The 144,179-nt window shown below is 44.7% G+C and overlaps 2 protein-coding genes across 4 annotated transcripts; one reads left to right on the top strand and one right to left on the bottom strand.

Annotated features, from left to right (window-relative positions):
* The first annotated feature begins 24,980 nt into the window (after positions 1-24,980).
* Positions 24,981-119,902, top strand: CCDC149 (coiled-coil domain containing 149). The gene is made up of 12 exons (XM_045550462.1): positions 24,981-25,137; positions 57,606-57,767; positions 59,633-59,671; positions 75,983-76,090; positions 89,803-89,919; positions 90,730-90,902; positions 91,646-91,718; positions 93,101-93,185; positions 96,147-96,291; positions 105,112-105,188; positions 111,349-111,465; positions 117,250-119,902. The coding sequence occupies exons 1-12, from the start codon at positions 25,069-25,071 to the stop codon at positions 117,681-117,683; spliced, it is 1,599 nt and encodes a 532-aa protein (XP_045406418.1). The 5' UTR covers positions 24,981-25,068; the 3' UTR covers positions 117,684-119,902.
* Positions 119,903-124,650: 4,748 nt separating this feature from the next.
* SOD3 (superoxide dismutase 3) lies at positions 124,651-129,456 on the bottom strand. 3 transcript variants are annotated; one of them, XM_045548931.1, is made up of 3 exons: positions 129,295-129,382; positions 126,304-126,408; positions 124,651-125,936 (listed from the first exon to the last, which is right to left on the bottom strand). In XM_045548931.1, the coding sequence occupies exon 3, from the start codon at positions 125,919-125,921 to the stop codon at positions 125,211-125,213; it is 711 nt and encodes a 236-aa protein (XP_045404887.1). In that variant the 5' UTR covers positions 125,922-125,936; positions 126,304-126,408; positions 129,295-129,382; the 3' UTR covers positions 124,651-125,210. The 3 variants fall into 3 exon arrangements, with proteins under 3 accessions (XP_045404887.1, XP_045404888.1, XP_045404886.1); XM_045548932.1 differs by having other exon boundaries at positions 126,304-126,465; positions 129,295-129,375; XM_045548930.1 differs by lacking the exon at positions 126,304-126,408 and having other exon boundaries at positions 129,295-129,456.
* Between the last annotated feature and the right edge of the window lie 14,723 nt (positions 129,457-144,179).

Here is a 144,179-nt window from a genome sequence, read left to right as displayed (position 1 = left end):
TATTGCAGCATAGCCTAGTCTATCCTGACTGATAGAACTACTGATCTAAATTTGATCAATAGGTTGTTCTCTCAGGACTTTTGAGTCTTGAGCGAGTGGCCTGATACATGAATAAATGCTTGGAAGACATTCATCACAACCACCGTTTGCTCATCAAACTGTTTCTGCTACAAAACGGGTACCACAGTACCCCCTGTCCAGCCCTCCTAAGTTCCATTTATTCCTGCCTGTTTCCTAGCCAGGTTCTCCAGATTTTTGTCAGTTCTGTGGTTCTCTTGATACCCTTCCAATACATTCACCTTTGCTTAATTTAGGCCAAGGTCTGTTTCTGTTGGCCTTGGTAGGACTCTCCTCCCCTTGGCCTTGGCACCACCAATAATGGGATTTAAAAGAGGCCCACCTGTGCCCTTGAAGAGATGGGCACTGCACACTCCACCACCGAAAACTCCCTCTGAGACCAGGCCCAAGAAGCAATGTATAATTAAAACTGATTGTCCCCCTCTCTTAAGAGACCATCAGGACGGATCCCATTGCCTCTGATACCACAGAATAGAGCCAGCCTCGCAGGCCATTCCTCACTGATCTGGGTATCTCCTAAGGTGAGTCAAGCTGCCAGCCTGTCCCAACCCCCTGGTTCTTCCTTCCCTTGTGCCTCTAAAACTCCTGTTCCATCAGCAGTGATGTCCCCACTGTCCTAAGAGGGACCGGGAGAGGTTGGTCAGTGGGTGCAAAGTTACAGCTAGACAGGAAGAATAAGTTTGGGTGTTCTATCACACAGTAGGGTCACTACAGAAAATAACAATGTAGTGTATATTTCAAGATAGCTAGATTTCGAATGTCACCACAAAGAAATGATAAATATTTAAAGTGATGGATACAGTAATTACCCTGATTTGATCATTATATACATACATTGAAACATCACATTGTACCCCATAAATATGTACAATTATTATGTGTCAATTACAAATGAAAAAATTAAATTAAAAAATAATCAAAAAATTAAAGCCCACTTTCCCTGACAATACAGTTTCCCTAAAGACCTCTCTAGTAGCCATTGGTTTTCTCCTGAAGGGGGCATGGGGCATTCTCCTCATTTCTCCTTCCAGACCACTGCTTTCTGCTCCACCTGCTGCCTCATCCTCCTGCAAACCTCTAGGACCCATGTAGATGGCCCATCCAATGCTCTGGCCTCTCAGTTCCTTTCTCCCAATTGTCTTTTCCCTCACCCACCTCAGTTGCCCATTCCCAGAATCCTAGTCTGGACCTTGACTTTATCAGCAACTCTACTTCCTTCAAAATCTCTATTTCAGGAAGCAGCCGACTCTCTAACCTCCCGTCTTCCTAGCTCATTTCCTCAGTTACCCAAACTCTAACCAAAACCTTCCATTCCATGGATCCTACAAACTCTTGCAGTCCATCATTCAGCCTCGTGTCTCTTGGTGTCTCGTAAAGGCTTCCTCTCTGGTTCATAGATGGTGCCTTCATGCTGGGTCCTCACATTGTGGAAGGGGCAAACAAGCTCCCTTGGGCCTATTTTAAAAGGGTATTAATCTCACTCATGACCTGATCACCTCCCAAAGGCCTCACCTCTTAATACCTTCACATTGGGGATTATGTTTTAACATATGAATTTGGGGGAGACACAAACATTCAGACCACAGCACATTGCTTAACTAAAATCTCTGTTTTGATTTCTAATAGTCCCCTTGGAGTTGAAATACCTAAAATATAACACTTTATTTTCACTACCTCTTACCCAAAATCTGTTCCTCTTATGTCTTTTTCATTCCAGAAAATGGTACCATTATTAGCACAGTTGTACAGTCCCAAAATCTCAAAGTCAGCTTTTATAATGCCCTTTCTTTCATTTCTATATCCAGTCTAGCAGCAAGCTTTGCTGGCTCGAACTTCAAAATATATCCAGAATCTGACAAATTCTTGCATCTCCACTGCTACTACTCTAGTCCAAGCCACCATCATCTCTCACCAGGATGACTAAAGGAGCCTCCTATCTGGTCTGCCCATTCCACCTATACTTCTTTTCTCTAATCCATGCTTCACACAACAGCCAGTGTGATCCTTCTGGTACATAAACTATTTCATGCTACTCTTCTATGAGAGCTTATTATAATTGGAATAAAATATAAGAATCTAATCATGACCTTCAAGGCCCCTGATAATCTACCTCTCTGTCACCATCAACTGCTTACTTGCTCTATTCATATTCTTCCTTAGCCACATTCCCAGCATCTTTGACCTTTTTATTAATCCTCAAACATACTGAGTGTTCCCATCTCAAGCCTTTGTCTTCAAGCTTCCCTTTGTCTAGAGTGTGCATCTAGACCATCTTTGCTATGGGGCCCATGTCATTCAGGTCCATGTTCAAAGGTATTTCCTAAAATTACAATATCTAACATAGTCCACTACCCCCAGTCACTTTCTGTGATAGATAATCAATTCTTCCACCAGAAGATGGAGTCCATATCCCCACCCTTGAGTTATGGCCTGCTTTGACCAATAAAATGCAGAAGAGGTTGCAGTATGCCAGCTCCAGGACAAGCCTTTAAGACACTTTGCAGCTTCCACTTTGGTTTTCTCTGAAGAGGTCAGCTGTCATGCTGCAAAGATCAAGTTAGTCTACTGAATGGTGAGATGGATACGATGGAGAGGGACAGAGGACACATGGAGAGGCCCTGAGGCATCAAACATATGAATGACTTCTTAGGTTTTTCAGGCTAGTCCAGGGCCAACTGAATGCCAACTAGCGATTGGCCCCAGCTGACACCACATGGAGCAGAAGAACCATCCAGCTGAGCCCTCCCCAAATTTCTGACCCACAGAATTGTGAAAAATAATGTCATTGTTTAAAGCCACTAAATTTTGGAATAGTTTGTTACATGGCAATAGATAACTGGAATAACTCTCTAACTCCTCATTTTGTTATTTTTATAGCAATTATCTCAAAAGAAATTACACAATTATTAGTTTATTTGTCCACTGCTTATTATCTGTTTCTCCCTCCAGAATATAAACTCTGCGAGGAAACACACTTTGTCTTGTTCACTAAAGTATTCTCAGCGCTTGGAACAATGCCTGGCCTATTTCAGGACTCAATAAATATTTGTTGAATAAATTAACATACCAAGAATCCTAATATGAGCCTTAATTTTCCACAAAAGAGTCATATTTATACTCATGAAAACATTTTTCTTTAAATCCCAACATCCAATTACATTTGCCTTTTAAATCAGAGCACTCTATCAGGTTGCTAGGAAAATAGCAGGCATTTCTTTTAAATCCAGAAAATACTTTGGTTTGAGATCTGCAGTGCATTTTAACATGACTTGGGCATTATTACCATTCACTGAATCGCACAGAGCAATCCTGTGGGTAGGTTAATGACAAAGTACCACTTAGTCCCCTATCTTCCCAGGATAGATTTCTAGTGCCGCCCAGCCCCTCCCATTTAAGTACATACAAGTCCCCACTTTTAGGGGAGAACATCCAAGCAGGAGCTGATAGTTCCTTATTAATTCCTGAGATCCCACCAATTTTTCCATCAGGGCAACACAAGAACAGCCCCCTCTTTTATTAGTCATGGAAGAAGATCATTTTCTAGTATTTTTGCTCCCTGACTCACTGGCCCTCACCATGCATGAGACATCGGACGCTGCCACATTGGGAATGCCTTTCTCTGAAATAGGTTTACTGTGATTTCTTTCATGCCTGGTTGGAACACAGACTCATAATTAGAACGAGGCTCCGCTCCCAGATCATTGCTCTGATGGTTCTAAATTGGTTCACACAGTCTCATTTTCTTTCTAAATGAACAGGACCTTTGCCTTTCTGATTGTAGACATGTGAGATTGATCACCGGGTCCCTGACACTTCCCTTTGACTAACATTTTCCCTGGTGTTTTCAGGTGTTCTGCCCTATACATTTCATTCTGGAAGCCACAGTGCTGGGTTGCAATTTAATTTTTCTAAATTTAGTCTTGTAGAAGGCTCACGGCCAATGGGAGGGATTACAGCTTACCTGGAATCCACATTTAAGCAAAGGAAAGTCCTCTCTGGGGATCTGGATTTATTTACGGAGTTTGAGGACTCAAAAGAAGACCAAATAGACTTAGCAGCCACACTTCCCTACTTCAATTTAACAGTCTCTTAAGCACAAAATCAAACACAATATAAATAAAGTGGCTCGAGTCTTTCCTGAGTGTCTTACCTGAACTTCTGCTGTTTTCTGTCTTGCTGTCCCCTAGATGTCCCCAAAGACCCCATTCAATCTTTGGCAAAGACCTGTAGCTTTTAAAGGAGAAACAGCCACATCTACTAAAATGATTCCTGATACAGCAGGAGCAATCTGGCAATGCTGAAAGTAAAATCGCCAAAGATCAGATCTGTGAAGCTCTCTATTAGAAAAGGTACTAATTGTATGCAGTGCCTTTCAGAAAGCCTGATAAGTACCTAAAGCTGTATTGGGCATTATGAGAAACAAGGAAACAAATTGGTTTTACATTTTACTCTTTGCTAATAAGGAAGTTGAAGAGAAGCCACTATATAGCCTCTATATCAGAGCACGCACTATAGAACTAAACTGGCCGTGCTAGAATCCTGTTAGGACACTTAGCCGTGCTGTCTCTCACTTTCCCCATCTGTAAGCTGGACACAATAGGAGTAGCTACCTCATAGGGCTATTGTGAAGATTTAAATGAGTTCATAAATGGAAACAGGAGAGTGTCTAGCATGTAATAAGTTCTTTCTATTTTATATAGATATGGCTGATGGAGATATGTACATATATATAGCTATGTAATAGGCCACTCAATGTAGAAAATACCCATCATAGGCAGGAGCACATATAGAATTCAGAGGTGAATCTAGCTGCAATTGTTTGCAGCTAGAGGGAATCAGGAAGGCTTCCTGGAAGATGTATGAGTGGCAAAGACAACAGTGCTCACTAAATATGTATCACACTTGCTTTGCCTACTTCCCAACTCCCTTGCAATTGGACCTGGGCATGTGACTTCTGGCCAGTGGGATATGTATAAAAGTGCTGGGCTCATTTGGTCTCTTTCCTGCTGCAGTGAATAATAAGGCCATTTATACCAGATATTGTAGCTACAGATGCTAGAAAGGCCATCAGCCTGGGTACCTGAGTGTTGATGTGGAGCAGAGACACATTCCCCCAACCCAAACATACACATGCAACCCTACAATGGATGTGTAGCATAAACAAAGTATAAACCTATGATGTTCTAAGTTACCGGGAGTTTAGGCTTAATTTGTCACTATAGTACAAACTTGCCTGTCCTAAGGTTTATATATATATATATATACACACATACACACACACATACACATACACACACACACATGCATTATATAATACATACAAATATTATATATACATATTTATATATATGATGGTGGTGGAACAGCCCCAAAAAAGAATAGAAGAAGGACAAAGTACAGCATATTGAACAAATATTTGTTTGATTAGAAAGGAAAGCTGGGGGGTCAGATCCTGGAGGACGTTAAATTCCAGACTAAAGAGTTTAGACTTTATTCCATAAGGCAACAGGAAACCATTGAGTATGTGTTTCCTGGAATAGTTACACCAAACAAGTAGTGTGAGTGAGAGCACTTTGAAAAGCAAGAGCCTTTCATCATTGGGTACTTCGTTGAGTCAGAGGGTCCCTCCATCCCCCAAGACAGCTCAGAACACTAGAAGTTTGTTTTGTGAGTACCAAAAAGAGTTCGGTTTTGTGATCTGTAAGACAGAAATTTCTTATCATGATTTCTAACCCATCTCTATAAACTTTCCCTGTCTAGAGTAGCAGAAACCTCTTGGTTTGTTGTTGAAACTGGAAAGTCTCAGCAAGACAGCTTGCAGGAAGAAGAACCAATAACCTTTCATGCTTCCCTTCATTAAAGGGGGTGGGGGGGAGTTTCGCTCAGTGACAGCATTTTTGAAAATGGGAATGGTATTTAAATACCTCCACAACCAAAATTAAAACTTAAAGGTAAAAGTATTTGTGCCCAAAGTGGAAAAAAATCAGTTACATAAGAAAACCAAGAATCATAGTTTTTGCACTTCATTCAGCAATATTAAGATCCATTATATTGGTGAAGGTAATCCTAGTGACTGTCACAAACCCAAAACTGTGCAATGGCTGAAACAGGATAGACATTTATTTCTTACACGAAATCCCAAAATGGTGTTTCTGATTAGTGAGTGGCTTCCCTACATGTGATGATTTGGGGACCTAGGCTCTGTCTATCTTGTGGCTTTGCCAACTTCCAGATGCAATTTCTAAGGTCACCAGGATTATCTGCACCCTGCTGGCAGAGAGGGAAAGGGAACGAGGGTCATGCACGGAGGTTTAATGGGCAAGGTCTGGAATTGGTGCACATCACATCTGTGCACTGTGCACTGGCCAGAACCCAGGTACAGCTTCTCCTCCAGCTGAAAAAGAAGCAGGACAATGTCATTTGTCTGTGTGTCCAGGAAGGCGAGGAAAGCCATGTAGGGGAATAGCAGCAGGCTCTGCCACACCTGGTATTGTTCCCCAAATACCTTTCTTCTCAGTGTATGTCTATTAAAAGAATGACAGCACACTTCTGGTTTCTTGTTCTCTCAATAGACATTGATTGAGCACCTACTCTGTCCAAAGTGCATGCTTGGTGACTGGAGTGGGCGAGACAGAGAGTCAGAGAGACAGTCTCAAGTTTATAATCTAGTAGGAGAAAAACACATTTACATAAATATTAGAGATAAAATACAAAGCAGAAAATGACAAGAGCTCCAAGAGAGGCTCAGATAAGACTTTTTGGAAGTTCAGAAGAGGGAATACATGGGGGACCGGATGACGGAAGTGGGGTGTTCTAGGAGAACATGAGCAGAAGCACAGACAGGAAATCAGGGAGTTTGTGGCAGGACGTCAGAGATTCGCTTTGACTATAGTGAAGGACACAAGAAGAGAAGACGGACAGTTCAAGTCGGAAAAGGGTGTTGGGGTCCAATCCCTCAGACTCACTCTAATCACATCCGATGTGCATTTCTGAGAGAGGCTATTCAATCACCCATCTCCACAGTTTCTATTTTTTCCCATCTATTTTTCATTAAGCAGGTACCCCGCTCCCTTTCCACTTCAAATAATTATAAAGATGATTATGGAAATGATAGTGGTGGTGGCACTAATGACTAGGAAGGAGAAAAGATTTTGTAAAATTTCCTAATCTACTCAGAAATCTTTCTGCCTCACTCTGAGAAGAATCCTTGATACCATCACTTATGACTTGCTGAGGGCCGATTTCTGCTCCCTGGGAGCCCACATGAGAAAGTCCACAGATAATGGACTGTTTTTGAGAATCAGCAGAGCAGGGCCACTTGGCAATCAGTTTAGAAAGCAGAGAAGTCACAGCACAGCTCAGAATGGGACCAAAAATCTTCCCCAGACTATGGGACTAAAACCCTGGTGTTGAGGCTGTATTTCCCTACCCCTAGCCTTCCCAAATAGCACCAGTGGATAAGAGCTACAGCACTATGTGGATAAGAGGAGCGATTCTTCATGTCAGTTAGGCAGAAGACAGCTAAATGCATGATGCTGTAGCAACCTGGCAAATGAAACTTAGCAATAGTTGGAGATCATTTCAGTTGACCATAAGTGTCACCTAAAAGGAGGATGTGTGCCACCCAGCCCGTTCCATGGAGATCACCCACTTCTCTCGCTCTTTGTCTTCCTTACCGTCTGGATTCATTTCAGCTCCTGGACACATTGGCGAGTGACAGGAAGACACCTCTGCCCTGTGAAGACCACGACAGCACCTGTATCAGTTTCCTTGCTGCAAGAAATCACCGTAAACTTGGTGGCTGAAAAGAACAGAAATTTATTATTCTCTCAGGGTTCTGGAAGAGCAGAGGGTCCCTGAGGCAGGAGGGTGTGTGCCTGGCCAGTGTGCTGGGAGCAGAGACAGCAAGAATAAGAGTAGCAGGAGCTGAGATGAGACTCCTGGACCACCCACTTATGGTCAGGTTCACACACTGACAGTGATACGCAGTTAGAGAGTTCATGAAGAAATAGAAACAGTCAACGCCAAACCTTTGTCTTCTATGCATATATATACACTCTGCTGGAATTCCTAGGCAGCCTCCGGAACCAGCTTGTGCCCACTTTCCCGGATTCTGCCCCCTCCTCCCCTCCACCACTTTCTCCTTCCTGGCCACCTGCACCATCTCCACACAGTACTGATCTTAACATCTTTTATGCCACCTCCTTCCAATGTACGTATCTCTAGAAAAGCGCCTAGCACGCTGCTTTGCACACAGAAAGCCCCAAAGGCTGTTCCCCTTCTTTATCCCTTAAAATCCTTACCACAACTTCAGGAATTTTCACTGCAAATCAAATTCAAACTGAGTTTTTAGAGAAGTCCTAGTTTATGTGCAAAGACATAAAGATGTAATAGAATCCTTTCAAAGAGCTCTCTTGCTAACGCTAAATCGTAGTGAACAATGAGTTGCCTGACATTTTCAGATTCCCAGACCAGAGAGAGTGTATGATGGAGGGAAGAAAAGGGGTAAGTTTCATAAAGGATCTTTGGTCCTATCCTTCTTCCAGACTCTATCTTTATTCATGGGGCAAAAGGAAGGAATTCACTTAGAGTAGATTTCATGGATGTGCTCACTGAGGTACAGGTGCCCTGACTCTTTTTCAAGCCAAGCCTTAAAGATAAAAACAAATATACCTGCCCTGCATAGGATCTACAGAACTCTAAAGGACTCCAGCATGACACAGGAAAGTGTGTGTGTGTGTGTGTGTGTGTGTGTGTGTGTGTGTTTGTGTGTGTGGAGAGAGAGAGGGCTGGAGTTGGTGTATGTTGGAGACAGTACAGAGGGTGGTGGATCCAGTTAACATAAGGAAGTTTCATAGGCCTTTATTTGACTGCTTCGCCAAATATACAAGTAGTTCCTAAAGAATTACATCATTATATGGGAAGGGGGTTGCTTGCAAGTGAAACACTTCAGGCTAGGAGAAGGTTTTAGCACCTGCTTTAATCAACCTTACAACCATTTTTATGAATATTTACACTTACAGAAGTTTGAGTAGTTTTCTCGAGTTCCTTCCCTTTGCTTATAGTTTGGAATTTTTCCATGCTTTTGGACGCAAATAAATGCAGCTGTTTGCTCTGCGAGGGCTATGGAAAACATATATTTATGCTGCATTTGTAATACAGATAATGTTCAATTGAGACTGCATTTGGCTTCTTGCCTTATGTTTCAACTTTTCTTTTTAATAACATAAGGTCCTTCATTCATGCAGATGATGCTATTGACTCATCAGCCTGGTATAGTGAAAGAACAGGGGTCTGGGCATAAACACAACTGAGTTTCAGTTCTGCTTCGTCAGTAATGACCTTCCTCGATGTAGGCAGATTATATTTTCCAAGATGGCTTCAAAAATCTCATATCCCATGTGCTCCTTTACAATGTGACCTTGATACTGTCCCATCAAGAGGAGAAGTCTTGGTCCCCTTCTGTAAAATCCAAAAGGGCTTGTGACTTCCTCATAACCAATGGAATGTGACAGAAGTGACCATGCCTGATTTCTGAGGCTGGGCCTTACAGGCAAAGCTTCTGCTTTGCTTACTGGAACATTCATACTAGGAGCTGTGCCGCCACGTAAGAAGCTGGACTATCCTGAGGCTGCCATGCTTTGAGGGAGCCCAGTGGTGTGGAGTAGCTAGGTGTGGGCGCTCCAGTCAACAGTCCTAGTCTTGGAGTTCTCCCAGCCTGGGGGCCAGACATACGATTGGAGAAGCCTTCAGAAGAGCCGAAGTCCCAAGCACAGACTCACCCCCAACCTTCATGCGTTTCCAGCTGAGACCCAGACAGAGCAGAGGCAAGCTTTCCCTGCTGTGCCCTTTCTGAATCCCTGGCCCACAGAATCTGAGCGTATAACACAATGGTTATTCTGTGCTGCTAAGTTTGGAAGCAGTAGGAATAGAAATCAGCAGCAACAGGAACAGAAAAACTGGGACAGAAGTTTGGAATCTGGAAGTGGGAGGCTGCTGTGACAAAAAACTAAACCAGGTAGCATTAGCACTGGGACCCAGTGTCGGGTGGGTTCTGGAAGCCCCTTGTGAGGGTAGGAAGGGCAAGGCTGGAAAGGCCTCAAGGAGAGTGCTGACGGGGGCTTAAAGGAAACTGGTTTAATGGAAAATGTTATCAGAGGCTGAAGGAAGGGCGAGCCTTGTTATGTGGTGGAAAAAAGTTTAGCAAAACTATTTCCTATGATTATGCATAAAATAGAAAACATATCTATTAAACTTGATTTCCAGGCAGGGAATTGAGGGTGATGACTAAGTTCTTTCAGTTGCCTACACCAAAATCAAAGAGAAGTCAGAGAAACTAAACAATGAATTCTTAAGTTTTCAAGTGTAATTTGGAGGCCATATAAATGTCTCAGAATAGTCTTTTCAGCCATGAAAGGGTCCCAAATAAAGAAGTAAGTTCTGAGAAAAAAAAAATATATATATTAGGTCATTAAATATGAAATGTCCAATTTTGAATCAAAAGTGTAGTTTATTATATTGCAAACAAGAAGCCGTACAATTAATCAAAATATGTGCCTAAACTATTGACACAGTTTTTGCATCTTAATGGTAGCTTGTTTATGCCAGCAGCAAAGAAGCCTGGAGAGCAAGTGGCGATGAAGTCATTAAAGGCCTTTTCCACAGCTTGTTGAGAATTGAATATGTTTCCTTGCAAGAAGTGGTCCAAAGCCTGGAAGAAGTGGTAGTCAGTTGATGCAAGGTCTGGTGAATATGGTGGATGACAGAGTTTCCAAGTCCAGCTTCTGCAGTTTGAGCAATGTTGTTTTTTACAACATGTGGTCTTACAAGAGGATTGGACTGTCTCTGTTGACCAATCTCAGCAGCTTAATCACAAGCATCCTCATCATTTCATCCAACTGGTTGCAGTAGACATCTGCTGTAATCAATTGACCAGGTTTCATGAAGCTGTAGTGGATGATACCAGTGCTGGACCACCAAACAGACACCATTAGCTTTTCTAGATGAATATTCAGTTTTGGACTGTGTTTCTGCACTTCATCTTTATCCAACCGTTGTGCTGAACACTTGGGATTCTCAAAAAGAATCCATTTTTCGTCACACATAACAATACAGTATAGAAATAGTTCACCTTTATGTTGTGACAGTAAAGAAAGGCAAGTTTCAAGACCATTTTTCTTCTGATGCTCATTTAATTCATGCTCATTTAACCCATCTATCAAGCTTCTTCACCTTGCAGATTTGTTTCAAATGGTAAAATATTGTTGGAATAGTAATGTCAAACCTTGCTGCTAATTCATGTGTAGGTTGAGATGGATTCGCTTCCACTACAGCTTTTAGCTCATCATTATCCACCTTGGTCTCAGGTCACCCATATAGCTCCTTTTCAAGATTAAAATCACCAGAATGGAACTTCTCAAACCATTGACATACTGTGTGTTCATTAGCCACATCCTTCCCAAACACTTCATTGATATTTTGAGCTGTCTGCACTGCATTGGTTCCATGATGGAACTCATATTAAGAAATAACACGAATTTTTGACTTATCCCTGGTTTCACAAAAATTGCTCTACCAAAAAAAAAAAAAAAATTGAAAGAGGCCAGGCGAGATGGCTCATGCTTGTAATCCTAGCACTCTGGGAGGCCGAGGTGGGAGGATTGCTCGAGGTCAGGAGTTCGAGACCAGCCTGAACAAGAGTGAGACCCCGTTTCTACTAAAAAATAGAAAGAAATTATCTGGACAACTAAAAATATATAGAAAAAATTAACCGGGAATGGTGGTGCATGCCTGTAGTCCCAGCGACTCAGGAGGCTGAGGCAGACAGATTGCTTGAGCCCAGGAGTTTGAGGTTGCTGTGAGCTAGGCAGACGCCATGGCACTCTAGCCAGGGCAAAAGAGGGAGACTCTGTCTCAAAAAAAAAAGAAAGATAATCACAAGCCAAAATGTGCATTTGAAAGAATGAGGATGTACCTTCACAATAAGAAAAAACAAAAAGTGTCAAAGTGAAATGTCAAAGAAATCAACTGTCAAACTTAGTACATTCCATAATGCAGGATGGGGCTGTAAGTTCCTTTGTTGAAATCACAGAAAGCTTTCAGGTGCCACGTCGGAGAATCTTCCAGGAAGACCAAAGTCCTTCTAAGGAACTTTAGTGTGTGCCTCATAGATCTCCTTCATGAAACAATAAGCCTTCAAAGGATCTTGAGGGCTCTGTCCCACAGTAGTCTCACAAAGACCCAAAACAGAGAAGAGCCTGACTCTAAGAGATCTGTAGCTGTGGTTTTTGTCTAATAAAGTGGATTGTACATGGATACACAGTAACAAGCACAAACATCTTTTAAAAGAAATTATGTCAGTTTTGATTGAGAGGAACAGGGACAGTATGAAATGTAAAGCGGCCTTTTGACCTCCAATCTTTGAAGGGCAAGAAGCAGGTATTCAGTTGCATACAAAAGTCATTTCTTAATGGACTCGAACTCCTGGCCTCAATCAATCTTCACGCCTCAGCCTTCTAAGGTGCTAGGATTACAGGTGTGACCTGCCACCAAGTCATTTTTTTTTTTTTTTGAGACGGAGTCTCACTCTATTGCATGGGCTAGAGTGTCATGGCATTAGCCTAGCTCACAGCAACCTCAAACTCCTGGGCTCAAGGGATCCTCCTGCCTCAGCCTCCCGAGTAGCTGGGACTACAAGCATGCGCCCCCATGCCTGGCTAATTTTTCTATATATATGTTTAGCTGTCCATATAATTTCTATTTTTAGTAGAGACGGGGTCTCACTCTTGCTCAGGCTGGTCTTGAACTCCTGAGCTCAAACAATCCACCCACTTCGGCCTCCCAGAGTGCTAGGATTACAGGTGTCAGCCACCACGCCTGGCCTGTTTTCCCTACTTTTGAGCAGGAATGCTGGCAGCAGCTATCAGATTGATGCCTGTCCTACTGCTGTATGTTGCTGGTATGGGGGATGGATAACTCATCTCTTTAGTTCACAGATGTGCAGATCAAGACGAATGGTACTTAAGGAAATTGACCCAAAACAGTATACCTGAGGAGCCTCAGCCACACCTGGACAAGATTTAGATGATGAGACTCTGGACTTACAACTGATGTGGTAATGGGGTGAGACTTTGGGTGTCTTGGAAGAGAAGTGATTCATTTTGCGTGTGAGGTGGGTATTGTAGCCAGGAAGTGTGGCCAGTGTGGTAGCTTGTATTTTCAAAAGATACAACAATTTCTGCAACAGTTTCTCCCATCTCTCAAGCTCCACTGAATTGTTACCTTCCAGTCTTCTCTTCAAGAAGTGAATAAGTTTTTGACTCACTCATAACAACAACAACAAAAAAAATTGCGGCAGGAACAATGCTGAATGACTTCCAAGAATAGATTATAAAGGGCAATGTAGTCATTCTTGCAACTCCATGGCACCATGTGAGGAAGAAAAGCCACATGGAGACACCACACGTAGGCACGCTGGCCAACTCTCCTAGCCTCTGAGTTCTCCCAGCCTAGGTGTCAGACATGGGAAAGAACAGCCTTCGGGTGGTGCCAGCCCCTAGCCATTGGGTCACCCTCTGCCTTTGAACCTTCTCAGCTGAGGTCCCGTGTGTCACAGAGCATAGCAAGCTGACTCTACCATACCCTGTCTGAATTCCTGAATGTAGACTCTGTGGCCACAATGAGACACTTCACACCACTACGTCTGCCATGGTTTGTTCTGTAGCAATGTTTGCTGGAGCCCGGAACCTCATTTGGTTTCCACGTTCGTAAGATGGAAGAGTTTGATTTAAGTGACTTCCAAGATTTCTTTTCAGCCACAAAGTCTTGAAAGTCTGATCTCATCACTTTATTGCTTAAAACCCTTCAGGTAAGACTGGCTCTGTCCCCCTCAATCCAAATCTGTTTTCTTCTTTCTGGGCGCATCGCCGCCCAACTAGAGAGTACATGTCCCTGCTCCTTTGTGGTCGTGTATGGCCCTGTGACTCAGTCCTCACTAATGGAATGTGAGTGGCCCTGACATATGTCACTTCCCTGTCACTTGCTTAGAAGGAAATTGCCTGGACTTCTCCCCCTTCCCACATGCTGGAACACACGTGAGCCTGTAACCAGCTTCAAACCTGCATTTGAGGGACATTCGAGGTGAAGGGGAATGACAGTATGTGAGGAACGTAGGGTCCCCGCCAGCCTGTCATGTGAAGGAGAAATTAAATTCTTTCTTAGTCAAGCCATTGTATATTTGAGTCTCTTGGTTACTAAAGCTTGGGTTTAATCCTAATACACACTTTAAAGGTTCTCAGTGCTCGTGTGATAAATTCCAACTTCCTTAACATGGCTAAGGCTCTGGTCCTCTCTCCAGCCTCATCTCCTGTCACTCTCTTCTCTCCTTTCTGTCCTCTGGTCATGCTAATCTTCATCAGGTTCTTCTGTCCGCAGCTGTTCTCTCTGCCGGGTGGTCCTTCTCAGTCCACCTTCTTGCCTAGCTAACTCCGTGCATCCTTCAGGTCTTTCTTCCAATGACCCTGCACTCAGATTCTCTATTACAGCTCTCCTAGCAGCCCTGTTGTCTCATTTCATAGCACTTACTACATTGGTACTTAAATAATCTTTGGTATAATTAATTGATACCTGCTTCCCCACCTTACTGTAGCCATCATGAGAATAAGGTCTATGTCCTTCCTGTTACTGCTCTGTTCCCAGCACCTAAACAGTGCCTGGCATATGCTAGATACTCAAAAAGTATGTGTTGAATGTTATTAAATGAACGTGTAAGACAGCTGACCAAGGTTTGCAGTTTACGCTTGTGACCACAGAAGTAAGTAAAATATTAACCTGCTCCTGTGGGTATTAACCTATGACCTTGCTTCATAGTTATGTTCACAAATCAGCCGAGCTCACCCCACCAGGCTGTGGTCCTCCGAAATTTGCTCCCTGTAGACCATCTTGAGTGTCATCAGGGACGCTTCTGATAATAGAATCTCTCTCTTTAAAAAATTGGTTTATGGATGAAAAAGTCCCAAGTATACAGGATGCTGAGTTTAGCAGAATCTGTATGTAAATTGGTATTTTTCTGGTGATCAATCTTGTGCTAAAAATGGAAAATCAATAAAAAAAGAAAATCTAAGGGGAAAAATAAGTTGTAGACATTTTTGGTCCAACGAGTTTCCAAGTCCGAGGACACTGCATCTGAGACCAAGGTTACTGTGTGTTTCAAAGGAGTATGCGAGAAAACCAGGCAAGCATCTCACATACTCAGAAAACAGTAGATGCCCCCAGTTGAGAGGCAAGTTCCAAAGGCAATACCTTCCATAGCACTCACTGGGGAAAGCCTTTGTAGTAGCTCTTTGGCACTAAGAAGGGATTCATCATTTGTGAACAGCAGTTCCAGGGTCTCGCATGCTGCAGAGTTCACGGAACTGCTGAAGGCACAGGGGCTGACTCATGTACCGGCCGCTGATGGCAGGAACAGCAGTGAGCCTCAGGACGTCGGAGAAGCATGAAAAAGAACAAAAACGAGTCAAAACGCCTCATCTCACAGCCTTCAACTAAATATCAAAATGGGTTGGCACAATAGAAAGAAGTGGATTGTGGGGAGAGGGGCAAATATTACCGAGTCAGCACCGACTCGAACCACTCTGACTGAAGTCGGCGGGGAAGCCGTGGGGTGGCTGGGCATTCACGGGGACCCAGGGGACACATACAATGTGAACTTTCTCTAGATGATTTATGTAGATGTTATAAAGAGATGGGGGTACATCTCATTGAAAAGAAAGTGGCTGTTATGGGATGTATAGAGGTTAGCTAGGTCCCCTTCCAAATTCATATGCTGAAATCCTAACCTCCAGTAGCTCAGAATGTGACCTTATTTGGAAATAGGGTTATTGGAGATGTAGTTAGTTAAGACAAGGTCAGAATGGAGTTGGGTGGCCTTTTATCCAGTATGACTGGTGTCCTGAAGTGGAAATTCGGACACAGAGACAGACATGCACAGAGAGGGAAGATGATGTGACGAGCCACAGGGAGAAGGCACCTGGAACAGCTTCTCTCATGGCCCGCAGAGGGGACAAACCCTGCCGACAGCGTGACTTCAGGTTTCCAGCCTCGGGAACTGTAAACCACCCAGTCTGGGGTCCTTTGTCACAGCAGCCCTAGCAAACTGCCACAGTAGCAGAGCACGGCAAAGGGGGTGTGGATTTGGGAAGCAGTTTAGTCCTGGATCCACCTGACTTTGGTCGAGTCATTTAAAACCTCTTTAAATCCTCAGTTTCCTTTTCTCCCAAGTGTGGATAGTCAGGGTGCCAAAGAGTCAACAGCCCATGAAGTGCACGGCAGAGGCTGCCATTCCCACGAGTGGCCAGCGGAGGGCGACTGCCCGCACATTAGTTCACATTAGCTGTTCCACTCTTGTAGGGGTAGACGGGCACCAAGCATGTACCTGCTGAGGTCCCGCACCCCCTGCACCGCACCTCTGCAGGCCTCTTTAGGGTCTTGTCAACTCAGGCCAGGGAGACACATGGGGATGGGAACTGTTGTCGGGGGGGGGGTGGCCATAGAGGACTCTCATCATGGGGCAGCTCCTGGGCAGGGCCCCCTGGGCTCTCCCGGCCTGGGGTGTTCAGGCGGGAGAGGTGTGAGGATAGGGGCTTCCTTCAAAGGGCGCAGAGCAGCTGTTATTTACCAATCTGTATAAAAGTATTTTAATATTTCAGCAACAAACGGGACCTTCCTGGCTTTCTCCTGCTAAATATCAGACCTGGGGCAATTACAGATAATTATATAGTTTTGTGAAGAATAGATGAAGTGACACATGTCACATGCTTAGCAAAGGGCCTGGCATATGGCAAAGGCTCATTCAATGCTAGTTTATATTATTAATGAGAAGAATGGTATTTAAACAGAGCTCAACAAATATTTATGAAACATCTACTATGTGCCAGGCACTGTCCTGGGCACCAGGGATACAGAGATGAATAAGGCACAATCTCTGTTCTCAAGGAGTTTAATTTCAGCAGAGCTGTGGTGCCCTTGTCTACTTCCCTTCCTGTCCTAATGAAGGGAAATTGAAGAGAAACTTCCAGTGTTTCAGCACCTGCGATTGATGGTTCAACCCTCCTTTCCATACTAGATGTCCTCATACATTCCTCAGTGACCAGTTTTTGAGGGACTCTCCTATGCCATGGTTCGACTTAAGTGACCCCTGAACTGGTAGGTTCTTAAAAAACTATCTGTGTACTGAGGCCTGTATTCGATTGATTTTGTTTCCATTAAGATAACAAATATCAGGCTTGGTTAATACTTGCCCAGTATTCTTTTTTCCAAACAGGGCACTAAATGATAGTTTCTGATAAAAATCAAGAGCGCTGTTACTGGGAGTTTGTCTCCAAAGACGATGGCCATAAAACCCTTCCCTCCCTGTGCACACATGACTCCACTCTATGACCGTCTAGAGAGAGCCTATTCCTCCACCCCTTTGAATCTGGGCTAACCTGCCTGTGACCACTTTGATCAGTATGATATGGTAGAAGGGATTCTATACCAGTTCCAGGGCTAGTCTTTAAGAGGACTTGTGACTTCCACTTCCTCTCCCTTGGAACACTGGCTCTAGGGAAGCTCTTTGCGGGAACCCAGCTGCCACTCTGTGGGAAGTCCAACATGGAAAGACATGAGTGGCTGCTCCAGCTGCCAGCCTCAGCTCAGCTGCCGCTGATGGACAGCCACGTGAGTGAGCCGTCTTGGATGCCCAGCGCAGTCGAGCCTTCAGATAACCACAGCCCCAGCACCCATCTGACATTCACCCAGGAGACTCCACATGAAAACCACCCAGCTGAGCCAGTCAACCCACAAAACCACAGAGGTGATAAGAAATTGATGTTTAAGCCACTAGGTTTTACTAGGTGGCCTGTTGCACAGCAATAGATAACCAGAATTTTGCTCTTCATGAGCTTCACATATCCTCAGCTTCTAAGCATTATGAAGGAGCCAGGACACGGGAATCAGAAGTTCTGGCCTCTAGCCATAGCTCTGTCCCTAACATGCTGTGTGATCTTAGGCACATTGCTTTATCACTCTGGGCCTCTAAATCTTCTCGTGTACAGTAAAGGATCCAGATCTCCAAGATTCCTAACATTTCTGTGTTCCAAGGCACTATAATCTTTCTTGGTCACCCAAGAAAGTAACAGTAACAGCATCATCACTAACCTTTTGTATGGAGTCCCACCCAAATGTAAAATTAATTTCATAGAATCACAGGCTTTCAAAATCATCTGGCCCAATCCGCCCCTTGTAGAGATGAGGACACTGAGTCACAGAGGGGTTAAGGTGCCTCAGCTTCCAAACTTGCTGTTCCCTTTTTAAAGTTTTGTCCAAATTACTACTTCCTTCCCCTTGGAGAGGGGTCACTGCTTCCTCTTTTACAAATGTCCTGGGATTTAGTGAGCAAACTCGCCCAATTCATGCTTTCTGTGTCTTTGCAATCTTCAATCCTGCTTTCTCATGGCTTTCCAAATGGACCTGGTTTTCTTTCTTTTTTTCCCTCAAGGTGTTTTTCTTCTTTTTTTTTTTTTTAACAGTAAAACATGTATAAAATAAAATCTACCATTTAAACTGTTTTTGAGTGTACTAAACGGATCTAGTTTGCACGGTTCACTTCCAGTTACTGAAGAGGCCGTGTGTCACATCACAGCTGAAGAGTACAACTGTGATACGTCTCTGTGTTTCTGCAGTGTTCAGCTGCTTGGGAACGTGGCTTTTACACTCCAAGGGCCTTGGGGGCAGAGGACTGCATCTTAGCCTCCTCGTCATCCCCATGGCCTAGTTCAGCACATAAGAGAAGTTCAAGACAATCTTGTCAGGGGGATAAATAACCCTTACGTTAAAGGAGATGCTGCCAGGCCTTGCTCATGTCACTTTAAGATGGTTTTTCCTGTCTCATGGGAACAAATGGTGCTAATAAATGGCAACTGATATGTCGTATGTGGACATAGAAGGGGCATACATGTGCCTCTTTCTCAAACGCAAGCCGCTCGATGCAATAGCAGGAAACATGATAAGCCGCAAACACCCTTGTTGACAGTGTCTATTTATTTAGAAATCACGTTTGTTTGCCATTTTGAGTTTCTATTAGAGAACAAAGAGAAATCTGACTGAATGAGGTCAGAGCATTGTAATTGATGTTACCAAGGGCTGACAATTTCTGCCCCACAGATGCAATAAAAAAGTGATCAGATCATTCCCACCCTTTGAAACAGTTGCCCAGTTGCACCCGCAAACCCTAGCTGTGAGCTGCAGACCAACTCCTCTTTGTCTACCCCCAGACCAAGCGAGTGTCTGCAGCTCAGGGCTGAGGTTTTGACAACGAAAGGAATGGCAGCTCTGTCAGAGGGCAGGAACCAGTGTCAGTAATATCTGTCTCTAACAGGAATGAAGGGACAGTAAAATCTGCTGGCCCAGGGTTTGGATCCTAGTGTCTTGAATCTCCCCTTTCAATGCAATTGCAAGTTGCAGAGCAAGGCCTGGCCTGGAGAGGCAATTTGCAAACTGCACAAGGTTCAATGTGCTGTCTTGGTCACAGCCAGGCCAGAAAGGCTGCCACCAACTGGGAGAGGCACATTATTAGATAAATGCCATGACCTGGAACTGGGGGTGGAGAGAGAAAAATCAACATCCAGGTTCTGAAGGACAGCCTAATGGACAATAAATATTTTACTAGCTCTGACCATTTATATGGAATGCCACCTCTTCACCCTCTTCATCAAATTGTTTTCTTTGTTTTCCCTTTTCCAAGCCCCATTATTCTTCCAAGTGCAGAAGCAAAAACATTTCTGTCACTTCACTAGTGAATTTGGTGCACACAGTAGGTCCTCAGTGATGTTAATTCTTTTCTTTGTTTCCCTCCCTTTCCATTGAAATAAGCCCACCCACATCTGCTTGGCAAAAGTTGTCCCCCACCCTAAGACAAAAAAGAGATAGGAGGACAATGTAGGTGATCCTATTTTACACATTCATCACACTTTTTTTTTTTCCTGCAAGTCTTCCAGAGCGACAGGGTCAGCCCCTCTCCTGGCCTGCGGGAGAGGCCAGCGGCCCCCAAGTCAGACGTTTCTATTTTCAGCTCCCCAAGTCCAGAGAGCAGTAACCTCAACCTCGCGGAGGGCCGCGCTGCCAACCCGCCAGCAGCTTGGGCCTGCTGCCTCTCTGCTTGCCATTTCCATAAATTTACATCAAATTTGTGCTGAATCATATCCCCCTGCCCCCCACAGAAGAAATGAAATACATTATCAATAAGCGCAACAGATTTGAATAATCTGAGAGCGATGATTTTCCCTGTCTCTTTTCCAGTTACCTCCTTCCATGTGCCACTCCCCACCAGCTGGGGCTGGGTTTCTCCCACGGCCCAGGTGCCCAGCGTTTTCTGCTCTCCTCCCGAGGTTCTTTATGTTCAGGCCTATCCTCAGGCGCCCCCGGGCCCTGCCTCTCCTGTCTCTCAGCTCCCTGCTGGCTGGTCACTCTCCTTTCCTCCTGACACCTCAGTCCCCCTCCCAGAACCCTGCCATCCGCTGAAGGAGTGGCCCTCCTGCCCGCCCCTTCCCACTGCCTGCCTCCTGCAACACCCAAGCCAATCACACCCAAGCTTGAGCCCCCTTAGGAGGACAATTGCGGTACCTGGTACTCGGCCCGCCAGGCTGTCATCAGCCCCTCTCAAGTCATTTGAGCGCCTCTGCAGTTCAGCGGGGGGTGCAACTTCCTTCCACCCCCCGCTGCCCGGCTGATTGGCAGCCAGCAGGGCTGGAGCGGGGCAGAGCCAGCTGATTGTGGGCCGCTGGGCAGGAAGAGCTTGGTGGCACAGCCAGAGGACCTGGGGGTTCAGGGGGCTAAGAGAGAGGGAGGATGCCCTGGGTCAGCACCCAGCCAGAGTTCCCCATCTGCCTCTCTGGTGTCTGGCTGCTGGCCATGGCAGAGCATCTCTAGGTCCTGGGAAGAGAAGGAGGCTTACCTTCCCCAGAATTAAGGCCAGTGGCCCAGGGGACCTCAGGGCTCAGGGCTCTGCGGGAGGCCCGGCTGCAGTGCACACAGGGTCCTGCAGTCCCCTGACCCTGGTTAAAACCAAGAGCAAAGGAAATCATTTAGCAATGAGGGCTCCTGGCAAGACCTGTCAAAATGACCCTCCCTTGACAAGAGCAAGAATTGGGGACCTTGGCCTATATAGAGCTAATTAATATATATTATATATATATGGTACATATATGTGTATGCCATTATAAACCACAGTCATTATAAATCATTTTTTCCCCAGATTGGTTTTCTTAATTCAGGCAATAGAAAAGTGACCGGGGAAAACAAAGTGGCCATGAATATTGCCCCAACTGTACAGCTCAGGGCAACACCGAGCCAAAATCTCTACTGGAGATTTGCTTAGTTTCCTTTAATGAGAACGCTGACAGCCAGAATTTTGCTTGGGCAGCCAGAATCTGAACTGAACACACCGTCTGGAGAAGTCGTATCAAAAGCTTTAGGGCTTTCCCGTGTGTCTGGGGCTGCTGAGACTTGGCCAGAGTCATCCTTTAAGTCCTAGAGAACCCATAACGAGAGGCTTGGGTTTCTAACAATAAGTTTAAATCATCCTTTCTTTCCCAATCTCTCCAGAGATTTTTGTGTTTTCATCAGTATGTGCTGGTTCAATTTCTTAGATTAAGCTATTTTGGAGTTTCCATGTCTAAAACTCTCACAAACTTTTAAAAGTGAAAAGCATCACTCAAAAGCACCTAAGCACTTTCCTCTACCACTATAGGTGCATATAAATAAATCAATAAAACTGGCCCTGAGGCTGTGAATATATATGGAAAAATTGGGTCCCGAGAGATGATTTTTCAGAAAGCTAAGGAGATGTGAAAACAGAGGCTAAAGCCAATGTTTCAGTACTCTGTGCCAGGGCAGCAAATTTAAGACAAGGGTACCTGGTTTTACAATGGTCCTGTGCAAACAGACTCTCGGATGGGACGTTTAATGTACTGCTTTTTATCAGAGATAAAGGTAGTTGGTGAGTGGTTTTATTTTTTTCTTTGAAAAAAGTTAACCACAACATAATTAGCTTTTGTTTTTGTCAGCCTGGGCTGCTGTTGATGAGGTATCTAGAGGCCTTCTGGTATAGGTGCCTAAAAGCTTAAACTGCATTTAATTATTATTATTACTCAATGTCAGGCTACATAAATGAAAAGAGATAAAAAAGAATCGCTTGCAGCTACGTTGCCTTGGTTTGTGATTTCATCACATCTCACAAGCTAAGCAGGTTCGAGCTGGCACTTGGGGCATGAAACCTCTAAGGAAAACCCAGGCAGCTAGAGATGTTATTTCAACTGAGTTGAAAGTTTCTCCACATGCTGGGAAGGGTAGAGGCATGCCACTCTTTGATTTCCCTCCCCATCTTTATTTTTAAATACCTTAATAACCGTCTGACTTATTTCGGGGCAAGAAAGCAAATAGGGGAAATAGAGTCACAGACAGAGTCATCTTAAAGGTACATAGTCTCTAATGTGAAGATTTCTTGGCTCCCAATTGTTCATTGATTGTCTGTCCTGCTGCCTGAAATATCAGTGAAGGCTCCAAAGCAGTAGTTGCCCGTGGTGAAAGGCTCAACTAAATGTGTTACCTGGAATGGGCTTTCCCACCTGAATGCCAGCAGAGAGCAAGGTGCAGACAAGAAGGCTCAGAAGACAGATGGACCAGGTTCTGTCCACTCCTCCTGCAGTCTATTTCATCGACAGGTCAGAATGAAACCAGATGGTTTGCCAGAGGGCAATATATTGGCAGACAGTACCTTGCTTTTTAGGCACGAGACGTCAGGCTGTTAGGAACAAGTGCTTGGCACTGAGTTAATTAACTCTAGACATTCAGCTCAGGGATGACCTTCTTTCCACCTCCTTAGATTAAAAAGAGAATGAGTCAGGTGGCCTGGAATGGCCAGAAGACCAGAAGCATTAGCTGCATTCTAGCTCCTTGTTTTTCTCTTGTTCTCTAGAGCTGCAGTCCCCAACCCCCAAGCTGCAGCCTGGCACCGGTCTGTGGCCTGTTAGGAAATGGGCCACGCATCACTGCCTGAGCTCCATACCACCTCCCCAACCCATGATGCTCCACTCCACCACCTCCAGTCTGTGGAAAAATTGTCTTCCATGAAACCGGTCCCTGGTGCCAAAAAGATTGGGGACTGCTGCTCTAGAACATTAGTCTGCAAACTCTCCAAGATAAAGATCATGGTCTGCAATGTTCTTTAACTTGTCCAAGATCAGTACAGTTGTACTGACTGGTACACTAGCTCCTTCTCTTAGCCCTTGGCCTGTCAGAGTCCACTGTAGAATCTTCTTTAGATGAGGACCCAACACATTATGATGCCAGGGACTGTTGCCTTTTTAAGGGCTGCCAGGGAGAGTTCAGGCTATCCAGGCCTTTCATCAATAGTGTCATCATCCGTATCAGTTATCTGTTGATAACATAGAAAACTACCCCCAAATTTAGTGGCTTGAACTACAACTATTTATTTATAATAGTTGGTGATCCTGTGGGTCAGCAAATTGGGCAAGGCTCAGCTGGATAGTTCTTCTGCTGGGCTCAGCTGGGCTCACTCACGCACTTGTGGGGAGCTGGGGGTCAGTGGCCTCACTCACATATCTGGTGTTTGTTGGCTGTTGCCTGGGAGTCCTATATTATCCAGCAAGCTATTCGGGCTTGTTTCCATGATGGTGAGTGATCACAGGTTCCCAAGAGGGGAAACAAGAATAAGTCTCACTGTACAAGTGCTTTATAAGCCTTTTTTGTAGCACATTTGCAAATATTGCTTAGGCCAGAGCAAGTCATATGAGTGAGACCGGTGTCAAGGTTAGTGATAATGGCAAGGACAAGGAAGAGGAATGATTGTTGCCATTTTACAAACAATCTACCATGCCAACAAGACAAGGCCAAGAATAGAGTTTGATATTTCCAACTACCAGATGTGATACCTCATTTTCAGGTTTCCGAGATACTGGAGGCAGAAGTCCTAGTTGAATCTCTGTTTCTCCACTTTTCAGGCCTTAGTTTCCTCATCTGATAAATGGGGATAACATCCATCTCACAGGGTTGATCCAGGATCAACAAGGGCTAAAAAGCATACATAAATGCTGGCTGTGATGCTTCCACAACGGTAAAACATGTTCACACTGTCCCAACCTACCTGCTCATCTCCTTAGGTAGTGTTTCTGCAAGGAGGGAAAGCTCACTATTGATAGTGGTCCACGAGAGGACTTTTACATGGCACAGGTGCACTACTTTGAATAGTATTTGACTCATGTGCAAGATTCACCTTCCCTCTGCGATCCTTTCAGTCCTTCCTCGTAGGAGAAAGTCTCAATTGGATGCCAGTATGTCTTTAACACCTCCCTTGCCTCATGCTAAGCATCACGCTCAGAGCTTTTGGTCCTATTTAGAATCCAATAATGCTTTATTTTCAATTATTGGATTTGCTTTCTATCCGTGACAGCTGATACTTTAAAAAATATAAGCAAGCATTAGTAGTTTTATAAACAGTGCTAAGTGTATATGTGGTTCATTCATTTATGCATTCAGCAAATACTTGTAGAGCACCTACTATGTGCCGGGATGGTACCAAAACTCATCAGCGAGCAAAGGCGCTCCCTGCCCTGGTAGGGCTGACATTCTAGCGGTGGGAGTCGTGACAGTGCTCAGGGCATAGCTGGATCTGGGGACTGGGGACTTACACAGGCCTGCTCGCGGCGGCGGGCGGTGGCGGTGGCGGTGGCTGTGACTGCGGCCCGGCCGGCCCGGCCCCTCCTCCCCTTCCTCCCGCGGAGGCTGACGTGGAGTCAACAGCGCGGGCGGCCGCGGGAGGCGGCGGCGCGGCGGCTCGGAGGCGCAGGGCCCTCTCGGGGCCGCGCGGGGCCCGGGCGGCGGCGCGAGGGGAGGAGGGGGAGGAGGACGCAGGACGTCCGTGCCGCCGGCCCGCTCATGGAGGAGGAGGAGGAGGCCATGGACGGCGACCGGACCGAGAGCGACTGGCAGGGGCTGGTGAGCGAGGTGAGGCCGAGGCGCCGGCCAGGCGGGCAGGGCGGCCGAGCAGCCGGGCCCGCGCCCCCAGCCAGGCCGAGGCGCGGCGGCGACGCGCGGGGGGCGCGCACTCGGTGGCCGCGGTGCGCTGCCCCGTGCGACCCGCCAGGTGCGCGGTTCCGCCCGCATTTCTCGGTCTATGCAGTCGCCACCGTCTCCCGCGCCATCTGGTGCCAGCCTTTGGGAGGCCCCCCCCCCGGCACGGTTTGGCCCGGATTGACGAGAGACGCCCCGAGATCCGGGAGGGGAAGGCGCCCAGCCCCACCCGCCTGCCCGCTCCCCCCGCCGCGAGCCAGGCGATTGGCCGCCGGGACTGAGGCGGCAGGTGGTGCCCGAGGAAAATTCGAGCCCTGGGGCAACACCTGGGCCGGCCGGAACGACCTGCTGGGGTGGTTCAGGCGGGGGAGCCCCGGGTCCATTCCTTCGCTGAGTTCACTCACCACGTGTTTGCTGCTGGCCTACTGTGCTAAGGTGTAGGGCCATTTATCAAAGGAGTGGAACACAGGTGCCGGGGTGACTGGACTCGTGGACGCAGAGAACACCGTTCCCCCACCCCCAAAGTGTGTTGTCATAAACATGCCCTGGGGGCCGCTTTCTGAATCCCGCTCTTCCCTCTTCAGTCCACCCTAAGAGTTTGCCGGCCTGAGAGGAGCTGCTGGCTTCTCCGGGCCAGAGGGAGTGCTCCTCCCTCGTGCCTCCCTCTCACAGGTGAGCTGCGCTGATTTGCCACCATTCCCGCGGGCAGTTCCCGGTGTTATTCATGCCCACCATGCCAGGGAAGTTCTCCCTTCTCTCCCTCCTGAGAAGCACCCTCCACCCCAAGGCCAACCTGGAACTTCTTTTACTTTACTCGGTGCACACAGTGAGGCGTGTACTGGTTTGCTCTTTTCCTTCCCTTGTGGGGTGTGGGAACAGAAACCCTCTATGTTCTCCTTTAATCATCTTCTAGGTCTGCAGCTCAGTCTGGTAGCAGTCCCTAATGTCCAGTGTGTGCAGAGCATCACATTTCTGAAGAGGAATGACATACTGTAGCTTCTACCCTCAACTAGCTTGTTTAGTATCCATCTAGTAGTTGAAAGCTCTCCTAACTTTACGGTATCACGATATATTCTGTTGCAGCCTGTCTCCACTTTCTCAAACTGTCAGGCTTTATGTCAGGGGACAGATTGTCTGGGAACCTTGTCTCCGGGCCCATCAAGAGTGATACTTAGTAGTCAAGGAGGCTAGAGATGGTTCTCCTTAGACGTCCAGTGTTGGGCCCCCAAATAGCAACGCAGTATTCACTACTCCAACAAAGACATAGCAAATGCTCTTAGGAGTCCGGCACATTGCTAGGTGCTTGGGATTCAGTGGTGAACAAGACAGAGGACTCCCCTACTCTCAGTGAACTCCTGAGGCTTAATGATGTCATCTGGGAGGAAAGTCAGTCCATAAACAATAAGAGCATGTGAAAGGATGGAAGGTAATCAAATGCTCAATGGCTTGGGATGTCCCTTATGTGCTTACCTTCTTCACCTTGCACTGACCATATTGTGTTTTCACAGTGGGTTTCCTTACAACGCTGTGTGTTTTGTTTGGCTCTTTATTTCCAATGTCTACACACTGAGCTCCACACATAGCAGGTGCTCAATAAGTGCTTGGAATAAGTCAGCTGATCCTGGAGTGGGTCTTTTGGCATTTTCCAGTCCATCTCAGTGGAGTTTCTGCAGAGCAATGCCTTCTTGCCTTCCCACAAACATTCGTTAACACCTGGAATGTGCAGGGCACACAACCAGGGGCCTTGGGGGATGTGAAAATGAATTCAACCTGTTTCCCACCTTCATAATAACTAATGGCTATTTCTTGAGTGCATCCTCTACGTTAAGCATTTTACACGGCTTCATTCTCACATAAGGTAGGAATTCTTTCTTATTTTACAGGTAAGGAAACTATGGCTCAGACACGCTAAGGAACTTGCTTATGGCTCCCCAGTGGGTGGGTAGAAGAGGTAGGATTTGAATCCTGGTCTGTCTGACTCCTTGCTTGGGATCACTAGGCCACACTTTGTATTTTAATCATTGGCTCATCTGTCTGTATCTCCTACTGGACAGCAGTCTCCCCCCTAGGAAAGGGACCGTGTCTCTGAGTCCCCAGCAACTCAGTGGATCAGTGTTTCTTAAAGTATGGCCTACAGATCAATTTGGGTGGCTGTGAAAAATGCAAGTTTCTGGGTCCCTCCCCAAATTAACTGTAGTGTGTTCTATTGTGTCCCCCCACCCCCAACAAATACATCCAGGACCTAATTCCCAGTAGCTGCAAATGTGACCTTATTTGGAAATAGGGTCTTTGCAGATATAACCGAGTGAAGGATCTTGCAATGAGATCGTGTATTTAAAGTGGGCCCTAAGTCTAATGACTGTTGTCCTTATAAGAGAAATGAGAGAGAGATCTGAGACACAGAGATACAAGGGAGAAGGCTATGGGAAGACGGAGACACGCGGGAAGACCACATGAAGACAGAGGCAGAGATTGGAGTGATGCAGGGGCAGGCCAAGGAGGGCCGAGGGCTGCTGGCAGCTGCCAGAAGCTGGAAGAGGCACAGGACAGATTCTCTCTTAAAGCCTCCAGAAAACAGGAACCCTGCTGACACCTTGATTTTGGACTTCTGGCCTCCATAACTGTGAGAGAATAAATTTGTGTTGCTGTAAGCCACCTAGTTTGTTACAGCAGCTGCAGGAAATTAATATACCTACTGCCAGAAAGTGTCTGTGGGTGCAGTGACGAGGCGATTCCCCACCCACTCGGGTTTGGCTGGCAGGAGCTCCGTGGGTGTGGATCAGGGCTGGTGCCCAGCCAAGCAGGATTCAAGGAAGCGTGTGGTCAGTGGCTGTGGTGTTACAAAGTGATTTGGGGACCAGCAGAAGCAGCTGGGGAAGACATCACACACATCTAGCCTGGGCAGCATGGGCTTTTTGTGGGCTTGCATCTATTTCTGCAGACTCCCGGTTTCTGCCACCCACCCTGCATCCTCACTCCATGGCCCTTCCGGCCCAGAGCCCTGTACTCTCTGTCTGTGAGTCTGCTTCCTCGGCTTGCCTCCAGGAAGCAGTTTTCATTTAAAATGATCCTACAGAGATCAGTTTTATTTTCATATTTTTAGTATAACAAGCTGAAATTACAGCCTTCTCCCAGGCCCTGAAGTAAACACGCCCATGCGTGTGAAGGAAGCATGGCTGATGTTCTACGTAGGAAATTAAATGTCAGGGCAGGGGCAGATGCTCTTCTTGTCACCACCTGAGGTGAGCTTTCAAAATTGGAGAAATCTCGAAATGCAGCCGTGCAGGCAATCAATAACTTTATATATCCAGGATAAAAATCCCAGTCATCTCTCAGCCTACCGCCCCTATGACAGACTATTCCTAATTCACTTTCACCATTTGAATTTTGGTTAGTTAATTACATAGCAATCAATCTCCTATTCCTTGAGCCGTGAGGCAGAAGACAGTTAACTGGGCCTATGCCCAAAGTAGAGCCACTGTTTTTTGGAAAGGAGAGGTTGAATAGGTGTATAACCCAGCCCTATGCTTAATTAAGGTAAAGACCCAGCTTTGGGTCTCAGTTGCTGACTTAGACTCTGAGGATACTTGAAGAGGCCTGCGCGTGAGTCTTGACTCTGCCTGTTGCTTGGTGCAAATGATCAAAAACTCAACCCAAAGTGGTTAAATTCAGAGGGAATTTATCGGCTGATGTTGTGGTTTAAATTGCGTGCCCCAAATGATATGTTCAAGTCCTAGCTCCCTCCCTCAACCACTACCACACACTCCTGTGAATACAACTATTTGGAAGTAGGGTCTTTGCGGATGTAATCAAGTTACAATGAGGTCATCCTGGGTGGGCTCTGATCCAATGACTAGTGTTCTTATAAGAAGAGGAAAATTTGGACACAGAGATGCACAGAGGGAAGACAATGTGAGGACACAGAGGGAAGAAGGCCGTGTGTCGACAGAGGCAGAGACTGGAGTTATGCAGCTGCAAGCCAAGGAACGCCAAAGGTTGCCAGCAACCACCAGAAGCTAGGGAGAGGCAAGGAAGAATCCTTCCCTAGAGCCTTATTGGGGAACATGGCCCTGCCAACACCTTGATTTTGAACTTCTAACCTCCAGAACTTTGAATTAGTTTCTGTTGTTTTAAGTCACCCAGTTTGTGTCATTTGTTACACCAGCCCTAGAAAACGAATACAGCTAATGTGGCTAATAATTCCATGGTAGGGCTGGCTTTGGGCACAGCTGGATTCAGCACCCAAACAGACGGTTTCTCCCCATCGTTGAGTCTGCTTGCTGCCTGGCTTTAGTCTCAGCCTCCCATCCTCCCAAGTCTAAGTCTGGAGGGGAAGATGAGACCCTTGTCTAGCAGATCCCATAAAATCATAGGATGCTCCATTCTAACCTGCTTAGATCACTTACCTACCCTGCAAGAAACTGTCCAGGAATGTAGTGATCTGATTGTTTTAGGGCTGGAGTTCTGTCCGGAGCCCTACCCAGGCCACGCAGACAGAGTGGGCATGGGGTAGACCCCCAAATACTATCGAGGGACCATTTTCCAGAAGAAGGGGAATGGATGTTGAGGGAATCACTGCACATGCAGCTTGTCTGAGCCTCATTTTTCTCATCTTCGAGTAGGATAATAAAACTACCTACCTTGTGGGTGCCGTAGTTGTGAGGATCCAACTAATTAATGCTTGTTCGTGCTTACCCCTCTGCCTGGCAGGGAACCGCAGGACAGTGAGCATGAACCTCAGGACACAAACTCTGGTGTTCACGAAATGAAAACTTTATTTTGCTGTAATGCCTTAATTTTGATTATAAGTTTTCATTGTCTGAGTGGTGGAAATGTAACCTAGATTGAAGGTTTCTCTCCCTTTCCCTGCCTGAATTTGTATTTAAATTCTAGGAGGCTGATACAGTACTATCATTGGCAGGGGTGTTGGAGTGGGCTATTCTCATTTAGCCACACTCCCCTTGCTCAGGCTACTTGCAGTCTGGTCCTTGGTCTCTACGTCACTGCTGTGTCCTCCCTTGTTCCCCCTCAGGCCACCTCTGACCCTTTGGCTGCCTGCATCACATCTGTGCTACCTTTGGATGAATGAAGAACAAATTGATGCATTGCTCTTCACTGTGCTATGGGCATGGGGACTTTGCTCTCTTGCCCAAGGCAGGGGCACCGTTTATTTGGTTTTTTAATTTGTTCTGCTGGCCCTGAATTACTCCAGAGCTGATATTCTCCTGCCCTTGAATCACCTCAGAGCAGTGGAAAACTTTGGGAAACTATTGTGTAATTGTCTGCATAGATGTACCACACAACACCAGGCTGGGTCCAGAGAATTAGGATTATTTTTTTACTTCCTAAGAAAGAAGGGTGTATTTGTTAGGGCAAAGTCTAAGCCACTGTAACAAAGACACCTACCTCCAAAATATAGTGGTTTAAATAAGGTAGACATCTGTCTCTTTCATGTGATAGCGTAGTGGTCCAGGCTGGGAGGGCAGGCATGCTTTATGAGTTATTTAAAAACTCAGGTTTCTTCTATCTTGGTGCCCCACCATTGTTACGGTCCTCATCTGTGTGGTCGAAGCTGAGTTGCTGCCATGTTTGTGTCCCAGCCCATGGGAAGTGGGGAAGAGACAGAGGGGGAAGTCCAGGGGAGTCCCTTTAATTAGGGATAGCTGGAGAGCTGTACATGTTGCTTCTGCTCACATCCCATTGGTCTGAGCATAGTCAAATGGCCACACCTAACTGCAAGGGAGGCTGGAAATGTAATCTTTAGCTGGATGTGCCCAGCTTAAATCTGGGAGGAGGATTCTATTAAAAAATAAGAAGAGTATATGGGACATGGAAAACCCAAACTATCAAGAAAAAAATGGATATGTTAACTTTATTAAAATCAAAAACTTCTCTTCTTCAAAGGACTCTGTTAAGAAAATGACAAGTCATAGACTGGGAGAGAAAGTATGTGCAGAAAACATATGTTGTATTCAGAATATACAAAGAACTCTCAACAATTCAATAAGAAGGAAATAAACAATCTAATTTTTAAAATGGGCAAAAGGGTTAAATAAACACTGCACTGAAGAAGAGATTCAGGTGGCAAACAAGCACAAGAGCAGATTCTCCGCCCCATCAGTCATTAGGGAAATGGAAATTGAAACCACAATGAGATCCCACAGCACACCTACTGGAATGGAAAAATGGCAAGTAAGAAAACTGATAAAGCCAGTGCTGACGAGGATGCAGAGCAACTGGAAGTCTCATACATCGCTGGAGGGAATATAAAATGGTGCAGTCATTTTTGAAAAGGTTTTCTTGTTATTTCTTTTTCTTAAAGTCAAACATACACTTAACCAAACAGCCCAGCAACTCTACTCGTAGGTAGAATTGAAGAGAAATGAAGACACATGTCCACACCTGTCCACACATCTGTGAATGCACTTCAAACAGCATGCAGCCAAATGACTCCATTTTGAGGGATCTAGGATACAGGGTACATGATACAGTGTAAAAGCCATTTTAATATTTGTGCTGAGTGACTATTTTGTACTAATGAATTAATGCTGCCATGTATCTTTTTTTAAATACCTTTATTAAGATATAACTGATTTGGAGAAAACTGCACATATTTATTGTATACAATTTGCTGAGTTTGGATGTATGCATACTCATCACTGCAATCAAGGTATCCATGAAATTCTTTAAAAGTCAAAACTAAAAGGACAGAAAACAGATCAATGGTTGCCAGAGCCTGGGGGTGGGGTGAGGGAATTGGCTGCAAGGAACACAAGGGAATTTTTTTGAGGTTTGGACATATTCTAGGTTTTGATTGTGGTGATAGTTATGTGACTGTGTAAGTTTGTTGAAATTCATAGAACTATACGTCTAAAAGGCGAATTTTTTTCTATTTAAATTATACCTCAGCTGGATGCAGTGGCTCATACCTGTAATCCCAGCACTTTGGGAGGCCAAAGTAGGAGGATCACTTGAGTCCAGGAATTTGAGATCATATGGAGACCTCATCTCTATAAAAAATAAAAAAAATTAGCCAGGCATGGTGGCACATACTTGTAGTCCCAGCTACTCGGGAGGCTGAGGCAGAAGCATCGCTTGAGCCCAGGAGTTCGAGGTTGTAGTGAGTTATGAGGCCACTGCATTCCAGCCTGGATGACAGAGCAAGACCCTATCTCTAAAAAAATAAATTATATCTCAATAAACTTACTTCTTTTAAAAGGAGGGGACTGGATATTCAAGACAGTCAGCTCTCGCCACAGAGTGCTTTACTCCTTACCCCCCAACTTGTCAAGTTCCTTGGAAACTAGCCGTGTCCCCCACCCATGCCTCCTGGTTCTTGCTCCACTCTTCCCACCTGGGCGGACTGGGCCAAGCTCAGCATTCCTCCTTAGAGACTGGTGACCAGGCTCCCCTTTACACTCGGGTTCTGTTCTTCCTCAACTTGGGAGGTCTTTTCTAGTCTTTTGGGTGGTCATGGTTGAGAGAGCCCCTGGAGAGGCTCTTCCATGCCCCCAAATGTTACGGACCAGGCTTCCAAAGCTGAAAAGCCGATCACTTTGTTACCTGTTCCCTGCTGGGCTACCCCTTCCTTGGGCCATGAAGACAGAATGTCTGGCCTCTTAGACAGGGAGAGGGGTAGGTGTGGAGAAATAGGGTGGGGGTTACAGGAAATGGAGGCAAGGCGGGCAGATAGGCTGTCAGTTAACATTTCAAAGTAATCATTCTTACTCGCTGATATTATTAAATGAAAACACAGTGCACGATAGTGAATAATCGGTCTCAGACACTAACATAGGCAGTTGGTGAGGCTCAATGAAGTGGGGAAAAGCTCCTTAGAAGAGGTGGAACTTGAACTGAGCCCTCCCCTTTGGCTGCAGAGGCAGGGGAGACGGTGACCAGAAGCAGGCCCGAGCACCAGGCTTGGTTGGCCTTGCGGAGATGCTCCAGATAAAGGCTGAAGCCACTGGGTTGAGGTGTAGCAGAAATTGAGGTTGGATACCCAGGGTGGACCAGATGGCGAATGACTTCAAAAGCCAGGCAGCAGAGTGTGCCCCGATGTAGCTGGTAACAGAGAGGCACTGAATGCTTTTTTTAGCTGCAGTACAAATTGATAAAGATACTTGGGATATATTTGTTTGCACTAACTCAGCAAATCACTGAGCCTCTATTGTCTGCAAGGTGCTATACCAGCCAGTGGCAATATAAAAACGAATTTGGTGACTCTGCCAGGAATTGGGGAAAAACAAGTTAGGAAGAGCTACCAGTAATCCAGCCTTTTCTGCCATCGACATTCCCAATTACTCCCATTGCTGCTCAGTCCTGCCACTCATCGTATGGTTTCCTCCCTGGCGTTGGACTTGTCTCTCTCTCCACTAGACCCAAAAGATCTTGAATTCCTTGAGAGTAGAGACCGTATGTTATTAATTTGTAACATTGCACTGTACCTTGCCCACTGTAGGTGCTCAATAAATGTAGACTATTTGAATGCGTGGATGTGTGAGTGAATGAAGTGATTATTGGGAATAGCAGTGGCTATGGGGAACATTCTAAAGGAATTCTTAGCCAGCTGGATCGGGAAGATGGAATGGATGAGTCCATGATGGCCCTTGATGCGTGGCCGGAGAGTGGCGGTGCTAGAAATCACAGGAGGCTGGGGGTGACGGGGTCTGGTGAGAAGTTGCTGAGGTCCGTTTCGAACTCTGCATTGTTCAGAGTTCCCTGGGAGCGCTTGAACTCTTGCGAAGCTTAGTGCTTACTGGGAACGTTTTTGATGAGCAGCTATCTTCATAGTGGCAGGCTAATTTCGGAGTAAGTTTATTAAAATTAGTGTGCGGGGGAAAGTAAGCTCAACTGCTATTTTTAACTAATGGGATTCATGTTCTCTCCTGCGCAGGGAAATTCGCATATGTGCTTCTAAAATTGACAATTTCTACTCTTATTATGTTAAAAAAATTAATTTTGCGAGTTTCACATTGAATAAAATACATTGGCTGAAGATTAGAAGAGGACTTTGGCTAGTCCCTGAATGAAAATGACCAGAGTGAATGACATTTCTTACTCCCTGCCTGGTTTTCCACCAATAAGACCGCAGTGGGGCTTTGGGTCCCCCATGGCAGAGAACTTTGCTAAGTTGAGAGTCTCCACCGCTCTCTGCCCATCAGGCACGATGGTGCCAGTGGTAGGGGAAACCTGATTCCCAAAGAACACAAACCTCCGGCTTATTTTTATTATGAAGTCTTCCCATTTTCATTTCCCCTCTTCTGGTCTACTCTTTTTCTGTTATCTGAAGCTATCTTATTGCAACAAACATCTAATTTTGTTCAGGGTGTCAGAGCTTCTTCAAGCTGGCCTATCCTCTGGACAGCTAGCCAATTCAACCACCTTCAGAAAACCAAAAGGACATTTTTCATGAGGTCCTCCTTACTCAGAAACCTTCAGTGACTCCCCATTACCTGGTGTTTGAGCCCTGCTCATGCTGGCCGTGACCTGTCTTCCTGCCTTCTGTCCCATGGCTTCCCTCATAAACTGGCTGCTTCAGCCAAACTCACCGGTCATGCATTCTGGCTTCCACCTCTTCATCACGCCCTGACCTCATCTGGGTGGGCTTCCACTTCTTGCCTGACTGCGGTCTTTAGCAGCCCTTTGAGGTGGGGTGGAAACCCACATCCTCCTAAAATCCCCCATCAAGCTTGAAGTGAGCTCCTTATGTGTTAGCACTTGCATGCTGCCTGGGAAAGGAAGGAGCCATCTCTGTGTGCAGATGTTAACTCCTGCACAAGTTCGTGGGCTCCTTAGGGAAGGAACTGTCACCACCGTGTTGGGCAGGAGTCAGGACTTCTGGAAGGATGAGAAGCCACGCGATGGCTCAAGGAGTGCAGGGCCTGAGGTGGCGCACTGGTACAGCATCCAGAACCAACCTAGCTCTGGCCCATGTGCAGAGCTTCTGCTTTGATTTCATGTCCTCATTTCTGGAAAGCCTCATGGATGTGGCTGCCCACGTACAGCTTCACTGATGGCAGGCACAACAGTCACCTAGGGGTCAGTGACATCAGGACAGGTCCACCATCGTATTAGATTGGCTGGTTGGTGTGAAGGTGGAGTGAAGAACAGCCCTCATGTGTCAGTGGGGCAGGGTGGCTAGCAGGGGAGAAGGTTGCCATTCAGTGTGCCAGACGTGCAGTGATTACTGCTGTGTGCAAAGCCCTCTGCATGGGACAGTTTCCCTGAAGGAGTTTACAGTCCAGTGGTGATAGAGAACGGGAAGGCCATGGCCCTATGATAGACATTGTGATGAAGGCTCTGTAGGTTAAGGGAAGGTTCATTTAAATTGGGGAATTAAGGAAGGTTCCTGATGGAGTGGCACCTGGGCTAGGAAGGTCGGGCAGGATTTCGGCAAGTACAGATGTAAAGGAAGGGTGTTCTAGGCAAAAGGAATGGAGGTAGCAAATGTGCAGCTGTAGCAAAATGCAGGACTTGCTGGGGAAATCCCAGATCGTCTGGGCTCTGGTGGGGACACGTAATGGAGCATTGGGTATGATTTGTTAGGAGCCTCTTTCCTCCATGCACTCACTAGAGTCGTCACTCTGAGCACTGTAATGATCTTCCCACTCCCTTGCTTCGCTCTCTGATGCCTTCCCAGGGCCTGCAAGGTGGAAGCCGGGCCCCTCAGGTGTCCTCCCGGGGGTGCCTATCCATGTCTCCAGTTGCTCTGTACCCCCTATTGCCACCACCTCCCCTACTCTCCATAAGACTCCCGGCTGTTACCAGATCATTCCGTGCCCTGAGGCATCTCTAAGCCTTGCTTATAGCCAAAGACGACCTCCTGCTCGTACTCTAAGGCCTGGCCTGAATGTCACAGGCTCACAGTGTGATGCCCACTTCCCTTGGGCCTGGAGAGGTTGGAAAGTGGCTGGTGTGTTGCAGTTGGGAAGGTGGCGTGGGGCACTGTTGCCAGGGCAACGGGGTTCCTGAGGGTGGGGGCCCTCAGAGTGGTGGATGGGCACCAATGTCTAGTGCAATGCCGGGCACAGGATAGACACTTAGCGGGAACTTGTGGAAGGGAGGGAGGGAGGGCGGGAATAAAGAGAAGTAAAGAAGGAAGGAACGACAGTTCACCTTGCCATTTCCAGCTTTCTTTTTGAAGCCAGCCCTGCTCACCTGCTGGGGTGCCCACTTCCAACCTCTCCCCCAGGCTGAGCATGGCCCGACGGGGCTGGGAGTGTCCAAATGGCCCCAGCACATGTCCAGTGTCCCGGCCAGAGTCCCGGCTCGAGCTGCAGTGGCTATGTGAGTCACTGAGCTTCACCGGTAGGTAGCTACCTGGGCTTGGACCAATCTCCTGCCTTCTCCAAAACCTCATTTTCTCTGGACTTTATGCAGTGAGGAGAACAATACCTGCCTGTGGCTGTCAGTTAAGGCGGCGATAAAGTGAGATGATGTGTGTGAAAGTGGGTTTTAAAGCTTCCAGCCCTCTGCAGCCGAGGCGGTGCTTCTTCCCTTGCCTGGGCTTTAGGAAAACCCTTCGCAGGCTTCAGAGAAGCTTCTGCAGAGGGAGGTGATGTGTCAGGCGCCGGCTGTCAACATGATGCCATTGAAAAATCATATTGATGAGGCGCAGATTGCTGTGCCTGCTTGCGTTGCCATCTGCAGACCCCACGACCAAGGCGATATTGGAGGTGGCAGGGATGGGACTCTCTTCTTCTAGCCAGTTCCAATTTGCTTTTTAATTTGCTCCAGCCTGGTGAGTGCTGCTGGGGTCAATCTGTAACCTTTTCTTCCTTCCCGACAGTCTCCAGCTTTGCCAGACTTGCCGGTGTGTTCACAGGCTGCTCCGTCAATCCCGGGCAACTGCTGTTTCCGCTGCTTCTTCTGAGACCCTCCTATTCACCTCCTAACTTCGCACCGCTCTTGTTGGCCGAAGTCCAATCTCGGGCCTAAATCATTCTGGCCCTCCCCATTCTGCCCCTCTCTGGTCTGCAGAGCATCTGCTGACCGCTCTACTTTGCTCGTTTGCTGGGGTTTTGAATAAGCCTCTTGTTGAGCAGATTTCAGAGCCCACGAGAAGGCACAGCCCTTGCTCCCTTCCTCCTGCGTCTCGTTCCACCTTTGCACACCATCCGTCACCACCTGTGATGTCCAGTGCCTGAGAGCAAAGCTCTGACCACCATCCTCCCTTGCTCGGAGACCCTGCACCCATCGGCTCTCACTTTGGCCCCAACTCTGTCGTCATTTGAGGCCTTTCTTACTTTCATCCAAACCAGACTTGCCAGCCTCACTTTGCCTTTCTCCTTCGCACACGTCCTGTGCTCCTGGCAAACCAAACCACTTCTGGTTCTCTGTGTGACGCCCTTGCTCAGGCCACGTCCTCCTGGAACTCGTGTTCTCTTCCTGTCTTCTGTTTCCAGGCTCAGTCACAACTGCCTCGCTCCCCCCACCTGAAAGCTCCCTTCCCCGTCTGCGTCTGCGAGCGTGGAGTCTAGCCGCACCTCTCTGACCACGTGTCTCCCCAGCCACCGGGACTCACTTGTGTTTGTGCCTCCAGCCGGGAGTTACTCCAGAGCAGCAACAGGCCAGCTCGTCTCTGACTCTCCCACTGTGCCCAGTGCGATGTCCTGCACGTCGTGAACAATCTAAAATTGATGACACGCCTACCGGTGGCTCAATTAATACTTGAACTGAAAAACTACTGAATTAACTCATGGACATCCTTTTTTTTTTTTTTGTCTGAACAACATTCTCATCTGTTTCTTTTCCCAAAGTCCTCTCATACTCATTTTTATCCCACAGCCCTTCTGACTTTCAAAATATAGATTGCGATCATTTAAAGGTAGTAAGTCAAATCACCTTTTAATAAGCTCTAAGGGATTTATGAACTTACTGTAAGTCAATTCTTTCCTCCCTCCCTTCTTTCCCTTCCTTCCTTCTGGACTGGAATTTTATTGTATCAGATATATTGCTTGCAAAAAGCCAGGCAGAGGCTGTGGGTGGGAAATCATTTGGTTATAAAGAGCTACTTTCAATACTGGGATGTGACCTGTATTATAGTGTGTCTGAACGTACACCAGGCTTTAATTCTACTCTCGACTAGAATTTAAGCTTGCTGCAAAGGTTATTTGCCACCCACGGTTGCCTCTCATGAAAAGAAGTTATGTAATTTCTTTGGTCCCTATGGTCTTCTCATCATGGGAAATAATAATACAAATAATTGCCTACATTTGTCTTTCTTCAACTGATATTTAAGAGGATTTACTATGTCCCGGGCACTCCGCCAAAAGTTGGGGTGCACAATCCAACAGGACATTGTCACTTTCCTCTCTATTTCCTTATAGCATCTTTATAAGTGCCTGTTGGTTAGGCTGAGCAGGTGGTCATGTCCTCATTTTATAGATGAAGAAATGGAAATTCAGAGCGTTTATGAAATGCTCAGAAATTCAGTGTCCTTGTTTATGGTCACTCAGCAAGAAGCGAGTGTGTAGAGCTAGGTGTTAACTTGCAGTTAGATGTTCTTCCCACGGAATCACAGGTTTGTGCTGGGAGCCCGGGATGCAGCTCCTCTGTGTGCTCGCGTCCAGACAAGAGAGGGCAGCCCTCGTGCCGGAAGACATCTCTCCCCCACTTCTGCTTCCAGCCAGCCTAAATCTAAACCTAAGAACAGGAGCTGAAAGGAGACTTTGGGGGTCTGGTTCCAGATTCCTGCCCACACTTCAGTATAGGCTGGAAGCTGAGCAACAGTGAGGTCAGGAGACCACAGATGTGACTGTCCCAAAGGGCTGGTCTCTCTGTGTGCACCTCTGCTGTGCACCAAGTCACCCACCCTTGGAAGTCAGAGAATCTAGTAACTGCAAGGATTCACCTTGGCCCACCACACCTGCTTCAGCCCCACCATGTCGCCCGCACAGCCTGAATCTGTGAGTGAGGGAAGGCTTGGGAAGAAAAGTGAAGGTATTATCTACAGATGATAAATACTTTGGGTAATGGTGGATTTTTGACTTTAAATATTGAATAATGCAAATTCACTGCACCTTCCAAATTTAGAAAATACAGATACATTGAAAAGAAAAAAAGCCACCTGCAATTTCAATACCCAGAGCTGCCTGGTATTAACATTTTAGTGTAGAATCTTTCATTTTTTCATGCCCTTATTTCTGAAAGAGTATGTAGTATATGCTATTTTATTCTTTTCATTTGTATCAAGGCTAACACACATACAGTGAATGCACACATTTTAAATGGACAGATCAATGCATTTTTATGTGTGTACACACCTGTGTGAACACCATTCAGATCAAGATCTAGAACATTCCAAGCTTCCCAAAAGGCTCCCCATGCCCTTCTCAGTCAAGGTGCCCCTCCTGCCTCACGCCTAGAGGTACTCATTATTCTAACTTCTGTTACCGTTTGCTGTTTTATAACTTGTTCTTGTTCCTACTCAGCGACAAGTAGTGAGTAGTTTCCATGTCACTAACTCCTCACCATCATTGTCATCAGCATCATCATTGTCATCAGCATCAGTCATAGTGCAGCATAGGTACCGTAGTCTTCGGCATCAACAAACATACACTCGTTGGACTTTAAGCCCAAGTGTTAGAAATACTTATTGTATTGTTTCCCCCTGTTAGAAAGCCCAGATGTCTGACGTCAGGGGTTCTATTTAGCTCTAGAATAGGCTGCAGGGACTTTGAGATTTTTCTGGTTTTTGTTTTGTTTTGTTATTTTCCCCAAGGCCTGCCTGTATTTTCCACGGCTCACTTAGCTTCTTTGAACACACCTGTGTTGTGCTGAATGTTCTGATACCCATCCCTGTGTGTGTTTGAAAGGACATCTCACATGCTAGCATGTGTTGTGAAGGTTTTAACAGGAGAGCAAATTCTAGGGTGCCAGTTTATCCTGTTCCTCAATTGCTTTTTAAAATTTCATTTTTAAGAGAGAAATTCATTGGATGATTTAAACACTGGGTTTAGAGACATGTCCTTTTAAGATGATGTTGGTGAGCAAGGAGAATAGCTGTTTTGATTGCTGGAATCCCTCGTGAAGACTCCGACAAGGAGAGACATCCACGGATCTCCCAGAAGCGCCCTCCTGCTGAACAGCCCAGTCTTCCTCACGTAGGCATTGACCTGTGCATTTGGAAAGATTCCTTTCTTCACCTTCTCTCAGCTTAGGTCTTGATTATTTTACTACCACTATTACTGCTGTTATTATTATTGCTAATGGCATTAAAGTTATATTAGGTTTGCATTTGTGGTGTGCCAGGTGTCACAGGAAGCATTTTTTAACATAAGATTCAGTTCAGGCATTACTGAAGTAATCATTGCCCAGATGTCCAGAGCATTTCCCCAATGTTTTCTTTTAGTAGTTTCATAGTTTCTGGTCTTAGATGTAAGTCTTTAATCCATTTTGATTTGATTTTTCTATATGGTGAGAGATAGGGCTCTAGTTTTATTCTTCTGCATACGGATATCCAGTTTTCCCAAAACCATTTATTGAAGAGACTGTCTTTTCCACCTTGTGTGTTCTTGGCACTGTGATCAAAGGTAAGTTCACTATAGATGTGTGAATTTACTTCTGGTTTCTTTATTCTGTTTCATTGGTCTATATGTCTGTTTTTATGCCAGTGCCATGCTTTTTTGGTTACTATTGCTCTGTAGTAAAATTTGAAATCAGGTAATGTGATTCCTCTAGTTTTATACTTTTTGATAAGGAGGCTTTGGCTATTCTGGGTCTTTTGTGATTCCATATAAATTTTAGGATTATTTTTTCTATTTCTGTGAAGAATGTTTTTGGTATTTTGATGGGGATTACATTGAATCTATAGATTGCTTTGGATAATATAGACATTTTAACAATATTGATTCTTCTAATCCATGAGCAGGGAATATCTTTCCATTTTTTGTGTCATCTTCAATTTCTTTCATCAATGTTTTATAGTTTTCATTGTAGAGATCTTTCACTTCTTTGGTTAAGTTTATTCCTAGGTATTTTAATTTATTTGTAGCTATTATAAATGGGATTACTTTCTTGGTTTCTTTTTCAGATTGTTGGCTGTTGGCATATAGATATGCTACTGGTTTTTGTATGTTGATTTTGTATCCCGCAACTTTACTAATTTTGTTTATCAGTTCTAATTGTTGTATATCTTTTGAAGCTTCTCTGCCTTTGAATTTCATCTCCCTTTGGAATGGTCAGCCTTGTCATATATTTAGCAATCCATTTTGATGCTACTATTTATGGTGATCCTGATTATTATTGAATTTTCTTTACCGAAAGAGAAATGCCCAAACTTTGATGTTACCTGAATCGGTGGTGTCTCTGTGCACTTCTCCAAAAGAATTTTTTTATTCAATGTCAACTCCTGTGGTTGTACATTCAGAAGAGTAAACCAAACACACATTTTATTGTCATTTAAATGCTCTCCTGATCAATGGTGATGATGGAGGTGGTGATGGTTGTGGACAATGGACTGTCAAGGAAAGCAAGTCAAATTATGCTCAATATTGCCTTGCAGTCCATCGGTGATGTAGCCAGTGAGGATTTTGCAGTCTTCCCTGAAAGCCATAATTAACTCATGTCACTCATGGAAGCCTTTTGCTGATGTAATCAACCCATTTGCACAGTTATTGGCCAGAGAAACAGACCTGGATGGAGTCCCCACCTTAAGAAGGGTTTGCAGTTTAGTTTGTCCTCTGAAAACTCCAGTAATTTGAATCACCAGGATTGCACACCCACCCATGTCCCAGAATAAATCTCCACCTGACTTTTTGCTGTGGGGCTGAGTTCTGAACTGACAGTTCTCATTGAAGGAAATTTCTCACTAATCAGTGGTGCCTGGAGTTGGTGGAAAGAAAATAAGAACAACGAAGATGAAGTGCAAAAGCAAATTAACAATGCTCAGAACAACATGAGCAAGTCGTAGAGAGAGGGAGAAAACGGCTCCCAGCAACAGGCTTTGGCTGGGGAGACTTTGATCCTGTAGGTGGAAATTCGGGGCCTAAGTGGCCCTTTAGCAATGACTCCGGGGTTCTCATCCAGACAGAACGACTGTAATGATCATGATAGGTTGAAATCTTAGCAGATGGTGGTAAGAGTTCTATTTACTTGGATAATTAAAGTGGTGATGGATTTGCATGGCTAATTTCAAGATCTCGAGTCTGCAGATGACTGCCGTTTAGGGCAGACTAGGGCGGAACACTTCCTTGCTTTAGAGTATCTGCACCTGACTCGAGTATCAGGGAGACGGGAGCCAGGGACTGTTCTCACACATGCTCCATCTCGACTTGACTCTCCATGCTGAGCCCCGTGGCCCTCTTACGGGACTGTTCATCCCAGCAGGGCGATAATATTTTTCAGAAGACACGGTCTGTTGACAAACTTAGGAGTGGAGATTGTTTTCTGCCTTTGAATGGGATAGACACAGTTCTTTTGATTACTGTGCTAATTAGATTGGAGCCTTTAGAATTTATTGAGTGCTTTTTTTCCTTACATGCATTATTTTATAGAATTCTTCCAACTCTCCTGTGAGTGAGCAGGGTGCTGTGCTAGAAAGGGTGTGGGGCGGACCTAAGTTCAAATCCCACCTTTGCCTCTTATAAGCTGCATGATGTTTTTTTTTTTTAAACCTCAGAGCCTCAGTTTCTTCATCTATAAAAGGGGATAATGATGTCTATTTTTGGGGGTTGTGATGAGGATTAATGATTTAAGCATGCGAAATGCCGAATCTTTACTGTGGGCACTGAGTAAGCTCCAAAATGCTGGTGGTTATTCGTATCATCATTTATAGATCAGAAAGTGTAAGCACAGAGTAGGTGAGTGGCTTCTCATGGTCCCCCTGTTAGGCGATGGCTACAAAAGCTCATGATTTCACTCTGAATCCCAGGTGCCACGTTGCTTCTGTGAGTGATGACATCCTGTCTATATCTCCTGAATTCCCTTTTGTTAAAGGACAGTCAAGGGATCAATTCTGGTTGTGCAAATGCCACCCCTTAACCCTCTCCATACCTCATCTACACGGTGAAATTGCTGTCACAGGTCTCCTTTGCCACGTGGTGTTTGGGGGAGCAGGTCTTCGGAGTTAAGAGTGGACAGATATGCGAGGGTTGCTGCAGCTCATCCATAGTAGGGGTTTTTAGGGGTTTTTAAGGATTTCTTTTTGAGACAAAGGCAAGATGAACCACAGCAATTTTACAGCTTTTAAAGTCAGTCTGACCAAAATGTTGTATGTGCTTTGCTGACTTTTTACTGCTACTCAGCCCACAAGGAAAGCCTTCTGCAACTGAATTGAGTTATTACCCTCTAGTAAAGTAACCAGTGACTCTGTCCTTGCATTCCATACGTGACTGTCATATGTTGTAATATGTAATTGCAGTATGTGAGGGTTGGCGAGGCAGCCTGCCGCCTATGTCCAGCATATCTCAGGCCCCTGGCAACATGGACGGCAAAGGGAGAGCCTCCGGTGCATGGATAATTTTAGTGCTCTCTCCTGAATGCATGATCTTGGAAACAAACCAGAACTGCAAGCCCCACTGTCAGCGTCTCAGCCTGAGGCAAGGTCAGATCAGCCTAGTACCTGGGACAGAGCAGATGCACTCTAGGCAAGCGATGATTTTCAGAAATATTTGCTATCTTCAGCAAATGATGAGAGGGTTTCCCAGCCCATTTATGGCCAATGAGGAGGAAAGCCAATCTGTTTTCCCGTGTTTCCTCCTCATCTTTATAGGCTTGTAAGGGACAGGGGCATACTTGGTAGAGAGTATAGAGACTGAGAAGATGGGAAGAGGAAGGAAAGGAGAAATAAGAGGAGTGAAAGGATTGAAATAGATATTCAGGCAAACCTTCGTTATTCAAAACTTCACTTAACCAAGACTGTCAGTGAATTTCACATACCCCCCAGCTACTATAGTTCACATTATAAACTCTTCCAATTACCTGAAATCTCACTTAACTTAAATTTCAGCACATCCCCTGGGGCATGCAAATAATCAAAGTTTGCCTGTCGAAAGTAATACCGGAGAGGGGAAAATGAGATGGTGAGTTTGAGAAAGATAGATCATAAAAAAAAAAAAAAAACAGTCATCTTGGAGAATGGCGTTAGAATCATTAAGCTACCAACTTGAAATTGTTGAAATGTTATCTAAAAATTACAGAGGTGAATACAGATTTAGAAAGGGGCTATGGCGATGCTCAGGGAGTCGCACAGTTGGGTGACAGGGTGTACGTGTGGGCGGGACAGGCTGGCACCCAAGGCACGAGGGAGTTGACGCTGCCTGGCGGGCACTGCCGCAGGCCAGGAAGCTTCAGCAAAATGCACATCAGCATGCGGCTGTCCCCACGTGGCATTTTACTCTGTAGATACCCAGACTCCTTCTGGAGAGGTTAGTTATATGTGCATCTCCAGGTGACCGTTCTGAATGCCTGCCTAGGGTCGGTGAATCTGCAGGACTTTTAAGATACATAGTGTGATGGAAGGGAAGTGCTCCTGTTCAGTGATAAAAATAAGGTCACAATACAAATGCTGTTTTGATGATTCCATAAAAACCGTCCTGTCACACCAAGCTTGCGTAACTGGACTTTTTCCCCCTAAACATGATGCTAAAATGGGATTTAGAGATTTAGGCATAATAATAAATTGATGGCTATCTGACTAAAATATGTACATATATCTCTACATGTATGTATGTATTCAGCTTAGTGGGAACTGACGCTCATTTATTTCTCAAATGTATATTCGGCACTCAGCTGTGGCCCAAGCGCCGTGTTTGGCTCTGGAGGTGCAAAGAGGAATGAGATGGGCCCCGGCTGCAGAGAGGCCTTGGTGAAGCAGGTGTGCGGGTGCTGTGATGCAGCGTGTGTGGGTGCCCTGCTCAAGGTGTACGCAGAGTGCCACGTGGCCACCCGAGTACGAAGCCGGCTCTCACTCCGCCTCTTCCGTAGGGAGTGGGAGCTGAGTCCAGGACAGTACAGGAGAAGCGAGAGGTGAGGAAGAGTGAGCGGGCGTGGCAGTAGGTGGGTTGCACAGGGATGTGGAGGGCTGGAAGAGGAGCAGCTGACCATGACGTCAGAGAGGTGAGTTGCAGCCAGATATTGAAGATCTTTTGTTTCTCAATTTCTTTAACATCAGAGTTTTTTTTTTTGTTTTTTTAAAGAAGAGTGGCAGGACCTAATTTATGCTTTTTTAAAGGGATTGATACCTGGACTAGACAGGTAGGGAAATCAGAAAGGCTGTTGCGATGGTCCTTGTCAGAGCTCATAGGGCCGAGCTAAGTAGAAGTTTCCACCCTGGAGGGGTGGCTTACTTGAGCTTGCAGAAGGTATATTGATTGTTGAGTGCTGTTCGCCTAGAGCTGCTTGTTGGCTGGGAAAGGAGGAATTACTGAATGGGGCTGAAGGAGGAGGAAGTAACAAGTAGAAGTAGAGGGTGACCAGGGGAGGAAAGACCTCTGGGGAAAGAAAGAGTCTGCAGCTGAGACATTTCTAAATTATTCCTGAACGTGAACTCTTCAGCCACGTGTGTTTATCACCTGCGAAGCCTGTATGGATTAGCAGGCCACGTCCTGGCAGCAGCCAATGAGCTAGCCTGATCCCATCAGTGACAATTGCCAAGGACCAGGAGTCATTGTTTGGCGGCGAGGGTCCCCCCCCACCCCCCAACACCCCAGCTACCTTCATCTCTCAGCCACACTTATCTGGCAGTGAAGCCATCCAAATGGTAATGTAGTATGTCAGATAGTCATTTAATTACTGTGATCTTTCTTGTAGCAATTATGATTTGCTTTCATGCAGATAATGGCAAACGGGAAGATAAAAGCCACTCAGTGGCGAACACTGTGGGCTTGGGCTCTTGGGATGATAAGCACAGGCTACCTTCATGGTGTTTGCGTGTGGGCGTGAGTTAACATCTCCAAATGAGTTATGAGCTCTGCTTTCAAAATGTAATTGAAATGCAATTCAAAGGAAATCCAGTTTTGAGAGAATAATAAAAATATTTTATGATATCTAGTATTCATACCAAAAACTGGGCATATTTTACTGAATTTATTCCATTCACATTTCGCTGATTACCCTGGTCTGTTGGTGTGTGGTTTTTCCCTTTCTCCAATTGGTGGGTGTGTCCCCACCTGCAGCCGTGTGACGTGAGTCTCGCCCTGAGTGTTCCTGCAGCTCTGATTGCACCAAACGTGTTTCTGTGTAGGGTTAATAGAGACTCAGAGGTTAATTAAAATAAAGATTGTTACTAAATGACCACTATTTCTTTTTTAACCTTTGCTCATGCACCACAAGAAGGGGAATTTGAGTAAGGTTGAGAAATAAACTCAGTGGAACGGCTCCTCCCTGGGTGGGTGCAGTGAACGTTTGCTTTCTCGCTTCCTAGCATCCATTTCTCTTTCTCAACAGCACCTTAGTGTGGAGGGTAGTATCACTGGATATGGTCTGTGTGTCCCCACCCCAGGCAAAGGATGCCACATGATCTGCTTCGGGCCAGTTGGAGATACCCCTGAGCAGAGGAACAAAGAGACTGAAACATAACAGAGTTCAGTGCAGCCCGTTCAGCAGCTTCTGACCCAACCTGTCCTGCAGCGAGAGCTGGTGGTTGGTGGTTCCAGGTTCCTGCCTCCATTGTCCAGAGTTTCCTTGCTGCCTACCTGTTCCAAGTCTAGCTCTTTATTCTCCTGCCAAGTCTTTGAGTGCCAGTATCCTTCCCATGTATCCCTTTGTTAGAGAGTCGCTTACTCTGCCTCCAGCCAAAGGACCCTGATTGATATATGTCGGTAGCAGCCTGAGTCTGGCTCTGCCACTTACCGCCTTTGTGATGAAGGACAAATTGACCTCGGAGGTTCACTGTCCTCATCTCTAAAATGGGACCAAGATTACAACTTATTTCATAGAGGCCATATGGCTTAAATATGATATTTCAAGTAGAACATTGAGTAGTTTGGAAAATAGTAATGTTCACTAAATAGTGGCTGCTTCTGTTACTCTTAAAATCAAATGAAGGTCTTATTATTACTACTCCTAACAGTATGTGACATATAGTAGATATTTTAAAAAATACTAGTTTCTTTTCTCCTTCCCCTCTCCTCCAAACAAACTGAAACCTTCCTGAGGTGGGAAGAAGAGCAAATATCTGTGGTCCCCTACTCTACACTTGAACTTGACCGACAGGATTACACCTTGACTGAAGAACGAAAGTGGAGGCATTAGGAGAATAAGTGGGTATCCCTCAGCCCCTCCTGAGTGACCGGAAAGTGGGGTATGTCCCTGTTTTGTCCTGCTCAGCTCAGCCCTAGCAAGTATGTTCGAGCAGCCACGTGACCCATTGGTGCGATTCTGATGCCAGCTGCCACGGCGGAGGCCCAAACCGCGCATGCATCTGGTTGCCTGGCAGCACCTGACAATACTGCATGAGCCAAGGTGATCACAGCCCACGTTCAGAAGCAGCAAAGCCAGTCGTTCTTTGTAGGCCTGATGGCTCAGATCAAACTGCAGGATCCAGAGGTGGGTCCTGACCCACAGCCACCTTCTCCTCCCCCCTGGCGCTTGGCAACACATTTTGCCATGCTGCACAGTCCAATATAATTTACACCACAGGATATCAGGATGAAAGTTTCTTCCTAAGAGAATTCTTAAGGACACTCCCCTATTCAGAGCCCCTCAGGGCTCCCGACTGCAGGAAGAATACAGTCTGAACTTGTCTGCCCCACGTCCAAGCCTCCTCTGACCTGGCCACAGGCTGTCTTTCCGGCTTTATCTTGCACAGCTTGTGTTCCCGCCTCCGCAGCCAGCCCAGGGCGATGCTCGCTGTCCCGACTGCCCATCTTCTGGCCTCTCACCCTCCTGCTCTGCTATGGCGGTTTCCCTGCCAAGAGCATCGTCTTCCCAGTCACCGCTAGCCGTCCCGCTGCATCTGTTCCCGCACATGATGAATCCCCCTACCTGCTCCCCGCAATCCATGTCAGATGTCACCTCTTCTTCCAACTCTTTGGACACCTTCTTTGCCAAGCTGTGGTCACTCTCCCTTCCTGATGACAGCAGTAGTAATGACAATTGACACACATACAACACTTACTGTTTTAAACCTTTTGCCTATACTAACTCTTAATTCTCACACCAACCCTATGAAGGTACTATAATGACCCCCATTTAAAAATGGGGAAACTGAGGCCCAGAGAGGCTAGGTAAATTTATCACAGAGCTAGTGAGTGGCAAAGCAAAGATTTGAACTTAGGCGTTTTTCTTCCTGCTCTGCTTTCAACCATTAGTCTAAGCCACATTTCTCTCTCTCTTGGGAGTTTTTTTTATCTTTCTTATAGCATTTAGAATACTATAGTTAGTATCTATTAGTGAATGATAATCAGGCTACTCATTACCATCTGTTATTATCATCTACAGCCATACATTGCTTAATGGTGGGGATACGTTCTTAGAAATGTGTCATTAGGCGATTATGTTGTGTGAACATCACAGGGTGTATTTACACAAACCCAGATGGTACAGCCTACTATACACCCTATGTGGTGTGGCCCATTGCTCCTAGGCTACACACCTGCACGCATGTTACTGTGCTGAATAGGCAGTTGTAACACAATGGTAAATATTTGTGTATCTAAACATATCTAACGTAGAAAAGGTACAGTAAAAATATGCTATCATAATGTTATGGTGCGGTCCCATTGATAGAAACGTCATTATCATGTGCACAACTGTATTTATTATTAGTATAACAAAAGTGCCAGGCACTATTCTAATTTTTGGACATTTTTTTCTCATTAGTGATGAATTTGTGTTAATTTGGCAGTGTGCAAAGAGTGGTAAACAGGGAGTGAGAAGAATCCTCTGTCTAGGTCCTGGCTTTGGGTTTTACTAGCACCTTGGGTAAGTGGCTTCACTGATCTGATCCCAGTTTCCTCGTCTGTAGAATGAGGGGCCTGGACTAGATGATTCCTGAAGTCTTCCCTAGCAGCGAGTTTGGGAATCTATAAAATGGGGACAGTACCACATATGCCACAAAGAATGGGGAAGCTGTAATGAGGTGATTATGAAGTTTTCTCATGCAATATGTGTGTTTGTACATACATACATTCTTGTTTTCTCATTCATTCTCTATATGTATGTACATATATACATACAGTACTCCCCCCTCATTTGCAGTTTTGCTTTCCAAGGTTTCAGTTACCCATAGTCAATTGCAGTTCAAAAATATTAAGTGGAAAATTCTAGGCATAAACAATTCAGAAGTTTTAAATCATGTGCCATTCCGTGTGCTGTGATGAAATCTCACACTGTCCTGCTCTGTCCCACCCGGGACGTGAATTGTCACTTTGGTCAGTGCATCCACACCTGACATCCAACCATTGCAGGGCTCAGTGGTCCAGGATCATCCAGAGCAGATGATCTTCCTTCTGATGTCGTGTGAGAAGGCCAGCAGCATAGCCTGATGCTATGTCACAATGCCTACATCATGCATCTCACTCATCTCATCACGTAGGCATTTTATCATCTCACATCATCACAAGAAGAAAGGTGAGTACAGTACAATTAGGTATTTTGGGAGAGAGAGAGAAACCACATTCACATAATTTTTATTACAGTATATTGTTATTTTTCTGTGTTATTATTAGTTATTGTTGTTATTCTCTTCCTGTGCCTAATTTATAAATAAAACTTTACCATGTGAGTGTATAGGATTTGGTACTATCTGTAGTTTCAGGCATTCACTGGGAGTCTTGGAATATATTCCTTGCAGATAAAGGGGGAGAGACAGAAAGAGAGAGAGAATGAATGAGAAGACTTCATGCATCATCTCATCACAGCTTCATCATACCGTGTGTGTGTGTGTGTGTGTGTGTGTGTGTGTGCATTGTACACCAGCTATATACCATGCACTGTTCTCAGCACTGAGGACCTGGAATGAATATAACAAAGTCCCTGTTGTCTTGGAGAGGGAGATGCTGAAAATAAACCTATAATTAAATATGTAACTCAAGGTCAAGTAGTGATAAGTGCTATGAAGGAAAGTAAAACCAGAGAAGGGGATTGAGAGTCAGGGTGGTAGCAGACAGGGGTGAGCATCCTGAGAAGGAGATTAGGGCCTCAGTCCAAGCAGGGATGATGGTGGCTTGAATGAAGGTGCTAGAGGTGGAAGTGGGTAAGAAGTACTGGAAGTCAATACATCTTGTGAAGGTAAAGCAGAGCCCGAGGATTTGCTGATGGATTGAATGAGGTGAGGCAGAGAAAGAGATGAGGTGAGGATGACTCCAGGGTTTTGGCTGGCACATAGTTTGTGCCATCTACTAAGAGAGGGAATAGCAAGGGAGAGGCAGCCTCGAGGGAACATCAGGAGTTCAGTTTAAGAGGCCTATCGGACATCCAGATGGAGGTGATGCGTCCACAGCTGGATATCAGAACAAGTTCAGTTGAGAGGTCTGAGCCAGTGAAGTGGGCACAGAGATGACAGTGACAGCCACTGGGCTGATGAGATCCCTGGGGGTAAAGGTGGGGATGAGTGGGAGTTACCAAAGAGAGCCAAACCCTGTCTCAATTTGTACAATTCTACCTGCAAGTGCTCTTTGAAAACTAAAGTACCCCATGCCCATGATTCAGCTGGTGAAGACACCGGTGTGTTAAACTGCCCGTCATCCACCATGCGGCTAGCAAGAACTCTTGGGGACATGGAGTTGGCTGATTCTGAGCAGATCTATAGGTGGCCTCTTGCACCTTAGCTATTGCCCATGGAGTATGACTTAAAAGGCCCCAGGAGGGCTACCTGTCTTCCAAACGGAGCCTTGAAATACCGTGAGTTCAAATGCATTCCTCTGACTTACACAGTTATCTCTAGGAGTATCTTGTGGAAATATGGTTTTACCCAAGAGAGATTGAACTGCTAATAAATCATTTGGTGCTGATATAGAAGAGTAAAAAGAGCCTGGAATGTGTAGTGGAAAGTTCTGGTTTGAGCAGACAGTTGTTAGTTATATGACCCTGGGAAAGACACTTAACCTGTCTGAATCTCAGATATTTTGCCCATAAAATGGGAAAAGCTGTTCTCATCCCACTTGTCATAGAGTGTTGACTATCAAATGAGAGAGTGTCTGTGAAAGTGTTTTGTTAGCCTTCAGTGCTATAAAAATAATGCGTTTAATTTTTTAAAAGTTTGTAAAGTCTTTTAACATAGCATGCTCCATTTCAAGCTCATAGTAAGCTCAGTGGGGTGGACAGAGCAGGTATTACTAAATAGTTGTTGAATGAATGAATTAATTTTCAGGGTGACTTATTAGAGAACAGTAGTTTTCAAACTTTTAAAATGCCAGACCATAAGAAATATGTGAAAATAGGCATATATGTGTGTTTATTCCTATGCTCATATTCAAAAAGAACAGCTTCATCAAGCCAGGCATGGTGGTAACCACCCTTAGTCCCAGCTATTTGGGAAGGTGAGGCAGGAGGATTGCTTGAGCCCAGGAGTTCAAGTCCAGCCTGGGCAACATAGTGAGACCTTGTTTCTAAAAAAGAAAAGAAAAGAAAAGAAAAGCTTCATGAAACATGCATTCCTTACTGCATGGGATGCATTCTGATATATTCTGTTTTATTCTATATCTTTTTTTTTTTTTAAAGAAAATGAGCATTGCAATTAATACATGGTGACCAATTTAGAAAACAGTGTTATGGAACATGCAGTTGGGCAAGTCACTTGGGTTATCCGGGAGGTTTCTCCCAGCTCCTGCATTTGCTCCTGATCCTGAAGGATAAAGAAGTTAGGAGGCTATGGGAATAGGCACATAAGCATATGACAGCTTGAAGATTTACTGCATTTAACATGCTTTTGGTTTTTCTTGGCCTATGTGAGGAAGTAGAAGTCTAATGAATGCTTAGTATTTTGGCAATTACTGTTTGAGAAAGGTTTGATTTTAGTCACACATATGTCATCGAGACTATGGAGAGATTTGCAAAGGTCACTTTCACATCAAAGACAGCTTCCATAGCCAAAGTCCTTGGGCCCCCAGATGTGTTTCAGAGGCAAGAGTTTGTGGAATCTGAAATGTGATGTTCTCTATATTACGTGTCATGCCCCGCAGAGTCTCAAGCGGCAGCCAGTGATCAAACACATTAATTTTTCTTCAGCAAATGTATGAATATTCACACTCCACGGGACAAAGACCAAAAATGCCCTCAGAGCAGCTTAGGTCACTCACAAGATAGGAAAACATTTTCAGTTTTCAGAACTTCCAGGATTTCAGAGGGCAGGAAATAAAATTTTGTTGTCCAGTCATCATGTTTTTCCTTTTCAACATCCAGCGTGAACATTTATCCCTTTAGGGGACCAATATTTAGATCCATGCCCAACACATAGGTCGCATCCAGAAAATATTTGTTGGCCTAATGATTGAGATCAAGTACAGCTTATAGAAAACTCTTGTTCTGATCAAACCACTGTTGAGAAAATAACCCTCTAGTTCCTTTCTGAGTCCCTTCAGTTTTAAGCCATTTCTTTTTTTTTGTTTTTAATTTTAAGAGGTTTATTCTGAGCCAAATTTGAGGACCATGACCTGAGCAATGCCCAAGAAGCCTTGAGCAAGTAGACTCTCTGTGGTTGTTAACCCATTTCTTATAAGTGGGTGGAAACCTTGTTGTTTCCACTTGGTTCTCTCACAAGGAACGGGGGAGGGATGCTTGTGGAGTTTTAAAAAAATTTTTCCATCTTCCTTCAGGCCTTGCATCTGAGGAAAGAAGAGACAGGCCCACTAGTTTTAGAGGAGTTGGTTGAATCAATAAAACCAATAAAACTTTATTACTCATTTGTTCTAGGTCCAGAAAATTTCCCAAATTCAAAATTATTCTTTCTTAGTTTCCTTGTGCAAAGACTACAAACTAGATGTAGTAACCAATGCTGTGAATATTCGGAGTTTTTGTTTTTTGGCACAGAATGCTTAGTTTGTCAGGAATTGGGGTTCCACAGGCTTGGCTCTATAAAGATCTGGGTTCCAATTCTGTCTCTGCCAATCTCTTGGCGCATTCCATAAACTCTTTCACTTAAGCCTCACTTTCTCATTGATGAAGTATCAATGACAAACACAGTAACCTCATTGTGGTGTTGTGGGGATTAAAGGAGGTTATACGTGTAAAGCATTTGTCATGAAACCTTGTTTTTTTGTTGTTGTTAATACGAAGACAAAGGGTGACCATATTAATCCTCTTTATCATTGTGGTGACTAAGCAGAAGCACAGAGCAGGAGTGAATAGAATCTCTACCCATCCACACTCTCAGATTCTCTGATAGAGACTATATAAGTCAGGATGGGGTAAGTTGTGCTTCAGTAACAAACCGAATCTCCATACCTTGACGCCTCAATAATTTATTTCTGGATCACACAAAGTTTTCTACAGACCCAAATGGCTCTTCAGGGCAGTTGTCAGCTCTGGTCTGCGCTCCATGCTCTGTTCCTCTTACAGCAGCTCCACAGTGACGCACATGTCACTATTGTTGCCACAGGGGAGGAGAAAGCCCGGCAATTCGTACCTTGACTCTCAAATGCCTTCATTCTGGAAGTGACTCATGTCCATTGGAAATCCCATTTTATTGGATAAAGCAAGTTTCATGGTTCTGCCTTACACCGAAGCAGTGGGGAAGGACAGTCCTGCCATGTGCCTGGAAGGAAAGGAGAACTAGAAATATCAGCATGAATGTTGACCTGATAGACTTTTAGCCCTTCCTCACTCTGGTATAAATTGCTGTTGTAGACACAGCTTCAACCCCAGCACCCTGTCCAACCAAGTGGCTGTCCTCAAGCCCCTGCTACATAGAGATTCTAGAACTGCCGCTGTCGCAATTTTTGGAAATCATTAAGCCCGCTGTCCTAGACCAGGCAGAGGCAGCAAGTCCTGGGTACTTGGAGTGAGTCATACATGCTAGACTGGAGCTCCCACCCCCTGTTTTCCCCTCCACCCTTCACCTCCAGTGATATTGGACAGTGGTGTTAAAGTTGTGGGCTCTTCAAGTTGGAGAGCACCCTCGTCTTCTGGTGTGAGGCCCAGGGAGTGCACGTGTGTTCGTTCCTTGTGTTTTATGGCTTTCCCAAGGTTCCGATAGTTCACGATGGTCCCATTGCTGGATCTACCTTCTACGTTATTTATCCTCTAGAAGCCTAAACATCCCAAGCACAGTAGCTTATATTGTCTGGTTTCCTGTTCTAATTTTAGTCCTTTCTAATGCCTCAGCCTTATGTTTGCTGGTTGTTCATAGCTGCCAGCTAGGAGGATCTGTGTGACCTTTTTATTTCCATCTAGTTTTTTGTTCTTTGTTTCCGATCGGAAGGATAGGAAAGAGGACATTTTTATCAGCTGCATGACAGGGACCAAACTTTCACTGTTTTAGAGTGAAACGGAAATTCCATCCCATTCTCCAACACCCTCCCCCACCCACTTCTCAGAGTATTCTATTGTTGTTTTAATGAGGTTTTGCATACAGTCATGCGTTACCTAACAATGGATGTGTTCTGAGAAATGTGTCATTAGGCAGTTTCATCATTGTGCAAAACATCCTAGGATGCACTTTCGCAACCCGAGATGGTGTAGCCTACTACACACCTAGGCTGTATGGTACAGCGTATTGCTCCTGGGCTACAAACCTGTACAGCATGTCACTGTACTGAATACTGTAGGCATTTGTAACACAATGGCAAGTATTTGTGTATCTAACCATATCTAAACATAGAAATACGGTATTTTAATCTTATGGGACCACTGTCATATAAGTGATCTGTCGTTGAGTGAAATGTTATTATGCAGTGCATGACTGTATAGGCGTTTTGGCCAGATGCAGTAAAATACAGTACATGTTTGTTGTTTAGAATCCCTCTGTGCTACAAAAGGTGGCACAGATGCCCACCTGAATGGCTTTGTGACTATGCCTTGACCCCGCACTTGTGGGCTATTGCTAGCCTCTTGGTCCCTCTAGGCCATTTTAGCTGGTTCTAACTTTTGAGACCCCGTGAAGCTTGAGGCCTCTGGAGCCTGAGTTTTCAAAGTGTGGGCTGAATAGGCATCCTCTGTGCCATATGCTGATGTGCTAAGTAAGAATGCAGATTCCTGAGCCAGGCCCCACAGATTTCGATTCAGTGGGTCTAGGCTGGAGCCCAGAATGTGCATTTTAACAAGCCTCCCAGGGGGACCGACAGCAGTGTTTTCCCGGGTTCCTTGCTGATGCCAAAGACTTGCCACAGCAGGGCGGGGTGGGACTACAGGGAGGTGTCCCACCTTTAGCTAGAATAGCTCCACTGCGAGCTGTTTTATAAATGAGGTTTCAGCCTGAGGTTCGTTCTACTGATGAAAATAAATAATATTGAATAAAATTAAGAACTGCAGAGTTTCTGCTCTTCAAATCCTGGGCCAATGGGTCTTAGCAGAGGCCTCCGTGCCTGTTTTCTACCAGGTACCTTAGACCCAGAAGCAAAGAAGGCCGTTCCCACTTCCGCAGCCCCGTTCGGACCAGGCCTTGTGGCGGTCCCAATGGCTTTTCTCCTGGGCCGTCTCAGATTGCTGTTCAAGGTCAGGGAACTTGATTTCCCATTTTGCCAGTAAGGCCCTCACCTGTTCCCCTTCAATAGACCGATGTCACATCTACTGCAACTTCCAGTGTCTCCGTGCACAGGGATTGTTTTCCCCAAAGTCGGAAGACACCGAGTGTCTTTGGGGCCTCAAGCTGGAGTCTGACAAATTGAAGGGATAAAGGTGGCTGTCTCTGGGTCACTGGTACTCACAGCCCTGACAGCGGAGGCTGCTGGTTCCGGGAAAAGAACTGAAGGAGCAAGGGCAGATCTGTTAAATTGTGTGTAAATGGTATTTTTTCCTGTGAAATCTCAATACCTCCCTTAGGACGCTGCAGTTTAGGTTCTCGAGCCACTCTCCTCTGATACTTACTCACTGGGGATTTTACTCCTGAGAAATCACTGCGGCAACAGAACCGTTTGGCCTCCATGAAGACGATGTCAAAGTCTCAAAATCCAGGACGTTTTAAGGCAGGATTCCAACCTCATTACTGCCAGGAATAAAAATTCATCCAAGGTGGAAGTGTCCTCTTTTAGAACTCAAATCCGTCTCAGAATGGCTTTTCTTTCCCCTTTGTTTTTGAAGCTAAGCAATTACTTTTTTTTAAGAAAAAAAAATTGTGCTAATGCACAAAACTCTCTTTTTCCCCTTTCATTTATTTGAAATTGAACTTAACAAAGTCAGTCCCGAGCAAGCACTATATATGAGTAATGCTTTTTGTCCATAAAAGAGCATTGACTCCAATGGTACGAGTGCTGATTCTCGCTCTGCTTTGTGTGAGCGTCCATAATGACAGAGTGCTCGTGTCAGAGTGTATAATGAAACTATAAATTGTTTTCATGAATGCTCTGAATTTGGTCTTTTACGGGGCAAATTCAAAAGGTATTTAGTGCCACATTTCACATATGTGAATAACACCAGACAGTGCAATATATCCAATAAAACGTAAAGAGCCCTCTTTGGGCCCACGCTGCCCGGTGTGATGGGTGAGTTAGGGCAGGTGGTTCGTGGCACGGGGCAGTGTGGAGAGGGAGGGACGGAGAAATCCCGTAACTCTGAGGCAGGAGTCTCAGCCAGGTGCACCCGGCTGTTTTGGGAGAATTCAAAGTGTGGCTAAAATACTTAGCTCCTAAAATCGGTATCTGGATGGTGGATGCCTGCACTTGAATCACAGAAGAAGTTATACATATCATGGCCACGTTGGTGAGCAAATTCATAAGGAGAAAATGTCAGCTGGATTTTGTGGGCAGGTGTAATCTATTGCAGTGATTTATGGTTCAATTAAATTACTTTTAATAACATTTTTGGGTAATTCTTTTATTATAGAAGCTGGGTTTATCCTAGAAAATTTAGAAAATACAGAAAAGCATAAATAAAAATGTAAAAACATGGGTAAATAATTTTGCTACCAAAAGATCATTGTTAGCAATATTTTATAAAGTTTTATTTAAATATCTTTGTATACCTATCATCTTGTAATATTTTAATAAAATTTTAATAAAATTTTACATAATCTTACCTGGTTATATAAATCATTTCTAAACAAAATTGGGATCCAGCTATCTATTTACCCATCTATGTACCTTTTAAAAATATTCTGGTTTTTAACTTAATTGTTAATTAAATTATTTTATCTGACCCAGTTTGGCAAAGTTCATAAACATCCAAGATTTTGGTTCTCTTGGGAGGGGACTACATGTTAGACATGGTAGCAGCCTTTATGTACATGTCATTTACCGACGAATGTATCTGGGTATATGATCTCTAAAAAGGAGAAAGACACCCCCCGAGGTGTGTTAAGTACAGCGTGCATTAAATGGTGGCCTGTGGATGTTGTTGACTAATTGCTTGGTTTGTTTGCTTTGCAGTACCTGGTGTGTAAAAGGAAGCTGGAGAGTAAGAAGGAAGCCCTGCTGATCCTTTCCAAGGAGCTGGACACGTGTCAACAGGAAAGGGACCAGTACAAACTCATGGCCAATCAGCTCCGAGAGCGCCACCAGTCCCTGAAGAAGAAGTACCGAGAGCTGATAGTACGTATTACACCATGGCAACTTTTCCTGTTCTCCCAGTTAAGATATAAAGAGGGGACTTTCATGTGCTGTTTCTTCAAAAATGATGAAATCCAAACAATTTGAAAGTAGAAACAGTAAGGAGTGAAAGGCACATACATATTTTTATATGCATATGTATGTACGTGCTTCCAGACTGCTTGCTCTGGCACCTGTGAACATACACGTGCCACAGACACCCCCTTATCCACAGGGGACATGTTCCAAGACCCCCAGTGGATGCCTGAAACTGCAGGTAGTAGGGACCCTGTATACACTGTCTTTTTTTGATTTGATAGTTGAGCCGGCTCCCAGGTGACTAACGGGTGGATGGCTTTGACAGCACAGATGTGCTGGACGAAGGGCTGACTCACATCCCAGTTGGGACAGAGCAGGATGGTGAGAGATTCCATCACGGTACTCAGAACAGCGTGTGATTTAAAACTTATGAATTGCTTAGTTTTGGAATTTTCTACTTAATATGTTTGGACCATGGTTGATCTCAGGTAACTGAGACCAAGGATAAGGGGGACTAATGTATGTATAATTATTTACTTATTAATTTATTTGTATGGAGTTTCTTAAAAAAGGATTCTTATAAATCTGCACTAATACAGAGGCCACTAGCTACAGGTGGCTATGTAAATTGAATTTTAAATTAGTTAGAATTAAATAAAATAAGAGACTCAGTTTCTCAGTCTGACTTGTCACATCTCGGGGGCTGAGTCGCTGCTGGTGGCTGGCGGATACTGTATCGGGCAGTGTGGCTGTGGAACCCTGCCGTGGTGGCTACTGCACCGGACAGTGTAGGGAGAGGACATTTCCATCATTCAAGAGTGTTCTATTGGACAGCGTTGTATAAATGTTGTTCTAAAACATGCTCTTTTCACTCAGCTTTATTTCGGACATCTTCCTAGGCCATACATACAGATTTAACTCAGTCTTTAGACAGTTGCATAGTAATCCAGAGTGTGGCTGTATCCATCATTTTCATAACCTTTCCCACATCCTGGGCTTTTAGATTTTCTCTAGGTTTGTATATGGCAATATTTTTAAGGATGCAAATGATACTGAAATGGAGGACACCAACTGCCTAGTGCTATATCACATTCTTTTTTCTTTTTTTCTCATTAATGCAATCTCTTTTAAGTGCAAATGCTATCACTAACCATCTATGTTGGGATCATTGAGCTGCCCTGGAGTAGAAACAGAATAGAAAGATTCCTTAGGTTAAAATAATGTTGACTTATATGTGAACAGCGTCAGATATAAGATTACTCATTTAGTGAGCATTTACTTATTCACCTGTGATATTTGTATTCCCAGATGGCATGGAGGGAGAGGAATTGAATCCTTTTAAAGTCAAAAAATCTAATAGGACTAGTGTTTTATTTTGAGCAAATCCTATCTCCCCCCGCATTGTTCTGCCCATAGAGAAAACTCATGTGTGTGTGTGTGTGTGTGTGTGTGTGTGTGTGCACATCCCCCTTGCTGTTCCTTTGGTTTTAACTACTTAAAAGAGAAACTCAAACCAAATGAAATATTGTCTCAGTTTAAGCTTTGCTCAAAAATAATTTTGGTAAATCCAGGTTTTTTGATTCACATAATTTTCAAAAATATATAGGTTTGGTCCTAATTGGAACTGATTCCCTAGAGGTTTTTCCGAAATTACTCTGGTTCAGTTTATAGTTAGTTTTTTAAAAAGTATATTTGAGATTGGTTCTGCACATTACTGGTTGCAGGGTGGGGAGGTCTGAATTTAGATTCATAGCTTTGTTCAGTTCCTTGAATCTAAGCACATCTATTTTTTTAAAAAAGAATAAAATGTAATATTTGTTTCTTTGTAGGATGGAGATCCATCACTTCCTCCTGAAAAAAGGAAACAGGTGAGATTTATTCCCGATCTCAGACTGTTTTCCCGATGCCTTACAATTGGAAGGATCAGGGAATCTCAAAATGTATACAGGACTTCTTTTAATTTCCTGGAATCCTTTGTGTTACTGGGAGGAGTGAGTGGCGGGGATTCTAACTACGAAGAGGGGTTGGCAGTGGGGTAAAAGAAACCGGTGCAGTCTAACAGGGTGGAGGAGGGTGCACCAGTTGACTGCATTCCCTTTCTTGTTGGGAATCCTGTTGGGAAACACAGTGGAGGGCTCATGACTATAGCACTTGAGCTTACTGTTCTGTGGGTGCATATTGTCCTGTTGGTGCATACTATTCATTGGGTGTGTACTGTTCATTGGGTGCATACTGTTCTGTGGGTAACTACCATTCTGGGGGTGCATACTGCTCCGTTTATTTTCTGCCACTTCACACTTTTAAGAGCCACCTTCTTCCCTCAAAGCTCACAGGCCATTTACTTTCTTTTCCCTGGCATGATAGCCAACACTGTTTATTGGCTGATCCACTTTGTCCCCACTGATTTTAGATGCCCATTTTCATCATTGAACAAATCTTTATATATATGTGGATCTGCTTCTTGAATTTCTGTTCCATTCTGTTGAGCCTTCCTGTATACTCATGTGGTTCTTCCACATTATTGTTTTTTTTTTAATTTAAATTTTAGAGACAGGGTCCTACTCTGTTGCCCAGGCCGGCGTGCAGTGGTATCATCATAGCTCAAACTCTTGGACTCAGAAAATCCTGCTGCCTCAGCCTCCCAAGTAGCTGAGACTACAGGCTCATGCCACCACGCCCAGCTAATTTTTAACAAATTTTCTGTAGAGACGGGGTCTCACTGTGTTGACCAGGCTGTTCTTGAACTCCTGGCCTCAGGCGATCTTCCCGCCTCAGCCTTCCCAGCCACTAGGATTATATGTGTGAGCCACCGCACCTGGCCTATTCTAATTGCTTTTGTTTTATGATACTTTTAATATCTATTTGGGCAAATCTCTTTTGCTTTGCTCTTTTTTCAAAAGACATTTTTATACTTTTTCCAAATAAAACTTAGAAACATTTTATCAAGTTCTCTTCTAATGCCCCCTCCCACAAATCCTATTGGTATTTTGATTGGGGTTTTGTTAAATTTATAGAGTAACATAAACACTGGCAGACTTACTGGATTTCATCTCTCTCTAATATACATATGTGTGTGTATATATGGAGAGAGAGCGTGCATGCTTTTCCCAAAGATATCTTTGCTAGAATTCTCATTAACTTCACATTTCTTCTATACTGACATGCTCCAAATAACAGCTTTTTGTGGGCTTAAAGGGAGCCTACATGAGGGTGATGTTAATGCTGTGTGTTTTGTGTTACGGAAAAGCCTCTGCCCCAAGCAGGTCTTCAGACCTGGTGGATGCAAAAAATAAGAACACAGGAATTCTATGGTCTCCACAGCTGCAGTGGCTACCCCAGCATCCTGCTTCTTTCTGTTCATTCATGATGCCCCTGGTGCCACATGTAAATTCCTTGGGGTCATTACCTTGAGATTTTTGATGCTGGTGAACAAGGTGCCCAACACACACGCATGCATGTACACACACATGCATGTGCACAAGCACACAAGCGCACACAAGCACACACATGCACACACACGCATGCACAAGGCTTGTACCCTTAAAGAACAGCTCAGTCCCCCGGTTGCCCATTCAGTCACTCGGTGCACTCACTCCCACACTCCCTTCCTGTTTTAAGTGATTGTTTTACAAGGCTCCAGGTTTGGTCTAAAGTCAAATTTTTCTGGGAACCAATTGATTTTTTTTTTCTAAACCAAATTACATAGAAATGTATCATTAATGTTTAAAAATTGGAATTCTTCATCTCAAATTGCTAGGTGTTTCTAGTTTCATGGTTTTGGTGGTTCTAAGCAGCCACCTTTGCTGCCATTTTAGAGTTTGTTAGTATTCATGAAGGCATTTTACAGTTTTAAATGAATTCACATTCCGTAACTTTATAATAAAAAATTTACATTGACTGAGGAGAATCTGATGAATTCCAGTAAGTCTGTCAAGCTGCATTCTTATAGCTCTAAAAATACAAGTTCAATGTCCTACACATTGGCTTTGTAGCTTTTAATGTGACATTTAGTTTCTGTCCTTTTAGGGTTTAGTATGGTGGGGGAGCTTGGGCTCTGCAGCCTTCCTGCCTGTGTTGGAGCCACTGACTTGCACGAGATAGGATGCTTTGGGGTGCAAGTGACAGAAATTCTAAACTGCTTAAACAATAAAGGAATTGATTACCTTACATAAACAGCAGTTCAGAGGTAGTATGGGTTTTAGGTACTGTGTGGTCTGTGGCTTCATGAAGTTGTCATGTACTTGTTCTCTCCACTGTGCCAAATTTAGCAAATAAAAATACAAGATACCCAGGTAAATTTGAATTTCAAATAGAAATATAGAAATTTTTATAATTTTATTATTTTTTAGTATAAAAGTATGTGCTATGCAATATGGGGGGCATGTTTTTACTAAAATATTATTCATTGTTTATCTGAAATTCAAATCTAACCAGGCATCCTGTATTTTATCTGACAATTCTACCCTTTTACCAATTTTAACATCAGCTTCCTGTGATATTTAGTATCAGCTTCCTTCTATGTCTGGTTCACTGAAGCAGGAGAGACAGAAACCCAGCTGGGAATATAAGTCCTTCCCTCCAGTGGGGCTGGGCCAGTGTAGGACTTGCTCCCCTTCCTGGTCTAATAAGGTTCCCCAGGGGAGTACCACACGCTAACTGGCTGAAATCAATCACCTGGGATGGAAGAGCTTTTAGCAGTCGGCAGGGACATCCACCGAACTAATTGTGTAGCCTTGGGAAGGCTCTTTGGGTGTCTGAGCCTCAGCTTTCTCATCCATAAAATGGGGATAAATATGGTGCCCACCACATCATGTAGCTGTTGCGAACAAGTACGACAAGCAAGTAGAGCCCTCAGCACAGCACCCGGCACAGTGTGAGCGCCAATAAGTGTTTCTCACCTTCTCCTCCTTGTTGGTCCCTTTTTAAAACAATGTGTGTCAGTGTGCTGATTCTGTCCACCATGACTCTTGGCTGTCTACAGGACACACTGCCCTTGTTGAGACCCTCTTGGTTGCACTCGGCAGCTTGAAGTAGCTTGCTCCAAAGAGGAGGTTCTGGCTCATAGACCCTTAGAAGGATTTGGTCGAGCAGCCACCCAGGGGAGACAGAAATGCACCTGGGCCTTAGGAATAGCCACAGCCAGAGCTCGGCGCCCCGGGGCTCTCCTGCTCTCAACTCTCTGTGGCAGCCATCATCTCTTTTTGTGGGCTGCTTTTCCCTCAGGACGGGCAGTGTGGCTGCCAGCTGCACTGGGGTACAGACCCCACACCTTTGGCCACTAGAGAGAGGCGGCTCCCAAGTCCCAGGGGCCAGGCTCTGGCCAGGGCCTGTCTCGGCATCAGACGGTGCAGGCAGCCATCCAGCTGACAAAGGCAGCTCCAACTGTGTCCTGTGAGGGGTGCAGGGCAGACAGTGTCACAAGCATTTGCCTTACATGCCCTTGTAAGACTGTCTTGGGAAGACAAATAGTAGTAACCGCAGCCAATGGTATCGAGTGCTCACTCTTAGCGAGTGCTGGGTACTGCGCCCAGCGCTTTGCTGCGGATACTCTCATTTCATGCTAATACAGTCCTGTGGGGAAGGTACTGTTACTATTATTGCCATCTGACGAATGAGGAAATTGACGTTTTTGGAGGCTGTGGAATTTACCCACAGGATGTAACAGGACTAATTGGTGATGGAGCCAGAGCTCGAACCCCTGCAGCCCGCGCAGACAGAGCTCATGCTAGTAACTACCGTGGCCCAACAAGTGCTCCGTGAGCACCTGCGGGTGTCCAGAGCTCATGTAGACAGGAGGCACACAGCCGTGAACAAAGTCACACCCAGAGCCCTGAGCTTGCAACTTGTAGAGATGGTGATGGCACCTTCCACTTACCCAGGACCATGTCCGTCCACACCCCTGGCCTTGGCATCGTTTTTATTTGTGTCCCTTTCACTCCTCAAGGTGTCTTGGTCTGGACCATCAATAATGTGGGCACCTTAAGTCTAGCAGGGATGTTATAAACACACAGTAAACAAGGTAATTCAAATATGTAGGATGTTAAATGGTAATCGGTGCTGAGGAGAGAAAAATACGGCCCAAAGTTAGGGAGGGAATTCTGACTTAGTAAGGGGAAAAACATCTTGATAAGTAGTGGTGGGGAAATAGCTCCAGGATTTGGGGAGAAAAAAGAAGAATCTTACTGCTTTAACATATTTTTAAAATTTTATTTACTGTTAGTTTATTTAAGCATGTGCTTGGGTTTTGGGTGGGTAGTGTTAAGATGTCCTCTTTATTAGTTCAGTGTGGGGGAAAATGCAGCATTATATACTTTGGGGATGGTTACAACGAACCTTTCCATCTAGCCAGAAATGGGCATCTTTCGTGTACATGGACAAGTGTGGAAGGGAGAGGCAGGATTATTGTCTAAACTGTTTCATCAGCAGGAAGGGGGGTCGAGGCACACACCCTGACCTGCTGTCTCCTATATTACATTACATATTTATCCCAAAGGCATAACAGCAGGTGAAATATTTACCCCTCCAGCTGCAAAGCAAATACACCTTGTGTAAGCAGAAGGCACTGGAACAAGACCCAGCTGCTGAGTTAACAGCTGTGACATGGAGGTCACAAGATCTATGTATTAGAAAGGAGAAGATGCATATTGTTGCCCCCTGGCCTTGAAGCTGTAGACTCTGTGTCTTGACTCAGGACGTGGAATTTCTATCATCCGTCCTTACTGGACTCTTCCCCTGTTCCTTTCTTGACTCAGAGGGAGAGATTGCAATGATCACTCTTTGTTGGACTTTCTCCTTGTTTCAATTCCATTTCTCTGGACCAGTGGTTCTTACAGTCTTACAAATCAGAGATACCTTTGAGAATCTGTTGAAAATCATGGGCCTTTGCTTTAGAAAGGCCCACAGATATGCCCACAAAAAATTTGCATACAATTTCATGGCATCACAGACCCTCTTCAGCCCATCTGTGGATCCTTGGTATTCCATGGATGGCATTTAAGGACTGCTGCTCTAAATGTATTGAGGGTTCTTCTCAAATATAGACAGAAAGCAAAACCACACCCTCAGTCTTGGTAGTGCTTTGTGCTTTTCAGAGACCATGTGTATATGGGTGTGTGCATGTCATCTCACAGCTATCTTCTGAGGTTACGCTGGCACGTGTGTCTTTCATAAAATTACAAGGCAGCATTATAGGTGGCAGTAAATAATAAGAGCTCAGATTCTGACATCCAATTGCATGGATTCCACTTGCTAGCTGGGCTAGCTGCATAACCGTTTTGAGACTCAATTTCCTAATCTCCAAAATGTGAGACATGTTCAGAAAGTTCTTATGAGGAATTGGTTGGGCAGTATGGATGATGCTGATTGCCTGGTAAGTGGGGAGTGCTCCAGGAATGTTCCACATTTTAAATTTTTCCTGTGACTTATGCAAGGAGATACAGAAGGTTAACAGCAGGACTAGAATCCAGATCCTCTAGTTTGTAGTTCAGTGTTCTAGTTCAGGTTTTTAATTCTATATTTGATTCTTAGACTGAACTGGGAGGAACCATGGTTAACATTCAGTCCAGCCCATTTGGGAAGTCCAGAGATGAAGTGCCTTGTTCAAAGCCGTCTGCTTAGGAGTGGTAGAGTAGAAGAAACTGAGCATAGAGAGGAATTGCTGCCTGTTAAGCTAGTCTCCTTTCCAGTAGCAACAGAATTCTTTCCTGCTTTTGTTGTCTCCTCTTCAGAGGACAGACTAGAACTTTCACATTTGTAGTTCTAGAAATATATTTGTTGAGGCTTTCTTTTGGAACTTGGAATCCTTTTTAAAACAACCAATTTCCAATGGCAAATCATCCGTTAAAGAAGCTGTGAAGAAATTGTGACAACAGTGATTGCACTAATAGCTTCTCGTGGGACGTTGAAATGAAAATTTCTTCTCGTTACTCCAGGCAGAACTGTACACAAAGCGCCCCTTTGCACTGCAGCGAGAGATCACCAAAAGATCTCAGACAACCCTTTAAATATTTTTCTTTTGCTAAACAAGCAGTTCCTCCAAAGGAGACAAAGGGGGATTTAAATTATCTTGGGTTAATCTTCTTACAAGATGGGATTCTTTTGGGTCACAGAGGCACGTTTTCCCCATGAAAACTCCTTGAGTAAACAGTCAAAGGCTTCTCTAAGATCTTTGTCTTTTCCTGTTTTGATCTACAGCAGACATACCGTGGGGAGGTATCTCTCTTGGTCCAGGAGGGAGCTGTTGCTTTCTTGCCTCTAAAAAGTGATAGCTTATTTAGACGGTGACATGCGCCAAGATGACAACCCTGGAAAAATCAGAGCAAAGAGTGGCCCTTTGTGGGATGGAAAGGAGCCTTTTATTTCAGTAGAAAGTCTTCTTGGTCAAGCTTATTTTAGTCTCCTGTGACTGCAAATCAGAGTGACTTTGTATATGCATCCTGGTTTGATGCTCAGAACCTAAAACTTCCTTCAAAGATCTCTAGTGCTTTAAGATGTTTCTTTTTATAACACTTTGAATGGTATGACTTTTCTGTTACACCAGGGAAATTAGGAAGAAATCCCAGGTCCAGCCACTTGGAGCCCTCTCAAATCATAACAACAGCAACTTAATTCCAAGCACTAATGCACCTTGCTATAAGCCCTTTGAATCCTTGCAACTATTTTGTAAGGAAGGTGGGCACACTCCCCAATTTATAGATGAGGAAATTTAGGCTCAATGAGTCTAAAGAACTTGGGAGCTATTAATGGAGCCCCTAAGTGGCAGATGCAGACTCATAATGGCCAAGATTAAGCAAACATTTATTTAAATAGCAACCTCCCAAACCTATTCAAAAGTGTTTGCCTGTGGGGCCTGGAAATGCATTCATTTGCAAGTGTGTGTTTTGAGATTAGGAGGAAGGAGTAGGCTGCTGATGGCTCCTTGCACAGCCAAAAAATTTGTATGGAATAAGCTCTCGGGTGGTTGTTTTTTGTAAATAAAAAAGCTGTCGCTGTAGCAGAGGTCATCGCTTTGGCAGTTGCTATGAATAGGGGGCCCTTGCTAAGCAAAGCAAGTTTCACTCTATTACTATTAACACAGGAGTCACCATCAGACCAAAGCAGTGGAGTAGAAATTGCAATTAAATTTGCTATCAATCACACCTCTCAAGAACACTTGATGTTTCATCAAACATTTTTTTATGTATTCTTGCTTAATCTAGTACTTTCTCTATTGAAGGTATAGACTTAAGGGGCCCAGAGTATTAAAATTTTTAATACCATGTAGTCGAGCAACCTTTTCTAAATGGGGTCTCTTTCTTTTTCTCTCTCATTCCCCTTTTCCTTACATTTCTTGAGAAAGTGGCTAGGTTAAGGGTTTGCTTGTCTGTCGTCTGTCTGTCTGTCTCTCTCTCTCTCTCTTATTTTCCTCTCATTTTTGAGTTCCAGTTCTGATTTATATGTTGCAAATCGAGAGGTGTATGATAGGAACTGCTGTTATACATCGTTTTATGGTGTAAAGTAACTTTTGCATGGCCAGGTTACTAAAGTGATGTGTACAGTCGTCCTTCGGTATACAAGGGGGATTGGTTCCAGAATCTGCACGTATACCAAAATCCATGCACACGCAAGTCCAGCAGTCACCCCTGCAGAACCCGCATATATGAAAAGCCAGCCCTCTGTATCCGAGGGTTTCACATCCAGAGGATAATGTATTTTTGATCTGAGTTTGAAAAGCATCTGTGTATAACTGGACCTGCGCAGTTCAAACCTGTGTTTTTCAAGAGTCCACTGTATTTAATAAATTCTGCAGATCCAGGATGAGGGACTGTTCCTGGAGTACTGGCCCTTTCCTCTCCTGGCTGCTGGTCTGAAATATTTAAGAACACAGGTGAAGGCCGGGCGTGGTGGCTCACGCCTGTAATCCTAGCACTCTGGGAGGCCGAGGCGGGAGGATCGCTCGAGGTCAGGAGTTCGAGACCAGCCTGAGCAAGAGTGAGACCCCGTCTCTACTAAAAATAGAAAGAAATTATCTGGCCAACTAAAAATATATATAGAAAAAATTAGCCGGGCATGGTGGCGCATGCCTGTAGTCCCAGCTACTTGGGAGGCTGAGGCAGTAGGATCGCTTAAGCCCAGGAGTTTGAGGTTGCTGTGAGCTAGGCTGACGCCACGGCACTCACTCTAGCCAGGGCAACAAAGTGACACTCTGTCTCAAAAAAAAAAAAAAAAAAAAAAAAAGAACACAGATGAAAACACACGGCCTGCCCCTCTAACTCCTGTTCCCAGTGTCTGGGGAAGCACAAGGTTAAAGGTTTATCTTAAACTTTTTATCACTTTTTTTGATTTTGTTTTTATCTGGGGGGGAGGTAAAGCTTTTCCTCTACCCTTTTAGGTTCTGGGACGGGGGTCTGCAAATTTAAATGACAAAAGACAGATCAATAGGAGGAAAAGTATACAATTTTGTTATTTTATGTGCAACAGGAACTCACAGAAAAGAAGTAAAACCGAGGAAGCCATTAAACTCAGTTGAACTCGAGGGCTTATATACCCTTTTAACAAAGGAAAGGGAGTTTGGGCTGCAAGGGATGATAAATTGTTGGAAAGTAGGAAATATATGGGGGGAAATAATGAAAGATAAGGGTTACTTTAATAAGGTGTGCTTATGAAGGCTCATCTTGGTGCTGAATATCCGTCTCTGGTGATAATGTCAGGTTGCAGTCTGAAATGTTGGTTCTTGGTGAGCTCATAGCCAAAGAATGACCAGACACACCAGAGTAAGGCAAGCACAAAAATGAAGTTTACTGAGAGGAGAAAAATAGGATTATAGAGCAAAATCAAGATATAGGTTTACAGAGTGAGATACATACAGCACAGAAGATGACTGGACCCACTGTCATAGCAAAAGAGACAGCAAAAAGGCCTTGGTTATGGTCTCGGTCTTGTTTTATAGCACCCGGACAGGAACCTCCCTGTGGTTCAAACGTTACCTTGGAACCACTGTGATCAGACAGTTGGGAGTTACATGACCTGAGTCTTACTGTGCATGCGGGTATCCCATGAGCCCCTCTGAAAGCCCCTTGGGGGCGTTGAACTACAGCGGCACCCACTTTCATCCCTAGGAGACCCAGAATCCCTCGCTACCTACCTGACAATAAGAATCTTTCTGCTCTTCCTGGTACTGGAGAGGGAGACACCTTCATAAAGAGAAAGATAAATTTATGCCTGCTTTTAGGCAGAAAAGGGGAGTGCAGAGAACTCTCCCTGCATTTGTTGATTCTCAGTTGCTTTCAGCTCAAAATAATCCTTATGCCAAAGTGGCATAATTTGGGGTGGCCTATCCTGATCCCTTCCATAGACATCTTTTCATTTCCAATAGTAGGGACAGAAATGGTATGTAGTAGATCTTGTTCTCCCTACCTAAAAGATTTAGGGCTCTTTCTTACAACTGTCATCCTGACATCCCTTCCCTGTGAACCAGTGTCAATTACTTGATCACTGCATATGGGAGTCCTTAACAGCAATGGTCACTGCCAACCATGATACCTGGTTATACAGATACTCCTCCACTTACAGTGGGGTTACATCCTGATAAACCCATCGTAAGTTGAAAATGTCATAAGTCAAAACGGCATGTAACACACCTAACCTACCCAACATCATAGCTTAGCCTGGCCTACCTTCAACATGCTCAGAACACTTAATGTTGGTCTACCATTGGGCAAAATTATCTAATACAAGGCCTATTTTATCATAAGGTGTTGAATATCTCATGTAACTTATTGAATACTGTACTGAAAGTGAAAAACAAGATGGTTGTATGGGTACTTGAACTACAGTTTGTACTGAATGCATATTGTTTTCACACAGTCATAAAGTCAAGAGATTCTAAGTTGAACCATCATTGAGTTGGGGACCATTTCTATTTAAAAATCTCTCATCAGTTCTTAGGAGTTTAAAAGTCATCTTACATCTGTCGTATAAACTGTCTTGACATCTTCTGTGGAACGTATGGGGGATTGAAACAGTGACAGAGGCAAAAGGTAGAGTTCAGGATGCAGTAGGACTTGAAGAGAAGTGGAAGGACGGCTCCCCTCTCGTCACACCTGGCTAACCTATCTCCATGAGAATTTCTGCAAAAAAGCAGAGAAGAGGTTGGGGTGAGATCCCATGGCTCACTCAGCTCCCTGCACAGCAGCTGTCAGGATTTGTAGCCATCATCCCTGTGCAGAGAGAAGTTCCAGGGCATCCCAGTTCCCACACTGGGGGCTGGCTTTGGTGAATTGCTCCAGCAGACATCAGTTATAATTGGGGATTGAGTTGTTCCTTGACAAAGGAAGTTGTTTCAGAATGAAGAGCTGTCATATCCTTTCGGCCTTGACTCTCCCAGCTACATGTTTATCAAATCTCTCTTCCCTCCCTTCCCCATCACTGTTTTAACAGATCAACTCCTAGCTAGAAAGAGTGACTTAAATATATGGATTCTACAGTATATCCCACTGTATTCAGCATTCTGCTATTATCAGAGCGAAAATGTCAACCTTTAATGTCGGCCCTGGCTAGATCTGAATATTTAAAAGAGGCTTCTTTTTAAGCCTTTTTATGTTTTGCTATTTATGCCATCCCCTGGCCCTAGAGATTTAGAAGAAATAATCTCTCAGTTTTGTTTTCCTTCACTATGAAAGCCCAATCTTAGGCGGTCTGCCACTTTTTCCCTGACATTTCCTTTACATAGTGCTGCTATTCTAAACTGATGGTCACAGAGTCCTTCTCAATAACACGGAGACAAAAACGCTCTGCATAGCTGATAAATTATAAGCAGGCTCCATGTGTTAGCTTGATGGATTGTTATAGTGAATGTGTGTGAGTCATGGGTGTTATTTTTGGTCAAAAGAATTGTGTGAACTTTTCTCCTCTATTTTGAGTGCTTTGAAATGTACTACTCTTTTTCTTTCTTTCTTTCTTTTTGTTCCTTAAGATGTATGTCAAGGAATTCAGTACCATATCAGAATAGTCATTTTCTAGTTTTCAAAGTTATTGTTTTGGAGTTGAGGAGGTGGAAGGACTGAATAAAAAAGAACTGTGCGCTGACAAGTATTCCAGCCTATTAAATGTAAGAGAAAATTCTAGTCACCTGCTTTAAAGCAGTGGCCGACTCCCCCACCCCTCTGTACCCTAGAGATGCAGTTTAAAGCTGGAGTAGATTTACTGTGAACTCACTTGGAGGCATTGTGATTTTAACTGACCATTGTTTTATGGCTAACGTAGAAATGCTTGGTTTTATTTTGGAAGATTTCTTTTCAGACAGGCTGCAGAATACATGTTTGATAATCACATCACCGGTGTCTAAATCGCTGTGTCCTAAAGCAGCTCTGCCCTCTGTCCCAAGTATCGCTGGAATCATTGGCTGATGTTTATACCTGGTACCTGCCTTGCTCTAGTATCCAGGTACCCAGGAGCACCTTTGAGCTCATACTTACCAAAGTGGGGCCTAAGGGCCAGGGCTAGGCTGCAGGCTAATTGTTTCCGGTCATCACAAGATAAGTAAGGAAACTGAGAGTGTTCAGAAACTCTTACAGCAATTTGACAGCATGATTTTTATGTCTGTCAAATCTAACAATAAACACTGGAGGCTTTATCTTGATGTCTTCTTAAATTTATTTTCTTAGTAATTCATTTTTATTGCATTTTACAAAAGTATCGATCTATGACAGAGTGGAAAAAGAAAACCCGTCTTTCACCACTGACAGATTGAGTTATACTGGTTCAGCCACTGCAGGTACATTGGGCAGCGAATGTCAGGGTCTCTCCACCCACCTGAGACTTGAGGCATTACTGATTCAAAAAGGGAAGATTGGGGAGGTTGTAGGATTTTCTTTATCTTTTGTTAAGTTTTCATTGTTCCTCTTGCAACATTTCTTTGAGCATCTCTTCCATGGCTTAGAAGAAAGCTCCTGTGAGGGTGAATTTTGCAGCGTCTCCTCCAGATGGGGATGCTGAGATTCGCCTGAACGTGTACAGGTGGCAGCCGGTTCCCGGACTGAGCAAGCGCTGGGCTGGCCTCCTGCCGCTCCCCTGGGACAGTCACTGCAGCCAGGGCTGACCCTCCATCTGGTCGGGAAAGGATCAATGAGCTAATGTCTGGGGAATGTTCTGGAGTTCTGTGGAGAAAAGGCAGAGGCCACCCACGTGTGACACCTTGTGCTAAGGAAGGAGAGCTGTGGACAGAGGGGAGAAACCGGGACAAGAAAATCAAGAATTGAGTAATCTCTCAACTTCACTGCAGTCCCTGGGATCACCTGCGCTTGTGGCCTTGAACTGTTCTCCCAAACGGAAGTTTTGAGATGTGATGGTGGAGAGGGGGTGAGGGAGGCTGGTTTGCCTTTTCCACTGCCGGGAACTTCTCCCCCGGCATATCCACGAGGCTCCCTCTCTCTCCTTTTTCAAATCTTGGTTTAAATGTGGCCTTCTCCGTGGGGCCTCTGTGGCCCTTTCACCTACACGCTCTATCCCCTTTGCCTTTTTAATTTTTCTCTGCAACATGTATCATCTGACACTGCTGTCCCCAACCCCTGGTCAGAACAAGGCCGCAGAGCTCTGCAAGCCCTGTCCACAGTCCGTGGAAAAATCGTCTTCCATGAAACTTAGGAAGGGGGGAGGGGGTACAGCAGCGGGTGAGCCAAGCGAAGCTTCATCTGTATTTACAGCCGCTCCCCATCGCTGGCATCACCGCCTGAGCTCCGCCTTCCCCGCCCCACCCCCGCTTCCTTGCCCACCCTCCCTCACCACCCCCCACCCCGGAGAAAAATTATCTTCCATGAAACCCATCCCTGGTGCCCAAAGGCCGGGGACCGCTGATCTAACATACTGAGTCTATATATTCTGTTAACCAAAAAAAAAAAAAAAAAAAACCCCAACTGTAAAATAATTTCAAGAGGTTTATTCTGAGCTGAATCCATGTGACTGGCCTGGAGCACATGGTCTCAAGAGGTCTTGATGGAATGTGCCTGGTAGCCAGGTTATAGTTTGGTTTCGTACATTCCTGGAGGCAGGAATTCCACGTAAGATCATAAGTCAGTCCCCAGAAGGTGTACATTGGTTTGGCCCGAAAAGGTGGGACATCTCAAAGCGGGAGGGGGTTTACAACTTATAGGTGGGTTTAAAGATTTATAATTGATTAACGAAATGAAGCTTTGTCTAAAGGCTTGGAATGTTTGAACTTATTTACCAAAACTTATGTGATCTATTAAGTAAATTGATGGCCCTCAGGTGTGATTTCAGCTGTGTCTTGCACGGCCTGAGGGCTGCTGATGATTTAGTATCTTATTGTAACAAAGAGTGACTCCAAAAGGAGTCATGTCTGACCTCCCTTCTCCTCACGGCTGGCAACTCGGCTTTAAGGTTTTTATGGTGTCCCCTTGGCCAAGAAGGGGTCCATTCATTCAGCTGGGGGGCTTAAGATTTTATTTTAGTTCATAATTTTATTGTAATATGATGTAATTAATGTAATGTCATTGATTAGGTGCAAGTTTACAAGGGCAAGGTTTTTGTCCGTATTGTTTGCTGCTGTATTTCCAGGTCTAAAACAGTGCTTGACACGTGCCAGGTGCACAATAAATATTTGTTATATAAATGAATGAGTGAATAATCAACAGTGAAGGCGCAGGATCGCAAAGGCACCAGCTATGTCCAAGGAGGCCTTTGCCATGTCCACAAGCTCTGTTCACTGAGCGTTTGAGTTGGAGCCACTGGAAGGGCACAGTCAAGGGACACAACCAGCCTTTAAGCAGCACCTACTGTATGCTAAGCACTGTGGTAGGCATTCTGTAGTCATTATTTAAGGATCCAATCACCCCATGCAATATGTATTGTTAGCTCCATTTTATAGATAGGGAAACTTAAGAGGTTAAGAAACTCATGCACAGTCACCCAGCCCAGTAAGTGGCAGAACTGGGATGTCACTCAGTCTATCTGATTCCTTCCATCCAGAAAATTTCCAAGAACAGTCACTTGGTCACAGTGTCTCTTGTTTCTTTGCTTGCCTACCTACAAAATGGGAATTCATTTTCCTCATCCGTCACCAATTTTTTATCTTATGAGAACAAACATTACTCACATATTACAAGATATGAGTTTTACAAGTATGGAGCTGAAAAATTAGATGGAGCTATTGAGTAATGTTCACCTATAACATTGGTGGAGTGGAGATCGGGGCTCGATTAAATCCAGCCAATGGGGATGAGTGTTTTCTATGCAAGACTCTGTGCCAGGCCCTGGTTCCAGTGTTGCTACTTGCTGTTATTATTCCAGATCTCTCCCTAGGCTGAGACCATAACATCTAGACTCAGCTTATTGTCTCTCATTTTAAAAATATTTATGGGAGCATCTACTAGGTGCTTGGGAGAGGTCAGTAGAGAGAACAGAGTCCTTGCCCTTCATGGAACTTATATTTTAATAAGGAGAGGTAGGCAGGAAATCAACAGTGAGCAATAAACCATGAAGGAAATGATATGGTATGTTAAAAGATGGCAGGTGCTCTAGATAAAGGAAAGGTGGTGCAGGGGAAGGTTGCAGTGTTAAATTGAGTGGTCGAGGAGGGCCCCGTTGAGCTGGTAACCTTTGAGCAAAGACTGAAAAAGGTGAGGGCATGAGCCCAGAGGCTGTCTGGAGGGAGAGCATTCCAGGAGAGAGAACAGTGCCCCGGTGCTGAGATGGGATCATGCCTGGTAGGTGTGGGGGATGCAAGGAGGTGAGCGAGAGGTAGAGACAACAGGATACCCCAGCAAATGGGATACAGGAGGTGAGATAAAGTGGGGAGTCAGGGATAAGCAGAGATTTAATCTTTATGTTCTTTCCCTTTTATTCCCTTTGTAGTGCCTTGTATAGTTTCCTATTCCTCAAAGTATTAGCACTGAAGTCTTTGGAAATATAGCCACTGCAGGTGGGCTAGTCCCCTAATGTCTGTGGATTCGGGTTTCTTTAGCTGTACCATGAAGGGAATCTAGGACATAATCTTTAATATCCCTTGTCTGACTCTTTTTTGAATGATTCCCTCCCAGGAGTTGTGTTCTGATTACCTCCTTCCCTCCCTCCCACCTTCCTTCCTTCATTTATTCACCATGAGTCTTTAGAACACTCATGGGTACACAAGCACTGTCTGGAGCAACACACATAGAAGTGGAGGAAGTAGAAAACAGAATCTCTGCCATTCAGTAGCTTGTGGTTTCTTCTTGCTAAGGTTGGAGAAGAAGGTGATAAGTCAGGTGAGAATTAGAGCAAGTTACAGTTAGCAATGTAAGAACAGCATGGTAGAACAAGAAGCCGTGTGAGCAAGGGTGAATGTGAGTGAAAGGCTTGAGTAGGTGTAGAGATGGGGAGAGTCAGGAATTTCAGGCTCAGGGAACCTGGAAAAGGGACAGGAGTGTGACAAAAGGTGTGCATGCTCTCGGAAAAGGGGTGACGAGGCTGTGAGATGAAGCTGGATTGAAAGGGAAGGCTGATGGAGAACCTGCCACACCGTCTCGATCTGGGCAGGAGGCAGATCTTAAGAAAAGGATGATGTCGGAAAGATGGGAATGGAAAGATGGGAATGGCTGTTGGGTACTATGTGAGCTAGAGTAAGGAAATAAGGAGATGGGAAAACCAGCCCAGGAGACTGTTGAATTTCCTCTGGATCCTGATTTCAGAAATTGTTGCACATCACTGACTTCTTCTCTGGCTGCCTCTTGGAATTGTAATCAAAATCCCGGGCATTGAGGTAGCAAAGAAAACCTCATTAAACGAGTTATGTTTGAAGGGGGGTGGGGAACCTACCTAAACAAGAAATTGAAACTTTTCCTATGTTGTTGGCCTACATTTTAGAATTGAACTCTGTCCATTTTCAAGATTTTTAGTGATAAGCTCTTAAAAAAAATTTTTTTGAGAAGTCAGATAAGACTGCCTCCTCCATTACTTGTGCAAGTGTCCTCTGTAAGCCATTCTGGAAGAAAGAGCTTCCCCAAATTGAGGTTCATGGCCAACTTCATTTTCCTCCATCCCATTGTAGTGGCACGATTTATACAGTTGTCACCTTCATATATGTGTTCACTCTGATGGGTTTTGTGTGGTTCAGCTGGGCTTGGATGCCAGCATCAATGAGCCCAGTAAAGCCTAGTATTTATCCTCTCCGCCATTTCTGATTGCATTTCATGTGTTGATATTTCCAGGCTAATCTTGCACAACTATTGAGAGATTCTCAGGACCGAAATAAACATCTAGGAGAAGAAATTAAAGAACTTCAGCAAAGACTTGGAGAAGTCCAGGGTGACAATAAGGTAGGGTGAATATTTAAAGGGAAAAAGCTCTGCATAATTATGCGTTGGAGGTTTATGTATATGTAGCACATCAGAAAAAATGCAATGCAGCATTTATTGAAAATTTTGTTATGGATTTTTAGATTTATAATGAAAATTCACAGTTTAACATTCTTATCTTTATTACATTCCCTTTGTGTGTGTGTTTATGTGTATATGTGCATATGTATTTGTTTCTGGGTGGCTCTAAAATATTGTCACAACTCATTGTAGAAGTTTCATTATCTTCAGCTTGGTGGTGAATAACATTGTGGTTGAGGGCAAAATAAAACCCAAATGCTACACTTTCCCCACTTCTATACAAATAATGGATTTGTGGCTCAGCTGATTTGGAATTATTCACATTTGGTTTTGAATTTTAAGTAGTCATCCTACTAATTATGTTCACATAACCAATTTATTTTATTGCTAAATTTGGCAATTTGTATGGAACATTGCTCAAAATCCACTGCTTGGTATTAATCAAACTCCCCTGTTGGCAACGTTAATTATAAAATATGAACTCATAAACTCCAAACTAAATGTGTGCACTCTCTCTCCCAGCTGAAGCTATGAACAAAAGTACAATGGAGAAAGGAAAGAAAAACTACCGAAGTTTAATTCTGTCCCCCAAAATAATTTCCCATTTTGCCAAGATTGATTCATTTTCAACTGCTTGCCAGAGGCAGCTTTTGCAACAGAGATGGTGTTGGAGTTTGACTCGGGAAAACGATATTGTGTGTATGTGTGTTGAAGGGGGCCTTCTTGGGGAAATGTTTTTGATGTGTTACTAAATTCATTGACAAATGATGGTGATTTTCATTGTTGTTGGTTATTTGGAGATGCCATTTTGAAAAGACTGTCTTTTAAAAATGCACAGAATTGTCTGGGTCGTGCAGAGAACTCTCCCATGCATGAGATCAGAGAGGGCTTTGTACATGCTGTTGGATCGAGAGGCCCAATCTGAGGGCATATACTTACCCGGGAAACCAACTCTACATAGATTCTTCTCCACTTAATCTGCCTTAATTTTTTTTTAACCTTTTAGATTTAACATAAATTTGAAAAATTAGGCTCTACCATTGGCGGTCATGACATAGAAGGTGGGAAAATGCCCAGGAAAGGTTCTAGTTAACACTGGACAAGCTAATCAGCTCGTGTGGTTTTATGCCTCAGTGAAAGGATGTAAGCTCTGTAACCTAGGTGTCTGGTCAATAATTAAAGGCCAGACCTTCTTAGTCACTTCCTCAAGTGATAGCAGCAGGGCAAGGTTTTCTAAAGAATGAAATGAAATGCATGCAGTAGTTTTTCTTTAAGCCCATGGAAATACTAGAGGAATTTTGGAGACCTTAGAAACCCACAAAATGCTGAAACATTTTGAAATGTGATTTTTGGATTCATGGGTCTTCTTGACTGATCATTTTTTTCCTATTTTATTTCCTATTTTCTTTTTCCAAGCTATATCTTCACCCCAACTTGCCTAAATCCACTTGTGTCTCGTCTTTTGGTCACTTTTAATTTTCTTTGCCTTTTAGGCATGAGAATTTTCGGAGTTGACTTTTGCTGCTGATATTTCATGGAAAGACGGGGAGGGCACGTGTGCGTGTGCAAGCGTGTGCGTGTGCATATGTGAGTCCGTGTGCATGTTTGCATGTGTAACACTGAGCACAGATTGGGGCCTCCCATTGCTTTGTCACAGTCTGAACTTTGTGATTTGTTTGCACTCTGAATCTTTATTCCAGTAGCTGGACACATTTATCAAACTTTGTTTTCTTACCCAAGGTTTAGAATTTAGTGACTTATATTCATGGCCCGTGAAGCAATTTGCCTGCCAAAAGGTACAGGGAGGATGTTCTAATGTTCAGCACAACCCCCATCTCGGTATCTGGCCTCTCCCTGCCTCAAAAGAAGACTAACCCAGCCAGCGAGCCCCAGAGGTTCCATTTATTCTCATTTGCACTATAATTATTGGGCTGGTTTATTTTCAGGCCTGTGTGAGTCACAGCCATCCTCCCCCTCCCCCACCTCCAGTCCTCAACATTAAGGCCAGATTACTCATCCAGTAACACACCAGGCTTCTGGAGAAACTCAGAAGCCCCTTTTCAAAGGTAGCTGTGACTGTGTGGTAGAGAATAAGTTAACCCTTTGGGGCTTTGTTTTGTTTTGTTTTTAAGAGACAGTGGTCACCGTATGTTGCCCAGGCTAGTCTCCAACTCCTGGGCTCAAGCCATCCTCCTGCCCCAGCCTCCCGAGTAGCCTGTACTACAGGCTCATGCCACTGCACCCAGTTTGTTTTGCTTTTTTGTTTTTCTCAAAGCCAGTCAAATTTAGCAGTGGGGGGTTACAGACCAACTTTAGTGACACTAATGTTAATAAGTTCTGAGAACCCACTACCATCCGACCAGTCTTTTTTTTGTTTTTGTTTTGATTCATCATGTCACTTGCTGGTCTAACACTTCTACCACCTACGGGATCCAGTTCCACCTCCTTGTCATGGTGTTAGCCTCCATGATCTTTCCCCAGCGGATTTCTCCAGCCACATCCTTGTCACTAGTCACCTCGTACTTGAGCCCCAGAGTGCTAGTTTCAGCCTCTTTGCTGTACCATACTGCCTGGTGCCTCAGGCCCTTTGCACTGGCTATCTGCTCGATCTGGAACACTCTTCCCCTTTACTTCCATGGCAAGCTCCTGCTCATCTTTTAGGCCACAGGTCAAACGTAGGCCTCTCTACCTCTTAGGTGTCAGTGCTGTGCTGCTGGCAGTGCCTGGCTCTGCCCCTCTACTCACACCTTTGTGGCACCCCCAGCCCCAAGGGTAAGCTCTTTGCAGGCTGCATTTTGTGTCCTAAAGATTAGAATTCTTAGTTCCCAATGCATAGAAAATATTTGATCTTTATTGAAGGAATAAAATGGATTAAAGGAATCAGCGAATGAATAAAATGAATGAACAAAGGGAATGAAAAGAAGAGCAAAAGGATTCGAGAAGGAGGAAGAGAGAAAGGAACGAAGCATACAGGAAACAGCAGACTGACTGCCATCTGGATGTCATCAGGACCTCGCTTTGGTGTAAGGAGTAGTTTAGAAATTGGAGAAAGGAGCTAGGAAAGCAAACCGTTCCAACAGGGGAAAGAAAAACAGCCCAAGGCATAGACACTGGGAAGCCCCTGCGGAGAGAGCAGCGAGTCTGATGCGGAGCCTTGGTGGACAAAGGACCAGTGTCCTGCTCTTTGGCTGGTTCAAGACTGTTAAATTCAGGAATACTGACTAATTGTTGTTGTTGGACTACGAACTCTGATGCCACGCGGGAGGGCTGATGGCACCATTTGATGAGTGACTGTTAAAGTGGAAGATTTTTATCGCTGAGTTGCCATTGTAACCGATGACCTTTATCCATATTTTGGGAAGCCCAGATTCTAGATGTTAAGTACATTTAAGAAACAAGGTGATAGGAAATTACTTGCCTTGGATATTTTAGGGTAGACTAATTTTTCCATTTGTTCAGCTAGAGCCTTGTAACCCTACGTGCCATAAAGCATTTGCAAACAGCCTCTTGAAAGATTTGTTGCCACCCTGGATTCCAAGCAGTTTAGCACTCACGTGGGGTGGGGGCAGGGAGTCCCGTGCGAGGATGGGCATCCAGTGACAGGGGGCCTGTGTGATCAGTCACCTCCTGCCACCTCTCTGTCCAGTGCCCAGGAATTTCTCGGGCTCCCCAACTAACACAAATCCCCAAGCCAAAACCAGACGAGAGGTGTGAAAAGGGAAACCTCCTAGATACACTCCCCTTCCGTAAAAAGTCCAGTTCTTAAAGGTTAAAGAGGAAAGAGGAGCCCTCTGGGGAGGGGGCTGCTCACAGTGACACAGATCAGGCTGGACAAGCTTTGCACGTTGCCTAGGGCTGTCAGCCTGTGAGGAATAAAGATCAATTGTATGGAAAGAGTCGGACAATGCTGAGGCCTCACATCTGAAAAAGAACCCGTGGAGCCAGCCTTACTCCCCTTGCCGCCCCAGGGGCCTGCCCGCTCCCTCTTCTGGGACAGGGGATCAGAGGGGAAAAGGGGTCTCTGACACTTTAAGGATTAGTAAGTCAACCAACAAAGCTAGCAGGGCACATCTGAATCACAGAGACAGTAGTCCCCCACTTATCTGTGGGGGTGCCTTCCAAGACCCCGTGGATACCTGAAGCCGAGGACAGTTCTGAACTCAGTCGCTGTCAGTCAGGGCATGCTTGTGTTCCTGTCTTCCACCCACGAACATAAAGCCTTTTCCATCTTAGCTAAGCAGTTATCACGCACTGTGGCCATAACTTTTGCAGTCTGAGGTACAACAGCAAAACTAGCAGAATTCCTTTTTCCTTTACAATTTCACAGATAGAAGATTCATTCTTACCGTAGATCTTAGCAACCTCAGGTGTAGGAGTTTTTTCCTTTCCTTATTAAGTCAAGAACTTTCACCTTTTCACTTGAAGCACTTTATGGCTTCCCCCTGGCATATCCAAACCGCCAGCTTCACAACTCTAGCACTTCGGGGCCATTGCTAAGTATAGTGAGGGTTCCTTGGACTCAAGCACTGCAGTGAATACCACGGCAGCTGATCTGGTAAGCGAGAAGGCACTAAGCGAATGAGGGGTGGGGAGCGTAGACAGTGCAGAGACCCTGGACAAAAGGATTCTCGTCCTGGATGGGACGAATTGGGATGGTGCAAGATTTCATCACGCTACTCAGCACAGCATGCAGTTTAACACTTATGAATTGTTTACTTCCGTAATTTTTCATTTAATATTTTCAGACTGCGGTTGACTGTGGGTAGCCAAAACCAAGGATCAGGGAGAACTATTGTGCCTGGAGGTGTCCCCAAGAACCAGCCCTCTGAAAGAAGCAGCCCAGCTTGTAGCACTTTGCCATGGTATAAATACTGATACCATGACAAATATCAGGCCACCGAAGACAGGAGTCACTGAACGTGGAAGGATTTGCACTCTAGAAAGAGCCAGCTCCAGCCTGTTCCTGCAAAGGGGAGTGGTGTAGTACAGTCCAAGAGGTCTGTCTTTGGAAATTGTTAGACCGAGGTTTATATTCTAGTTCTGCCAGTTATTGTCTGTATGGCCTTGGCAAGTCAGTTTTCTCTCCAGGCCTCAGTTTCCTCATCTGTAAAATGGCAGTAATAATACCTCTCATGGACTTGTCAGGTGTCATCGTTTATTCACCAACACATAACTGGGGACCTACTATGTGCTGATTAACATTCTAGCAGCTGAGGCTGCATCAAGGAATAAGAAACACAAGGTATCCGCTCTCATGGAGCTTATATTCTAGTTGGGAGGACAGTCAATAAGAACATAAAATATGCAAGTGAGATCATCAGACACTGGTTAGTGCTGAGAAAAAAAAGAAAGGACAAGGAGATTGAATTATTGGCGGATGTTCAGGCGATCTTGTTTGTAAAGGGTATTGCATAGTACCTGACACCCAGTAAGCACTTAATGGAGGGTAAATGTTGCTGTTATCTTTAGCACATGAGTCCATACTGACTTAGAATCCTCTCGTACAAGAATTCTGCCAGAGACCTTAAGGTCGTCCTTTCTGTTGATCAGCTACTTCCAGTGAACTAGGTGTGTGCCCCATGGTAGAGACAATGATCCCAGTGAGAAGCTGGCATCTGGCAGATGGATCCCAAAATCTCAGCCCTCCTGATCACCACTCCATACTTTGCCAGCATCAAGCATGATTGCCTTGGTTCCGAGCTCCTGGAAGCTTTCTTCCATTTTGTGTGTCCCTTGTGGAATAAGCACCCAATAGGATACGCCAGGAGCAGCAACTCATGTTCCCACTGGGACAGCTGGCGGTTGGTTTTCTTCTCTGATTGCTTCTTTTTTTCTTCATTTTAGAGATTATGGCACTTTCGAGCAGAAGACCAATAATGCCGGGTGATGTATTCAAAAGCAAGAAAGTTCAGGGTAGACGATGCTCCTACCAATGTCATGCATTCACAGTTCCTGGCCCCGGCTGGCAAATTTAAATTTAGCTGTGGTGATACTGCATAAACACAGGGTTTTGCCCTTAATAATGAGCTTTATGTTACACCAGCTGACGGTCTTTAAGTACCTCTGTTTTATCTGATGTTGGCGCCATAAAATAATAGAGCCCTTCTGTGAACGTACCTCTATTGACTTTGGACTTTTGGATGGATTCAGTGAGCAAACCAATTAAGTTAAAGTTATAAGCCAATAAAAATAGACCAATGAGTGTGCAGGTGACTAATTGAAGTATACTTAGTTTAAAAAAAAAAAAAAGAGTGCTCAGCTGTGGATGTTCGTAATGGGGTCCAGGATGTGGGATCAGAGAGCTCTTTGTAAAGCTGTTCCACTTTATGCTTCAAAGGGAGCAGAGAGATGTCCTAGCCTGCAGGAAGCTCCAATGAAGATGGCACTCTAATGAAAAGCTCTCACCCTGGGGCATTATAGAAATTAATTACAAAGAGTTACAATGAATGAGAAGGGCCCCTCACCCCTTCAGCCCCATCATGTCTTGTTCTAACTGGGATCTTGGTTTTGAACTCTAACCACTGCTCAGCTAGTCCAGCCAGCAGCCAGACTAGTTCAGCAGTCCCTAATGTTTTGTTGTCAAGTGAATTTGATTCATTTGGTCTTTAGAGTCCTTATTTGAGCCTGTCCTGGTTGATATGAGCTTATAGCCTGGCTAGACCACATGACCAAAACAGCGTGGTTTGGGATATTCATCCTATAGACCATGCATCGTAATGATACGTCTTAGTAGAGAACTGGTTCTAAATGGTATTTCGGCCCGAGACTTATTTTATAGTATACCATATCCAAATTACACACTAAAATAAAAAGAAAGCAAAACTTCTTTAAAACCACTTGATGGGACACTATAAAGACTGTGGCTTTGAGAGCAAGGTGTGCTGAAGGTAATTCAGGGTCTTCCTTGCTGTGTGATCTTGGGCCAGTGGCTTGGCTTCTGTGTACCTCGGTTGCTCTCATCTGTACGGGTACGTAGTACTTACCTCGTGGGAGTGGTTCAATTCCATTCATTTCAGTACATCTTTGTTGAGGACTGACTGTCTGGTCTGGGGGTAGCACAGGAAATAAAACCAGTGAGTCCACGCTGTCTTGGGGCTTCCATTCTAGGGGAAGCAGGTGGACAGTAAGTAAATAGACTAATAAGTTTCACAGATTCTGAGATGCACAAGTTTTCACATTTGAATATCTCTGATAGAGTCAATGGCATCGTGCAGTTATGACTGGCACTTTTTATTCTTTTTAGAGGTGCATGGTGGTGGGTCTTAAAGTTGATGGAATCTTATATTTGATGAAATGCAGTGTAAAATGTCAGGTTATAAGTGCTAAGGAAAAAACTAAAGCAGGCGAGAGGGCTAGAGTGTAGCCCAGATGGGGTGAGGGTGGGGAGCATTTGTGTTTATATCAGGTGGTCAGGGAAGGCCTTTTGCTCATGTGCACGAGGCCGAGACCTGAAGGATGGGTTAGGCGGGTGTGTGGAGGTGAAGGACAAAGACCCTGAGGCAGGAGCCGGCTTGGGGTGTTAGAGGCTCTGTAGGGGGGGCCGTGCCCCTTTTGCTGGGGTTAAATACAAAAGGTTCTATAAAGCACTTAACCCAGAGCACGTTCCGGAGGGGAACCCTGTTCAGGGCTTGTTGCTGCAGTTGTGACAAGAGGCAGCCCAGAGCCCTAAACTGCCAGGGTTGATACCTGACTGCCACTTATAAGGTTTGTGACACAGGTATGCTCCTTTACTTGTCTGTGGCTCGGCTTCTCATCTGAAAATGGGGATAACAACGTTACTTGCTTGGGCACTTGGTCGATTTAAACAGGTTAATGTGAGTCAGCACTAGGACCGTGCATGGCATGTAGCGTTAGTGCTCAGTGTTATGTGGCCGGAACCTGTGGGGTTGGGGCCTTCGGAACTGTGCATGGGCCCCGGGGCCAAGGAGACCTGGCTTTAGAGCCCTGTGCCGACCTCTCAGGGGGGTTCTCCCCTGCAAAGAGGGGACGATGGTGGCTGCCTCCTGGAGTTGTAGGATGCACTGAATGGGAGGCTTTCTAGATCTGCAAAGCATTTGAGGACTCCTTATGGTTAGTGAGACACGGTTGTGGGGGCTGAGGTATTTCAGTGCATATGACAAGAAAGGTTCTTGCCACTACAGAGCAGATAGTGGGGTGGGCACAAGCAGATGAACGAGGTCATTTCTGGCACATACGATGAAGACAGTGAGGCAGGGCAGTGTGAGTTGAGTGACCTGGGGATGAATGACTTCAGCAACAGTGTCCAGAGAGGACTCCTCAGAGGAGGGGATATTTGATCTGAGATCTGAATGAGGCAAAGGAAGTGGGTTCTGGACAGACCTCTGAGCAGGCTCTTTCAAGGGCAGAGGAAGAGCAGAGGCCCAGGGGCTGGCGTGAGGGCGGCATGTTTGAGGCACGGGAGGGACGGCAGTGTGGCTGGAGCACAGCCAGAGGTGGGGTCAGGAACCCGGTGAGGAGGGGGCCATGCCGTGTCCCTCCAGCCCCAGTGAGGGCTTTGGCATTTGTCTCAGTGCCGTGAAAAGCCACTGGAGATTCCTATCGTGTGCTTAAGGAAAGGTGCTAACGCTCGCTTGGCCCAAATCGGGAGCTGGTTAACTGGGGGACATTGATTTACCACGAATGAGTGTGTGCGTGAGGATCTCCGGAGCCTTAGGAGACAGAAAAGGAAAACTACTGTTTTGATTTGTTTTATTAAGTGACAAATTCCTTTGTTTGAAGCTGGAACTGGCATGCCACATGAGTCTAGGAATTTGGACTCTGGTGTACACAATAGTGTGGAGCCTTTTAAATCTCTTGTGTCCAATTTTATTGAAGATATTTCCAGAAGGCCAGGGGGCAGTTGGAGAGGATGTGGAGAAAACCTACAGGAAAAAACAACCCAGCACCACACCCGATGAATGTTTAATAAACGCCTTTTGGTGCTGACCTCTCCCCAGGTGTGCTGTTTGCAGCAGTGCACGAGGACTGGGGCTGAGGAAGGGCTACTATTGTCCACTTTCTGTTAATGATTCTTTCATCTGACCCTCTCAATAGTGCTGGCGAATAGAGAGCCACTGGGTAAGAATTGTAACCTACTGTAAGTGGGGGTTGCACTTTTAAAGCTCTGTGGAGAGTTCCATGAACAGTGATCCTTGCATTGTATCTTCACATTGTGGAAATGGAGACCCCCGGAGTTGGAGTGGTGCAGTGTGCAGCCTAGACGGCCATACATGGCTGTCTTATCTACAAGATAGCCTTTATTCCTATTTTTAAAAAAAAACCACGTCACATGTGGCCCACCAAGCTTGGATAGCTTGCCAGGGGCACATGGCTAGGATTAGCAAAAGCTGGATCTGAACACAGATAACACCCAGAGAATAGCTGCTCCTGCGCCTGGCGGTCTCTCACTGTGTGTTGGGTAAAATGGATTAAGGCAAACGAAAACAAGATGAGGTTGACAATGCTGAGGGTTGTGAGAGATGAAGCTTGAGAAGAGATCAAGGAAGGAGCCAGTCATTCCACTCAGGAGGCCTAAACAGGCCTCCTGCAGGACAGTTTGAGCAGCTCCTTGGCAGAGTTGGGGGAAGGGCACCCAAAAGCCATTTTACCACATTGTTTTACAGCCTTGTCCCTCAGCCACATCCCAGCTGCAGCTGCGCCTCATCCACAAGCTGCCGACGCACACCCGTAATTCATTCATAAACATTTATTTCTATCTAAATCAGCAAATGACTGCGCCTATTGGTGGCGGTGCTCGTGCTGTGCGGGGCACCGATCCACTTTGTGGGTTGGCACCGGGAAGCTGGCTGTGGAATTTGGACGGCCCTATTTGAGGGAATTAAGTGCCCTGAGCAGTTGCTGCCTAGCCTTTTTCCAAGCTGGAAAATCAGCATCATTTGCCTGCACGCTACAGATAAGGTTGGCTCAGGAGCTCTGCTTCCTCCAGCTTGGAAGAAAGATCGGACCTCCCAAGGGGGCTTATGTGTGGAGAGACATACCTGGAGGAGGATGACGATGATGATGACAATTACAATAAACAGAAGAAGAGGTGACATTTATTAAGCAGTTTTTATGCTCCAGGGCCTGTGCTGAGTGTGGTAGAGAAGTCCCATCTTCTCTTACTTAGGGTTAGCTTCTGAAGTTATCGTGGAAGAGGCAGAAACTTGTATTTAGCCAAAATTCCCCTTGATGGTCCCTTAAATTGTCCAGAAATTTCAGGTTGTGTGTGTGCTTCTGATAAGCAGTATTTGTACAATTAGGAACAGTATGACTTTGCACAAATGTATTATCAGTTCCTGTCCGCCTCACTCTCAGGCTGGTACACTGAGCAGAGCAATGGGTAGAATCACCCAATTTTTTTGTTAACTTCTCTCTCATCCTCTCTTTCCTCCTCTTTTTTGGTCCCCCCTCCTCTTTTTGCCAAACATATGGATATCCGAACTCCCCTAAGTTGAGTGCTCATGTAATGCAATCCCACTCTCTCTCACTTCATGCTTCCAGCAACCCTCCAAGGAGGCTAATGCTTTTACTGTTGTGTTTTTACAGAGGAGGATACTGAGGCTCAGAGAAGTTCAGACAGATTCCTGAGGTTGCACAGCTCACAGACTGTGCAGTCAGGGTTCCAGCCCTATACAGGCCCACTCCAGAGCACTGGAGCCATCGGCTGAGAAGACAGGAGAGCTCTCTCCCGGGGGCTCTGCCTTAGGCCCCCTCAGCTGACTGTACTTGAGTTTCACACCCAACTAATGATCCAGCCGTTACCAATTTGGGCCTCACTTTTAAAAATAAGTGTTTCAACCAGTCCAGTCCTGAGATTTAACAGCCGATATTGTATGCACATTAAACACCAAACGATTGTTAACATATTTATTGAAGCTTAACAGGCATCCAGTATGTAAAAGATGACTCTCTTATATGGCTGTCAGACCTCAATAAACATGTTTAATAATTAATTGGCATTAAGCAAATGTAATTGTGTGATTCTAAATTAAGTGTTCAGTGAAGCGTATTGTGAGCAGAAAACCACAGTGGTGTTTTATTACTTAAAGTTCAGGCTGTCAATCTGGCTTTTCACGTACCAAGGAAAATACCCTGCTTTCAAAGACGCCAGCCGGCCTCCCGTTGCCTTGTGCCATAGGGCAGGCGCTCTCTTTTCCTAGACCCTCGGGTCTGAGAAATGTTTCTCACTTGGCTGGCTGCCTGTCTTTCCCTGTATCCACTTTTGGGGTCCTGATGTCCCAAGCCAAGAATTGTGTGATGTTAAGGATGTGTTCACACATCAGCTTACGGGTGAATTAACCAGTTCTGCCATAAATACGTTCTGTGAAGTGATTGCAGACACTGAATCGGCCGATTCTGAACCATTGCTCCTAGGGGAAATGCCGGGTTAGGTTCCTGTGAGCCTCTGATCACGACAGTTTTGTCAGCTGATCAGTCATAACCTTGTTTTATGTGTGCTTCTGTTTAAAGTCGCCTTAGTTGATAGATATGGTTAATTCGTGAACATTGAACTAGCAAGTTCAGCAGTACTGTCACTCCTGCCTGCAGGACGCCTCTCTAACCACACATTGTCTCCGTTAGGCACACCGCAGGCTTCTCGCACTTAGAGCTCTAGCCAGCACTTCCCCACTATGTATGAGGGCCGCTTTAAACAGCAAAATCACCAACAAAAAGCACAAAAATGTGGCACTGACTAGACCACGAAAAGGATACTGTGTACAACCTGAGAGCCAAAACAAGAAGGCAGAACGTGGCCTTGTTCATCCTCAGTGGGAACGTGCACGTTGGGTGACTAGAATGTGTCACCACTGTGCACACGTTTGACAGTGACCACGAGAGCGCCGCAAGCACTGATTTGGGGGTAAAAAATAAATTTTATCCTGTAGGCCGATTCCCAGGTACAGAATCTGTGAATAATGAGGATTGACTATAATCACATTCCATTAAGTGCAGCCATCTGTATACCTAAGTGCTCTACATCCTCTGCCCGGCCGGCCTTTGCACAGTCTGTTCCACCTGCCTAGGATATTGTCCACCCAATCCTGGTGGCACTTTTGCTTTTGGTAGGGACACAGTAAATATTTGCTGGGTTCAATGGAATAGTTTTCAAAGAGAGACCCAGAGTAAGTGTCATTTGAAAATGCTCTTTACTTTTCTTTAGTCATCATTTCTTTCAAAGCTCCTTGCTGTTATTTATTATTTCAATTTAGTTAATATTCTGCCCTGGCTTAAATTAACTTCCTATCTCTCACCTGCCCATAAATCCTTCAGAGACTCTGAAAATTAAGCCATTTTCTCTACTGGCAACTAATCCCTTAAGATTCATGCAGGAATGAGGAAGAGCATGCCCCCCGCAGCCACTCCTGGCTGGGTCGGATGAGTGTGACATTGAAAAACTGTCCCCAAGACCTCATCCATGTATGAAACCCACCCACATCCACCCCGCAGGGAGATGTGGGGTCGGGCTTAAGTCCTCTGTAGAAGCATCAGGAAGTGGATCTGTAACTTTAAAAAGCCACTCTTCAGTGGCAGCCTGCTCGGTGCCATGATGGGCAGGCAGGGGATGCTCTGGGACCGTCAGGTGCTCCTGGGCCTCTCATGGAGGTCCCATCGCAGCCCTGCCTAGAAGGTGTGGAGCTGCGAGTGGGCTCGGCCCTGGAATCTGGGGAAGCCATGGGTTGAAAAATGACACTTTAGAAGAGTGGAATTTTATTCCTAGGGATTTAAATATAAATAAAATTATGCTATGGAATTCATGCACACCTATTTTAAAAGTTGGAAAACAAAGAAAAGAGCAGAGAGCATGCAGTCTCACCACACTTAACCTTTTAATATTTTGGTGTATTTGGCCATTTTGTGTATATGTGTGTGTGTGTGCGCGTGCGCATGTGCACGCACATGTGAATTCTTAGTATAATTTTAATCATACTGTATAGGAAAGTTAGTATTCTGCTTTCTTTCCCCACTTAACGTGGCATCACAAGCATGTTTCATGGTATTACGTAGTTCACATAAGCCTCCTTTCAGGCAACTGCTAATTAGCCTGTTGTGTGGTTGCACTATAGTTTGCTAACCATTCTACTACTGTTAGACATTGTTTCTGATTTTTTTTATTCTAGTGTTTTATTCTCTGCTTTTTTCCCCTAAGGATAGTCCTTGTCTGGGATTATTCTTAGCTCAGATTGTCAAAAGTAGAGTTATGGGATCATTGGGTAGGGACATTTTTAGGTCTGTTGATAACGTTGCCTCATTGGCAGGAGTTGAGAGTGTGTCCATCTCAGCAGATCCTTCCAGCATCGGGTTATCATTTTTGAATCTTTGCTGAATTTAAATGGGACCCAGAATTTGTTTCCTCCTTGTGACAGTGTTCCACCAGACATCCAACCTCACGTGCCCCAGCCTCCTTATATCATGTGTTTGCATGTGTGCACAAAATACAATAGATATTTAAATTTTTTTTTAAATTCATGATATTGGCAAGAAATTTCTTTGTTTTATGCTTTTCCCCAATATTTCTTGAAAGAATCTCACTTATCTTCCAAAAGTTTCTGCCTAGTGTTTTGGGAGTTTTATTTGGATCTATTCATTCGCGCTCTCTCTCTCTTTCTCTCTCTCCCTGCCCCCTTTCCCTGTTCTACGAATGGAACATGCAGCTCTTGAGGATGACAATTGCCAAACAAAGGCTTGGAGATGAAGAAATCGGCGTGCGCCACTTTGCAGCCCATGAGCGTGAAGACTTGGTTCAGCAGCTGGAGAGAGCCAAGGAACAGGTTATCACTAGCTTCTGTTCAGGGTGGGGACGAACACAACACAGAGCAGAGTAGGCTGTGCCCCTGCTCTCAGAGTACGGGATGCCTGGGGAGCAAGTCAGAGGAGGAAGGAGAATGCAAGTTGGATGATTGTACTTCCTTGGAACTGCGCTGGGTCCCCAAGGTGACTCTTGGGTTCCTGGTGTCCAGCAGGTTGGCTCCTTCACATTGGGTGCTGTTGTTCTGAACACAACACAAAACTTTCTCCCTACCCAGGATAGGCAGGGAGGGAACAGAATGGGACAAACTGGCCTTAATTTGCAAGTTTCTGCTAAAATGCTGAGTGATACCTCCTAGGCAAAACCTCAATGAGTTCTGAACCCTACTTAGGGAACAGCTAAGAGATCCAGGCTTCATTTTCCTCCTCCTACAAATTAATTTTGAAGAGCAGAACAAGATTCCTGGGTCTAGAGTGGATTTTAAAACGTATGGATTTGTAAGACACTTGGCAGCCGTTCCCAACATCTGCATTCGCCCTCTCCGAGCCTTTGGCTGCAGGGCATCCTACAGTAGGTGAGGCTTCAGTTCTGGTTTCCAAGCCGCTGCACCTCCCCTATCTCAGATAGAGTAAGTACCTGGCAGGAAGTCATCCCCTTGCTTTTAGCTTTTATGGTATTCCAATGTGTGGCACTTATGGTTTTATAGCATGCGGGTCATATTATTAATAATAAGCTCTCTAAAAGTCAGTCAAGCAGGCGGAAGGCTCCGTCTCTGGCCATAAAGGGGACGTCTGAGGAACGTCTCAAGTCAGGGCGCTTCCTGTGATTTCAGATTGAGTCTTTGGAGCATGACCTGCAGGCCTCTGTGGATGAGCTTCAGGACGTGAAGGAAGAGCGGTCCTCCTACCAGGACAAGGTGGAGAGGCTAAACCAGGAGCTGAACCACATCCTGGGTGGGCACGAGAACCGCATCATTGACGTGGATGCCCTGTGCATGGAGAACAGGCAAGTGGCTGGGCCCAGGCCAGCGGGGGCGGAGCGCCGGCTCTCCAGCCCACGGGCCTGCAGGCTGGGAGCTAGTGTAGCCCTGGTTACGCTGCAGAAAATTGCCTTACACGAGAAAAGAAAGTCACACCCCAAAACGATGATATCAATGTCATGTCTTAGTTGTAAAATTAAAAGAAAAAAAGCACACACACCTGCACGCCTGTGTACATGCCCCCTTCTCTCTTCCCTCACACCCGCCTTGGTTGGGTGAGAAGGATGAGAAACCGGTGAGAGCTGCTTGTTATTGCTATCAAGGAGAAGGAAAAGAATAAGAAAATAAATTGAGAAATTCCCTTAGCTGTTTCTTTTCCCCGAGGCAAGTTTCAGTATGTGTGTGTCTAACTTAATGTTGTGTCTGGTGTCGCCTCTTCCTGCCTTACTTCCCAGTGGAATCATCTTAATGAGAATTATGTGAAAACTGTGTTGGTATCCCTTAGGGGATCTCTGCAAGGGGCTGCTTGAAAGTGGGGTGTCTGTGATTTGGACATGTTTGACCTTGACCGCATCCATTTAAAAAAAGGTCAAAAAGATGCGCATTTTTGTCCTTTCTGTGGTGAGCAGGCGAGGCCTGGTGTGTAAAAGAGGACTCTCCTGGCAAGTGGTTTTTGTTTTTTCATCTTACACTTTAGTGTCTGTTTTTGTTTTTGTTTTTTATTTATTTTGCCCCCAAATATTTCCTAGTTATATATATTCTTTTCCAGGTACCTTCAAGAGAGATTAAAGCAACTCCATGAAGAGGTCAACCTCTTGAAATCAAACATTGCCAAATACAAGGTAGAAAAACCATAATGACAATGATGGTGATTCACTATTGTACATCTAAATGTCATTCTATTTTAATTCTCTTTTATGTGCCAAAGATATTTTAGTACTAGCCTGCCCTCCCAGATAGAGTCCAATAAGAACTTTAACTGGGGTAACCAGGAAAAATTAAGCACAAAACAACAAACAAAACCAAAGCAGCTTTTGCAAGTGCTCTTTCTGCGGCTGTTATCTGACCAAGGCGTGCTGACACCCCCGGAATGTGGGCTCATCTACTCTGCAGCCTCGGTCCATATTAGGTTTCTTATTTGTTTTCTCTATGAAACATTCACTGATCGGATGCTATTTGTCTCATAATCATCCATACGAAAATGGTTTACAAGTGATGAAGAAACATAGATTGGGAAATCACAAACTAAACTATAATGTTCACGTCACACTGAAAGAACAGAGCGTTTAAATTCTCCCCACTGTTATTTAGTCTAATTCCAGCACCATTAGTTTGATAATATCTATTTCTGCAGATGTTAGTTGTAAGTGTTATAATTAGAAAAATCTCCTGGGTTTCTCTGCTTTGAAAATAGATTGATTTCTCTTCCTGAGGGTGAAGTTTTACAGCCATCTAGATGCTTGGGAGAACCTTATTTTCCTGGCATTTGACATTAGCAGTTGTTCTCAGAAGCCTCCATGCTGTTCCTCTCCCTTCTGTCTGGCCACACTTTCATTTACACCCATCTATATATACACATGCAGCCAAAGAAGAAGATAGCGTTTCAAGTTGCATAATTAATACATAATTTTTTCAAATGTGTGAATGCATTCATTTAACAATATTTATTCAGTGCTATGTGCCAAGCCCTGGCTATGTACTACATATTAATTTTAATGTAAGAGTCTGTTCTAGGAATGATACGTAGGTGGCACTTATGCACTTCCTTAATCTGTGTCCATGGCAGACATCACCGATCGATCGTTGCTTTCTTTCCAATCCAGCCATAAGATTCTTCCGGATACCACCATTGGCATATGAAAATAAACCTAGTCACCATCTCATGCCTATTCAGAAGGGATTTCCATACCTCGTGACTTCACGCATTAGACTGTATTCTTGCTTCAGATTTGATTTAATTTAACAAACATGCATTGAGTGCCTTTTGTATACAGTAGACTGTAATTGCTGTCATTCTGCCATGCGCCACCATTGTAAAAAAGCTCTTCACCAGGCCCATGATCATTATCACTGTTTGTCGGGGACTTGGAGTTCTAAGTTTTAAGCCGGCACTTGGGGTTTGCAAGGACTTCCTGTGTGCCAGTGGGAGGCTGCATCTACTGGGGATTTTTCCATTATTGGCTTTTCTGACAGCAGTTTTGATTCTCTCCCCATGCTGCTTTAGAATGCTCTCGAGAGGCGGAAAAACTCAAAGGGCCAGGGTAAATCCAGCAGCAGTGCTCTGACAGGAGTCCTGTCAGCAAAGCAAGGTAGGATCCAGTGCTCTGGGCGGGGCCGCTCATGAGTGTAGGATGCTGGTCTCATCCAAACTGGTGGTTTTGTGGATTGGGAACCAAGGTGGTCCTTAGAGCAGTGGATCCCCAACTTCCACTTGCATCAAAATTACCTGGAGGGCTTGGGAAAGCATGGATTACTGGGCCCCACCCCAGAGTTTCTGATTCAGTAGGTCTGGGGTGGGACCTGAGAATATGTATTATATTTCTAAAGGGTTCCTTGGTGATACTGATGCTGGTTCAGGGACCCCACTTTGAGAACTGCTGCTTTGGAAGTTTTTCTAATGACTGGACCCCATTTGGGTATATTCCCCTGCACTGTGTTCTCCTTTCAAGAATGTTTTCCCTTCCCTAATCGCCAATTTAGCATATGAAAGGATGTCTTTCAGCCTCCTTGAGTTTCTCCTTTTCCTGGCCTCTATGATCAGAATAGAAAAGTCCCATAGCTGCTGAAAGCATCTTATCATGGAATAGGTGCCTTTTTCGAAGAAGCTTTTATTGATTGCAATTTTGTTCCTCCTTCTTGTCGATTCCAGTGAAAAATAATGATCTTCTGGAACAGTCCAGGGGAATAAATAGCAGAGAGCTTGCTTCTGACACTTAATATTTGGAATGCATACGCCTCAAGTTGAACATGCTCGGTTGGCCCACTTTTTGGTTGTTGCTAGTGCGGCCCAGCAGCTATCATATGGCAGTCTTAATCAGCACTCGAGTGGCTTAAAAAAAAGTGCTGAGTCTCCAGCCTACATTACAACTAAGGCCCTTTTCCAAGCAACTTCTTTTTTTCACTCAACCAGAAAAGAACACCCTACAATTGTTTTTAAAAAAGAAAACTACAATACTCTATAAAAATGTGAAGTAGCCCATCTAAGTTTAGATCTGGATGCCATATATAGCAAACCATCTTTGGATGTTGATACCCAGTGTTACCACTGATGTGAGGGATGCCAGCCGCACGCAAACACCGTGGCAGAACTGCAGATCTGGCACACCCTTTCTAGACAACCTGTCATGAGAAGCAGACCACCAGCAATCTGTTGGCATTGGTGAATGGAATACATGAGTCTATGGCAACCTATTATGAAAAGCCTCAAACTGGCCCTCTTTGATCCAGCAAGAAATAATTAGACATATGCAAACACTTTGCTACAAGAAAGTTTTTCATACATTAGTTATAATAAAAAACCTCAGAAGCGCCATAAATGTCCAGCAGTCATTAGGTTTTATGTTTTATGTAATATTAATTATGAAGAATATTATTAAATATTAAGTGAAAAAAGTAGGGCTTTTTCCCATTTTTGAAGGAAAAAACATTGTATGAATTTGTATATCTATGTATAGTCATAGGAAATGGTATTCAAAGATATATAATGAAAGATTTATACTATTTTTTTTCTATCTGGTAGGGGAGTACCAGTCAATGTTGTCTTTTTGTTTATCTCTTAGTTTGTCAGCCCTTAAAGAGTGCATTTAAAAAATCCAAACCAGACTTAAAGAACAGACATTCAGAGTCGGAAAGGACACATACGCGGGAGCATCTGAATGACCCCAGGGTAGAAAAGACAGTGGGAGAGGCAGCAGAAGTTGCATGTGTAGATGGTGCCCATGCTGTGGTTGGGGCCGGCCGCTTCTGAGAACGGTTTAAGCAATTTTGAGCCCAGCCAAACATGAATGGGGGAGCAGAGTTTTAGCAGCCTTGCATGTGAAAAAGGCATAGAGGATTTAGTAGACAGTATTCTCATGTTATGCATCAGGTGTGTTTCATTGCCAGAGAAGCTAAGAAAATCTTATGTTATATTAACAGAAGTTTGACATTTGGAATAAAGGAAGTGATAGTCCTACTATATGCTAAGCTAGTCTTACTACACTTGGAACATTCCTTTATATAAGTGGCATGGAGACAAATAAATGATTTTTTTTAAGTAGACACTTTCGAAACTGGTCAAAAAAATAAAAAGAATTTTCTATCAGAGCTGTCCATAGATGATTGCAGATTTACCAGCAGAGACTCTTCCAGGGTAGGGGGTATACCCAGGAGATGGGCCAGGTCAAATGGGTCTGAATCCTTCAATTACACTGAACTGTGTGTGTTGTTTGGCTTCATTTTGAACTTGGCCATGAATGTGATTTGGCAGTTTGTGGAATAATGAGCATCCAAGAACAGCTAGCCTTTGTGTAATGTACTCTTTCTCAACATTTAGACATTTGCAGTCTGCTATGTAATCTTTTGCCATATCTTTGCTTCACCTTGCTATTATTTGCTTAATATTTTTCTTTGAATCAATTTTAAAGTGACTCATTTTACTTGGCCTTGTCCTAAGTATTAATAGTAGCATCTGTGAAATCACTGGTTTGTCATGCCATTTATATTCCTTTTTGTAATACCTTCAAATAAATACAAAGCTATTAAAATATGAAATGTATTTTGCACTTTAAATAATCTCCTAAATTATCTTGCCACCTGCCAAGGGTATCTCAGCGTGGGGAATTCTGACATGAAGCAGGGAGCTCAGCACTAGGTGTCATTGTCATTGGCATGGCTGCATGACCTTCAGCCAGGGTCCTTAATTCATCTGCACGTTGCTTTCCTGTCCATGAAATGGAAATAATACTTCCCAGCATTTTTTTTTCCTTTCCAGTTTTAAGTCTCAATGAGTTAGTCAATATGACATTGTTTAAAGTCCTAGACAAATGCAAATATTATCATCCTCTTTAAACATCGTGGACAGAAGTCCAGAAGGATGTCCTCCTTTCTGTTTAGCCCTCATGCTGGATTTTATTTTGGTTTACTCTGGACACTTGAGGAGGCCTCTCAATACAAGATACTAGTGCTTAGAAGCTGGGAACTGATGACTGTCCAGGAAGAAGTGACATTGGTTTGCATTCCAGTGTTCCAGAAGAATTACAACTGAGTTATAAATTTCATATTCCACCTAGTTCAGGATTTGCTGTCTGAGGATCACGGCTGCAGTCTCCCAGCAACTCCACAGTCCATTTCGGACCTGAAATCTCTGGCAACAGCACTGTTGGAGACGATCCACGAGAAAAACATGGTCATTCAGCATCAGAGGCAAACCAACAAGTAAGTGGCCGGACCCTTGGGTTGGGGGGTTGTGCAAGAGAGAAATGAGACGAGGCTACCAGGAGTGAATGTCGCCCGGGTGGAAGCATGAGCATGAAGGGAAGGAGACCCCTCACATCTAGAAGGAAATATATTAAACTAAAACGGTGCTTCTGCTTTGTATCAATAACTTGGCTACCAGCTGGAGTCAAGCAAGGAAATAGTACGGTCATTGCACTCTGAGCCATGCACCGAGTGACACATATTGCATGGGTGATTTCCATAGGATAATTGCCTGGCTGACTTGACCCTCCTCTCCTCCAAGTCTCCTTTTAGAGGAGAAACTACCTCAGTGCCATTGGAACTTTACAGTGTGACGCTGGGGTTCTTTGAATGGCAGGGACCATGCAAGCATCAACATCCACAGGCAGCTGCACCTATAAGGGAATCTTATGTCACTCTTCCAGATCAGCAAAAAAGATGGTGAAAATGAATAGTAGTAATTAGAGCAGAATGTCTATTTGTTTTTTATAGCATGTTGGCTATGGTGTGTAAAATCAAGCCAGTTTAAAGTAGATTGATGTGGCCGTTAGAGATGACAGAGGCAAAATTGAAAGTGTTCAGGCCAGTGCGGTGGCTCACAGCTGTAATCTTAGCACTCTGGGAGGCCAAGGTGGGAGGATCATTTGAGGCCAGGAGTTCAAGACCAGTCTAAGCAAGAGCAAGACCCTGTCTTTACTAAAAATATAAAAAATTAGCAGGGCATGGTGGTGCATGCATGTAGTCCCAGCTATTCAGGAGGCTGAGGCAGGAGGATCGCTTGCGCCCAGGAGTTTGAGATTGCAGTGAGCTAGGCTGACTCCCCCGTACTCTAGCTCAGGTGTCAGAGTGAGACTCTGTCTCAGAAAAAGAAAAGAAAAGAACATGTTCAGAGAATGGTGAATAAACAGTAAATTAAAGCAATAGATATCACACACGGGGCCAGTCTCATGGATGTGCAACCTTTGCTCATAAGGTCCCCGCGCTTGGTCTGATGCTCTGCTTTCACAGTCCTGGAATTCTGAATCATTTTTTTACAAGGGGTCCCACATTTTTATTTTGCACTGTGCCCTGCAAATTACTTAGCTGGTCCTGCTTGAAAGACCTACAGGAGGAACCACAATGCAAGTGCGGGAGAACTGAGCAGGGGGGAAGCTAGACTTCCAGCAACGAGGGGAGGGAGCTGGGGGCTGGGGGCCCAGCAAGGGTGGGGCCTGGGGGGCACGGGAGAGAGGCAGCTGGGAGATGATTGAAAGTATTGTAAAAACAAAATAGAAAAAAGAGAGCGAAGGGAAGATCGCACAAGAGATTAAGATGTATGTGGAAGGAAGCAGAGAGCAGCAAAGGGAGGCAGGGCAATCGTGAAGGGATGACAAGGGTAATTTATTGACAGGAGAAGGTTTAAACATTCTTGAAAAATGAAATCGCAGCTGAAGAATGAACAGCCAGATGCTGAAATTCAGATACTTCTCGGGGGGAAGGAGGAACGGGGGTCCTCGGCAGCACAACACGCCCCTCATCCCCCGCTCCCCCTACAAAGTGCCTCATCAGGGCTCTTTCAAACCTTCTATGTCTTCTAAACCCGTCTGTCCTCAGCAGGTGGCCTCAGCTCCTCATTCACTGAGAAAATGGGACTTCTCGTCTTGAGCCCCTCAGTGTGCTGGGGCCCTGAAGCCCGTGTCTGCCCTGCCTCTGCTCCCTCCGCCCCAGGAAGTGCACCGCCCACCATCTTGTTGGTTGGCACCATTTCCTTGTCAGGGCCTTTCCTCCTCTGGGACCTCCTCTCTCAGTCTCCTCACTCTTGCCCTCCTTTGGCTTCTACCTCTTATCCTGAACCCCCAAAACCTTTCCTCAGCCCTGCTGCCTTCCCAGGAATTCCACTCACCAGGAATCTTTATGAAGAAGGCCACCTCTACTCCCTCAACAGCCTCCCTATGTAAGCATGTTCTAGGGGGGCCAGGGGTGTCACCTACATAAAAATTACTTTTTTTGGGGGGGTGCTTGTTTAGAAATGCAGATTCAGAGGTATTTGCAAGAGGGAAGGTTGAAATTCTGGATTTTATTGATAGTAAGCCCCAGGGGAATCCATGCTGACCTTGGCTTTAATACCTTCTGAGACCTTTTCCTGCATTGTCAACTGCGTTATTTCTTTGCAGGTCACGAGTATCCTCAGACTCCTCCATTGAGTCTCTTTCCGCCTTAATCTTTGCACATCCAGATTTCCATTTGGAAACCTATGTTCATCTTCCTTGAGTTTCAAGATGGAAACTTGAACTTTCTCCACTGTCCTGTTCTTGCCTCCTCCCTCCGCCACCCCCACCCCAAGCCTACCTGACCTCTTCTGTCTGTCTTCTCCTCTGCTTCCCCCACCTAGGGGTCCTCATTCCTTGTCTCTGTTTTTGCCTCTCATTCTCTGCAGACTCTTCTCAGATCTCTTGTCCTCACCACTTGGTCGAGAGCAAGACCCACATTTCCAGACCCCCAACTGTAAGGGGGACAGTTTCTGTAGATAACCTTCCAGCTCCTCAAATTCAATGAGTCAACATCATTCCTTAGTATGTTTTAAAACACTTTAAAAATGTTTGTGCTTTTTGACCCAGGTGGTCTGCTTCTAGGAGTTTATCCTAAAGAAAAAAACCAGAATAATACCCTAAAGATGTATATATAAGGTTTTCACTATGCATTCATTTATAAGAGGGGAAAAAAATGGAAACACAAATGTCTTTTGATTGGAGCATGGTTAGAATTATGGTAAATCCATAAGATGGAATATTATACAACCATTTAAAAAGTATCTAATGGGCTCTGCCCTCCATCCTAACACCCAGGTTAGTCAAACTTCCGTGTCACTTGCTGTCCCAGGGCTCGACTGTTTGTCCATTTTAGTGACCATTCCCTCCCAGTGCTCAGACCAGTGCTGGGCCCACGGCAAGTGCTCCTGACGACTTGATGAAGGATGATTGAATCATCTTCTAACCCTTAGCTTCTGTTCCCTCAGCACACACATCCAGATGGTTGCTGAGCTTCACGGCTTTACTGCATTCGTTTATTGGATATATATTTCCTGAGTGCTTACCATGGACCTTCAGGGTTCCTCTCGCACCTGCCCCTTCTGCCTTCTTCCCCCAGATCATCACCTCTTCCTTGGGGAGACCCTCCATCGGCTCCATCCTCACACCCCAGCCCCTCCTCCCCCTCCTGCCTACTACAGTTCTGAGCACATCACAAACCTGCACTGCAAAGCCTGGCTGAGTCCCCACTGCCTACCAAGGGCAGGATCTATACGCCGTTGGCCTGACACTCCTCTGTGGAGGACTCCGGCCTCTTCTGACAGATTGATTTCCTAATCTGCTCCTAACCACACCCACCACAAATACACACATTCTCCAGGTTCACAGCACTCTCTCCCTCTGTTGAGAAAGACAGACATTTTCATTTAGCCATGTTTATTTTTGTTTTAATGTGCTTTCTCATGTTTAACTATTTTTATTAATTTTTGAGCCACCCTGTGGTTTAAATTTTAAACTGTTAAACAATAGTGTATCTCCAAACTGCTCTTCTCAGCTACTCAAATCCTTTTCCTGGAAGAAACTACCATTCCTCATTTCTCATATAACCTTCCAAAGGATGCATGTGCAAAATAAGCAAGTACATAACATGTTTATGTATACACACATAAATACTCATATATTTATATAGATATATTCTTTTTTTTTTTTTTTTTACAAATGGTGGCTAGTATTCATGCAAAGAAAATGGTTTTTTTTCATTGTTCTGCACCTTGCTTTTTTCCCCTGTGACAATAGATCTTGGAGATTGCTTCCTATCAGTACATAAGGTGCCTAATGTGCCATCTTTAATACTTAGGAAGTCTTACGTTTCAAACTTTTAATAAATGTTTTATTTGGGGGCATGTAAAGAAACTAATTATACTACAAATGAAGTGAGGGCTAAGAATAGAATGTGAATTTGGTCTTCTTGCTGTTATTCCCCATGATTTAGCCTTTTGTAACTGAAATAATAAAATAGCTCTGTTTTGCTGGAGCATTACAAATGGCAATAAAGGTATTCCTTTCTGTTCGCGTGTGCTCCCCTACTGGCTTTCTACTGCCTGACAGTCACCCCCTTTGAGAGGGTCCAATGGGAGCCATCTCGAAGAATTGATGAAGAAACCTAGTACTTTACATTTTGAGTGACGTTCAATTAATAGGCAATTTGCTTGAGGGCCTTCTTGCCAATGAGCTGGCAGTTGTCTGATGATTGCTAAAGAAGGGATGAGGTTCATTTATCTTTTAAACTGGGTGGCAAAACACTCATAGAAGAGGCCGTTGTTAAAGTTGTGTTTCACCGCACACCACACTTAGCTCTCCTGTCCTTACAGCAAGCCCATAACCTTGCCGTGGTGGGGTGGGGGGTGGTTAAGACATGAGGACGTGGTGGGCTCTTTCTACCCTTCCTGCTGTGCCTGCAACTGCTGCCTCTTCTCCTTCCCTGGCCAGTGTGAATGAGCTTGGAAGTCCAAAATCTTGGGGAACAGCAAGAGGGTGTCGTGGATCAGAGCAGAGATCTGTGCAGTGTGGTGGGAGAGGGTGGGTAGAGCCACCACCTCCAGGTGGATAGAGCCACAGCCAGCTGCCTTCTCTTTAAAACCAGACCTTCCTCAAAGACCTTCACCCAGGTATTCCTGCCCTCTGTGTTGTCCAGACAGCAAGCACAGTAGTGGCCAGTTCCTGAGTTAGTCCTGTCTTTGCAGCTTCCTAATCCCACCCTCAGTGGTGTCCTCATTGTCTGAAACCGCTGCAGGAAAGTCTGTCTGGACGCCTGGCGTCTGGAGGATTTTCCTAGACTGCTGGGTGGACATATGCTGAGATCTCCCCTATCCTAAAGCAACCCACAACTACATGAAAACTTTATTTTAAAATCTCCCCCATCCTACCAAAAAAAATAATTCTCCCAAGCCTATTTATGCCTCAAGCTACTGCCCTAGTTTTCTCCTCCCCTTCCCTGCTAAACTACGCACAGAGTCATCTCTGTTCATCTTTGTCGCGGTCTGCTTTTGTCTCAGCCCTGCCATGTGGATTCTGAATTTCATCCCTTCTACTATCCTGAAACATCTGTCTTTTAAGGGTCAGGCACATCTTCTAAGCAGCTTCTTCTCAACTTTCCGCCTGTGTGACCGCTTTCTAGAATAAGACAGTATTGACCCCCCTCCCCACCCAAACTCTCTCCGCACGGCTTCCAAGACCCCACATTGCCCCAGCTCTCCTCCTCTCCCTCCACCTGTTCCTTCTCCAGTCCTCTCTTGCCTTCCTCAGGAGGCACTCTAGTGCCCTGTCCTTCTGACTTGGCACACTCCGGTGCTAATCTGGTAGATACACACACACACACACACACACACACACACACACACACACACACTCACACACACTCACACACACACTACACTCTCAGCTTTGCACTCTCAGGTCTTTGCCTTTTTCCCATAGATCCAGCGTGTCTGCATGGATACCTCACAGGCATCCCAAACCCCTCTTCTACCTCCTTGCCATCCCCCCATTCCTTCTGCATCCCCACTGGCTTGGGCCATACCATCCCCCACCTGGGCGATGCCCTTCTAGCTGATCTTTCTGCTCTGCACCATTCTCAACTCCGCATCAAGAATACTTTGCCTGAACTTCATTATGATGCTTCCCTGATGAAACCCCTTCACACTCCCCCCTCGCCAATGTATAAAAGTCTGAACATTCTCAACGTGGCAACAAGATCCTTCATGATCTGGGTCCCTACCAGTTTTTCTGGATTCATCGTCCACTTAGCCCTGCAGTTTCTACAGTTCTTCTGATGGGCTTGTGTATTTTCAGGCCCAGGGTTTGCCTGGCCCCTCTGCTTACCAGCTTTGTGACCCCGGGCAAGTTAGCTGACCTCTCTGAGCCTTGGTTCCCTCATCTACAAAATGAAGCTAATAAGAGCTGCCTCGGCAGGTGTTGCAAGACACTTACGGAGTGTGCATGCATACCTGGTACGGAAGGAGTGCTTAATAAATACCAGCTGTTAATTAAGCCTTTTACCAACACTGCACATGTGTTTGTGTGTATGTATCTGTCTGTCTCCTAACCAGACTTTTAGTCCCTCAGATGCAGGGACAGAGTCCACTTCTCTTCATTACCTCCTATAGCCTGTGGCACAGTGCTTTACAGAGTTGGGTCTCAGGAGTTGTTTGTTGAATGGGTCAAACTGAATCGAATGGACCCTGTTTTGACTTCTTCCCTCTCCACCCATCAGTGCTGCTGGCTAATAAGACTCAAGCAGGCCCTGTCCTCTCCCTGCGCTGTGTCACGCCAGGTTCCGTGGGCTCCCTGCCGTGCTCTTTCAGTGTGAAGCTGCCCAGGAGGTCCCTCTCTATCATTCAAAGCATCTTGAGTTATATTTTATAAGTCAACTGCCACTACATCCATGTTTCAGTGTGAACAGTTTTTAAGGAGTACTGGAGCAGGCATGAGAAAGAACAAGGGAAGGCTTGTTTTCAAGAGCCATTATGGGATGTGGATTAAGAGCATGTGCTTCAGAGGCAAATGGAGGCTTAGGTTCCAATCCAGACTCGCCACCAACTGAGTCCTGCCTATGTTTTTGATCAAGTTAAGTGACTTCTGTGCCTCTGTTTCGTAATGGGAAGAGGAGAGTGTGGTGGATGAGATCGCTAGGAGCTGGGAAAAGAGAGAGCTTTAGATGAACTGCACATCCTGGGCAAGTCGCTTAACCTTTCTGTTACACAGGGTCCAAGGCGTAAGGGGAGGATGATAATGCAGTGCACACCACAGGGCTTTTGTCAGGTTAGGTGAGATGATGCAAGTAGACAGGTGTTCAACATGGCCTCTGACTCATACTAATGACTCAGGAAACACTAGTTGGCTGTTGTGTTAACAGTAGTGCAGCTGCTATTGTTGTTGATGTGCTACTATTATTATTCCTACCACCATAACTTCTACTGGGTCCATTTTACTACTCCCAGCCCTGCATCAGATGCTGGTAAGTGTCAGGCTAAAGAAGAACGCAGCCACCACTGACAAACTTGGGCAAGGTCCCTGAAAGTAGATTTTTGGGGACACTAGCAAGCTCACTTCATCCCTTTTCTGAGGGAAAGGCTGTGTTATCCAGAAACATCAGGAAAAATATAAGCAAATATCTCTTCACCGCTCCTTTGAACGTCGCTCAGACGGCATCCCTCGGCATCCCCGGAAGAGTTAAGCCTTATCTTTTGTTTCCAAGAGGCAGCCACATACGGATGATCTGATCTCGTTAAGAAACAGGCATCAACTTGAGCACTGGTGTGATTGCATCTGAAACCCATCAGCTGGTGAAAAGGGAGCTTGGATCAGAAGGTCTGTGCAAAATATCGAAAGGGAGATTATGAAGAATAGTGTCTATTGAAGGGTCAGGGACATGAAAGCAAAATAGACCCAACAAATGGAGTGAAAATTGAAAGTAATTGATAAAGAGTATGCAGAATTTTAAGACTTAAGGAAAAGAAGAAAAGAAAAGCTCTAAGTACTTAGATGAAGAAAACCACATATAGTAATTCTAGAGTTTTCTGTGAACTCAAAGGGAATATTAATTAAGATGGTACAAGTCAATTCAGGTAAAATGAGGATGAATCCAAAGCCATATATATGTGCAGATATATACATATTCATGTCTCTGTGTGTATGTGGGTGTGTGCAGCTATCTCTGGAATATAAAGAGAGGCAGGAGAATAATTCTGGTGTTCTGATTTATCCTGCTGAAAGGAATTGAAACTTTGCTATTAAGGTGATTTCCACATTATTTTAGCACAGCAGTGCCAAGAAAATCCCCCAAATAAAGTAAAGACTGGTTTTTCAATTTCTAGGCCAAAGGAAACTGATTGAAGTTTTAGATGACTATCAAATCATTTCCCAACTATATTTAAATTTTGTATAAAGTGAAAGGGGAGAATGTATGCCCACATGTCTATCCATGCATATAGACAAAGTTTGACTTCCAGGTAAACAATATGATCTTTTCAAATGTGCATTCCAGCACTTATATATCTTGGTGAGTCAGAATGGTTACCTTGGAAAGCAACCTAATTATTCTAATGATTCTGCAATTACTAAAACCTCTTTTGAAATACCTACTTCTTACTCTTTCCATAGATACTTACATGTCATGAAAAAAGAAAAGCATTTATTGAATTAAATATATGTATTGAGCACCTACCATGTGCCAGGCATTGTGCTAGGCATCAAGAATACGGACATCAGTAAGACAAAAGTTGGGTCTAAGAAGGCCGAGCTGATTATTTACTAGCTCAAAGCAACATTACCAAGTGTGTCCACCCATCTTATTTGTTAGGCTTGGTTGTTTCCACAAATCAGATCCACCCCGAAGAATCAAAGTGTGACACTACTAAGAATATTCATAATTCATTGTCACCTTTAGCAATGAGCACTTCCCAAATAGAAATTCTATAAGATGTCTTGGGCAGTGGTGGAATAATTGTTTAACTTCCCAGGGGAACTACCTTTTGGGAGAAAACTAAATTCATTGGCATTTTAGGTTATTTTTTAATCATTCACTTTACTTTTTATTTTCACATGTGCTTTCAATAGAGTATATATTATTTATACACCTACACATATGTATATACATACATACAAATGCTCTATTTTTAGCATATATCCTAAACTTATTAGGCCACTCATGGGTTTCCCAGGTAGCCACCTCACAGCCCTGCCAGCTGATGGGATGCTCATTAATCTATTGTCATTTTCTCGCCTTTTCCAGAATCCTAGGGAATCGTGTGGCTGAGCTGGAAAAAAAATTAAGAACTCTGGAAGTTTCTGGTTTGTGGAGTCTTCCAGGTAAGCAGAACTTCATGAAAACTGGTTTTCATTTTTCAAGAAAAGGAAGCTCTCACATACTTTTTAAGAATAGTCTACCTTTTTTTTTTTTTTTTACCATCCTTTTGTTTGGAGTTCATTGCTAAAAAAAAAAATCTACAAGTGTTTTAAATTTAGAAACCATCATTTTGGTGGGGGGATGTGGAATCAGAAAAATACAATAAATATTCAAGATCTCATCTATGGGACTATGAAGTTTTGCTCACCTGAATTCTGAAATTGTCATTGTGTCTGTATATTTTTTTTAACTTTTATCAATGTAGTGAATTGTTACTTTTTTTTATCTGTAGGTATCTTATAAAGATTTATTCAATGTAATCACAACTCCTAAAAATGAATGTAAGAATATACAAGGATTTGTTGAATTTAATCATCAGACCTAAAAGTGAATATAAGAACTTACAAAGATTTGTACAATTTAATCATCCATCCTAAAATTGAATGTGAGAACGCATAAAGATTTGTTCGATTTAATCACCAGTACTAAAAATGAATATAAGAGCCAACAGTTTTTCTAACCCAAATGTACTCCACAACCTCCTTCCCTTCCCTTCCCCCATCCCATTTTTTTATAGCTTCAAAATCAAAATTTGCTATGGAAAAAAATTTTTTTTCCATTTGTACACTGTGTTAGGAAGCTCTGATATTTCCCTTTAATTAGCTGCATTTATCCCATTTGTCTTGGTAAAATATCCCTTTCATGAGACCCCCTTCAGCCATTCCCCCTTGTCTCCCCTCTTCAGAAACTTATATTTATCGTTTTCCACCACCTCCTCTTTCCCTGGAAGCCACGTTGTACATATATTTTTAGTTACTTAACCTTTCCACACAAACTAGTCTCCTTTACCCTTGAATCATATGGGCTGCTTCCCTGGAATGGTTGATAAATAAAAATTACCACAGGGAGGTGGACATCAACATCAAGTTTTCTTAAATGTAAATCTGAATAGCTGCCTTAGGTTGCCTGGATGTTTGCTTCGTAAATTGGAATTTTTAGCAGCGATTCCTTGAACTTGATGTCAAAAGATCTAACAGAACTAATTAGTGGCAAGTGCCGTCCTGGGGATTTGAATGATCTATTTTGCACAAGAACCTTTTGATGCTGTTAAAAACTCATCTTCCATGAAGGCCTTTCTTTTATTGCATTGAATTTCAACCCAGTTGGGCAAATTTATGATTTATTTGTACAGATTGCCATTTCTGTGCATGTACTGGGGTTTTGATGGTTTTTTTTTTTTTTCCTCCTCAAAATGACTTGGCGAAATTTCCTCACTGTTTCATTTCTACAATTTCTCTAAAAAGATGGAAGTTGACTAAGTGAACAAATGCTGAGAATTTTCTCTCTCTGGTCTTGTTTGGTCTAGATATGACTTCAAATGGCTGTTATGCAATAACAATTGTTTCTTTCCTTCTTTTTGCTGCCTGAAGGCCTGAGCTACAATGTTTCAATAGGATTTGGGAGTATGTTCCATTTGAAATATCTGTTTTTGTGGCTAATATCAGCAGTGCATTATGTCATCCCTGCATGTAAATAAGTGGAAATGCATTATCTACCTTTCCTTGAACTTTTCTGATTAGAATAGTCAACTGAAACAGAGAATTCAATTAGCACAGAACAAATATTAAATGGTGAAATTAGCTTTGAGGGACCTGACTGAATGAATTTTGTGCTGTGGCCATGTTTGTTCTAATCTCTGGCCTCCACATAGACACAAAGTGGGAGGACAGGAAAAGGAGTGGCAGTTCCCCAGATCTGATACAGCTGATACAATGGCAGCAGCATCACTCTTGTGCAGTGATGAAGGATGTTACGATGAAGCATCATATTATGATATTTTCAAACCATAGGGAGAGTAAGTGGGGAAAGAGCCTCTTTGAATGTGAGTCAGAGCAGTCCTTCTTGTCTACTCATTGTTTTATGTGTCTCTATTTAACCTACTGAATAGTGGAGTAAGAGGCAGTATGTTCTCCTCCTCCTCCCTCTCCCCCCCCTCCTCCTCTTCCTCCTCCTCCTCTTCTTCTTCTTTCTCTTTCCAAGTAGGAGCCAAATCATAGTGTTTAGCCACCTGGAAGGCACTGCGTCCCAGTGATATCAGGGAATTGCTAACTTCTCTTACTTACGAGCATCTTGAAAGGATTAGTGTCTCCTCCAATAATTAGCCCCTGGATGTGTTCATACTTTTTTGAGCATCAACTTTGTGAATTCAGTGCTATACCAGGCATTCTAGACATACCCCTCACCCCCTCCAAAAACCTACAGTCCAGTTAGAGAAGCAAGACGAATACACATCAAGCAGTGAGAGGAAAATACAAAATGGCCCATAATTCAGTGCTGAATGAGTGATAAAGACATTAAGTGTGTGAGGGAATGATGTGAGGAGTCATCAAATGCTCCACCTGGAAGTGACAGTCGAGAGCAGAAAGTTCAAGGATGGCAAAGCATGATATATATTTTACAGCACCCATTCCCACACCAGTGGCAGACATTGCTAATCAATCACATCACTCTTCCTTGCTGATTTCAGATCCAGCCCTCAGAACAATCTTCTCCATTGCCTTTCCAGGAAGCCAGCTCTTGGTCAGAGCTGACACATGACAGAGAACATCATTCCTTTTCCTGATCTACTTTGATCCCCTCATTTTAGATAAGGAAACAGAGGCCTGGAAAGTTAGATGATACCTAAGGCCACAGAGGCTGGTATTAGAACTTAGGTGTTCAGATTTTCATTTCAGTGTTCTTCTACTGGTACTAAGTAACCACAATTCAGAGAAAAGAATGGGGGAGATTAGGTCAACTGGGGAATAGTTGACAAAGCAAACTGGATTGGAGAGGAGAAACCAGAACAATGTCTCCTGAGACTCCAAAAGGTAGTGGTGAAGGAGCCCAGCCCTCCTTCCCACAAGGCAGAATGACTGCTGGACTTTGAGCCTGCAGTGATTTTTCTTTGACTGTCTTCTGCCTCCCCCCTCACCCTCTCAGCCAACAGTGTAGCACTCTTGATGCAGTTTGCTAGAGTAGGGACAAATTTGTGACCTTGCTGGGAAGTAGATGCATTTGACACATGTCACAGCCTGTATAGAGGAGCATCTGGATAGCAAAGCGTATCCTAAACTGTTTAACCTTTCTGGGACTGGTGTAAAAAGTATGGAGCTACGGTGAGGAAGCCAGAGGGAAGGGTGGGCCCCCATTGTCCACAGCCCTCAGCAAGGAATGACACCCCCATCCAGCCCCCACCTGCCAGCCTCTTTCCCTCAGCTCTTTGTCCAATTCTGCAGGGAGAATGGTGCTTGGGTGGATTTGATGGGATGTTGCCTGGATCTGTTCATGCTCTGGGAAAAAAACACTAAAAGCCAGAAAAAATCTAGTGAGAGCAGAGTCTGGCCTCCGAGCTTTTCATTTTCATTCTCTCTCCATTCCAGGCATCAGCCTAAGGAGGAAAAATGAATGGTTTGAAAGTACATGGTATGTTTTGGAGATGGGAATGAGGGAGTTTGTGCCCTAAGGAGTCAGGAGAGCTTCTAGAAACTCAAACACCAGTTGAATGTAAGAGCCTGAGTTCTACATTGGTTGTAGTTTGATTTCAGTTTGAGGACCACTCTGACCCTCTCCCCATCCTCTAGTCCTAAGAACAGAAATGAATGTGCAAGATAGCAGACCATCCAATTAGCACTCAATTTAGTCAACAGAGATGGAATCTGGACTTGGTTTGAAACAATAAAACAAAGAGCCTTTTAGGAAAGTTGTTTGAATCCTTCAAATATTGGGCAAGAATGGCCAAATCTTGGCATTTTACCTTAAAATCAGGAAATGATCTCTTTAGGGAAGAGTTGAAGGAGGTATTTCTCTTGTCCCCAACCCCTATCTTGTTTGGATGTGGATGGACGGTGGTTTCTATTGACCTTCTTCACCCACTCTTTGCTCAGATTTTTGGAGAGGTGGATTGTGCATTGTGGAATGCACAATGACCCTGTGGTTGGATACGGCCAAGGGGACATTCTGCCCTAAAGAATTCCTTAGGACAGAAAGGGCTGGGGGCCTCCCTCAGGCTGCCTTAGTCATATGCTGCAGTCACCTCTCTCCCCTGCCCATAATTCTGATTCTTTGGCCACTGAGGCAGAGGGGATTCGGAAGACTAGTTGCAATCCAGAGGGGCAGAATGTGTCTCTTACTGAGCTCCCTGAAGGATAGAGCACTGCTGGCCCACCTGCTAGAGAAATATGGGTCAAGAAATGCCATCTGGTCTCTGACTTGAGGACAATAAATGTTGCCTTGAGGGGGAGAAACAGAAGAAATCCATCTTGAGGAACCTGCTATCAGTTCATGGAAACCAAAGCCTGGATCACCATCAATCCATCCAGGTGTTTCCAGATTGTATCTTTGCAGCACAAAGACAAGCCTGATTGTGTTGACTTCATTCTGAGAGCCTTTTAACAACATCCTGAACTGTAGATCAACATTTCTCTTTGGGAAACCTCTCCCAACTTTGGCCTTGAAGATTTATGGCCTTTTTTCCACATGAGACAATAGCTGTGCTGGTACAGAACTTCAGGGTTGGCTTTTGTCAGGTTCTACTCTTCTGGGATGACTTTCAAATAGCACAGCAACTGGAGCCTATGGCTGCTAGTAACATACTCCATCTGCCCAAGGTAGCCCCAAGCACCCACGCCCACCAAACATCAAGATTCCCAAGAATGTGCCAGCCATTTATTAAGACATTTATCAGACATTTATTAAGTACCTACCATGTGCCAAACTCTGTACCAGTTTTGGAAATCAAGTTAATAAGGCATGGCCTGATGGGAAGACAGTATTATAAAAAACTAGGAGGGACCCAGGGTACAGTGATAGAGTTATGCCCCCGGTTCACCTGGTTCTCCAAAGAAGGAGTGGGCGTCTTTACACCAATGCCATTCTATGCTCTGCTGAACCTGAGTAAAATCATAGAGTTTTAGAGTCTCTGATCTGAGCCCTAGAGACGTTTAGTGACTTGGCCTCACACAGCTTTAGAGAAGGGTCTTTCTTGCCCAAAACCAGACAGCTAAGACTGGAGCATAGGCTGGCCTGGTAGCCCCCTGGGGCTTCATTTTTGGCATGATGGTTCCCACTGAGAGAATTCCAAGGCCTCATGGACAAAAGTTTGGAATCACATTGCACTTGATGGGCTTTCTTGATCTCTGGGGGTGGCGTGGCTTCATGTCCATGTGTTCTGTGTCTGCGTGTCTGTGTTCACCACGTTCCATTTTCAAAGCCACATTCCCTGCGCCTCACCTCCATACTCGCTATGGCCTCCAAAATAGTGTTGTAATGGTTTTCCTTTCCTCCTCCCTGTGCCTCAGACTTTCTCTATCCAGTTAGGGAGTTCATACTAATAGGTAGACGGGTTGGCTGGTATGAGACTATATGTTCTAAGTGAACATTTAGCTGTGATAGTTTGGAGGACTTGATATTACCTCCCTTATGATAGAGTTATTCAGTCGAAATGGCCAAATGGAATTAAATCAGATGTAGTGTGTATAGCAGTGCTGTCTACACTGTAATCATTTCAATAGGTGACATTTATTGAGTGCCGACTAAACACCTAAGCCCTTTATATGAACCAGTCATTTCATACTCACAGCCACCCAATGAGGTGGATGCTGTTATATTCTTCCTCATTTTGTAGATGAAGGATCTGAGGTCCAGAGAGGTTAAATGACATACCCGAGGTTACCCAGCTGGCAAGGGATGATGTCTAGAACACAGACACTCTAGCATAGCTGCAAAGCTTACATGCCAAAGCACTCTGCTATTATTATTATCGTTATTATCTCACTGAGATCAAAGCCACTCAGTTTTCAGCCAACATAGCAGGCTGCCCTTCAATGGTAGCGTTTGTGGGCAGCCAACCCTGAGCAGACTCAGGAAGGAGTCAAGGTCTTTAATCATAGGCAGCTGGCACTGGACCTCACTGCTCTGTCCCCACACTACAGAAGGGCCTGCTGGCCATTTCCCTTCCATGCATTAACCTACAATTGAAGAAAGTCCCTTGTTAACCCAAACAGCCAGTTAATTATGTGGGAGTAAATGTAACCCAAATCCACCAATGATAAAACATGTCCTTTTTCCCCTCTTCCACAACAGGGGGCAAGGACACCATACTGTTCAGCGACCCCAGTCTTCCCACCATACAGAGGTCAAGATCCCCACTGCTGAAGTTTGCTGACCAGCCCATCGAGAGCAAAGCGAATCTCAAGGATGGTGAGCACAGCTCGATTTCTCCGTGTTTGCCTGGCCCGTGCCTGCCACAGAGGAGGGACTCAGTGGATATCAGTCCCTTCCCTTTCCTGCAGCTGCTATGGCACCACTGGGGCATTATGTTTCCTCCTGTGGCTCACATGGGTTCGTCTTTTCGGGAGGTTTCAGCAGAAGAATGCAGGCCCCTGCACCCTGGGAACAGTGGCACAGAGGTTAAGAGTGAGGACTCAGGAAGTGCCAATGTGGGTTCATATTCCAGTCCCATGCCACATTGGCTATGAGAATTTGGGCTAGTGGACTTCAGCCTCGGTTTCCTTTCCTATAAAATGGTGACATCATGATGCCCACCTTGGGGAAATCTTGGCATATTGCCTGGCACAAAGTGGTCTGGGAATCCGTGAAATGGAGAGAAAAGCTTCTCCTATACCAGCCAGACAGTTTTGGAGGCAGAATGTTTTGAAATGGATCAAAGACCCATCTAGGGGTTCAGATGAGCCAGAAGGTGTGAAAGCCACATCTCTTCCCATGTGGCAGTCTGGTTTCCCCAACAAAACTGTCCTTCATATCTTTGGAAGTTTTGCTTGTCTTGTTCTGCCACCCCCAGTGTGGTAGCCAGTTTCCAAGATGGCACCTAGTGATCCCTACCCCTTGGTATTCATGCCCCTGTGTAGTCCTCTCCTACATTGTATCATGGTCAGTTCGTGTGATTAATAGAATGGAGCAGAAGTGATAGTGTTTGACTTCTGAGGCTAGGTCATAAAAGACAGGAGAGTCGTGCCTGGCTGTCTCTCTTGGAGTGTTCACTCTGGAGGAAGCCGGCTGCCATGTCACGAGGATGCTCAGGCAGTCCTGAATGCTGTTCATGTGATGTGGAAGTGAGACCTCCAGTCATCAGCCACATGAGCCATCTTAGAAGCAGATTCTGCAGCCCCAGTCAAGCCTTCAGATGCCAACAGCCCTGATCAACATTTTGATGGGAATCTCATGAGAGACCGTTAGCTAGAACCACCCAGCTAAACCATTCCCAGACTTTTGAGTCTTAAGCTGCTAGTTTTTAAAGTAATTTGTTACACAGCAATAGATAACTTACATACCCAGTGTGTGAGTATGAGGGTTCTTTCCTTGAACATCTGCATTTCTTCTCCATTTCTAGACTCATGTCTTAATCGTCATTTCCATAAATATATTCTCAAAGTATTTTCCCCTCACTGGGCTCCATCTGCAGAGTTACAGTCCCAGATTTCCCAGAACCTGGACTTCCCCTTTCCACCCCTCCACCCCAAATATTCTATGGGCTTCTCAAGTGTGACATCACCAGTGCTTCCTGCTTCTTCTCTTTTGTGTCACCCTCTTACCTACTCAGGCTTGAAACCTCAGAGCCATTGACCCTGTCAGCCTTCCTTCCCCATCCACATCTGGTCTGTGCCCAACTCTTTCTGCAGAGCTCTTGCACCTCGGTAGCCCCCACCTCTGGCTCGGCTCAGGCCCTCATCATCTTGTCGGCAGGGCTCCCCTCCTGGATTTCCTGCCTCCTGGACTCTCCTTGCCTCATTCCTATCTTCATCCTGCTACTGTAGGGTGAAGCTTTCAGAGGACTGTTTGCCATCATGTTTGTAGCCTACTCAGAAGTCTCAAGTGGCTCTCAACTGTCTTCCTTTTAAAATCTCAACTCTGCAACCTGGCCTATCCTACCTCTCTAACCTTATGATTGCCTGACCTAAAAACTGTGTTCTTATCAAAATGGATTAACCAGCTGTGTCAGTTAGCTATTCCCGTGTAACAAACCACCTTGAAACTTAGAATTCAAAGCAACGATTTTGTTATTTTTGATGCATCTTTGGGTCAGATGGGCAGGTCTACTCATCAGAGCTGGTGTCAGCAAGGCGCGTTCACGCATCTTGTGTTTCGAAGCCTGTTCAAATCACTCATCATAGCACGTGGAATGATGAGAATGGAAGTCAGTGCATGTCTTGGATCTCAACAGAAAGGCTCCAAGGGTACACTGGGGGGAAATTCCTAAGGAGAGCCCCCTGACTCTGATAGGTTCCACACTGGCCAGGAAGCAAGACTGGGTCTTTCCAGCCAGCAGCACATGGCTGTGTGCAAGGCTGACCTGGAACACACCGTGGCCCACTGTGTGGTTTGGAACATGCCTTGGCAGATGGTCATTCCAGGCCTGCATTCATTGTCCACATGCAGATCCAAAGCCCTCTGTCTATTCTGGGCTTGCTGAGCCTAGGGGTGGGCTTGGGCCTGCTAACCTGACATGGAGCTGAGCATGGCTTGATTTTCACAAGGGCGGCTTAAGTAATGGACTGATTCAAAATGATAGCTTCCAGAGTTCCATCATTAGCTCTCATTGTTCCAGCCCATCCTTCGCCAGCGCTGGGTGGGAACAAGGACGCATTTATGTAGCGGCTGTCAGCGTCGGGGATGGCCTCATCCCTGTTGCATCTCTGATTAATTCCAACTGAAAGCAGCATGCACTGGGAAGGACAAAGCTCATCAGAGACCAGTTAACAAAGGAAGACAAATGTCCCCTTTGGGCCAGAGGGGAAGAAAACACATTTTTAGGGAATTAGCAATCTTTTATACAAAGACATACTGCGTCTTCATCTTTCAGAGGAAATATTTTTTCTTTCCATACTATTTGTGCCATAATGCGTTTATATCAGTTGATTGCCTCATCATTATTGGTATGTGTATTGTTATCAATAAGTATTAATGATAATTCTGTTTGCTAAAACAGCACAGAATAGTTGCAATTATTTCTAATAATATTTTCCTCCTCTTGGCTAGTTCAGAAGCCTTTTATGGAAATGGCAATGCTAAGTGTCTGTTCTTAAAGGAAGAAAGAAAAACCACCACAGCTTAAGAGTTAACGGTCTGGAATCTTAGAGTTAAAGGAGGGTTTCACTCCCACAGCAAGCAACCAGAGGCCCTAGTGACAGCCCAACAGTTGTGACATTTTCAGTAACTTTTCTTTGTCTCCTGATAATGACTTGAGTTTACTTTCTGAATATCTTTGGGATAAAACAAAGGGGGAGGTGGGTTGGTATTGATAAATCCTGCTGTTGACCCATAATCCAGTCCCACGTCCTGGCCCCTGTATCTCTATGGTCTCATGGCCATGAAAATCTAGCCTTTTTCTGAAAAAGCAAATGCCTGATAGGGACCAAACAATAGGATTACAGCCTGTGTTCATTCTTCTCCCTATTGTGGCTGACAGCAGGGTCATCCTCCCCGCCCCACCCCACCCCCACTTCAAAAGTTAAAAAGTTCTCCCTGGTAATCTCAGAGCTTTGCCATTTTAAAAGAGATTCATACATTTGGACATGAGCGGAATGTCATCTAAAGAAATGGCACAAGGCAAAATACCAGCAGCTGCAATTCCCCAGTGTAATTTAGACCACCCTCACTTAGATGTAAATTAAGGAAGAGAAGATTAACCTGACCCACAGTAAAAACACACCGCAGATGGTTTAGGGGTTAGGTTGTTACGAGTAAGGTTAATTAATTTTTCAGGGGCACCAGAATATACTATTAAGTGTCCTGGAAGAAGTAATTTCATAAGAGTAATTTCCAGAAGGAGTTTATTCATCTCACGTTGATGAAAAATTTAGCTGCAGAAAGTACCATAATTTACTCCTTTTGAATAAAGCTTCCCCACTATGCTAGAAACATGCTCATTTTGACTCACTGTTTCTCATGTCCCCTCTACAACCACTATAAAAATTTTCATTTGTTAGTATGAAAATTATGTGATTGCTTGCCTGAGCTACCTTAGATGTAGATAAATGTTTGTGCAAGTTAGAAATCTCTTTTTTTCTCCAAAAAGTACCATCTTAAGAACTTTCAAGGTAGCAACCTGCATACACCCTGAAATGAATACCATAAATTCAAGGATTACTTTCATATATTAATGAATGGTAGTTAAAGGTATGTACTAATATATTCATTTATTCATGCATTCATGTATATGCTCATATAGTCAAACATTTAATAAGCTATTTACTGAGCCCCCACTATAGAGCATTGGCAAGATTAAAAATCTAATCAAGCAAGATTTCATACTTAAGGTGGTTATAAGCTAACTATATATATAAAACAAGTTGAGTGGGGAGAATAAAATACACTAAGTTCCCTAGGAGGTGTAGACACGGCCTGTGGGAATTTGGACGCTGGGATTATTACCTCTGGGCAGATTTAATCCAATTGGCTTCATGGAAGAGATGGAGGTAGAGCTGACTCTTGAAGTTGGTCATTGGGATATGTAAGGGAATGATAGTTGTGGAGGAATCAACTGCCTAAGCAAAGGCCCTGGGGCCAGGGGCCGGGCACCATGAAGGAAGGGCTCAGTGCGGCTGGAGTGTAGGGAACAAGGAGAGGACTTGGGATGTCAGGTAGAAAGGTAGATGGATGTTGGGTCAGGGAAGACCTTGGATGCCAGGTCATGAGCTTGGGCTTTGTTCCTGAGGCACTGGCAGCCTTTGAATGTTTCATAGCTGGGGAAAGGCATGGTGAGATTTGTGCTTCAAGCTCGAGGTGCTTCTCAAACTGTGGTGTGCACCCACATGGCCTGGGATTTATTAAAGTGCAGATTCTGAACCAGTCATTCTGGGGTAGGGCCAGAGACCCTGCATGTCTAACACGGCCCCGGGTGATGCTGCTGGTCCACGAAACCCACTGCGGGTGGCACAGCTTTAGGGAAGGATCCTCCCCCAACAGGTTGGGTCAGTGCAGGAAGAGACGAGAATCCAAGAAACCTGTTAAGAACTAACCTACCTTGTCCTGGCTGAACAGATCTGAATAGTTATTTTTTTTAAAAATCAAGGCTTGCTTAATTCGCTTATTTATACATTCACATATTTCATTGTAAGCACCAGTAATAGTCTCCTTTGCAGATACAGTGCTTACTGAGGCCAGTGAACTCGTAGGAGAGTAATACATGGTTGTCCATGACTAAACACAGGCTTTAGAAAGCATACCGTAGATTTAACCCTAAGTTCAACCATTGCTTGTTAGGTCTGGAAGGAATATCGGAGAGTCCCGTCCCTCATTTGTATCTGAGAAACGGAGGCCAGGCAGGGCACCCTGATCACATAGCAAGTGATCGGGAAACGGGGACTAAACAGCAGCACTCGGGGCTCCTGCTTCTCGCCCATCCTCCTCCTCTAGAGCAGCTCTAGGACCTCTGTTCTGTAGAGAAGGGGGTTAGGGTCAGCAATTCAGTGGGGGAGGGAGCGATTGCATACAACATTTCTTTGGAAATTGAGGGAACATCAGGGGTCAGTATTAAGAGTGAGACTGATACAGAAGAATTTGAGGGAGGGGGGTCGGCACCGACTCCCTCCCAGACTATCCAGCTTCCCATCCTGAAGGCTGCCAGAACCTTTTTTCATTACTAAAGAGCCCCAGGTCTTCCCTGAGCTGCAGAACCAACAAAACCTTTGTTTTCAGTTTAAATATTTAATGTGCACTTGTAGCCTCTGTTAGCAGTGGGGCCCTTAGCGGTGGGCCGAGCTAACCAGGCACCCAAGAAGAGTGGGTTTTGAACGTGGCCCCTGCCCTCCATTCACGACACGGGAATCACTAGAGCGCTTGCTCGATTCTTTGACCTGGGTCCCGCGATCCCTCTGGGCTCCAGTGCCCTGCATGGGGACCCCACAACAGCGTTCCCCTTTCCCGCAGGCCACCGTGCCAGCGTGCAGGGCGGGAGGGTGGCAGCAGAGGGGAGGTGACTGACTTGCTGCCAGAGATTTAATGCTGTCCTCGTTCTGTTTTCAGGGGAGGTTCAGAAGCAAGAAGGAGATGAAAGTTGTGCCGCTGCCGAGGCGTTGACAGCGCCCGAGGATGCTGGGAGACCCGCTGTCAACTCCCCGGCAAATTTCAGCCTCAGGAACCAACGCAAGCTCTTTCATCCTTCATTACCCCGGTTACCTTCTGAGGAAGAAGAAGTAAACAAGCTTGGAAGGGAAATAATTAAACTGACAAAGGAACAGGCAGCTGCAGGACTGAAAGAGGTCAGGAGAGAGAGTCCCTTGGAGGGTCAGAGGAGCGAGAGGGGGCCGAACGCGCCAGGCCTGGCCTCGGAGGGGGAGCCCCCCAAATCTCAGCTGGACCCCTCTGAGCCCAGCCAGCCGGCGGCCGAAGCTTCCACGCCGGAAGATGGCAGAGGGATCCCAGAGGGCGGCGGCACGAGGAGCACTGTGAAAACGTGAAGGGGAAAGGCATCCGACAGGATGACACATGGAAAGCCCCGGGACGGTGAGGAATGACGTGTCAGAGCAGCGCGCCCGAGTCGCTTTCTCCTAAAACACCTCCGAGTCTGCAAGTGAGAAAACGCTCTGATCCTGTTGCAAACTGTGAACAATCTGAGGATGCCAGTGCAGTTTGATTTATTAAACGCGGGTCCTCAAGCTTCTCGGTGGCATCTCTTGCTGCCGAAGATGAGCTGCTGGGAACGTGGCCGGGCGTGGGAATTAGTGTCCACCGTAGCGCTGGGTTTCAGCATCCGTCTGTCTGTCAGCATTTGTTTTGTCAGAGATAAGATGTTTTTCTATTAGCATTTCATATTGTTGATCAAAATTATGGGAAGAGCTAGGAACCGATGGGGTTTTAATCAGGTTTCTGTCTTGGTAAAGGTTGGGTGGCTGGAGAGGAAGGTGTAATTGAGCAGAACGTGTCTGTGTCCGGAGGGCGCAGCCGCTCTCCAGCAAGCCAGGGCCCTGCAGGATGGACCCTGCGGGGAGGGACGGCCCGCGTGGGTGTGCCTGGCTTCCTGCCCTCAGCACTGTCTGTCACTCCGCGGACTGGCAGGTGCAAAGGGACTTAGCGGGCTGAGAAGGTGGGGCTTCTGGTTTGAAATCCACAGCCGCCTGCTGAGGCCTGCTTGCTGACTGCCAGAGCTCAGCGTTCCGGCCTATAAACCTGGAGGATTAATTGATCTGAAATGACGGGGATGAGAGTATATAAAAGAGGGGGAGGGGACTCCCGATGGGGGTCTGAGATTTTCTTTTTGTTTCTGAGATGAGAGTTAGAACCTGGAAATGCTAGTTCTCTCCATTCAACCCGTCCTGCATAGAGGATGTTATGGCCATTTCAGGTTTGGGGGAGATCTAGCTGCTTAGGGCCAGTCTAGTTTCCTGCACCACCAGAAACCTCGATCCCTTCACAGCTCCTGGGATTTTTAAGACAAGACACAGAACTCATTCATGGCGCTATAGGAGAAAGAGAGAGGAAAGCAAAAGAACTTCATTACAGCATTGTAAGGGGAACTGCGGCGCCAAGTCTAAGGGTGGGAAAGGAGGGCGTGGTCAATCCTATATGGTTCTTTCCTTTGGAAGAAAAATTAGATTTTCTGGGTGGCATCTGGCACTGCAGAAAATTAAAAGATCATCCAACCACAGACCTTTCTTTGAGGTGAACTCAGTTCATTTCCCCAGAACAGCCTGATAGCAGATCCCAAAGCTCAGAATGGCTCTGAGAACCCGAATCACTCCTTTGAAAGCCCCTCCTGCAGGGAAAAGAGAGGCTCCCACAGTGGTAGAGATTGAAAATTCATCTTAAAAATCCAATGTTATACCAGGCTCGAGATCTTAGGTGTGATACCTGCACAGGAGGGGATCTCCTGCATCCCTCTGCTGGCAGCATGGAAGCCCCATCAGGTGTTGTGCAGCCTCACTCTGAAGGGGGGCAAAGTGCAGACCGGAAGGACCCAGTCCTTTGTCAGGTGCACACTGCGTGGACCTCCAGCTGCTTAGGTCACCCCTGTCTAGCAAACTGGGAGCATACTGGAGTCAGTGCTGTGTTGCTGCTGGTGAGGAGGGCATGCCGTCAGCCCCTGCCCACTGGTCTCCCCGGCTCCACTCTTCCCTCTGTATTCCCGCCAATCCCCCTATCCCCGAGGCCCACTTCCCCTCAGGGGAAGTCACTTCCACAGCTGCAGATCTTGCACAGACCAGCAGTCACAGAAATAATTTTTTCTGCTGGACTGAGCCTTAACTGTATGCAAATGTTTAGCACTACTGCATAGGATGGCAGAGCTACCAAAGGAAAATACAGCCAAATTAAATACAATAGTAATAAAAAGACACAGTCAGACATGTGCACATCTTCAGGGCCCATTCATCACCTTCTGGAAAGCAGGGTTTATAATAAACTGCAACACATTCCATCAGGATCAGGAAAACTGCAGTGTATCCCAAAGAGTCTGGGGTTCAGGGTAGGGGGCAGGGTTCACAGGGAGTGTAACCTAAACTCTGGGTGTGCAGACAGCCAGGAGGGTCTGTGTTATTAGATGGAATGGGAGCCAATGAGTTGATCCTGTCCCAGGTGTAAGCACGACAATACCCCATAGACACGTGTGATACTCCCACCTCTGCTACCGCCATCCAGCATGGTTCTTCTGTTCCACAGGCATTAAAGGGAGTTTTGGCAATTATGTGTGATTGTCCTTTGTCTTTTTAGGAGTCATTGTGAAAGGGTGCATCATCCTGTCACCCACTCTTCCAGATAACCCTGCACCAGTCATAGTACTCTCTGGTCTAAGTCGCACTTACTGAAATTTAAACAATAGGGAAATGAATTCTGTTGCATAACAAGAACTTCAGAAGTAGGGCGTTCCAGGGCCGGTTCCTTCAAGAAAGTCATCAAGGACCTGGGTTTTCATCTTGCTGTTCTACCTGCCTCCTTATCAGCTGCCCCGCATGATGGTAAGATGGCAGCAGTGGCTCCAGACAACCCTGTTCCCACGTATGTCCAAAGGCAGAGGGAAGTTTCTCCCCACGTGTGTGTGTGTGTGTGTGTGTGTGTGTGTGTGTGTGTGTGTGTTTTAAGAGCAAGAATCACATTTCATTGGTCAGAATTGTCACAGGCCTATGTGACCCTGTCATGTAACTATGTGTAAGCCAGTCCTTAGCAAGGGAGGTGGTATGACCATGATCTGTTTAGGTTCCTCAAGATCCCCCTTCTGAACTGGGGAGGGGCCCCGTCCCTAGACATGCAGACTCTAAAAGGGTGAACACCAGAACAAAAGCATGTCTTCGGAAGTGTTTGCTGAGAAAAATGCCATCTCATCCCTCCACCCCCAACCCCCCCACCCGCTTCTGTCCTCTTTTGTAGGTGGAACGTTCCCGCCTTTGTTTGCCTCCTCAAGCCTGTGTGCTCTTCCATTATTCTTCCAGCTGGGTTGCCAGCAGAATGCAGAACAGTCTGGATAAATGAAACAGAGCTGACAGGTCTCTTAATGAAAGCTTGTTTGCACGCTCTGCCTTTCTTGTGATCGCTCTGTACCTGAGAGCCTTTAGGTGTGGATTTTTACATATGAGTGTTTGTCTTTCTTTTAATTAAGGCTCATAGAAATGGATTGGCTTTTGTAAAGCAGGCGTTTCTCATCCCCAGCTCTTCCCATGCCTCCTCTGTCCACCTTCCCCTCTCCTCCTCCTCCTCCTCCTCCCTCCTGCTGTTCCCACAGCATACCCCAAAGCCTCTCTAGCTGGGAGGCACAGTGCCTGCAGGATGGTCTCCCTGTTAGCAGTTTCAAGCAAGCCCAATTAGTTTGCCCATCATTGATCCTCTTCTGTGCCCTCACCCCAAACACGCACCCCCATCACGACGGGAAGTCCTGGGAAAGGGTTCTGCTATCTGTTCTTCATGTGTTGGAGTAAATTTTTATGTGTTATTCCTACTGGGAGTATTTGCACCCCAGTTCACAATATGGCATGAAAAGTTCCATCTCCTCTTTAAGGAAGTTCAAAGACCAGCTACTTGTTCACTGAAGTTCTCTTGCTTGTCTCTTTAAAATTACAGCCCACTTTTTGCTGCTCTTGGTTCTATGTACCTGCAAACAATGGAGGGCTCTTCTGGCTTCATTGTTTTCTGGAAACCCTGTGGATGACTTGGTTCCCTCCTTGGCAAATGGTCTCTATTTGAGCACCTTCTCCCTCTGCTTTCATTCTGGAAGCCTCCATTTAGAACAAATCTCCTCAGTAATACTGAGGTAACTTCAGACAGCTCCACGTAGGATGTCAAAAAGCCAAAGCATTGCCCCCAACTCACTACTTTAATATATTCCTTTTTTTCCAGATGTCTTTCTGAACGAAGAAAAATTTATAGATCAGAGAGATGCAATTGGGAGCTCAGTAGTGAATCTACTTAGAAATGAAAAGCAGAAAAAATAGGAAGGACCTGTCTCTCGATACTGTGGTTGCTCAAAAAACCAAAACAAAACAAGTTGATACGGCATGAAGGCAATTTAAAATGATAGATACAGATGTGTTGCCTTACATTTCATATCACCTCGTTACTAAATGAGAATTGTTTTGGATGCAGAGAGAAAGTTTGCGTAACACTGAAAAGTTTGCCTTTCTGGAATCTATGTGAGCTCAGGAATATATTTTGGGATCTTAGCAGAGGCTAGTGATAGCCTATTAAATTTAAAACAATTGGCTTAAAAAAAAACAGCTGCTATTTTGTAGTTTTATTTAAAGAATGAAGTAACTCCTATTCATTTGCAGACCTTGCTTTATTGGATTCTATGGTCACCATGTATCATAACTACCTTTTTTGTTACCTGAAATAAAAATGTGGTAATTTTCCTCATATAGATGATTAATTATCTTTATTATTTGCTTCATTCTTCCTCACCACTCTCACTGCAGGCCAAGCATAGGCTGAGCATTACTTCTAGCACATTGTAGCAACTTATCAGTTGCAATCTGTCACCTAAAATTATTTAATCATATGGTAGTCATGAAAAATATGGAGAATGTAAAGATTTTATGCATTCAGTCAAAAAAGGCAGATCTAAAATCAGTTAGTTTATTTCCTGCAGTCTTTCAAGTTGACCAAAGCACTCACTGATTTGCTCTATTTTCTTACGTTTTTAGTATTTCTGTATATATGCACTAAAAAGCCCCACTCGGAAAAAAATTCATTGCAATTCTGAGAAAAAGCTTATCCTAAACATCTAAAGATAGCATTTCTAATTATTGTCTACATTGTGTTTAAACTGTGCAAACTTGAGCCTTCTTCTCACTTTACCAGCTGTGTCTAGGTAGAGTCATTACATCAAATGCTTCTAATTTTACAAAAAGAAATCAAAACAAGTGTGTGTTTAAGTCCCAGTGACAAATGCAAACCCTGTGAGTCAAATAGGCAAACTGATTAGCAAGCTGGCTGGGAAGTCAAAACAGCAAATATAAGGAGATTAACAAAATAGATCTGTAAGATGAGGGGAGTAAAAATAGACTCCAGGGGCCAAGTGGGGTCCAATGGGCGGCTTTGGTGGCACACATATGGTTCTGTGCCAAGAACCAGATGTCTGCCTGTATGGCCCACAATCTTCCCTTCATCCTAGGTCCCCTCCCCCAGGAGCTGGGATCACACAGTTCATTTCATCCAGCTTTTCAATGGATGCAGAAATCGTTCTTAGACACCTCAAAGGTGGCAACCTTTCTTCACTTGAATCCTTCTATTTCCATGACACTCATGACCCTACAGGGCAGCCCCATCTATTTATTAGTAGGTAGCTATTTTCCTGACCTTAGCCATTGTTATTGATTAGGCATTTATTTGATCCTTACAAGGTGTATGTGCTATGCTATTCACCTCTCATGAATGACACTCCCATTTAATCCTCAAAACAATCTGGTGTGATGATCTTATTTTACCCAGGCTCAGAGAGGTTAAGTGACTTGTTCAGGTCACACAGCTTGTAAGTGTGGCAGAGCTGGGGTTCAAATGGCCCTTTCTATCGGAGCCTGGGCTGTCAACCACCATGCTATATACATTGCTTTGCCCTTAGAGTGAACTGTAATTTGTCCTCCTATTATTTTCTGTTTGTTCTTGGCCCTGGAGGCCCACAGGATAGTTTATCAATCTCATTCCCATTAATGGACAGAACAGAAATGAAGTGAATCTGCTTGGGTGTCTCTCCAGCCCCGTCTAGGGGGTCAACGGTTGTGAAGAGAGAAATTAAGAACAGAAGCAAGTGATGAGAAGCACCAGCCTCCGTCTGCAGAAAAAGGTCCAAAACTGCCCTCGACGGTCCTGAATTAACTATAATCTGAGCAGCAGAGCAGAAGATGGGGGGTTTGGCATTTTATTCCTCCCCATGTGCGTTCCTATGTAATTGCTGCCTCATTTTTGCAACTTTTAATTGTGGGGATGGGCAAACACATCCATTTGAGATCGGGATATTTAAAGACTCCTTTGCCCCTTCCCTTTCAGTGCTGACCTGTGTGGTCAAAGTCAGTATTTCACACCAGTGAGAGCCAGTTGGTGGAGCAAAGTCACCAGGCAGTAGCCTTTCTCTCCAGCTGTCACTTGGGTTCAAGGCAAGATTTTAAAATAACAAATTAGTCCTAGTTAGAGGTAAAAATAACCACCGGGGATGGGCTTCTGGCTGCGGTTCAGTTTGACTCACTGCCTTCGGCGTCTGGGAGAAATGGAAAGTGCCTCTGAGTAACCGGGGTGGAAAAGCCACAACTGAGAAGTGAGACTACCTGGCAGGTAAAAAGTTACTGCAAGTACTTTTATCCAGTGAATGAAGGGGTATACGCAAGACTGTTCTAGACTGTGTGTAGATTCTAGTTTTCAAAATGGAAAACTGAACCCCCAACAAGCCTTAATCAAACCCAGCCTGCCTTTAGTCCTGGTCTTGCAGAATGCTGACAACTTCAGATACCAACTCAACCTCGCCCCCTCTAACCTGCCCAGTCACATGGCTTCACTGGCACTGCTCTGCCATCTGGGAAAGGGACCTAAGGCTGCACCTGGAGACAGATGTGAGAAGACACGGCCCAGGTGAGTCCAGACTTGCCTCATCGCCTCCCAGGCCAGTGGCTCCAGTGTCAGAATCACCCAGAAGTTTGTTGCAAATGAATTTTCTCCTCTCCCTTTGGATTCCATGACTCTGGGCTGTAGCCTAGGAAGCTGCATTTTTTTTTTTAACTTCCCTGAGTGATTCTGATGATCTCCATGTTGGAGCCACACCAAATGGCAGGCCAGTCAGTGACTAAACTTTGTTACATTGTTGCCTACAGGGTTGGGGAGGGGAGGATAAAAAGTCCTGCACCGATATGAGAAATACCTTTGCTGTCTCAAAAAAAAAAAAATAAAAAGAAAGAAAGCCAAGCCTGAAGAGAGAAGTCTCAAAGGAACAAACAAAAGTAACCAAGGCCCCCATGCGGTTCTGAATCGCTGAATTTTAATGTGCAACACAAAGATTGCCAAACATCCCCCAAAGGAACAGCTTTCCCTGGAGTGGCGGTGGATGGGACACAGCTGAAGACGCTGGGCAGGGGGCCTGACTTGGGACTGCGCTGGCTGGCTGGCTGGCCGGCTGGCCTTAGGGGCAGTGGAGAGCGCCGAGAGGGGGGCCCTAGGCAACCTCAGGAGGGGTCTCAGAGTGCCTAGGAGGAACCTGAAGGAAGGGGAAAGGGGAGGTCGTCCGGGCACAGAGAGGTCTCAGGGGTCGTAGGGTGGGGATGGGGGGTCCAGGGGGAAAGGGACCTCAGGCAGTCCAGGAGACCCTGGGGTGCGTAAGGTATTTCGGTACAACCGGAGGCCCTCAGAGCTACTGGGTGGGGGGCTGGGAGGGAAGGCCGGGTGTCTCGGCACATTCAGGGAGACCTCAGGTGGAGAGGGTTCGTGGGGGGTGCTCAGCCATGGCGAAGGCAAGACGTCGGGGTGGGGCGTCCCGGGGGCGGAGAGAGAACTCGGGGGCGGGGTGGGGTCTCGGGCGCTCAGGCGGCCCTGCACTCGCTGTCGCGCCGCCGCTTCTTGCGCTCCATGTTCTCCTGCGCCTGGCGCGCCCAGGGCGCGGGCCCGCTCAGGGCCACCACGCAGCAGGCCAGCCGGCGGCCCGCGTTGCCGTTCTCCACGCTGGCCTGGTCGCCGCCGCGGCCCAGGTCGTCCTCGCCGGCGTGGACCACCACGGCGCGGCCCACGATCGAGTGCGGGCCCGCGAGCGACGCGGCCAGGTTGGCGCGGTACTTCCAGAGGAGCCCGTCGCGCACGGCGAAGTTGCCGAAGTCGCCCGGGTGCTGCGGGTGCGGCACGCCCAGCGGGTTGTAGTGGGGCCCGGTGGACTCACAGCCCTGGCTCAGGTCCCCGAACTGGTGCACGTGGATGGCGCGGCTGGAGCTGTTCGGCTCGGCCGGGAAGCCCGCCAGGTCGAAGAAGGCCTCGAGCCTGGCGCCGGGCCCGAGCTGCCGGAAGAGGACCAGGCCGGCGACGCGGGGCTGCGCGGCGTCCAGCGAGGCCGAGGGCCGCACGGGGCAGACGGCGTAGAGCGGGGCGTCCTGCGCGCCGTCCCCCCGCGGCCGCGCGAGCTCCTGCCAGATCTGCGTCACCTTGGCGTGCGTGTCTCGGATGTGCTCGCCCAGGTCCTGGTCTAGACAGGCGTCCGAGGCTCCGGCCGCCACGAGCAGGCAGGAACACAGCAGCGCCAGCATGGCCGACTCGGGCTCCTGCGGGGTGCCCCGCGGGGGGGGGGGCAGAGCGAGCCTTAGTCACTTGAAATACGAACCTCAGGGACCCCATCGTCAAAGAGCCAACCCCCCAGCCCAGCCCCCAGGGGCTTCCTTGCCCAGCGTGCATCCATGCGTTTGGCAAATGTTTCTCCGGGGCCGGCCGTGTGCCCGCACTACGTTAGGGGCTGTGGTTATAAAGACGGATGAGAGCAGGTCTCAGGAGACTCGCAAAGGGTCATGGTTCTCTCCAGTCCTATCTCCATAGCGTGGAGGGTGCCTCATGGCCCTTCCCTAGCCCCATCCCCAATCTCGCCATCTGGTCCCCTGCCACCCTCTTTCTACATCCTCCCTTTCAGACACATACACATAAGATTTGCTGTCCCTGCCTTCTTGGTCTTTGCGTGTGCTGTGTCGTCTCTCTGAAGTGTCCTCTCCCTGGTCTCTGCTACACTCAGTAGACTTGGAGCTTCTTAAAGACAAAAACTCAAGTTTTGTTCATAAGTATCCTCAGCTCCTGGGCCCACACCTGGCAATAGGAGAAATCTAATATGGGATTGTTGAATGAGGAGTTCAGTGAGGGCAGACATGTCATTAAATCATTCCAACACAATCCTACGATTGAAGATGGGCACTTGTGCTAACGAAGAATGGACGAGGTAGTGCCTATTTCCTTGGGGGACTCCAGGAAGGCTTCCCAGAGGAGGTGCCTTTTGAGCAGAGCAGGGTCCCACAAGATGAGTAGGAGTTCGGACCGAGCCAGGAAGGAAGGCCATTTCAGGGCGTAGTGCTGGTGAAAGTTTTTAAGAAGAAAAGTGGGTGATGAGGTAGTTTTTAGTTCATTAAGTCTGCCAAGAGATAGGATGTGGGCTGGAATTTGGGATGGAAAGGAAAGGGGAGGAGGAATGGGAACAGCCCAGGGGAGACAGAGACAGGGAGCAAGTTAGGGGGCTGTTGTGGTAACCCAGGCTGGAAGCAATAAAAGCTTTCACCAACGTGGAGGCAGCAAACACAGAGGAGGGCACGTGTTTGGGGGACACGTTGGGTAGCTTTGGCAAGAGGGAAGGTAAAGGAGCAGTTGCTGGTGACTGAGGTTCCCAGCAGGGGACTCTAAGTGCATAGAGGGTGGTTACCAGGTCCTGAGAAGAAGGGAGAGAGGACAAGTGCAGCCCGAGCCTGCGGAGGGTGCCCAGGTGGGCAGACACTTGCACAGACAGTTGGAAACTCAGGTCTGGCACTTAGAAGAAGAGAGGAAGCAGGCGTTCTCAGTGTTGAATGCACATCGGATTTTGGTTTTTAAAAATCAGATTGCCCAACCCCCATCCCAGGAGATTCTGATACAGTGAGTTTGATTTTAAGAAAAGAAAGAAAGAAAGCTCCATCAAAGATTCTGGGGCGCAGCCAGGAATTACAAAGTCAGACACAGATTTGAATCCCAATTCCAACATACGCTAACTGTAACTTCATGGGTTACTGACTCTTAGCCTCAGGTTCCTTACCTGTAAAATAAGGCCGGCAATACCACCCAGGATCTCAGTGAGGATTAAATGAGATATAAGCCAAGCTATTTTCACATTTTGAAATCTGCCCACAGGGATTAATGCTACCTCCAAAGAGCTGGTTTGAAGGCCATCTGCATGTTCAGGGGCCTTCTCCAACTCCAAATAGGTGCCATTTAAAAAACAAACTTGGAGATTGAGTATTTATTCTTAATCATTACAGAAAGGCAATTCAGTATGAGTTTAAAGGAATGGATTCTGGATCTCACCTCATGAATCTCAAGCCTGACTACCGCTTGCTCTCTAAGGGGTGGCTGTTACCATTATTTTTATTGCAGAGGAGCAGAGTCAATGCTGGACTGCAAACCTTAGAGTGGCCCACCTTGTCTCTGAACCTCAGTTTTCTCATCTGCTAATAGGGGCATTAGTACATCCTTATCTTAGAGGCTTGCTGTGAGGCTGGGAAGAATTAAAACTGCTCACACTTACTGAACACACGTGTCACGCACTGTTAAAAGCACTTTGCATGTGTTAATTCATTTTATCCTTACAAGAACATTATGCAGTAGGTGCTATCATCATTCCTATTCTAAAGTGTGGGAAACTGAGGCACATAGAGGCGAGTGTCCTGACCAAGGGTTACACATTCAATAAAGAGCTGAGGGCAGGATTTGAAACTATGCACAGAGCCTGGTGCATAGAAAGTTCTCAGTGGCAGCTCCTAGCTGTCAGAGAGAAGCTTCTGGTAGAGATATTGGGACCATTCCCTGAGAGAGTCTGTGGAGGCCATGGGAGGAGGAGGAGGTGCCAGGGAAAGACTCCAAGAAGGAATAGCCAGAAAAGAGAAACAGAGAAAATAGCGTCAAGGGACCCACCTAAATGACATGGCCTAGTGTGGTGCTACCACCCAAATCCCCCAGGGTAGGTGAGGAAGTGGGGGAACACCCCTGCCTGGCCTTGGCCTCAAGTCCCCCATCATCGTCCCGAGGTGGTTCTGCCACTGAGGGGGGCTCTGCTGCTTGGAAATTTCCTCCTTGAAAATGTGGAGCAAAACCAGATTGTTTTGGGTGTGTCAGTGAGCTTCCTTTCTCAAGAATGTTTGGGTAATAGACATTTTGAGATGTTTTTCTCTTCAAACAAAAAGAAGAAAATTCTTCCTTCCTCCTCAAATCCAGGTGAACTCTGACACCTTGTTTCTTATGCCTTTCACTCCCCTCCCCCTTGAAGTCACCTTCAGAAGGCTCAGGCTGAGCTGTGGATGACCAAGGGGGCTCTTTCTGAAGGCCTGCTTTGTGCATGGGTCTCGAGGGAAGGACACGTTTATCAGAGAAAGGGGACAGAGACCCTCTCCCAAACCAAAGGGAGCCACCAAGCCTGTTTCTCCTTCCTGGGTGTGTGTGTGGGAAGAACGTGACCCTCCTGAGCCTTGGCTGTGCTTTAATCCCTCAGCCCACTCCTAGAAGGAGCCCTTGCTGAGGGTCTGGGCTGGCCAGGCCCTCCCTGCCCTTCCTAAGCAGGTGGCTTTTAGAGCACTTGAGCTTCCTCAGCTGCTCCCGACTCTCAACCCATGCAACATCTAGAAAGGCAGCCTTCGTCACTCGAACACCAGAGTCCTCCTGGCCTGCTCTTTGCAGGTCCGAAGGAGGAACGGTTCCTTTCTCCCCCATTGCCTTCCTCCCCTGGACCCCCCACCTCCCTGCTCGCCCCCTTCAGAGCAGCCAGGCCTGTCATGAGGTGTGTTTCCCTCATGAAGATGATCAAATATGTTCCCAGGAAGAGGCCCTCTGCCCCACCCTGGCTTCAGACTCCTAGTAAGCATGCACTGAGAAGAACAAAATGAACCTCAACTCGGCACCCACCTTTCTGGCTCTTCCAAGAGAGCTTTCCCTCCAAGAAGGGAGCAGCACCCAGCCGGCGGCAGGAACACAGGCTGAGCCCAGCCCGGGCTGTTTGTGAGTGCGGGAGGCCAGCCCAGGGGAGTGGTCAGCCCGGGGGAGGAAGGTCATTGGGCCGGTTTGGGGAGGAAGAGCAGGCCAGACTGCCCCTCACTGCAGAACTGCCTCACCTCCTCCCCCTGCTCTGTCCCCATCGTCCCCGCCCCTTCCATCCCTGGGTTCCCCTGCCAAGTATGCCTTTCTGTGACTTCACCGGCTTGTGCAGACGTAGCTGGTGACCTTCAGCACTCAGCAGGGGAATAAAAATGAGAAAGAAAATAGCCTGTTTGGAGAAGTGTACAGTGGCCTCTTTATTGAGAGGGCTTTTGCTTTCCTCTGATTTCCTTGGCTGTTGTCTTGTCTTATTTTTGCCGGATGCTACTGTTTAGGGTGGACCTGGGTGCCCGGCACATGTGCAGGTGTTGGCTCCAGAACTGTGCTGTCAGACCTGTGAGAGGTGAGCTGCGGGTGTGGCAGGGATGACACCCTCGGGCTGCGGCGTCCCAGCCTTGTCGCTTCCTGTGTGCTCCTTGACCAGCTACATCACCCCTGCACCTCCCTTTCAACATCTGTGAAATGGGAGTGTGACACTGTCCACCCCACGTGATCGCCATGAAGATCCAATGAGGTAATCACTCATCAAGTGCGAACCCAGTGACTGGCACGTAGCTCCATTCATGAAAAATTGTCACTGGCGTTGTCACTGTTATTATTAAAGCGTCGGAGGAGTCTTTTAAAAGGCTGTGTTGTCTCGGGGAACCATGAGCCTTTTTTGCTGGTGTCCTTTCGTCTTTTACTGCCATGAACTTTTCTCAATCACGGCAGCGCTTTCCAGAAGTAGGAGCTTTTCTTTCCCAGAAAAGTGCATATGGGAAAAGGCAGCTGGCCTGCCGGCCTCTCTGTCCTCCGGCATTCCTTCAACCAGTGTTTACTGGGTGCTCGCTCCAGGCCAGGCACCGTGCCGTGCCCTGCAATGTGCTCCACGGGTCACTGCGCTTCGGGGGCTCGTATCTGAGGAGGGTGACACCAGTGTCAACAGAGTGTGCAGTGCAGCCAGGGAGGAATGAACAGAGCCCCACAAGATCCCAAACACCAGTCCTGGCAGCAAGGAAACGTGTTAAAAATCTAGACCTCTGCACCCGTCCCCCCCCCCCACCCCCCAGGCTGAGTGAATCAGTTGCCAGCAGGAGGAGCTTCCTAGAATCATCCTTGCAGAACTCAAACTAAAGATGTTTATGCAGGAACAGGCATTCCACGAGATAAGATGGAGACGTCCCAGACTCAGAGACTCCAGCCCCTCGGCCCGACCATCCATCCCTCTGGCTCCCTGAGAGCTCGGGCTGCTCAACCTCACAGCTCTGCATTCTGCTCAAGGCCACAGTTGTCCTCGACTGCCGAGTCTTCAGAGTTGCAGCTGCCACCCACCACCCTACCCCCACCCTGCAACGTTCTGGCCTCCCATTGTGAAGCTTTCAGGTAATTAAACACAAAAATCTTTATTTTCGTTCAGTTCTTGAAATAATGATTATATAATTTCATAGCTACTGTTTCAAATGGCACTTTCTTCATGTAACCTAATTTCATTTTTTCCACAAAAGTACTCTGCCATTCTAGCATTCTAGGATTGGTGTTAAAGCCCAGATTCACTTTCATTTTTTTGGTGTTCTAGGGGAAATTTGCTTTTTTCCCCTTCCTCCCACCCTTGCAACATTTCTCCCTCCGTCCTTTGCTAACAGCATGGCAATTTCCCTCTGAGAAGCTACATACTTTCAGTCTAGCAGGCGGTGTCAACTCCACCCTTTGTTCCAGAGCTCGGCTTCTGGCTTAGGTGTGATCAATCATACATTTCATTGGTTCAGGAATGATCCATTCAGAGCCAATGAGATGCAGTGACACTTTTGCTGGGACTGTATCTGGAAAGAATGTGACCCTCTTGAGCCTTGGCTGTGCTTTAATCCCTCAGCCCGCTCCTAGAAGGAGCCCTTTCTGTGAGCCTGAGCTGGCCAGGCCCTCCCTGCCTTTCCTGAGCAGGTGGCTTTTTAGAGTACCTGAAGTTCCTTAGTAGCTCCTGACACCTAACCCATGCAACATCTAGAAAGGCAGACTTTGTCTTTCCCAGTGGAGTAGAAACTGGAGGAAAAGATTGGAGTTCTTGCAGCCACTGTACCCTACCAAGGGAGAACCTGTCTGAAGATAAGGCCAATGCAGAAGGAAGTGTAATAAAAGTCGAGTGAAATCTGGACCTGGTAGCAGTGTTTGAGCCCCTGGATCTAGCCATACCTGAAGCTCTGTTTTTTATTATGTGAGTCATACATTCTCATTTTGCTTAAGTTGTTTGGGTCGGATTTTTCTGAACTTGCAACTGAGCACTTTATGAAGCACTTTCTTACATAGTATGATATTTCATGTTCAAAATAATTTTTGTGGGGTGGATATTAATTTGCCCACTTTGTAGATAAGGAAATAAAGTTCAGTAAAAAGAAGTAATGGTCCAAAGTTGGAGAGCTAGAAAATGGCAAATTCAAGACTTAAACTTAAGACTCTGATTGCTAAGCCTGGCCTCTTAATCATTACACTTCACTACCACCCGACCTAATGGGGAGATGAAAGAAAAGTTAGAGACAAGTAACAGATGAGTCCACCTTTGACAGTTATCTCTGTAACTCAGTGACTACCTGGCAAGTGAGACAATGCACTATTGACCTTTTATTTTTTTCATGTCTGTTAATGGACAATATACCAGAAAGCCAAGTGAGTGTTGTGAAGTAGCATTAGGAAATGCATTCAAAAGTCCTCCTCCTATCTCTGTAGAAGACCTCTCTGCTAGAGAACTTTGTACCTTTGTGCAAGAATACCAGTTGCCAATAGCTTCTTTCTCATTATGTTCAGAAAACTGATAGAATTAAATTCCACCGGGAAATAGAGTGGTTACCATGAGGAGAAACTTTTTGAAAGCAAACAATTAGAGTTTCAGGTTACTTCCCTAGAAAGCCATGTTTTATGTGATAGCAGTTTACCCAATCAGAGAGCTTTAAACACGCCCGAGAAAACTTCAAGTATGTCTTGCCTGCCTGGAGTTCTCCCAGAAATGCCCTGTGGAGTTGAAGTGGAACCAGGGAACTGCATAGTTCAATCTTGGACCCTGTCATTTACACATCTAGGTAACATGGGAAAAAGTAGATCCTCCTAGATAAAGTGGCCAGGAAGAAAAGAAGCATCATTCTTATGAACAGAAAGAAAATAACAACTAACATTTATTAAGTGCCCCTTGTGTGCCAGGCACTTGCTAAACAATTTATATGTAGCTTTTCATTTGTATTAACAGGTCTGCTCCTTAGTGAAGAGGAGACATTGCATTCTGCTCCATGCCCCATTTTGGCAAGTTTCTTTCACTGTGAACATGGCACCCTTCCCATTTAGATGCTGGGACAACATGTACGGAGAAGAAGGTGATGAAAACCAGTCAGGACCAGGAATTTCTCAACTGGTTACACTTGGCTGGCCCCATGAAGAAAATGACCAACAGGAAAACACAGAAGAAATGTCTTTTCTGATCTGAAAGTGGGTACATATAAAATATTCCTTAGGAAAACACCAAAGTGAAATCCCTCTATGCTGAGTTCCTGATGGACTCTAACCCGACCTCTAGTTCTACTTTCTTCCCCATGCCTGCGAGAAAACCCGGACCATTCCTGGTTTGCTGTATAAAATCAAGATAGTTGTATGGTCACTTAAAAGCATATCCAATTTAATGTTTATTTCCTCAGAAATAAACATTATTTATTAATGTTTATAATTGCATGGTACATTCTATTTAAGAAAAGAGAGGCCTTTTACAGCTTATTTTCTAATCATATTTATTTAACAAACATTCAGTGGGCCCAATGGCCATATCTACCCTGCTTCTCTAGAAGTTAAAAAGCTAGACACCTGCTGTCACCAGAATCCCTTTCATCTGGCAGTGGTCATGTGACCCAGTTATGGCCAATGAAACATAACCTGATGTGACTTTGGGGAAAGCTTTTCCTTTCTTTATAAAAGGGACAGAAATGACTGGGGCCTTTCCCTTTGCTTTTGCCTGGAATGTGGGTGTGATGCCTGGCAATGTGGCAGCTACCTTGGGACTATGAGTTGATAAAAAAATGAGAACATAAAGCCAACATGCCCAGGTTGACGGAAGGGATGATGGAAAGAACCCAGGTCCTCAAAGACCCCACTGAGTACATTAACCAACACCAGCATGGCTCTAATCTTCTTGTAGTAGGAGAAAATAAACCTGTTAAAGCTGTTAGTGGGCTTCTGTTACTTGCAGACAAATTCATGCCCAACTGATAAGATTATGTGTCAGACCCTGCATTGGGCACCATGACTATGAAGATGTAGAAATCACAGCCTTACTCAAGCAGCTCATAATCTATTTGGAAAGACCTATATGTAAGGAACCATAGAATCTTCCCAATGTCACTCTCTCATTTTACAGGTGGAAATGAAGACCCAAAGTGGTTCATTGATTTTTCCAGTGTCACTCCTGTTAGGTGCAGAGGAAGGACTCAAACCCCTTGAGCCTTCAGGCTGGTGACCTTCAACCTCACCAGTTCCAAGGTTCCATCGACCATCTCTTCACCTTCCACCTGCTCACCCCCTTGCTCACACACACTGCAATTTCATCATGAGGGAGAGGTACTCTCGCCAGTCTGAAAGCCAGCTTAGTCTAGTTCCTTTCCTCCACACCCCCAGAATGAATAAACTAACAGAAAAGATGGGCAAAAAACTTGTAGGGAACTGTGCAAAATGCACAAAATTTACCATGTGTAGAGAGTAGAATCTAAGTAGAAAGGTGAGATAGCCTTATCTCCTCTGAGGATTATGGAAAATTGTTGCTGGAAGGAAATGTAGAGGAAAGAGAGGTCTTCTGACTCAGCCTTTATTTTAGAAAAATAATTAGAAAGTCTAAATGCTGACAGGATGCAAAAAGCCTCAGATCCAAGGCCCAGGGAAGCAGCCATGTGTCTCACTGAGAAGATGAATCCAGCATGATTGTGGCCATTCTTAGGTGATGGGTTCAAGTGGAGTGGGTCACAACTTCCATCACAGCCTCGAAACCACCATCCCCCACCAGGGTCACCCAGAGAGGTGAAGCCACAGGGGTAGCAGCATCTGGAAGATTAGAAGATTCTGTGTTATAGCTCTGGTAATATATGTTGAATTTCATTTCACAGGATGTTGGAGCAATCTTATAAAGCAACCAACCTCCTCATAGTGCTTCCAGGCAATGGCTCAGCTGTGCAGGACTTCATGTTGCGCTTCCTAGAGAGAACAGAAGGGATATGGTTGAGTCTTAAGACATCCTCCACACAGTGGGGAGGTCCTGAGGAGCTAATACAGGTTGGGGATCCCTGATCCAAAAAGCTCCAAAATCTGAAATTTTTTGAGTGCTGACGTGAGACAGTGACACCTTTGTTTTCTGATGGTTTAATGTATAAAAACTGTTTCCTGCACAAAATCATTTAAAAAACAGTATATAAAATTACCTTCAGGCTATGTGTATAAGGTGTGTATGAAACATAAATGAATTCTGTATTTAAATTTGGGTCATATCCCCAAGACATCTCATTGTGTATATGCAAATATCCCAAAATCTGAAAAAAATCCCAAATCCAAAACACTTCTGGTCTCAAGCATTTCAGATAAGAGATATTCAACCTGCGTGAGCCACTGTTGGCCCCAGCCTGGGACTAAGGCGTGAAACTTTTAGAATGTCTCTCCCAACGTGTGCCCATTTTGGCAGAAGAAACTTTTCGCATTTGTCTTCCCCCCCAAACTGTATGTCAAAGCAGGAATTTATCTCTCATTGCTCTATTTACATGAAAAGCCAAGGCAGAAAAGATGGGATCCAACTATTGGCTCAATTATGTTTTTAACAGATCAGAACATTCTTCTAGTTGGGTATTATGACCAGATCAAAGTTATTTTTTCATTCATGAGCATATATTCATTATTTAAACACGGTATAGATTTGCACTCTCTTTAAAAATGTATTTGCAGGGAAAGCAGAGCTATTTGTATAAGAAAATGCCTATACTTAGGCTGAAACTATCCTCTCCTTTTGCAATTAATCTCAAACAGAACTTTACTGCATTAGATATTTACCACTATAGGAATTAAAAGCTCAAATACCTATTAGAGCCATCTAATGTGTGAAGTGGGCTGGGTGTATGTTCTCTCTTATTTATCTTTAAGCTCACAACTTTCTTATCTACATTTTGTCTTCCTGTTTTAGTGGAGATATTGACCACTGAAGAATATTTCTCTTCTATAGGAAGAAGAATAGCAGCCCATTGAAAAGTGGCAATTCAGCCATTCTTAGATTCAGTAATAAAGCTAGACCTAACGATTTGCTGCCTAAAAGAGATAAATGTCAGATATCAGATATAAAGACGCAGATAGATTGGCAGTAAAAGGATGAAAAAAATATTTACATGCCAACACTAAGTACAAGAAGGGCATAGTTCTGTTAATCTCAGCTAAAATTGATAGCAAGACAAAACTACTGCTATAGATAGTCACAGCAACTGGACATTTTACAATGATAAAAGGCACATTTATCAGGAAAATATAATAATACTAAATTTTATATACCAGAATAACAAAGCATCAGAATACATGAAACAAAAACTGATAAAACTAAAGACAGAAATAAACAAATCCATAGTCATAATTGTATACTTCTAACACACCCTCTCATTAATTGACAGATGATCTGAACAACACTATCAACTGACATGACTGAAATGGTATTTTCCCAACAATTGCAGAATAAATTTCAAGTTTCATGGAATATTCACCAAGATAGATCATATCCAAGACAAAAAATAAGTTTTATTAAACTTAAAAAGTTAACCTTTCAGAGTATGCTATATAATTGTAATGAAGCTAAAATAGAAATTGATGAAATATTAGAAAATCCCCAAATATATGGAAATTAAATAACGAACTTTTAAATAACTTTTGAGTCAAAGAAGAAACTACAGGGAAATTAAAACATATTTCTAAGTGAATAATAATGAAAATAGCATACCAAAATATGGAGGATGGAGCCAAGTTACTTTTTAGAGGAAAACATATAATTTTAAAGCATATATTAAAATAGTACAAAGGTTTAAACATTAAGAAGCTTAAAAAAGGCAAATTAACCCAATACAAGTAAAATGAAAGAAGTAATAACATCAATTAAGAAAATAAAAAATAGATGAACAATACAGAAAATTTTAAAAACCGAAAGTGGATTCTTTGAAAAGATTAGTAAAATTGATAAAGCTCTAACAAGGCTAATAAAAAAATTCCTAATGTGATAAATAAAACAGGACATACCATTTCATATCCTATGGCTATCAAGAGGATAAGTAAATCTTATGAACAAATTTATACTGGTAAAATCAATAATTGAGATGAAATGGAAAAATCTTTGAAAAACACAACTTACCAAAATTTACACAAGAAAAATAGTTAATTTGTATGGTTTGGCATATGTTTTAAAAATTAGTTTTGTAATTAAAAAAAAATCCTTCCCACAAAGATAAGTTTAAGCCCAGACGGATTTGCTGGTGAATTCTATCAAATTCTTATAAAATATTTAAGAAAGAAGTAATACCAAGTTTATACAAACTCAGACAATATAGAATGAAATTCTTCTCAATTCCTTTTTTGAGACTAGCATAACTCTGAATTTAAAAGCCTGACAGATCAGCATCCCTCATGAATATAAACAAAAATTCCTGAACAAAATTTTAATAAAACAAATCCAGAAAATATATAATATGGAAAAATATATCATGACCAAGTAGTTTATCTCAGAAATGCAAGCAACATTTGAAAATTATGTAATTCACCACATTAACAGAATAATGGGAAAAAATCACACGATCATCTTGATAGATGAAGAAAAAATAATTGACAAAATTCAACCCCATTCATGAAGAAAACTTTTAGCAAACTAGGAATAAAAGGAAACTTCCTAAATTTCATTACAGGCAATTATGAAAAACCTAAAGGTAACAGCATACTTAATGGAGACATATTGAATATTTTCCACCTAAGATTGGGAGTAAGGCATGGATATCTTCTCTCCCCATCTCTATTTAATATTATAGTGGAAATCCTAGCCAATGTAATAGGACAAGAATAAATAATAATAAAAAGCATGGATATTGAGAGGGATAAGTACACAGTATGCAGACATGATTGCTTACGGAAAATTCTAACCACTACTAGAAATAATAAGAGAATTTAGCAAGGTCACAAGATACAAAGTCAGTAAATAAAAATGAGTTAGGTTTCTATATACTAGCAACACACAACTGAAAATAAAATAATTATCATTCATAATAGCACCAGAAAGAATAAAATATTTAGTAATACATTTAGAAAATATTTAAAGATCTCTACACTTAAAATGTGCAAAACATACAAAAATACAAAATGTTTTTGAGAGATATTAAAGTAGATCTAAATAAATAGATATACCATATTAATGGATTAGAAGATTCTGTATTAAGATGTCAGTTATCTCATGTTCAATGCAGTTTCAATCATAATCCCAGCAACTTTTGTGTAGAAATTGAAAAGATGATTCTATAATGTATGTGGAAAAGCAAAGGACCTAGAATTGCTAAAACAATTTTGAAACATACACATGCAGACACACAAACACACACACACACACAATTGGAGAAATTATACTACCTAAATTCAAGACCTCTTATAAAACTTTAGTAATCAAATCAGTGTGGTATTGGCATAAGAACAGACATATAGATTAATGGAGCAAAATAGAATTCAAAAATAGATCTATACATACATGGTCAATTGACTTTTGACAAAAGTGTCAAGGTAATTTAATGGAGCAAAGGAGTCTTTCCAACAAATGGTACTGGAAATAACTGGATATCCATTTGGAAGTAAAATCAACTTCAACCTTTGTTTTATAACACACAAAAATTTTTTCAAAATGAAGCATAGACTTAAGTGTAAACCTGAAACTATAAAACTTCTGGCACGTAAATACTGCTTACTAAAACACACACAAAAAAACATAAACCACATGAGAAAAAATTGACAAATTGAACTTCATCACAAGCAAAAATGTTTACTCTTCAAAAGATACCTTTAAGAAAATGAGAAGACAAATCACAAATTGAGAGAAAATATTCCTAATACCCATATCTTTCAAAGAACTTATATCTAGAATATATAAAGAACTCTTATCACTCAGTAAGAAGAAAGACAACCCAATTTTAAAAATGCATCAAAGACTTTAACCAATGCTTCACAAAAGGAGATATACAAATGGCCAGTAAGCATCTTCATTGGTCATCAGGAAAATGCCGAACAAAATCACAATTTAATATCACTCTATGTGAATTTGTTTAGCTAAAAATACAAAAACTGACAATGTCAATATTGATGAAGATATGGAGTAACCAGAACTTTCATACAATAGTAGGAGTGTGAAATGGTACAAATACTTCTGAAAACTGTTTAGAAGTTTCTTATAGGGTTAAACATACACTTAACATATGATCCAATATTCTAATGGCTAGGAAGTGAAAATGTATATCATGTAAATGACATATACCTAAAAATACATAGGAGCATTATTCATAATAGCTCCACTGGAAACATCACAAATATCCATCAGCAGGTGGATAGATAAATAATTTGTGTTATATTTTCACAATGGAACACTATTCAGAAATAAGATGGAATAAACTACTAGTACATATTGCAACATGAATGGATCTTAGCAAAATTACCTGAAGTGAAAGAAGCCGGATGCAAATTAGTATGTACTGTACGATTCCATTCATATGAAGTTCTAGAACAAATAACCCAATCTATTTTCATAGAAATCAGGAAAATGGCTTACTGGGATGAGGGTAGAGGAGTGTGTGTGTGTGTGTGTGTGTGTGTGTGTGTGTGTGTGTGTATTGGAATTAGCCACAAAGGGGCATGAGAAATCTGAGTTCTCTAAAATCTAAGTGTTCTGTATCTTGAATATGGGATATTCATATGAATGTTTACATGTCAAAGATCATGTATTTTATTGCTTGTAAATTATACCTCAATAAATTTGAAAATCAGAGACGTCTTGTAAGCATTAGCAGAATAAGAAGGTTGGCAGCTCTTGGACTAACCTTATTGGTATGAGGATAACTTCAAGTTCAAATCCTTCCCAGGCAAGGTCATCCCAGTGGAATTTTGTGTTATATATTGTTGGTCCTTAAAATTCAGTCTTCAGAGTTTGACATCAGACCTCTATGAGTAAGCATTGTGGAGTAAAAAGGGAAAGCTTTCTTATTCATTGGTGGGATGGTTGTGTGGATGAAGCACTGAACAATCTCTAAGGCATCTGCTGAACACTCTGCTCTGAGGGCTCAGATGGAGACCTGAGAGTCTGGGATGGACGCTCTCCCAGCTTCAGGCTAGCTACTTTGACAGTTCCCATACAGCACTGGTCCACTCCAAGCCTAATTGTCTTCACATGTAAAAGCAGTATGGTAATTGTGTGAGGATTAAGATCTACTATATGTAAGGAAACCAGCAAAGGGCTTGGCATATAGCAACCATACCATTTTGCAATTTTATTACCTGTTTTTTGAGGATAATTCATTTTGTAAATTGGACTGGAGAACATAGAGGTATCACTGGAGGTGGAGAAATTGTTGTGAATGTAAAATAGATTTTTTTATATCGTCATGGATGTCTGTTTCTTCTCTTTAGAACTCGAGATCCTGGTACCTTTTGTTTCTATATTAGCTAGATCTCCACAAGTTACAAGTGGCAGAAATGCTACTCACTCCACTTCAGCAAAGAGGAGATTTACTGTTTGGTATATAACAAAAAAGTCCAGGATCTTATATTCTAATAGCTCTACAACTTCTAATAGTCCCCTAAAAAGTGCCAGGCTGAGTCTCACAGAACCTATGTGGGCCACGCGCTCGTACTTGAACCAATTACTGTGCTGCTGAGGATGGAAGACAGTCCTGTGTCACAGGCTGGAGAGAGGGAAGGCATCATTCCCCAAAGGAAAATACAAGTGTCACTGTGTTTTGTCCTAGTTCTATATATCTAGCTAGTTTCTGGCATTACAAATTTTCTCCCCTGTGTAGGCAACATCGAATACCACAGTGGATTACGCACAAGCAGATTAGTGTCCTGGGGGGACGTTTACTCCTGGGGAGCTGCCGACACACCACATGATCCTACCATGCAGTTTTCACATCTATTCCCAGTGAGGTACCGATTCTAAAAATTCCTAAGAACATCAGCTCCACACTGAAAACAAGGCTATACCTAATAAGAATCCAGGACTTTGCCTTGTTATTAAACAGACTTTGGAATATCTTTCTTTCCATTTAAACAGAGTTTGGGTTTATTTCGGCACCACCCTTTCGTACATTGAAAGTGGCTTATTTGGGAGGAAGGAAAGGGAGGAATTGTTTGTTTTCTCAAGTATTCTGTTTTTGTAAGTGGGCTATTTGGTCACCTGGAACACTTTATTTGCTTCCTGTTATGAGACCAGTCAAATAGGCTAAATGAATTAGATCATTCAGTTGGAAGCCTTAAATGCTAGCTGGATGGACAAGAAACCAAACCACCCTTTTCCAAACAGCAGCCAGAAAATGTTCAAAGTGATGTTTTGGGGACTTTCCACATTTTGCAAAGTACTGCTATAACATGTGTCGCAGAGATTGTTGGTTTCCTGTGATTATCGATTCCTGCCTTTCCTTTCTGTCAAGTATCCATTTTATTCAGGTATCTAAGTCTATCCTCTATAGGATTCAGGGAGTTGCCAAGGAAAATTCCTGATTAATCTCGTTCAGTCATCACATGGCATTCCCCGATGATGGCCAAGCGGAGAGATGGCATAATGTGTGTTCTTGAGGCCCTGAAGGTTCTGCACCTGCATCTTTTTTAACCTCTGGACTTCCACTCTGTGATTTGATTATGCAAGTTAGTGCAAGCCAAAGCTTCCTTTTACATGCATCCCAAACTAATACAGTTTGTCCTACCCTGTGAGGAACTGGCCTTTATCTAGGCAAGGTTCAATAAAAAATGCTTTTTGCCTTACCCACTCCAGGCACCGGAACCCAGACTACAGTTTTGAATTGGATCAACCCAAGAGTATCTGCCAAGAATTCTTTTGGCTGCAAATAATGGAAAATATGACAAAAAGTTGCTAAAACACTTGGGCATTTGTCACATAGAACAAACAGAACAAAAAGTCCAGAGCTGTGGTGGCTCCATTACCCAGCAGGGCACAGGGCTTTCTCATCTTTCCCTTCCATCATCATCAGTATATAGACTTCTGACCTCAGGCTTGTTACCTTATGGCTGCGGGGTGGCTTTTGCACCTCCAGATGTGGCACTTCATTTCAGGGAGGAAGAGAAAAGAAGAAAGTAGCAGCATCCTATTTCCGAGACAATTTCAGTGTATGTCTCAGGGCATCCGTAGAAACATAGGAGTCTGGCAGAGTAAATGCTCTTAGCTGAACATATTGCTACTCTAACAAAATCAAATTTTTCTTACTAAGAAGAAAGAAAAAATTTTATTAGGTAGGCTGCCAGTAATGTCTGCCATGCTGGTTCAGAGATATTTATCTTTAGTTCTTTAAAGAACTCAGGAAGTTCTTTAAAGAACTAAGGAAGTTCTTTAATTTGGGATTGTATAAAGAAAGCACGAAAATTACTAACAGTTGGGAAGGACCAAGCACTTTCCATGGAATTAACTTCTTACAGTTAACTTAGGCATGAATAAAGAGGCGACAAACTTCAAATGACAACAAGAGTAAAGTCTTGAATATTCCTATCTGGAGGGAATGACACAAATCTTAAATCTTTCTGCCTGGGTTGTCTTCGTCTCTCGTCATCCTGGTTCTGTAGCATTCACAGGTCCCACAGTGATATACAGACGCTTTGCCTCTAGCAGAGCTGGTAGACAAATCGTATTTTCTCTTCCCACCGTCATCATCCATCCATCCATCTATCCATTTATTCATTCAATCTAACTTTTCCAAATTCAACTATGGTCCAAAGCCTTGTCAACCATGCATCTGAAACCTTAGCTTGCTAGTGCCAAGGCTACAGAACAGTCTATGTAAATGTTCCTTCCAAGTCCTCTCGAAATGCTTTGTTTTACTTTCTTTCCATCAGGGCTCCACAGATATTTTCTGTTTCTGCTCTAAGCTAGCTCCAATCTTCACTGCAAGGAAGGAAGCAGCTTTATGGTCTGACCTGAGTTTTGATAAGAACAGCAAAGCTTTCAAGTTGCTTGAAAGAAAGAGATCCCCTTGCAGAGCTATCACTGATGCTCTAAAACTTAGGGAGATGCCCAGTACGGCTGAATTAAGCAATGACTCTCATCCCTCCCCCACCCCTCTCATCCCTCTATTTAGGTCTTTAAGGAACTAAGTTCTTTAATTTTGGAATTTATAAATAAAGCAAGAAAATAATTTGAGAAGGACCAAGCTTACTCCATGGAATTAACTAGCCCCTAAGCACAGGGTTTTGCTGTTTAACCCCACGGGGGGCAGATAGTGTTCCTGTTTTTATACAGGAGAAAACAAGAGCAAGAAAATAAAGGAACAATTTAGAATTTCTTTTCTTAGCTTAGACAAGGAAGTCAGGAGTCTCATCTCCAAGAATCCTGGTGAATATGATTTATTTTTTCAAGAACTGGTGGGAGACCTCCTTCCATGAACACATGTGGATGATTTTCCTAAAAGCACTATGTTGGAAAGGCATGGAGAGGTGGTGTCTTAGTCAGCTCAGGTTGCTATAACAAAATACCACAGTCTGGGTGGTTTAAACAATGGATATTTATTTCTCACAATTCTGGAGGCTGAGTCATCCAAGATGAAGGTATCTGCTGATTCAGTTCCAGCAAGGGCCTCTTCCTGGCTTGCAGACAGCAGCCTCCTTGCTGTGTCCTCCTACAGCCAGGAGAGCGAGTGCTCTGATCTCTCTTGCTCTTCTTGTAAGGTCACGTAATTCCATCATGAGGGCCTCCACCCTCATGACCTCATCTAAACCTAATTACCTCCCAAGGCCACACCCCCAAATATCATCCACTGGGGGTTAAAGGCATCAATGTATGAATTTTGTTGGGGGGACACAAACCTTCGGTCCATAACATGTAGTTAAGGGTGGGTGAAAGAGACGTCCTAAGAGGGATAATGCAAAAGAGAGGGATTTGGTTATTTCTTGCCTTGCAATATTCACCCCAAATTTGGTAGTTTAAAACAACAGCAATTTTATTATATTTCATGATTCTAGGGGTTGGCTGGGGGTTGCCTGGCAGTTCCTCCGCTGGTCTTGCTTGCATTCTCTCTTGCAGTTATAGTCAGTGGCAGCCGGGGCTGCCACTGGGCTGAATGTCTAGGCCTCAGGTGCCCAGAGGCCATGTGGCCTCTCTGCATGTGATGGCTCATTCTCCAAAGCCTCTCGTGTCGCCTGGTTCTTCACCTGGGGAAATCGGACTTCCTCCAAGGTAGCTCAAGGCATGGCCAGAGGTTTCAGGCCTTCTTGACTCCTGGGCTCAGAAATCCAGAAACATCACTTCCTCCAAAGTGACGTTTGGAGTCCAAACTCAGATTAGGTGCCAGACAATGTATTATATAAACATATGAGCACAGCTTTAATGCTCAGAGTGTCACAAGGAAGAGAAGAAAAGGCAACATACAAAACTTGCCTATTTTGCAGCTCAGCGTGGGGCCAACACCAATGCCCCAAGAGCAGATTTATTTGGGAGA

The sequence above is a fragment of the Lemur catta genome, chromosome 4 (genome assembly GCF_020740605.2).
Source record: "Lemur catta isolate mLemCat1 chromosome 4, mLemCat1.pri, whole genome shotgun sequence".
Classification (NCBI taxonomy): Eukaryota; Metazoa; Chordata; class Mammalia; order Primates; family Lemuridae; genus Lemur; species Lemur catta.
The sequence above is the reverse complement of the archived record's forward strand: the minus strand, read 5'-3'. Positions and strand labels throughout refer to the sequence as shown.

Bases quoted from the DNA above. Each gene is read 5' to 3' on its own strand.
- SOD3 (XM_045548930.1), bottom strand. From the start codon at position 129,441: ATGACCTTCCTCCCCCGGGCTGACCACTCCCCTGGGCTGGCCTCCCGC. The intron at 125,937-129,294 runs GTGGGTGCCGAG...GGCACCCCGCAG, and splicing joins CTCTTGGAAGAGCCAGAAAG to GAGCCCGAGTCGGCCATGCT.
- CCDC149 (XM_045550462.1), top strand. From the start codon at position 25,069: ATGGAGGAGGAGGAGGAGGCCATGGACGGCGACCGGACCGAGAGCGAC. The intron at 89,920-90,729 runs GTTATCACTAGC...CTGTGATTTCAG, and splicing joins TGGAGAGAGCCAAGGAACAG to ATTGAGTCTTTGGAGCATGA. The intron at 111,466-117,249 runs GTGAGCACAGCT...TTCTGTTTTCAG, and splicing joins CAAAGCGAATCTCAAGGATG to GGGAGGTTCAGAAGCAAGAA.